The following is a 144179-nucleotide window of genomic DNA, read 5'->3' on the forward strand; positions in this document are numbered from 1 at the left end:
GAAACGATTCCTGTGAAACCATTTTATTAGCTCCGTCAACTTCAGATTGGTTTAAAACCAATACCAGAGGTCAGTTACAGCAACGCGACTTCACGTTTTGCATCTTCACCCGGAATAAACCGTGAGGTCCCCTGCGCGGCAGAGTTCAGTTTGTTTTGATGTGGCTTTGTGTAATTGGCGTGTGGACTTCATAAACATAATCCGTTTACCGGAGCTGCTCCTATGTGCAGCCATGCATAGCTAATCCTTCAATGGCTCGCCCAATCCTCCATGAAGGAAGGAAGCACTCGGATGTTCCCTTCAGTGTTTCCATCCCAGATGCAGTAGGATTAGGGTCTGTGATCCTCGGAGGAGGCAAAGATACGTAAGAGAAGAAATATGATAGAATTCTGCCCGAGGTGCTGGACTCCACCAAATAAAAGAGATATGTTTGTGCGCATCCAATCAAAACTGAAGAGTGGGAACAGTAATGTGTTGCCATTTGAAAGTTTCAGCAAACTGAGAAATTTAATATTTGAAAAATACACCAACTCCTCTATTTACGTCGGTAGCATATTAAATTGAACAGGTTTATGAAATTATTCTATCGTTTATGAATTAAGAAAAGGTAAAGGGCTCCCCTGTGCTTAGCACCACGCCATGAAGGCGTATAGGGGGTGTGGGGGTAACGCCCCAAACTTTCTTGATCCGGTCGTGAGTGGGGGTGATGTGATCAGCATCACGCCCCTGACCGCCTTTACCCCACAGGGTTTATGAATTATCTAAACTATATTTTAAAACTTTAAAAGAAAACCTTCTCAACAGTTTCTTTGTGCAAAACTTTCCACTCTATGGTACAAGACACTTTCTGAACACAAAAAATCGTTAGACAGGTGAATCTGTTTCTTTTCCTCCTTGATACGTAGTTCCACATTAGCTTAACATTTGAACATAAAAAGTTAAATTAAGTTGGTTAATCACCGAATTACATCTTAAACACCAGTGAGAAGTCATCAACTCCTTGGGAATTACAAGTTAGCATTTATTACCCTGGAAGAGATTAGTAATTTCAGAAGTAATTATTTATTTTTCAAATAGTTTTAAATAACAACACTCAAACACACACGCATTACATTGTGCCGTAAAGGGATAGTTATTGTGGAGGTGTTGCTGAACCATACTAGTGCGTTATAGTAATATTAGTAAGAATAAGAAGCACACATTATATGTATGTTTTCTAGGAAAAACATGCAAAGTTAATCAGAACAACTGAAAAGTACTGCAGTACGTATTATTTATATACATACATATGTATATACATAGCTATATATCCTCACTTATTGTTAAAACGTTTGAAATTCACTGGTGGTCGTTGCAAATTAAAAGTTAGTATGTAAACATAAAATATAAAAACAAATGGCTACAATATTGCCAACATTTAATACATAGAATTGTTTCCTGGACCACTCTCCAAGAAACACACGTGTATATTCTTTTCTGCTGGTTACCAAGTCGAGTTCACACGCGGTTTCTTCCACCAGGCTCGAGTTACAAGGTTCGAACTAAGTCCATCCTTAGACAAATTCAGTATTTTAGTTTGTTTGAGTTTGAGCTTTCGTTTTTAGTCATTTTATGCACAGATAGGCTAATCGAGACTGAACTTACAGTTTAATGTGCAACTAAACCATTATGGGTCTCAACGGGGTATCTAAGCCGTGGCCCATTCATCACAAGGCGACGACGTTACCGAGGAGGAGAAATTCAGTACACCTAGTGAATTGGTTCGGTTTTTAGATTTAAAATATCACATAACCTGTAAACCGCGGGCCTCTCCAGATAGTTTGTAACGCCCAAAGCTCCATTCCCGATTAACAAAATTGCACAGTGAGACTGGTTTTATTATTTTTTTCAAGTATACTCAACAGTAACTGAAATGAATTTGTTATTAGAAGGTCTAAAACTTTTATAGACTAAAAGTCAATGGAATGTAGAAATAAAAAAAATGGATTTATGACTTAAAATGTTCATAAATATGAGCAAGATATATTTATTTACTTATTACGTCTTGTTTATAATGGCCAATTCTGATACATAACCATGTTTTCATCGAAATTTTAGCCTATGAAAATTAAAACATAACATTTAAGTCACATACATAGGGGAATAAATGTCTGACCTATGCTCACGGACATGCAAAAAACACACATACGCGTACACACACAAAGGGTAACATATTCATGACAGTAGTTAGGAATTGAAAATATTAGGATGAATTAAGGGATTTCAGTGTTTTTCTGCACTTGACTCTATTAAATTTGTCACTAACATTTAAGGTGCTATTTATTTGTGCCCAATGGAAAATGTTTTAATTCTGTCTTAAAGACATATGCTTAAGGCGAGTTCCGGATTTCGAGGGGCAGTGAGGTCCAAAGACGAGAAGTGGAAACGGTGAAAGATTTTAATAAAAATTTGAGTTATGAAGGGGGATGAGTAGTTGAGTCTCTCACGGGATCTGGTGTAAAGATGAACTATTTAAGCTAGAATAAAAAGTAAAATAGGAAGAAATAAAACGTACCAATTTGAAAGCATTTTACTTATCTTTGTTAAATATCAATATCATATACTAGGATATGAAAGTAACAGCATTTCCCTTACCCGACAACCACTATCCATTCCCTCCTACCATTCTCAGCTTCCAGGTGTCAAAACCGAGAATGCATACTTCTAATAAATCCAGCAAATTGATTGAAAATACGATACGATCAACTTCTAAAAATAGGTGATTGTGTACAGAATGTTCTTCATGTCCTGAACACGAAGAAATTGTCAAATATGCACATATATTCACTAACGAAGCACCAAGTTATCAGCAGTTTTTCGCAACTTGAATTTCTATATATTGTATTTCAGGAACATATAACACACAAGACAAAAGAAAAAGAATAAAAAATGGAATCATTGAATAATTAACGGTGGTCATTGTATTCCGAACACCTAAAAATGGTTTAATGTTTTAGAATAGGGCCCTACTATTGTCTATGATCAGGTAAATATATAAATGTCGACCTTTTACATACTCAAAAAAGCATGTAAACACATGGGAGATACGTGTAGTTGTACACTAAAGTTTGACACGTGGAGTTGTATTCTCTACGTTTAGTTGTAATCAAAAAGCCGTGGCAATTCGGATCAAAAGCAGATGCATCCAAACCGCTACGCTTTGCAAATAAGAGGTATTTCACCGTAGACATTTTTCCCAGCCGCAAGAGGGGAAGCACAGTCTATTAGCACTGAATTTAATTACACGTGCGCCTAAGGACAAATGCCTCGTGAATGTAGGACGTCGGGATGTTGCAGGTGAAAGTTTTCCACATAACAATATGAACGGGGCCGCAAAAATAAACAAGGCTGAAAGAGCCAGATGTCACAATTCCCAAATGCTTACTAAGCGTTTTACTAAAGCTTATGTGACATTGCAAAGGATCCGTGAGGTTCGTTGCGTAATGTTATGCACGATATCCATGACGAAGTATAGAACATCTGGACTGCTGCATTTTTCGTTACTGTTCTTGTAAGAAGATAAATAAAACTGGACAGACCAAATTAATTATATGCGTCCGGACGTTAATTCTCTAAATTCGTAACAAACAATTATAAAATGATAAAAGCTTTAACAGGACATTCAGAAAAACAACACTCTGTTCCGGGAATCTCTGCAGGAAGCGAAAGAAAATAAGTTTTCATGTGGGAATATATATAAAAAAAATGTCTTTCACAATACTATGTAATAAGTTTATAGTAGGTTAAAGCATGTAAGTAAACACAACCGTGCATTTTTTAATTCTTCTTCTTTTTCATCCCCTTCAGGTTTCTACATCCACTTCCTGTACAGTGTCTCTCAAAAGTTTTAGGACAAGACATTTTAAACTAGGCAACCCAATTTACACAAGGCGTTGGTGGGTTGCGTGTAGAGTTAGGCTCGATTCCAGGATTGCCATATGCACAATAGATATTTGTGAAATACGCGAAAGAAATTAAAAGAAGTATTTTTGTATAAAATTATAAAATATATCAATATTATATCGCAAATGACGAATTTCTTTCTAAAAGAAAGAAACTAGGTTTTCTTGTATTTCATCGCTGATGATCCTAAGGAATGGATAAGAGGTTAGAGAAAATTAAAGGCGACAAAGGAGAGGAGAAAGAGAAAGCGAGAGGAGAAGAGGAAAGGTAGAGGAGAGAAGAAAGAGAAAGCGAAAGGAGAATAGGAAAAGTAGAGGAGAGAAGAAAGAGAGGATAGACGAGGAGATGAGAAGTAATGAGAAGAAAGGAAAAATCGAAAATGCATCAAAGAAGGGAAGAGGAAACCGAGAGGAGAGGAAATGAGAGGAGGAGACGAGAAGAGGGGAGTGGAGAGTAGAGTAAAAGAGAGTAAAAGGGAATGACAAGAAGAGGAGAAGAGTGCAGTGGAGTCGGAAATCTAAGAAAGGAAAGGAGATAAGAGGAGTGGAAAAGAGCGGGATGGAGACATGATGCGAAAAAAATAGAGAAGGTGATATGAGATAAAAGCAGAGGAGAAGGAGGGGAGAGAGGAATAAGAAGGAGAAGAGAAAATAGAAGAAAATGGAAACGAGAGGAGAGAAGAGGTACTTGGAGAAAATATCGTCTCGGCGTCAAGAATTGATGCAATGATCAAATTATCTACATGAAACAAAACACTCAATAACGCTTTGAAACATATTGGAGAATGTATTAGATCGGTGCCATATGCATTTTGGCTGAGTTCAGAGCAAGATGAAATCTTTCACGTAAGATCATTAATTTTTACCTGCGATTATACCACTAAAAACATGAATGTAATTTTAACATTTATAAGAATTACCCAATTTTTCTCGACTTCTCGGTTCGTTGAAATGAAGATGTAATTTAATATTTCCCTTCCCCCCATCGTTAATTCTAAACGGTATCATTCCGTTTCACACAGCGTGAACACAATGGGATGTGTCTAAAACTTACGAAAATTTTCTGCTACCGGAGGGGTTTGAACCTACAACCATCAGATTGACAATCCTTAACGGTAACCATTACCCTACAAGCTGTCGCTCCTGAAAGCGGATAGAAGGAGCTGACCAACGTGAAATGTAGATGCAACTCTCCTCCTACATGTAATGTGCAAAGAATACTTGTTTGTAACAAAGAGAACGAAGGTAGAACGAATCGGCGAAAACATTTAACGGAGAATTGCACATGTTGAAAACTTTTCATTCGATATTTGGGAAGGTATCCTTGCATTGATCTCGAGTGGGAAAAGGGGTACAATTAGTATATCCTGAATTGCCACAAATTTTATATTTGTCAATGTCTTTAAACGAGTATAGAATTATCGTTAGAGTATCATAATTCATGATCTTATACATGAAAATATCCCTTTGAACGTGTGTCAATTCATTTATTTGTTTTTTTTATATATGTTCATTCCAGATGCAGAACAATGTAGCCACTTTACACTGCTATTACAAATAATGTTACCATGCTCTTGTTTAATAGAAGGGGAAATGTGTTTTGTAGTATGGAGGATCGAACCTAGGACCGCAATCAATGCTTTCAAGAACTCTAACCAATACACTACGCCCTTCGTTTCCCTTGGGGCAGCAATTCTTAATCATTCTTTCGTCTCAATATTGTAAACGTTATAACAGAAATATAAAAGGTTTGATTCACGGTATCAGCACACGAATCATTACATTTGTTAATATTTTTTTCCGCTGGTTTTGGTCCACTGCTTTCTTCCTTTCGATGAACGGTGCCAGATGTCTTTCCTTATTCATTGAGACACACAACTCACTCGATACGGCGAACCTAGGGCACCGAAGACGAAGTCTGCGTGAACCCTTAATATCTTAATCGTCATTATTGTTGACATTTCCGGTATGTGCCAACAGAAGATGTTGTCTGAGAGCAAATATATTTTAGGGGGATCTACCGTGACTAGAAGGGAAAAAATTAAGACCCCTTTCGTTCGAAATTTTATCCTTTGTTCATATCACTATACCCTAATAAACAACCTCTATTTCATAAAACAGCCACAATTACAGGTTTTGTAGTTGTGTGCTTGTGCGTATGTGTGTCTGTGTTTCTGTATATACGCGTACACACACACACACACACACTTTCTCTCTTTTCTTACTTTGCCTTTAATTTTGCGCCATCATTATCAATTTACCGAGTACATTACGGTGTTGCGATAACGTAAATGCTCCCTTTAAGGACGAAGCGTGAAGATGGTGTCCATCTCAGGGATGTAATCTTCAAACACTGAACACAGTGCAAAACTCCCGTTCTTTGGCAGTGTTTTCCATATATTTGGTAATAAATGTTGCTTCCTACATACATGCTCCACATATGCATTTGAAATGTGTCCCATCAATATGGCCCACCCTATATATATATATATATATATATATATATATATATATATATATATATATATAGTGTATGTGTGTGTGTGTGTTCGTGTGCAGCGAGAGAGGGAGGGAGATACAGCGAACAGGTGTGTCTCTGCGTTTTCGAATATTGCTTCCCATTTCTTCCACTTCTAATCACGACGATGAGGATGAGTGATGATTAATTAAAATTGATGAAGTGACACACTCACAAGGAACATCAATGCCATGATGACACTCGAAGCAGAAAACGTGCTTACAAAGAACAAATTAATCGTAAGAGTAGTTACAGATTTGCATGAAAAGCTTACATACAAGAATAAGTACAGGTTTAGAAAAGAAAAGTTGCACACAAAATAACCACAGGTTTGTAAAGGAAATGTTTCACACAAGAATTACTACAGGTTTGCAAAGTAAAATTTACGTACGAAAATAATTACAGGTTTCGAAAGGAAAAGTTACGTACACCAAAAGTATAAATTTGCAAAAGAAAAGCAAGTTTTCAGACAGTAAAAGCAAACATGCTAAACAGGTGAAAACATTTAAATTTACGTTATGCTGAATAAAGAAGGAAAGGAAGCTAAATAATAGTTCACGAGAAATGGACCTCTCTCTCTCTCTTTGCGACATCTTTTCTACACCACCAGTTCTTATCGTTTTGATATTAAGATTTCTGATTCTCAGTCAAAATTGCTCTTAATTACAAAAAACAATTTAGTTAGTGTATTCTATCCCGGGAATCCCTTGAGCAAGGTCGCGCATTCGTCTCTCCTCCTCCACGCAAGCCCATTCCCTTTCACGCATGCATTGTTCGACCCCTCCGGAGTCACTACTTGCGCAGAGACTTGTTTCCTTTCGTTCGCTCCAAAGATTCTCTGGACAGAATATAGGAGTCGAAAACATCATGAGAATTCCTAACCAAACATTCAGCGTTAACGACATTGCTACGAGTACATGGATGAAGCAAAATGGACATTCATAACACAGGTATTTAGAAAAGAAAGTTCTTGAACAATAATCATATTTAGGATCAAATATGTCCAATTTGTTTCAATCTTAAATAATTTATTTCATAACGTATTAAATTTGCATATTGATATATGAGTAACTAATTAAAACCCATTTAATCTTTGAGAATCGTAATGATTGATTAAGTTGGAGTCCACTTTATGCACAGTAAGGAAAATCGTGATTGGACATACACTTTAATGTAGGATCCGAACCACTATGTGCCTCTACCGGGTATCGAACCCAAGACACCTTGATTGCAAAGCGACGACGCTATCACTGCGCCATCGTCGAGGTGAGAATCGTAATGAGTACATAAAAAAAAAACAACATGAATTCTTCTTTTTTTACTGTCTCCAGATTCCCTCTCTCGACACATTAGACAGTAGCGTTTGATATTCCACAGCGTTTAACGCCCTTGTTTGCATTCCACTAGTTAAAGAAAAAAAATAATGTCTGAATCATCTCTCTCACATGTTATGAACCCTCACTGACATAAGCTACTGTACAACATAAAAGTAAATACTATAATATTATATTTCATTAAACCTCCCCAACGTAATTAGAATAAGTACAACCAATTAGGACGATAATTACAAGTATGTGCGTTTGAGTCTTCTTTTAAGTCCACTTTATGCATCAATAGGCTAAACGCAATTGGACCAAATTTAAAGTGAAACATATTATCGCTTCCCGGCTTCGATACCCGGTAGAGGGACTTTGCACAGTGGTTCTGATCCCACTTTAAATTGTAGGTCCAGTCCCGATTAGTCTGTCTGTGCTTACAGTTGAAAAATCTACTATAACGCCAAAACTACGGGGGCATTCTTATCCTGGTAAACTACCTCGATCGCTGAGTCTCTCTGACCGTGAAAAATATCACTCGTTAAAAGTGATCTACAGTTATCTCGGAAACTCGGAATATTGAAAATCTGAAGTCCTAGGAAATGCTACTTTTAACGCAACTTGTATTATTTTCATTGGGCCATCTGTTTTTTTATGTGCATCAGATAATTGCAAGTCAACAATACATGCATTTTACACGATGCGCTTTTTTTTGAAACCATTCCAGCCATAAATGCGAAACTTACCGAGTTGAAAAAGTATGATTTTTCTCTGAACATCTCTGTTTCTCTCTTTTGATCAATAATCGAAATCAGTAATGCATACTTCGTTTATATTTGTAAAAACCTACCAACGATGGAAATAATATTTGCTTGGCAGAAACGTCTACAAGGGTCGTTCAATGTTCACCGAGACATTTGTGAATAAGAAAGTGGTAAAAGGGGCGATAACGATAAAACTGCCCGAGGATGAACCTTCATCCTTGGTGAGTATTGCCCGTTCGCCCCGATGAAGTGGGCGCATGCGCAGTAACTTTAGCAAACATGGTGGCAAATAATGTGTGTGTAGCTGTACACCAGCGTTGTATGATCAAATTCCATGGAGAACCTGAAGCCACTTGAAATTATGAGAAGATTTCTTGCACAGTATGGAGAACAAACGATGTCACAGGCAAGAGTGTACGAATGATTTCAACAGTTTGGCGAAGAACACTTCTTGCTGACGAATGAACCTTTGACAAGCTAATTGACGCGACTGGGCCGTTGGTGTCACAAAAAAGGAGCACACTTCGACAAGTTACACGAAAAATTAACGTAATGGAATGGAGTTTCTAACTCATGAATGCAGACAGTACGACTATTTTTTTTTTTTGCCATAGGCGTTGATAATGTTTGCTCTTGGATTTACGCGCATATTTTGTCATACTTCTCGGCATGGTTATACAAGATGATTCTTTGTTATAAATTTTAGCACATTTCAAGAATGAACAACAAAAGAATAAAGTAAAATACTCGCATTTATTTATTTGTCTTCTAAGACAATAACAGTTTTATTTACAACATATGCAACATCCCACCGCATTAAATAACTTCAACAGTTGCTCTATGTGTAGCGTAATACGTCCACTCCCGGTCGCCGAAATGACGTATCTTTCATACCCCGGCACGGGGCCAGACGTCATTATGGGTACAGGAAACCGGTCCTGACTTTTATTTACGGTCCAGGTTTTTTAGTTCGGTACTGAGACGGTCGTTTATTGTTGTACTAATGCGAGGCAGGGATAAATACTTTGAAATGTTACACTTTTTGGTTTACCTTAGATTTGTAGACTCGAACAATAAAAACACACTAATAACATTATACCAGATACCTGAAAAACATCAAATGATAACACTGACGAACGGTAAAAATATAAATATATTGTATCAACAAAAAAAAATATTGGAATCAACAAACGGTTTACATCGCCTCACTCGCTCTCTCTCTCTCATTCTCACTTCTGAGGTATTCCACATGGGAATATACATACAATATCATGGATCTAATGAACATACCATTTCCTTTTTGTTTGAACCTTTACGTGAATTTAGGTCATTAGTCTGCCCGCTCCTGTGCTCTTTTAAATCAAATATGCTCCAGCCCTCGGAAAGCAGTTATCTCAAACAATTTGGTCAGCGTAGTTAAACCTTTCGTTCGAATGAACGTACGCATCAAGTCGTAAGCACGACATTTACCAAGTTTCTGGGACGGGGGTAATGCACACAAGCCTCCCTCGTCCATTGAGAACAATTACAGCATTACATAGTGATGCGAAACTTAATCGGCTCCAGCTGCCGGAATACACAAATCAATCGTCGGCGCGAGAAAAAAATACAACAAAAAACACTATGCAAAAAAAGTATACTACACTCGCACGACCTTGCAATATAAAATACGCTTTCAACAAATTAAAATGCTAATCAGTCAACCTTTGACAAGCTAATTGACGCGACTGGGCCGTTGGTTTCACGAAAAAGGAGTACACTTTGAGAAGTTACACGAAAAATTAACGTAATGGAATGGAGTTTCTAACTCTGAATGCAGACAATCAAATTATTACATATGAACATGAAACGACCTTTTATATAACATTACTCAAAAATATCAGGCACGGAAGTTAGGTTCGAGCTTCCTGAGTCACTTTTGCGAATCAGTGAGACTTCGGCATTTACAGTACGGCGTTGATACAAACAATACATGCTTACATGGACATAGACCATCTGAAGAATACTCTATCGGACTCTGCTACATCGTGTGATCGTTCATCTTTCCTGGATGCGGGAATTTGCACAAGGTTCCTTTGCGGCGAAAATGTTCTTCGAGGTCGAACGCGGCGAAGGATGCTTGCGACGATATTGGTCACTTTCACTTACATAGAACGTCGCGTGTCTCTCTTCTTACAAGCGTCGGCTGTACGTTCTCACTCGTCGGTCCGGAATCTATGTTGTGTGCGGTCATCAATCAAACGTCGTCCTGGAATCATCTCTCTCCCTCTCTCATTGGGCTTCTGTCGGGCGTTGATCTGGAATCATCCTTCTCTCTCACTCTCTCTCTCTCTCTCTCTCTCTCTCTCTCTCTGGTAACGGGCTTCTGCTGGACGTCGAACTGGTACCGTCCTCCTGGGCGTTTGGCAATGGTTGGCTTCGCGGCGCTGCGCGTCGGTGGTGTCGGCATTGGTGTCCGCTTTGGCGTCGGCTGGCTACACCGGATGGTGGTGGTGAATCATTGGAGGCGTCGGGGAAGGCGACAGCCTCCCTTCTCTATCTTTTTAGCCGGCCATCTTTAAGGTAGTCCACGCTTGGTAAAAAACAAACCACCGCGAAATGCTTCAAAGAATAAAACACACACTGGTAAACTCACTATCGGTAACTCGCTCACGGTATACAAGAAAAACAAAGTCCACGAAGACAAAACAGTAGTCACGCGAGAGTGTAGCGTGCTCTCTCTACAAAATCTGGATAAAACTGTGTGGTGAACTCGAAGTGCAGCAGATTTATATCAGATTCAAAATTGTCCGTTGAAAAGACGTTACAGTGGCTTTACTTGGGTTTCCGAAGAGATGGAAATGACCTCGGTCCATTGTCTCGAAATGCGGTCACAAGGCGTGTCCTCGGTTCTTGCTAGCTTGGGCTCCAGCTGATTATCCTGGTCATCCGTGAAAAGTAATTAGTTTTGCCCTCCCGCGGCGAATCCTCCGTTGGTCCTGACCAAAATAAGCCCATCCTTTCTCCCTGACGACCCGCTTTGGTGCAAATATGCCATGTACTTTGCCGTATTGACAGTTCGGCTGTCACTCAGAAAAACCCGTCTCCCAACTCCCGATGTCTGGCTCGGATACCAATTTTACCACACAATAAACCAAACCTCACACTTTACATTTAAACATAATATGAATCAATAGACAAAAATGAATAATATCGAACGGTGTTTTTTCACATGTTACTGGATACCGTGACAGTAGCACGTAAAATATATCTCTATGTGTTATGAACCATTTGGGCAGGTATTCTTCTAACTTCACTGACTCGTTTTTTTGATTCATCATTACGTTTAATACATCCACAATGTAACTAACTTTCGTTGTGTACAAAATGCCTTTGACAAAGACCCAAAGAAAGATATCCAGAGATGTTATATCACAGATTTGGTTTCATGAAACAAAAGAACGCACATAGCTTTCTCTTGTCTGAGGTTCCGTACCTTGCCACCATGGCGCCACCATGGCGCCACCGGTCGATTTAGATACAAACTCTTAGTCGTGTGCAACTAATGAAAGATGGAGTCCAATAGTGTGACGTTACAGCAGACGACGCGCTGGGACTGAATCTAAACAAATAAACACGTGCTTTTCATCCTATCCAATTCAATGCTATTTCACTTCGGAATGGGTACCTTTAATTATTGTGACAGCAGTTACGAAACATAATTGTGATGTGCATCGTACATCAATGTAAAGATGAGATTTCGGAGAATACGTCTATACGTATATAACATATATAGATTACAGATGATAATGTAAAGATTAAATGGAGTAGGAAATCTAGTAAAGATTAGTAATGCTCCAAAAGAAATCTCAGGCAATGGGTGCCGTCGGTTCAATAGCCTGAACCTGCTGGTTTCCGCTGGTTTCCCATCATCCATAGCGGCAGCGTGGCCGACTTGAGATCGGGTAAACTTCGGATCGGCTTCTGCTGTGCTCAGAACTGGAATGTTATGAAAATGCATGATTTTCTTACTCTGGTTATTCTTTACCTTATCCTCTGTAAGGTATGTGTGATATATAGTCGTATTCTCCGAAATCTCATCTTTACATTGATATAACACCATTAAGCCTTGTTTCCATTATACGAAAAACTCAATATGCTGACAAGGGAAACCCACCTGCTATATTGTTCCAGAACTACTTTCTAATAGTCTGGAGGGAAGTATTTTTGTGTATATATATCGTCCTGTTATGTACCTTGTTACATTTTTACTTGGTACAGAGTCTGAAGAAGACCTTGCTAGAAGGATAAAACGTTACGTTTAGTTTATGTTTTATAATAAAATAAATGTCTGCCTTGGTCAGCATATTGAGTTTTTACATTGATGTACGATACGTATTCATAATTTTGTTTCATAACTGCTGTCCCAATAATTAAAGCTACCCCTTCCGAAGGAAAATAGTATTGGATTGGATAGGAAGAAAACACGTTTTCTCGTTGTGTAGACTCTGTTTCATCTCGTCGTCTGCTTGTGACGTCACCACTAATGGATTCTATTGTATCGCTTGCGTATTGCTCTTTAATGCATTGTTATAGTCGCCGCATAAAGCTGGGAGCTTACCCAGCCTCAAATCAATGGACTGGGTGATAAGGGCGGCCGGAGCGTGGAGCTGATCACATCACATCCAAACATGGCCGAAATCGAGAATGTGTAGGACCCTACCTCCACACCCTCTGAATGTGCCTTCATAACATGGTGCTATATGGGGGGGGGGCAACTTTACATTTTAAAGAAGAAAATAAAGTGCTCGCCTGTGCACCATGTCATGAAAGCGTGTAGGGGGTGTGGAGTTAAGGCTACACACTTACAAGATCACGGCCGAAAGTGGGGGTTATGTGATCAGCGCCACGACCCTAGCCGTCTTTACCCCCCAGAGTTTCCTGCAGATAAATACTTTATAGACGCTGGGTGGACGCCGGAGCCGCTTGAACAGATGGAAAAAATTCAGATTCTCCCCCACCGGGGATCGAACCCGGGTCTCTCACATGATAGTCAGACGCCATAAATGCGTTCCATAACTTATAACGACTCTGTATATACATTTATAAAAGGATATTGCCACGAATGAAAATCTCATAATTGTACTTTCCATCTATGTAATTAGTACCGTGGTACTCACCTGTGCCCTCATCACTCGTATAGTCATTGAAGTCATCGTGACATTGTTAAGTGTTGAAACTCATCACCGCCCTTTGGTATTTACAAGATGTCTGCGCACGTCAACCGCATCCGAAGTCAACGATCTGTCCGCGACCCAGAAAGTATTTGCCAAGGCTGAGAGAATTCCCTTCCGATCTAGGGCAGCAGCTCTCCAATGCGGAGGCCAAGAACGTGACGGAAACTTGGCAACACTGGATGAGCATGTCCGGAGGGAAGGCCGGATCCTGGACCCCCTCCACTTTCTCTTCGTCACAATACAAGGGAGCAAGAGGGGAGGGGAAAATCAAAGATGCTGGCTGGATTGTTAGAACTGCAGAGGCTCGCTGTAGTTGATGGACAGACTGGACGCACGTGTTTTAATATGCCAATCTATATTCCTTTTCCGGAATGTCTGGAGGAGGGACGCGCAGAGGCGAAAGCTTGTGGGCGGGGCCAGACTATGCGGCGCTCGAATGCAGAATTCCCACAGAACTACTGGACTGCGAATGAACAGTCGAGTCCCCCCTCCCGCGCGACCCTTCCCCTCCGCGCGCTCATTGGACGAGGCACACACCGCAACGTGCGCGCAGGACGCGTTCGCGTTCTCTTACTCCAGACATTCCGGAAATTCCGCAGTGTCGCCTCGGCCTGTTGTTCGCGGATGCGCAGTGAATATTTTTCTTTAGACAGAAGAGGCCCGTGTCGTTTCTCACACTCTTCGGTGTAAAATTCTCGTCTCGTTTTTGCCTGAAAACTGCGTTTTCCCCTTCCATGCACTCACTTCTCTTCTCAACCGTTAATTGGTCGAGCACCCTAGATTCATACTTGCACAGACACCTGTTTCCGTTCCCTTGCTCCAGAGATTACCGGGAAAGAGTGTAGTGTGGTTAGAACTAAGTTCTCAAACAACGTGTAGTGTAGGGTTTGTGAAACAGGATTCGGCGACATCTGCATTTATACAGGATGGTCCATAGGTCAGTTAGCATTAGCAGTTATTCACCTCTTCATTGAATAGCACAGTAGCCACTTGACTGGATCAGTAAATTATTTGAGGTTAAGTTCTTAGTGAGCGGCAACCTACTTAAGTATGCTAAATGTAGTGGCGAATACAATCTAGTGTCGTGATTTAATTGATTGATTGCTTTAGAGTATGTCGACTTTATGCATCGAAAGACTAATCGAGACTGGACCTATGGGATCCGCAACTATGTATCTCCACCGCGAATCGAACCCGGGACCCCTTCATTACAAGGCGACGACACTACTACTGCTCCATCGGGGAGGCCCATGAGATTTATGTTTTTGTAAGTTGCATTTGCGGCCCTAATGGCTAATAGCGATGATGCGGAAGCTTCTTGGTATGATGAAATTGATGAGTGGTCACGTAACGATTCGAACCCGGGACTCCTGGCATCGTATCCCTCTGTGCTAACCATTCTGTCACTGTAGTCGGCGCGAAGTCCAAAGAAAAAAGGGTTCTGACTTGTTTTTCGGTGGAGTGGGGATCACTAACACAGCTGGGCCATTCCATGTCAAATCAACCAATGAAAAACTATTTTTGAATCTTTAGGATTCATATATTTTTAAATATTGTTTTTCTTTATTCACCTTACCTATCAAGAGGAAAAGAAACTGCCAAATTTCAGATTTTTTGGGCTCATAGTTTTTTAGCTCATTGACTTTCAGAAAAGCAAAATTCTAAAATTCGACATCATTTTGAATTCATTAAACAGCTATAGGTCAAAAATTATTTAACCTGCAGAGCTCAAATTGGTGTAATTCTCATCTGTTTATAATAAGCATTCATTTGAAATGCTACATGATTTTGGTATTTGAATTTTGTAATTTTTCAAAACTTCGAAATTTTTTGTACTCGTACTACCACTGTACCAAATTTTATCAATTTTTGAGATGTCAATGATCAGCCCATTGGTTGATTTGACATGGAATGAGCCAGCAACAAGATTGCCTATGTTTTGCACCTTAGCCAAAGAGCCCCGATATGACGGTATGTAGCAAATCAATTTCGATCTAGGCATTTTTTTTAAAGTACATTGTAAGTTACTACAGCCTCAAACAAGACAGGACTCCTCAACACTAAACCTAGTTCTCCTCTCGATTATTAAATACATGAACACCCTTCCCCCTCTGTTCTCCCTATTCTTTATTCTCAATCGTATTTTCTCCCTATTTTAAATTCTTTATTCATTTCCCCTGAAATTATCTTGTAAAATATTTGATAATTTGTACATGTTAACTTCCAATATGAAGGAAATTGTATTACATAACGGTACTCTGTAATTGAAGACTAAAATTGGTAAACGCTGTAAGTGCCACAATAATTCAAACACTGTTTTCCACGTTAAAGTGTGAAATGTGCCATGCTTTATAATGTGGTAAACGTGAAATGTGGCTGGTAGCCCTCTAAGTAGTTCAAAGGGCGTGTAAAGAGGTCACTAGTGTGCACGTTCTTACGGGCTGATGTGCGGAACGATGCGATTTACCAACACTTTCGTTTTTGGCACTTACATCGTTTGCCACTTTTAGTCGTCAATTCTTGTTATTGTTGTTGCGATTAGTGATCATTAAAATATCGATCAATATTAGCACCAGACCCATCTTATATTACTATTTAAGTAATGCAATGAATATATGATTTTCAATTAGTTAACTATAGCATTACATTTCTTATTAAAAACAGTAAAAGTAAAGCTTACATTATGATAATTATTGTATACAGAAAAACAGTGTGTTTCAAAAGTCCCGCAGGATTCTAAGAAGCTTAAACTTTAAAGTAATATGTGTATTACAACGAAATATTGTCTTTTTACACAGAAGAAAATTTCTGCCCACACTGCTGAGTGACGTGTGTGCAAGTGATCGATCACGTGATTCCAAGATGGCTTCGATGCAGGAAAGAACTCAAGTGCGTGTTATGGCTTGCCAAGTTACAATCTTGTGATTTGGAGCGGAGAAGGTTCAAAACAACGCCTAGAAAAACGCCTCCAGCGGAGACAGGTGCCCAGAAATGGTACGAAGAGTTTAAGGCTACGAGAAGCGTAGCAGAGTTGCTACGTAGTGGGATGCAAAGAAGGAGTTACGATGTGGTGGATGCAGTTCAGGAGATCGTGCAACGGAGTCCAATGAAATCTCTTAAACGAAGATCCTTGGAACTGAGAGTGGCGAGGTCTACTTTACACAGTATCTTACGCAAGAAAGTGAAAGCCAGTCCCTACAAGTTGAGATTTGTGCACGATCTGAAAAGAGGGAAATGTGGCATGAGGAAGGCATTTTCTGAATTAATGTTAACCCGATTAAACGGTGATGTTGGTGATGACATACAGTCTCTTATTCTTTTCTCTGATGAGGTCACGTTCCATGTTTCGGGAAAAGCGAATAAGACACAATTGCCGAATTTGGTAGGTTTAGAATCCACATACGTTCGAGACACACAAGCGGGATAGCCCCAAGGTCAATGTTTGGTGCGCAGTTTCCACGGACCATGTTCTTCGAGGAGAACACGGTGAACGGCGACTGCTACCTGAACATATTACAGACATACATTCCTTGTTCCGGAACTTCAGAGGTTAGGCATTATCAATGAGGTCAACTTCCAACAAAATGGTGCCCCCTCCCCTCCTCCTCCCCTCCTCCTCCCCTCCCCAAACACACGTTGTCCTGGAAGTTTGAGAGTTTCTTGATGGGCTGCAAGGTCACCAGACCTTTTCCTTGCGATTACTGGCTGTAGGGACATGTCAAGACCCTGGTTGTATGAAAAGAAACAGACAGATCAAGGTAAGTGATGTGATTCACAACATTCCGGACGAGCACCATCAGAACGCAATTCTCGGATTCAAATGAAGATTGCAAGAGTGTTTGGACGTGAATGGTGCCCAGCTGGTGATGAACCAAACCATTTTATAGTTTTCTCTGTGTAACAAACAATATTTCGTTGCAATAAACCTATTACTTTAATAGTTATAGATTTTTAGAATCCTGCAGGACTTTTAAAATCACTGTATAATCATTTTTGGTATTTATCATAGCATTGCAATGGAGACAATAATGACCCATTTTCTCGAAAATAAATTGGTATACGTACAATCTGTGATTACGATATGTTAACACATCATTATTGGTGCGTAACGTATGGTGAAAAAAACATTGCACTCAAAAAGAAAATTCTGTGGTCAAGGGCAAAAACACACAGATGTTTTTCGTGTGCTGCTTTTTATACAAGGGTGGTATCTGAACATCAATGAACAAACACATTCACACCGAGTCTGCTGGTCTTGCGACAAGTTTGGGGCACTTTCTGCATAGATGGAGCAAATGTTGATGTATCAACATCGCGCAAGCATCTGCGGATCCGTTGGATGAGGGTTGCAACGGTCCATGGTTGATATTTATTGGCATACACCATCCGCTTTAAATTTGCCCAGAAATCTTCAATGGGCCGCAGTTGGGGAACATTAGGGGATTATGTTCTTTGGATATGTAAGGGATACCTAAGTGCTCCATGGCCGCAAGACTTTGTGCAGGGTAACGGCAGCTGGCTAAATCTGGACAGAAAACAACATTGTCCCCACGATGGTATTCATTGATAAACTGCTTCACTTTAGGCAAACAGAACTTTACATACCGGTCGGCGTTGAGTGCTAGGCCAACCTTGAAAAACTGAGGTTTCGACAGTCCTTTCTCACTCATGGCAAGCCAGAGCAAAACCTTCTGTGGGATTTTGGTTTTGGCAGCAAAACGCACTGGATCGGGCACAGCAGCAGTTCCAGGATCATAGTGACACAATATTATAAACCGTACGACAGGAAAATCCTACACGTTGAAAATGTTTCACAAGCTCGGACTTTCGAATATCACGATTCTCTGTCCAATAATACACGATCATTTTCCGACGGTTATCTTCTTTCAGCTCCATACTGACTTGTTTTTACACCAACCTTCTCTTGCTCTTCACACTACATAACTGGTAGACGTACGATCCTACACAGCTCAAATGGTGTGCCAGTGTTCAGTATTGCAAGTTCCGCAGGGTTGCAAACTTTGTGCAAATTTTTTTCACCATACGTTATTGCAGTCACGTGCTAGAGTAACTTGGTTACAAATTTATTCTCTGATTTTATTCTTTTCGCTTCCAACTTGCAGCTTGAAGACACCCAAATGTGAACCTCCCTTCCACGCAGTACACCCTGGACTGCATTTTGCAGACTAGCGAGGCTCTGGCGACTGTACTCACGGGCAGTATAATTCTCTGTGAAGCTTGTGTTCTGTCGTCCATATGAGTTTGTGGTTGTCGCTCCTTCCACGTCACCTCATCATCATTCATCCCCAACCTCTCGATTAGTGGAAGAAAAGCGACACTAAATGTTCTAAATCAATCAATTATTTATATTTTGTTTCTGTCAATAACTTTTCCCCCATTTTACAGCAATTAAAAGAAGAATGGAAAACTCTTTACTCTCTCTCTCTCTCTCTCTCTCTCTCTCTCTCTCTCTCTCTCTCTCTATCTATCTCTCTGTTTTTATCAAACTTACCGCCTTGTAGATTTTCTGCACGCCTTAGTAGAAACTGTAGCAACAATAATGCATAAAAGCATTGTCAATATTAAGAATCATCCTTTCATTGTTGCGTAGTATGTAGTAAAAATACTTTCTGAACTACACTTAAAAAGCATTTTCTATCTATACCGTCGTGTCAAAAGGTGGTACAAAATCTATTTTCATTTAATTTTATTGTACACATTTAAGGCTGCTATGTGCAGTGCACAAGGCCGTACCTAAGGAAGGGGCTAATGGGGCTGCAACCATCAAATACATGAACGAAAACTAGAGAGAGAAAACATGAGAACAATTTGGGTGCATACGTAACCTTGGAAACCATCAAGTTCAGTAATATTTCTTCAAGAAGAAATATTTGGTAGGGGAGAGCGGGGTCAATTGTAACATTTTTGACAAATGGTGTTTTCTCTCAAACTATCGACATTTGGAGCTTGAAAATTAGCATGCAAATACTTCAAAATGTTATTATTGTTATTATGCAATTAGGATACAACTAACTTTAATATGCTAAACATTATTAATATTTTAAATACGCGTTACAATTGATCCTTTCTCGAGGGCAAATGTAACACACTACAGGGGCAAATAACGTGTGAAGTGTGGCTAAAGTTTACAGAAATACAAAATATTTTTGTCACTAACTAATCACGTTTTTACGAACATGCGTCTCTCATGAGAATTAATTCCTGCTTGCATTTCCCATGGCGCAGTGGTAGCTTCGTCGCATTGTAATCAAAGGTCCCGGATTCGATACCCGGTGGAGGTTCATTGTGGTTCGCATCCCACTTTAAACTCTAGGTCCAGTCGCGATCAACCTTACTGTGCATAAAAAAAACACCAACTCAATGAATTAATCCCTCCAACCTCTTTGTTTTTCAATAGTGCTGTTAAAGTGTCCCGGGTTCGATACCCGATGGAGGCATATAGTGGTTCTGATCCCACTTTAAAAAAACTGTAGGTCCAGTCCGGATTAGCCTTACTGTGCATAAAGTGGACTTAAAACATCAAATCAATCAATTAATCAATCTTAGGGGCTGTTGTTATCTCCGTTTCATCGATTTTGTATATGTCTTGAGGTTCGAAATATGTTGCTCTAAAACCTTTGATAAATTTTCAAAAACTGATCAACATTGTCCTTATAAAAATTTTACAGCACGCGTAAGGGATGTTGACTATGGAGTGCTTATTGTAAACTGGGATTCCTCTTTATAAGTGCGGTAAACCAGTCTGCAACAGCCATTTGACTGTCTTTCCAGGACTCAGGAAATTTATAGTCATTTGGTTTTGCTCTTTTGCACGTTGGTAAGCTGTCCGACTAATTTTGGAGTTAGCCCATAAAATATATTTCGACATGGCTTTATATACTCAGTTAACTGGGTCTTCACGTATGTAGGGAGCACCTTATTGTACAGTAAAACCTCGTTAATACGGACCACGATAAGCCGGACTTCGCTTAATAGGGACAGGCAAAAGGCCGAAAAAAAGAGCAAAATGCAAGGGTTTAAATGTGCCTAGAAGTCAACAATAGAACTTCCCAAAGAAAAGGCAGTCAACCACTGATGAAATTCTGTTTCCCGCAGACTTTGTACTGTACTGTATTGTATTTAGGCCTATGCCCTTTAAATACACCATAACAAACGTGCTTTGTTGCACGGAATTTTAATGCACTTTCTACTGTTCTTTTAGGTTATTTCAGTTAATCCGGACTTTCGTTAAACATGTCAACTGATCCCCCCATTCGTCCGGATTAACGAGGTTTTACTGTATTATGACCTATTTTGTGAAGAACCTCGTTCGATTGTTCTTTTTCTGTGTCTCACCATTCTGAAACAGAAATACGTTTGTACAATGTCTCATATTACAAAACAAGCTAATATTTTGAATAGGAAATACACAACGGGGCATTTCTAACAGTGTTACAACAAACGACGGCGCCAGGATGGCCTAGGAGTGATAGACATCAAACATGCATGCAAGGGCGTCCGTATGATGTTTCTCTGCTAGGCGGGGGGAGGGTACAGAGTAAGATTTCATATCTTTATGAAAAAAATGAGTTTTTGTTGGTGCCAAGTTCAGGCTTGAGCCCACTATTTAAATAGAAACTGGATTCACGTTGCACGCTTTCCATAAACATCTAAAAAATATATTAAACAGTCCTATGTCTTTTTGTACTTTTTCACGTTGCACAGATGTCAGTGTTCAATTTGTATGCGTTGGGTAAAAGAAAATAGCCATGAAACTTGAAGCTCTACTATTTGTAAATAAGACAAAAAATACAAAATACAAAAAATACGAAATCTTGTAGTCAGTTTCTTGTAGTTATCATACTGCTTTCCTTACATGATAGAAGTGTGCATAAATAGCAACGACAAACACAACCATCTCCATACAACTTGCATTAAATAATTTCCAGTGTTCAACCCGGTGATATACAGAAATCAACTAAACTTTTGTTGCAGTGCGATTTTGAGAATAGAGGAAGGAAAAGTAGGTGAAAAATAAAACCTTTTTTTATCAACAATGCTAAAAAAACATGAAACAACTCACACTGATCTGTAGGCAATTATCGAAAACGCCAACGGAAGAAACAAAAGTTCAAACAATTCTTAACAACAATGGTGATGAAAGAATGACATCAGCCGCTTGTATTTGTATAGATCGTAGCCACTACAGGAAAGTAAATGTGATTTCTCCTCCAGGACTAGTGGATTGCCTGTTATGTACAAATATAGAGATATCACATTAATACCTAACATTCTACGCTCGAATAGCATAACTACAGCGCCTTGAATAACGTAGTGTGGAAAACGACCCAAGAAACTGGTTCCCCAGACGGATGAGAAACATAGATGGCAGTGCGATCAATGTCGGTGCTAATTTTCTTACGAAAGTAATGCCGCTTTGTTAGTTTTTGGAATATATTATGTAGATTTGTTTGTCTTGAAAGGCGGTACGTGAATTGATGAAAACAGTTATATTTGTGGAGTAATTTGCAGTCACGAAATGACATTAATTTGGAAAGAAAAGTAAAATAAAATTAATAAATAAATAGCATGCGTAACACAAGAAGAAACATCGCAATGTGATTCCGGACGTCAGGTGTTGGATTGTGTACTAGAGTTTTATTTTTCTGTTATTAGAATATAAATAGTATCCTGAGAGATATTTCATACCGAGGCGACAAACCACAATTGTCGCTTGGAAGAGAGCAGTCCGTAATCAATGCAGCCTTTCGAACCGTAGGGACACAAGCTCTGACTGCACAGTTTCCTCAAGGAGATTTTACACCAAAGCAACACGCGACAAACGATACGAGGATTTCACACCAAAGCGACACGGGTCCTTCGGTCCAAGGCAACTTTCACACCGAAGCGATACATGTTGCTTGGAAACGAGCCAATCAAGAGCAACATTTCACATCGTAGCGGCATGACGGGAAGCACAGGCCAGCGTTCGGTTGGTGAAATCCTCAAGCGATAAGTGTCGCGTGCCCCTTGTCGCTTTGGTGCACAATCTCCCTAAAGCAAGACACTCATTGCATCGCGCATTCGCGAACAACAAACCACGGCAACATGTTGTAAGCTATTGACGAAATGGACCAGTTTGAGCGACACACAAGCGACAAAGCGACACGTGTGACTTATCGTGTCGCGTAGATCTGTTGTTGTAATGTGTGGTTTTTCGTGTCGCCTATCTGTTGTTCGCACAATTAGCAGCGAACGCTTTCCAATAGACTGGAGGCACCATGTCGCTTGTCACTTAGTTGGGAACTCCCCCTGTATCGCGTCGCTTCGGTCTGAGCACCCTTCCTTTAAGGAGTTTTCCGACCGAAGAAACAAGTAGCATGCGAATACGTCATATGAACGTGTCGTTTGCTGTTTGGACCCTCATGTGCAAGAATGCTATTTTACAGTCTGGAAGTGTGTGTCACTAGTGTGACAATGTGAACATCCCGTGTCGCTTGTCCCATTGGTTTGAAAGTTTCCTTACACTCATGTTGATGGCACTAAGAACGTTTTGTGGGGTTCCCCTTGTCGTTTCATGGAATCATCATTATCATCATCGCCGCGATTAGTTTAAAGCGGAAGAAAAGAGACAGTAAATATCCAAAATACAAATGCTTCAGTGTGTATATCTTTAAAAGAAATGATGATGGTGATGATGATAATAATAATGAACCTAATTCATACACAAAAATTTAGTTGCCAAGAGCATTCCACGCGTATTTTTTCTCCCTTATTATTAACGAAAAGTATGACGATTACAGGACGTGGTCGACTGTCTAGAATGTTCGTTAATATCTTCCCGACCACTGTACCAAATATCATAGCAATTATCACATTCATAGAAATGCTTCATGTAAAAGAATCAGACGTTGCAGCGAAAACTCCATTTACTTCCATTATAAGCAGACGAATACCAAGCACCGGGTTCAACACCAGCGCCTCTAGCGGATAATTTTCGAGTGGAACCAGCCAGAGCGCCCAGAACTGTGGAGTTTTCCACACTGCGTTATTCCAGGCGCTGTAGCATAACGTAATATAACACTTCATTAGGTTAAAAATTAGTTTCGGACAGTGGGTGTGGAAGAAAATTAAGGGGTGAGGAAGCACCCCTTTGCACCCCCTGGCGGCGCTCCTGGTTACAACTGCCCCAAATAAAAGTGTTACGTTTGCCCCAAATTAACACCGTATTGTTTGCTGGCTTCGAGCTACTAACCACGACACCATAACTTTATCATAACAAATACAGTAAAACCTCGTTAATCCGAATCCCGATAAACCGGACTTCGCTTAATCCGGACCGGCAATGGGAAAAAAAGCAGAATGAAAGGTTTTATATGTGGCTAGAAGTCAAGAAGAGAACTTCCCAAAGGAAAGGCAGTCAACCACTGATGAAATTCTGTACTGTATAATGTACTTAGGCCTATGCCCTTTAAATACACCATAACAAACGTGTTTTGTTCTTCAGATTATTTCAGTTAACCCGGACTTTCGTTAAACCGGTCAACTTAACCCCCATTGGTCCGGATTATCGAGGTTTTACTGAACATCAAATATTGTGAATTGCAGTGACATATAAAAACTTAAATCAGACGATATCGAGAAACCACTATAAAAAAAATAAAGAAGTGCTTTAGGTTTTTTACTGACATGTTGAAATTTTGAAAAAAATCCCAGAAGTATCCGCAATAATCACAGCGTAGGTAACAACTTTACATGAATCACTCACAACTGACTTCTCCTTTCCGCAGTTAGAGTAGTTTACGAAAATGCCTCACGAGGACAGCACAACAGCGAGTGTTGCATTTGCCCCGTGTTACAGATACAATTGACCCCTCTCTCCCCTTCCCATTCATTCCAGTTACACATTCTTGTGAAAATCGATTTTCTTATTCACCAACATCAGCACACCTGAATTGTGTGTACTCTAGATCCTGTAAGTCGCCAGAAATTTTTGTAATGTATTGGTTGAGAGTATGACGGTCCTGTGAATCCGCACAATATAATTGTATGTTTATTAAAATTATTAATTTCATATTATACAAGTCACTTTCAAATAACAGTTAAAAATGTATAATAGCTACTTTGTAGAGAGAGATTATTTTCGTAACATCTTTGTCTGTTATGCATTTGAAGCTTCGGAACGAGTCACAACTCTAGAAGTAGCCAATTAACCAAACGAGCCACTGACGTCATCTCAAACCAGAACCTATCGCTAAGCGCCTTGTTCAAGTTCTACACGCCCACTAGGCTCGCTAGACAGACTCGCGCAGTCCGCCAGAAAAACATTCCGAATGTAATTCGACTCTACTACGTCAATTATGCTTTATGTTATTTATTGCGCTATACGCTGTATAAATTAGGTATTTTTTTGAATTCTAACGTTGCTATAGCAACGAGAATCAATAGTCACTATGTAGCAATAGATGTAATCGAATTGAAAATTGATAATAGTGAACAGCATATTGCTCAGTTATATCACTAATATATAGACCCATAGAAGTTGTATTTTCACCTTAGCGTTATATTTCGAAATATTTGTGAACGAAATGGAATCCTGCAAATGATTGACTAGTGAACGTCACAGCATAATTGCTGGTCCAGTATTGTGGAAAGTTATCAGCACGACCTTGAGTGATGTGTTTTGTGTTTAATGTGTCCTGTGTGTCTAGTTCTTCTACGTTGTTGACTAACGTCAGATAATATTTTGCATTTGTAACTTTGTTTTACTTATGTTCATAAGCACATGAATGATATGTAAATGAAAACTCCTCCTCAGTGTTTTGTTGTTTTCATTTTCCCGAAGGAGTGGAATGTTGTGACGGACCAGTGAATACGCACAATATAATTATATGTTTATTGAAATTATTAATTTCATATTATACAAGTCACTTTCAAATAACCGTTACAAAAATGTATAATAACTACTTTGTACAACGTCAATTATGCTTTATGTTATTTATTGCGCTATATGCTGTATGAATTAGGTAATTTGTGGAATTTTAACTTTGCTATAGTAATGAGAATCAATAGTCATTATGTAGCAATAGATGTAATCGAATTGAAAATTGATAATAGTGAACTGCATATTGTTCAGTTATTTCACTAATATATAGACCCATAGAAGTTGTATCTTCACCTTCGAGTTATAATTCGAAATAATTGTGAACGAAATGATGTAATCGTGCAAATGATTGACTAGTGAACGTCACAAGAGTTAGCCCATTGATGAAACTTCAAAAGTTAAAATAATAATAATAATAATAATAATAATAATAATATTATCGTGGTTATGATTATTATTATACATTACAAACTATCAAAAACTAATCAAAATAAACATTTTTTATTCAAAAATTGTTTTTATAATTAATAATAATAATATTTATTTATTTATTTATTGAGAAAATTTCAGATACAGCACAGGTGGCTATTTTACATTGAAATTGTCAACAATGAGAAAGCAATAATTATAATAAGCATAAAAAATAAATAAGAAATAATTAAGAGTAACAAAACAACATAAGTGAATAGCAAAAATGAACAAAAAAATAAGTAAGAGATGGCACTATGTGATATTAATTACAAGTATTTCTTCTGATAGAAGACCGAAAGGCAAACTCGGAGGAAAATATATCAATACTTGAGGGGAGATCATTGTATTGTGCTGCAAGTCTATAAAAGAGAGATCTTTTTTGAATTTCTAGTCTAGGGTTTTTTGTATAAAATAACCTTGTATTGCGAGTTGTGCGCATAGGTACTCTAAAGTGGAATTCCTCAACGAGTGTGTTGCAGCGGATTTTGGCATTCACAATTTTGTATAAGTAACTGAAATCATTCTGCAAACGTCGCTGATAAGCAGTTTGTAAGTTTAGAAAAGACAAGAGATGCGGAGATGAAAAATTGCGTAATGAAGGAACCCTGTGACGGACTATAGCTAGGAAGAAGTGAAAGACTGAATCGATTCTGGAGAGGTGAGTGGGACATGCCATGGACCAGACGGGAGAGCAGTATTCTATTATTGGGGAGATGAATGATTTGAAGTACAAGGTGAGGGCTGAGATGTCACTAATTTCAGTGAAATGGTAGAGTAAACCTAAGAGACGCATGGCCTTTATTGTGGTGCATAAAATATGTTCCTCAAATGTGAGCTTTTGGTCGAAAACAATGCCTAGGTCATTGTGAGAAGATACTGCTTTGATGTTATTGCCAGAGATGGAGTAAGATGACTTTAACAGATTCTTCTTGAGAGAGATAGTGAGAGTAGTACACTTGTCAGGATGTAATGTAAGGTCCCATGTCAGGCACCAGGAAGTAAATGTTGCTATGTCATTCTGAAGAAGATGAGTATCGTCGGAAGTGGAGATTTCCCTGAAAATTTAGAGTCATCTGCGAAAAGAAGGTAATTGCTAGAGGGAGCTGTGAGATGGTCGGCAAGGTCATCGACGAATAATATGAATAAGAGAGGTCCTAGAACACTACCCTGTGGAACTCCAGAGAGGACAAGAAGAAAGTTAGAACGTTGTTGGCGATCGCTAAGGTAATCTGTGAGAAGGGTGAGAAATTTGCCATGAATGTTGAATCTATTGCATAATTTGTGAATCAGAAGACGATGACTAACAGTATCAAAGGCTTTGGCCAGATCAAAGTATATTACATCTAATTGTGAATTATTTGAAATGCATTTCATAGCATGTGAGAGTAAAACAGACAGGTTTGTAAGACAGGAGCTACCAGGAAGAAAACCATGTTGCTTAGAGCTTAAGTACGGAGAAACCAATTTGTACAGTCTGTCTTTGATTACTTTTTCACAGATGATGGACAGAGGAGAGAGTAAGGAGATTGGTCTGTAAGATGAAACAAAATTCTTGTTACCACTTCACTTACATCTATTCAAGAGAATGGAAAGTGGATAGCACAGGGATTGCACAGTTTTCCTGAGGAACATGGTGTTGATATCGTCCGGTCCTAGGGCACGGTGAACTGAAAGAGACGACAATAGATCCTTCACCTCATCGGGTGTAGTGACAAGCGTTGTTAGAGAGGAGGAACAGACTGGTCTTATGTTTGGCAACGCTGCAAGGAAAGACGGGGGGCAGAAGTTACCATGAAAATAAGCGTTGAAGAGTTCTGCCCTTCGGTCGCCTATCGCACTTTCACTATCATGTGTAATTTCAGCTGGAATCCTACTGTTATTTTTCCTTGAGTTTATTAGCTTAAAATAGTTTTTTTGGGTTTTCCGGGATTGTTGCAGTGATATTGTCTATATGTTTCTTATATTTTTTCGAAGGAGATACTTTGAGTGTCGTCGCAGAGCAGCAAAGGTATTGTGCATGTGTTCACTCGGGAAGCCCTTCCAAAGTTGCCATGCTCGTGTCTTGTTGGCCAGTACATCCCGCACTTCGGAGTCGAACCAACACGGAAATCTATGAGAAGATATTTTCCCTGTAGGCACGTGGTCCGTCACTGCTGCTTGAATGACACCTGTAAATAGGTCAGCTGCCTCGTCGATGGTCCCGTCTTCCAAGAAGCCCCAGGGGAAGGAGTCGAGGGAAAGACTTATCTCCTCCCACAGCGCTCGGTTCCACAGGTAGCGTTTGTTCTGGATGGAGGGGCGATGAACTCTTCTAAGGGGTGGGGGGGATGAGAATAGAAACATTCAAACTGTCGTGGTCGGAGGTCAGGAGGTTCTTACGTGGCGTGATACTAATATCGTTTAGGGTGGACAGAACATAATCCAGGTTGCTGTCCTTCCTGGTGTTGAACAAAGTATGTTGTTTCAAGTTTAAACCACAGATGAAAGCTTCAATAAACCATGCGTCGTTCGTACACTTTGCTGTTCTATTAAACAGGGTCTTGCCAGTCAATTGAGAGGTTGAAGTCGACGAAAGCGCAACATCTCCCAGGGTAACTACCGCAAGTAAATAATCTCGGCATTCTTCGAGGAGGAACAAAGGACTGTTTTTATGTGGCCTATAGTAAGAGTCAAGGATAAGCTTCTTGGCACCGGTCACTGAAACTTCCACCCACAGTAGTTCACAGTTCCGTTTTAAGTCGTGGCGTACTTTGCTTGGCCATTTTAAGTTAACACAGATCATAACGCCACCACCACGAGTCGCACGATCGTTCCGATATATGGTGAAATGGCTTGCGAATGGCATCTCACTGTCACAAACGTTTTTTTGTCAACCACGTTTCAGTAAAAATTAGGCAGTTGGGAAGACTTTTCTACTCAGATATCTTATGACCATAGTCATAAATTGAGTTAATTGTGTCATTAACATAGGTATAATATTAAAGGTAAAGAAATATCGCAAAAGACGTGTTTAAAGAATCTTAAAAAAATTGTCAATAGATGGCTCCGATGTCTTTTTTGTTCAATTTTGGGAACATTCTCGTTTTATATCAATAATTAAGTATTTGGGCCATTCTTTATAATGATTTTTATCCCATGTAAACTTGGTACCTTCGTCGAGTCAAGCGATTTGTAACTTTAGGCAGAACCTGGCCACACTGGAACATTGGCTGTTGAAAAAGACATTTAAAGTGTGACGTCATTGCACGTTGGTTGGGATTTATGTAAGTAATTTTATAAATTCGATGTACATAATACGATTAATGTGTTTTATGGTGAAATCATGTTTTGTTGTGTGCTCTCTTCTAAGTTTTGTAGTTAAAAGTGCACGAGGAATTTGTATAAGGAATTTCGAATTACGAAAAGTGCGTGAAAGAGGGGGATATTCAGGGAACGGAATAGCCAGACCATGGATTGATATAGTTTTGAACTCTGTAAATGGTATCTATATTCCTTGGTAAATTGTGTTGTTTTAACCGTAATTATATCAGTGAGGAACTGTTCACTGTGATAATCTGAAATCGGAACGCATGGAAAGGAAGTTGCTGTAAGGTCAGTCGTCTTTCTTTTTGCTAAGGTAGGCTTGTTATAGTATTCTTAAACATACAAGGTTGATAAACAACTTGCAGGATTTCGTAGGATAGGATTTACGTGCACGAACTTTTATGCGCGTGGGATCAATGTCAGTATATATGCACGAAAGTTGGAGCTTCTTGTAATTTATTATTATTTGTTTACTAACGTCATGTACATTCGCGTACTGATATAGATCTGGATAAGAGTGTTCACGTCCAGTACTTTGTGGAACGCATATTTGAGAACTTGATATTGCATTCGTTAAATGTACAATGGTAATCGTGTGCCTAGAATAATAGCACACGAACGAACTAACTTTGATGTAATCGTTTGTTTTCGTGCAAGTCATTGATACTTATATGTGACAAAATCATAAGACATTGTATGATATTAATTTTACAAATGCATTTCCTTCACTTGTAACTGCGACTTGATATTTCAACTTGCCGGACAATATTTATTCACGTAAACAGTGCCAATGTTGTAGTACACTGTTCTACGTCGTTCTATCATCTCAATTACTATAATGCAACAAAGTACCAAATGATAAATAATATTATTGTAGAAGTTAATGCTTTTGGTTACAATGATATTTTAACGCAAGGCCAGTGAAATAACGTAGGAAGACATTATTGTGAATGGACGAGTCCATTTCATGTTATTTGGTTTGTAATCTCATGCCCCAACGAAAGTTATGTACAATTTATGTACAAGCTCAGTACAATTGCTTTTTTAAAAAATCAATTTTCCTTTATAACATATGTTCTTCGTAAATGCAAGATGGTTGAAAATAAGCATGTAGATGCATTTTCAGATCTGATGTAACATTTCACTTTGTACTAATGCATCATTTTCCTTTCAGCTGGGGAGGTTCTCGTCGAGCTTGCGGGGCATTTGAATTCGTTGTATAATTAGGAGGGTTGTCTGAAATTTAACCATGGCTGTTCCTTCTTAACATCTTGGGTTGAAGTATTTTTTTTTTGGTTGATATTCATTTTTTTATTTGACGCTTGTATGGAATGTGTTCGCAAGGGCAATCACAATGTTGCGTTGCCGTGCGCTACCTGACGGGTGTGTCCAAAGTAATTCTTGTGATTCGGACGTAGTGTGTGGGGACACATAGAGGTGGGGAAGCCTCGTTAGCCTAGTCTCGTCATAATCTAGCCAAACACTTTTCATATATTTTTTTTATATTCCATAAGTTTGTGTACTAAAATTACTAGTTACTCAATTTTGTTATATAATTGTACACATCTCATGGAAGAAAAAGCTTTAAAAATTCCTAAACTTTGTTGTTTAACCTTTCATATAATTCGTTATTTGGAATTGTTATTATTGTGGAACCATTTATTCTTTAGTAGAATATGAAAATATTACTAGATTCCTTTATTTTACACTGAAGTTTTTATCTATCGCAGTTTTCACTTTGTTCATTCTGTTCAGATACAAGCTAATTGGGTCTTATTTCTGCTATTACCAATTAAGAAACAAGCTTTCTTTATGTTCATGACTTGAAATGAAGAATGCCAATTTTCAGGGGGACAGTCGACGAACCGGTTAGACTCCCCCTCCCAACATTCATGATCTAGAAGCGTGAATTTAGTCGCCTGGAACAGTTTGTAAGAAGCAAATAATATATAATAATTATAAATATGCAAAGCATGAATTAATTTATTTTACAAACTTGTTGCTAGATAACATATTGAAGATGGATCTATTGACAAATATTGATAAACAAAGCATAGATTTAAGCACTGTACTAAATTAAACTTTTTGCTTTTGGAGAATGCACACTCAGTGGTGTGTTTGTGATTTCATTTCGGGAGGTAGGTTTTTTTTGTGGGGAGGGGGGTATGACAATTTGTAATGTTACCGGCCAGTTATTGCCTGGCGGTTCTAATAGTAATAGCAAATTGGTTCTAAACTAGGACCTTACATTTTATGATGACATTTACACGTAATTTTGAAACAGTAGAATATTTACATTCTAGGAAAACCTAAACTCATACACAAAAACAGGTATCGAACTAGTAATACCGAAAATATGACCAAATTTCTATTGTGAACCTCCCTACAAGTCTTTGGTGAACTTGAATACATGGCAAATATCAGAACTACACCATGAAAACTTTAATGGAAAACAGTCTGCTGTTGGCTCGGTTAATTGTTCCGTTTCAAAATGGTTTTATTCTTTTTTCAATTCACAATGCTACATACTCTTCAACGAGGAAATGTATCACAACTGGACCATTAATGGACACAAATGTTAATAAATGGTAGACTATATGGTTTCAATTCCATTTCCATTGATGGAGATGAAAACAGCCCTGGCAGGGATAAAAATAATTGTCTTTTGCAGGGGATAAAAATTCTTTGTGAGGGGGAAATGCAGGTCCCCCCCCCCCCAGCCCGTTAATTCGCACACTGGATCTTGCTACATTATGTCGTTCTTCAGAAGTCCGGACCGACATTTTGTTCTCTAAGTTCATGATATCAGCGGACCATTCTCCATGGCCTTCACCTGCAGGCTTCTTAAACTTTGGCATCGTCCCCTGAGATAAAATCATGTTACTATTAGGCCCATACCGCTCGATTCAGTATGGGCTATACCGCCAGATCGAGATCGTTAAGGAAAAAAGTGGCTCCTAGCAAAACGAATAAACTGTACTGTTTACACGTAGGGCTTGTTCTAGACATAGCAGACAGTAATAATAGTATAGTATATTGTATTACTATCTTACCAATTTTAACACAGAAAGTCTTAAACGTTAGTCGACACAGCACGCCGAGAACCACAACAAAAATTAAATGAAATAGGATCCTAACAAACTGCACTGACAACAAACAGCCTACTCCTTGCACATGGCGGACAGACACTGGCGTCACGCAAGCAGTACTGTACTGTACTGTACGGTGCGGCTACCTTACGCACCGGTGAAATAGGAAAAGCCGAAGCGTGCATCAGCGGTGCAACAGCGCGTCCACCGGTGGATTCTGGAAAGCGCGGAAAGCTTTACCTTTGCCGCCACTTTCCAACATGACGGATTTTCCCCAAACATTTGGAAGGTTGATTTTTAATATATTATTCACTATATAACATTCCGCACAATCTGGTGCAAAAAAAAAAAAGCTTTGCAATTATTACCGTTGACGCTATTTCTCAATATGGCGGACTTTCCCCAAACATTTGGAAGTCGGATTTTTAATATCTTATTCACTATACCATTCGGCAAATTCTGGCACAAAAAAATAAATATTTATGTTGCAATTATTTCTGTAAGGCCATTTTTCCCGTTTCATTACCTTTGACGCCATTTTCCGATATGGCCGATTTTCCCCAAACATTTGGAGTGCGTGTGTGGAGTTGATAGATGAGGGTTCACACCTATCTTGCAAAGTACCTGACTTTCCAGGTATTCTACATAACCGTGTAATGATTTAACATGCTAAAAAATAAGAGTTACACTTCAACTTTGTAAGTTAATCAAATGAATCACGTTTGTTGAACATTGTTGAAAATAAATGAAATAACCTTTTTATAAACAATATTACTCAAAAAGGAAGATTGTTGGGAAGATAAAACGAAAGGCGTTTCCGGTTACAAATTCTGCGAAGATAAAATCACTTAATTCCCCTGACATTTCCAGGTTTTGAAAGCCTTTATTTAAAAAGAATCATTTGTTTCCAATGACCTCAGTCCTAGCCCTGTTTTCCTTACTCCTCCAGCTATCCAGGACTTTGGAGTCATGCAAACCCTGTAAATAAATTATCTGAAGGCAACGGCTAAGTGACTTGACCCTCGCAGTGTGCCTGCTGGCATAATATTGTTTCTATGGTGTATTTTTACTTTTAGAATCTTATTCGACAGTAAAAATAAATGGCAGTGGCAACCAAGAAGCTATTAAATGAGGACAGGTGTGGGATAGAAAATGTTATTTTCAACGGCTCGTAGGATCGAATTTTTTGGCCTTGATTTCCTCTGCACACTGTGAAAGTTGTCTGTTGTACGGTCACACCACTGTGTATTTAATGTTCAAGACAATTACAAGTACAAAAGAATAAAAGTTGCAGTAAAACAAATTCCGATTGACAGAATTTCGTAAATAATAATGTACTAAATGTCTTGAATGCTTTGGATAAATAACAATATATGTTTAAAGTACTTCAGGCAATTTTGTGCCCCAAAAATATAGCAACGATTCTGCTGTGAAGTGGTTTTCCTATTTACGTAATATTAATTAACCCTAAGCCATTGAGTGGCAGAATGAACATCAGTTGCAGAAAACCCCTGATGTTGGAGAAAGAAAACAAAGGTTTTTTTATCCTTCTGCTCAGTGGTGGCGAAAAGGGATCACAGACCTTGCGGTGCGGGTGGAGAGCTTACTGTCCCTTATATGGTTGGTTTTGTATTGCAGTCATTGGGGAACCTTTCTTCCATAATGTAAAGAGTATAGAAAATTCCCCCCTATTCTAATTATGTGAAACATTAGTAACACTGTAATAGATGAAACCATTCAACAATCAAGTGATTCCTATTTGTCGAATGTCAAACAACTGTTTTTGACTCATAAAATGGTCAGACAATTTTAATAATGTACACAGTATTCTACAGAAAGTCCTACATAACCAGTAAAATGTCTGTAGTATCTTTCTTCCCTTATAACAAGTTGTCTCCGAGCCGAGACGTATCCTGATTAAATCGAAACGTCTGATAGCCTTGCATCAATGGTTATAGAACTAAAATAGCCCAATATTGCAGACTGCAGACTTCTAGAACCTGCCTCTCTCCAGAAACAACCTATTAATTTGGGCAAGGACAAAATCTAAATTCATGCAAAATTTGAAAGACAGTCAACGTAATTTTTTTCAGATTTTGTACGTTCAAATTAAATTTTTTCATGGCTCGATGGTGGGAACATGGCCCCCTGCCCCCCACCTCCTTGGGTACAGGCCTGGTTGCAATTATTTCCGGGTTAGGCCATTTTTTCTCGTTAGTTTCCTCTACTATTATACGGCCTTCTGATAAAATGTTTAACTATTTCAAACTTGGCCACCTAGGTTGTCATGACTTTCAAGTATACGTATTACCAGGTTAGTGTGTTCGCTGTTCAAAGTATTCACCGTTTTAGAAAATGGTGATTCGTGGCGCAATTTTAGAAATTCAGGAATGCCAAGGCTTTTCAAAATCACCAGACACATAAAACGAAATATATCAGTTTACACTCTGTAACATGCTGTATGTAATGTACCCCTTGATTTGACTTCTAGGTAGGGTGTACGCCACATAGTACACCCGATTGTTAACCTCACTTCCACGTAGTACACCCTGGACTGCATTTTGCACACTAACGAGGCTCTGGCGTCTGGGCCTTCGGCCAGTATAATCCCAGGCGCGTATCCTGATAATGTTCGCATGAGCACGTGAACACTCATGTATATGTCTTAAATTACGTACGTACATATTAAATACACACACACACATATATTTATTCGAAAAATATCTTTGGTTGATGTACGAGTATATACACACAATTTACTCTGACAAGACTTCTTTCACGTCTGATAACATTTCTAGATAGTTGGTAACAATGACTCCTACGGTGTTCCACGGAGAGCGTTGAACACAATTGCTGTGCGTGTTGCATAGAACTGGCAGCTAAGGTGTTGTTGGCCACTATACCCGAAGATGTTCACTTTGCTGTGCGAACACTGATGCAAGCGGCAATACTTCTTACATTCGGCACCAGAGTGTAACTATACAAGGCATGTCTAGGGGTTCTCGAAAATGTCTGTGCAAAATAGTTGTAAACTTTAACGAGAATTCGCCAAACCTGGCCGATTTCAAGCAAATGAAAGCGCATACGTAACGTGTGTTCTTGAGATACTTATTCGGGCAAATCAGCAAGTAGTCTTGTTCGCGATAGATGCATTTACAAATATGCATATAAATATATGATCTAAAAGATAAGTTAATCTTTTATCATGGGCCAGTACTTGTGATTGATCAATTCACCTGAATGCATGCATGGGCAAAGGACACATCCTGGGAGTTTGTTACCATTTGCACATATATTATGGACTCGAATCCAAAAGACTGCCTCCGGAACGATTCGTTTCGTGCAATGTATGAGAGCAAGGATTGTAGCCATGTTAATGACGACAATGAATAGGTGTTTAGGTAAACCGGGGTATTAAGGACCGCGGGGCATTAAGGACCGTGTGCTAGAATTTCATAAAAAACGAAAAGAAATGCGAAGCGGCAGGTACACCAGCTGTGTGTACGGTCTGTGATACTCTTTTGTTTGTGTAAATAGTAATCTGCAAACAAATGCGTCTAAGCTGCGTAGTTAAGACCGGGAAACGGAACCAGCCAAAAGGCAGACGCGCGAAAACGCCATAAAGAACTGCTGAGCGGCTGTATGAAGTTAAAAGCGCATCCTGGGGCGACTAATGCACTAGCAGCTGCAGAAGAATCACAATTAGAGCAATGCTTCATTCTATTTCCTCAGTGGGGTTTTGGAATGAACACACAAGACTTGTGTGACGTAGTTCAAGATTATTGTGTTTCAAAATAGAAGAACGTACCATTCAAAAGCGGACCGGTCCTTGATACCGCATTGGCTGGTCCTTATTACCCAGCAAAGGGGCAACCTACCTTTCAATTCATTGTTGTTTTTGGCTTTGCATTATATTCCTACTCGTTTGTGTTCTCATTAATGTAAACTAGAGAATATACATTCCAGAATGCATACTGTTTGTGTTTTCTAGAACACCTCCTGATAAATTTCTTCAATGAAATAACAATTTGGTGGTCGTAATACCCCGATTTAATACCTTGGGGCGCCACGAAATGTTCCAATATTTCCAATGAGTGATTAGTCAATAATATGAATGTTTCAAATATGTGCTTCTTTAGTACTGAATTTGAAATATGTGTTTATTTTTTTACTAAAAGCAAGCAACCTTACAAGTAACAGAGCGTTGCATGTGTTACATAGGCCTACATTCTGACTTGGGCGCCGCGGAAAAATCTTGAAACACCAAGGGCGCCGTGAAGCGAAGAAGTTTGGGAACCCCTTCTTTAAATGGTCAAAAATCAATCTCTCTGAACCATGGCAAATTATGCTAGGAGGAAGAATACGAAATATGAGGGAAGAAAGAATATAAGCAATGTCACATTGGCTGGTACTTCAATCATAAGCATCGCAACAGAGATATTGTGGGCGGGGGGAATATTGTATAATTCTCAAATATCTTACATACACACTTTTTCTGGACTCTTGGGAGGACGCGTCCCGCTAGCGATGCACGTGCTTTCAATGCTGAATGAATGTAGTTGGTTAACACATGGTTCGTGTATCAAAATGTAGATTGCGATGCATGGTAGTATTGAGTTGTACATACCTGAGCTATACTAATTAGTTTGGACTAACCATTACTAATTATAAATAACGTAATTAAAAGGGTGTTAATTGTATTAAAAAATCTTATATTACCTCAAATATAGCGTGATTTTGGGGGAAAGTTGTTGAAAATATGTTGAATTGTAATTCTCACTTTTCCATTGAAGATGAAGTTAGAAGGGAGAGAAGTAAATTCAGTACAAAAACATTATTGTGAACACTCGTATGTGAACCCACGCGACGTCATTGTATAATCCTCGACGGGGTGTGTGTCTGTTGTCATGTGTTTTCTCCTTATGTGTGTATACGGCCTCAGCTTTTATTTATTTATATATCGGCTTTGGTACATGGCGAAGTTAAGGCTTTAATTAATGCCTTTCCTTACACGTAACCATTTGCTTACATCTGTTATCAAATATAGTATAAAAGAAAAAAGGACTACAATAACAAATAACTTATTTGTTTAACCCAAGTAATAATATTCTAGACCCTCGACGTTACAGTTATGTTATATTAGTTATATTTTATTTATGGTAAGCGACTGGACCCTTACGTGGTGGGTTCAAAATAGCTTAAGGACGGAAGCACCCAAAATATCATATTCAATAAATAAATCAACTTTTAGGTATTTTTCAGACAACGGCTCTAGGTTATAGCCTGTGGATTGTTGAGCGTTTATGGCTGCCCCTTCATCAATTTCATTACATCATTTCCCACCCTAATTGTAGCAGTTAACCTAAATTGGCAGCGAATGGATGTCAAATAGAAAAAGAATACATGATTCTGCTTCAATATCTTGAATTCAGCGACTAGGCGGAGTTCCGTCAGCCCACATAAGTGGGCTAATTGGGGCTAACGTTATTCATGGTTTCATCTGTTACGAAAATCATAGTGGCCATTCTTCTTAGGAAACAGGTGATCCCAACATCTTATCTATGTTACGTGCCAGGAGAGGTCAGTGCGTATAAACTTCACTGAAGTTAAAAATAGATGGCAGCACTAGGATAGAAAGTTAAAATTATTGTTTCTGCTTATATAATTGTTAATAGAAACATAAAATACAACGTATAAGATAGTTAACAACTATTGCTAACGTAAAAAGAAAAGAATGGACAGAATAATAATTATATAGGTGGATGTAACTACTTCAATTTAAGTTCTCATGCATGAATATTTATGAAATTGTAAGAAGTTGAGAGACCGATACAATTTTGTGTTTCCTAACTCATATTCGTGTACCTCGAGAAATTTTTCATATACAAAGAAGGATGCTATAAATATATATGTATGTGTAACAAAATAATATAATATAAACATATATTGTAAAGGAAGTTACAATCATATAATCATCATATATGTCATCTCCATTAGAAGATACTTGCTGTTCTGATTCACAATTATAAGGAAGAACCCATAACCCTCGAGATATAGCTGTGGCATAAAGGACTTCAACCGCTAATGGGAGGTAGCATAAATTAAGTGGCGCTCACATCGTGGGGCATAAACTAACGTTACATCCAAAATAAATGGAACTGTGTTTATGTACATTTCATCTGATTCTTGTTATTTAGCGTCGCTTTTCTGATACTTTTGGCTAATCGCGACAATGGGAATGAGTTATGATAAGATGAAATTGATGAAGGGGCACTCACAAAGAACGCCCATGCCCATGCCCGGGACCACTGGCATCGATAGCTCATGTTGATTTTAGAGTGTAACTTTAATGAAAGAATAATTTATTGATTTGCTTTATTTTTACTTCGTTTTTTGTGCCACTCTTGGCTAATTTGCGAAGATGGGGATGAGTGATGATAAAATTGATGAACGCACACACTCATAAACATCCATGCCGGGATTCGAAGCCGGGACCCCTGGCGTCGTATCGCGATGTTCTAACCACTCCGCCACGGGGGCAGGCATGCAAGGAATAAATAAAATACACTATTATGGATGGGAGCAAATTTATGATATAAAACGTATTCTTTAGAATAAAGAAGTTATCATTTGTATATCTTATAATATTAATTATATTTATATTAATGGATGATCCTGTGTTCATAGTAATGAACAAATTATAATGCTTTTAATTAATAATTAATTAATATTTAACATTCAAAAGACCTATCTACATACGAGGGTCATGGTGAAAGTAATGAGCAACAATTTTTCATGACCCAAGTTTCATTTTATTAAAGATAATCGTGCTACATCATAATCTACAGACTTTTCTTTACATTTCAACAAAGGCGCATTTCCATGCACGCATTGTCCCCACCTTTCTGGAAGCTTAAAATACCCTTGCGGTAGAACTCCGTTCCAGCTACTTGCAGACACTGCCACACTGCGTTCTGTACGTCCTCAATCATTTGGTAGCGTTGACCGTGTAACTGTTCCTTTACAAAACAGAATAGATGATAGTCGGAGAGCGCACTGTCGGGACTCTAGGGAGGGTGAGGCAGAAGTTCCCGCCCCCATTTTCCAAATTTCCTCCCTGGTGAACTGAGCAGAGTGTGGACATTCATTGTCGTGTAGAACGATGATTATCTTTCCTGGATGTTTATCCCGCAATGCATGAAAGAGCTTCTGTAGTATTTGGATATAACGGCGAGTATTTATAGTTATCCACGTTCAAGAAATTCAACCAGAATGCACCCGTGTGCTTTCTATTGTTGAATTTCATGAAGGCAGTTCGTAGGTGACTGCTCCGAGGCTGATCTCTGAAGCTCGTGTTTCCTTCTTTAAAGTTATTTTCCATCTTCTTACACTAGTAGCACCCAAGCATACATCTGTATACGCACGCTGAAGGCTATTCTGAATTTCAGCAGCAGGAATTCTCTCTTTAACAAGGAATTCAATCTCAGCACGTTGTCGCTACGAAACATCACTGTCAGCCATTTTTAAACAACTGACTGCCCCTTTGTGAACAAAGCTAATGACGTCCCAGTGTCTCGACGCGTTCAGTAAACTTTATATTTTGCGATCATTTACTTTGCGTGTATTGATAGATTCTGATTTTTTTTTTAAATTATTGCCATTACTCTCAGTATGTACCTCGTAGGTAATGTAAAATCTCTAGAAGGATACTTTATATTTTCCTAATTTTAATACAACCGACAACCACTTGCAATTATATCCGTGACAAAACTTGAAGATATTACACCAATTACGTACTTGTCTTATCTACAACTTCAATAGAAGTCCACTTTTGGCTTTCTGTAAAAAATCTTCATTGATTGATTTGGTTTATTTTACTTCGCCTTTTGTGCAACTCTTGACTAATTTGAGAAGATGGGGATAAGTGATGATATGATGAAATTGATGTATGGACACCCACAAATATCCATGCTCAGGCCGGGATTTGCACCCGGTACCCCTGGCGTCGTTGCGCGATGTGGTTACCACGCCGCCACGGGGGCCACCGTATAAATTCTTGAAAAAGTTTTTTTGTCTGACCACCATCATTTCCTTTTGCATGTTCAAGTGCCAAAGAAGAAAATCTGCCTTTCCCCTTGATTGACCCTACACATGTTTTGATACGTCTTATTGCAGACACTGTACAATGTTCAGCATTTTGTACAGGTTAGTGAATATTGTCTTTCGTAAGTCCTTACTCTCTGTCCAATGAAAATGTGCGCCAACCGAGGGTTCGATTTGTGATTTTATCAGAGGGGTTTACTATCTCAATGTTCAAGAAAGACCGGAGTTTTGTCATAGTGTACGAACCATTATTCATAGCGAGTTCCGGCAGGTGGCATCCTCTAGCGGCAACCTTCAGAAACGCACTGTCCCTTGCCGCATCACGCTACACTCACCACTAGCTCGGTTAGAGCCACCGAAGTAAGCACGTCGCGTTCGCTTCACAGCAGTGAAGATGAAGGAACGGGCGGAGCAGCGTGTTTCTGGGGGAAATTTGCTTTAAACTGGGGAAATATTAACGTGAAACTTGGCAAATGCTTGAGCAAGCGGACTGTATGAGCCGATTGCAATTTCATGAGTGGTTTCGGCGTTTCGAAGACGGCAGGACATCGACGTCGTTGTACTGCCGGAGAGGTTGCTGAGGAAGTCGACATCAGGATCGGGTCATGTCAGACAATTTTTGAGATCTGCTGTGTGCAGAAAAAGGCCTAGCTGTGGAAAAACAAGAGTTGGATGTTGTTCAATGACAACGCTCCAAGTCACACATCACTGATTTTCTTCCACTTTTTGACTGGTCATGTGATAACCGTCGTGCCCTGCCCACCTTACTCTCCAGACTTGGCCCTGCGAACGTTTATCTGTTTCCCTAGATAAAAAGGCAACTTAAAAGCACGTCATTTTGCAAGTGTAGACAAAATTCAGCAGAACGCGACAACACAGATCGAAGATACCCCCAAAAATGCGTTCCAGGAGAGGCGTCCGAACTGTGGCAGAAACGATGGGAACACTGTCTATATTGCACGCATGGTTGAGTACTTTGAAGGGCACAATCAGTGGCGCAATCACAGAGGGTGCAGGAGGGCCATTTCCCCCAAACCTTCGATGGAAAACAATTCTAGGTGGAGAGGAAACGTTGACGGCCAAGGGTACCTGTAGGTGGGCACATATAAGCAGTTGCGTGTTCGATTTCAGATATTATGCAAATAAGAATACATTTCGTAAAATTTTCCTGCTTTTGCCACTCCTCGTCAAGTTCAGAGCCATAGCTAGGGGACGGCGGGAGTCAGCCACAGATGCCGAGCGATCTAAATTTAAAATGTTGTAAGACAGAGAATGCTATTGCGCCCCGTGAAATCATTTGCGCCCTACTAAATCAATATTGTTTATAGTTGCAAAAATTGGATCTTACAATTTTCTTCCTCGCTTTGCTCGCGTTGTGATTGTTTTCTGTAATGTACTACTTAATTAATATGTGTTGTATATATGTATTGAATAGACTTTGAATACGTACACAATTTGTGTTAGCATGTTGCATATGTATTTTCTTATTTTAAGTTGCTCCGTGTTGCATATCTGTAAAACATATCTTATAGATGAAAGTTATACATCTTCTATGTACAAAAAGAATTACCTTCGGAACGCATTTATCATTCATTTACTGCCATTCAAAAATACAGTTGGTGTACTTGTTTTCCATTATTAGCTAATATGAAATTGAACGTTTTGAAAAAAATATATCAAATCGTTTGTTCCAAAGAAATGCTTTAGCACCGCCTTCTACCCCTTTTTGCTTAATTCATGGGGATGATAACGTGTTTGATACTACTACACCCCCCCCAGACAAACATTCGTGGTTGCGCCTCTGGGGACAACCATGTGTAATGTTGTAATTGCGGTAATAAAGTGTGTTCTGCAAAAGTCCGCTCTTTTTCTTTTTGAACAGCCCACGTATTATTTATTAATTGGTGTCCATTAATGTAAACCTTGCATGCAGATATTATTATTTACCTTGCACGCTTACAACGTTATTGCTTTATTAAGTGTATCCAATGGAACAGAAATAAACAACATCCCAAATTTCGTTTCTTCAGATTGTATTCCAGTACTGCCTATTGACAAATCAGAAACAAAATTGGAATGAACAGGAGCATATCAGTTTTGCCAACATTTATTGAGCAACATTATATCTAAGAAAAACTGACTAACGAGAGATGTGTATTTTGCACGTGAACTTTAACTTTATAGAGAACTAAAGAAAATATAAAAGTATTGCCCAATAAATAATATCTGCAAAAATCAATTATGTTAAATAATCACAAAACATATCGTTACATCAACAACATGCAGTGTTGGTTTACATACTAAGTAAGTGAGAAATGAGTATTGCTGGTTGGAATGTCATTCGTAACCAGAGAGTGAGGACTGTGGCGGTCTCCCATACAAATCGCTCTCTGGACCTACCTTCTGCTCACTTCTACATCAAGAGATACTTATGAACTTCTCTCCTTAAGTGTTACTGTCACACCACAAGAATAATACACAATATTGTTAATTCTAAAATGTAAAGTTTCGTGACGAATTTTATATTTTATTTTGAGCAGATTCTCTTTCCTTAATTATTTTGTGCAAAGGTCGTATGCGTTTGGTGGGGGGGATAATGTCGGGTTATGTGGGGGGTCTTAGTCGCCCTAGCCCACAGCTAACTCCGCCCATGCTTCCAACAAACGCGATATAACTGAAGTTAAACTTCAAAGTGCTAAAAACGTAAGGACTGAAAAATAAAAGGTTACATCAAAAGAGAGGTCTGTGCATACCAGCATACCGGCATTAATTTATTTCCAATTCTGCCTCAGGTTTCGAGTATTTTAATACTCTAATGTTTTACGTTATCTCTTTCTTTATATCTTACATTTTTTTTTCGTAGTCTTTTGTGTACTAATCTACATGGGATGTTATTACCCATGTTCACTGTACTGTACTAACGTAATGAATATAATATAATCGTCGGTATTTTTTGGACGATTCCCCTAGGAATCAAATAGATAAAAGTGGGTATATAACTCCCTGGAATATACTCACTGATTCATTGATTTGGTTTACTATTTCTCGTTTTTTTGTCACTTTTGGTTAATCGCTAAGATTTGATTTGATGTTAAAATTTTGGGTGCGTCAGCACTAAGGCTATTTCGCAGCCGTCACACTATACGGTGTCCAGCCCCTTACCATAACTAAAATACCATAACTGTAATGTCGTGTTGTAACTATAGTCTTAAAATTTTCTGACCGTTTAAAAGCTGAGACTGCAAAGAGGCACTCAGCACATATAGAGACAAAACACAGGACAACATACTGAATTATATTGGACATAGTGCCAGTCGCCAGGGCCTCGTTCGTCTGCAAAATTCAGTCTAGTGTGTACTGCGTGGAAGTAAGGTTGACTTTTGGTCGCCTTATCAGAAGTTCGCACCTTACACACATAATCGCTAAGATACACATATGGATATATATATATATATATATATATATATATATATATATATATATATATATATATATATATATATATAGCTATGTGTGTGTGTGTGTGTGTGTGTAACAGGAAATACAAGTGTCAAAGCGTTTGCTGTTATTTACTTTCTTCAGTGTTTATATGCGCGCGTGTTTGTCCAGTAACACCAGATTCACTTCTTTAACTCATATGTACGTGCAGTATCCCGACACCACGGAACTAGGGGAAACAATCTTGAAGTCAGAAGGAAACTAATGTTTAGTTAGTGTTTGGAACATTAAATACAAGTTATTAACCGAAAGAGAATATTGCATGATAGCAAACTAAAATTTAATAACAAATCCTTTAACCTTTAAATATTTAGATGGTTCTTTATTTTCTCTGCAGTGATGGATAAATTACTCCGTGCATTGTATTATGCACAAATATTTCAGTACGAAACATATATTATATACTTGTCATAGTTAAAGCAATGAAGTGCTGTTAATAGGATACCAGTGCTTGAAATTAGCAGTTGCAAGTCGCAAAATGTGACTAGAAGTTTTGGTTTTGTTCTTATATAAAATGTTTAAGTCGCCACTTTTGGTAAATAAACTTAGATTGGTGACGAACAGAGTGTCTTTTGTTTGTTTTCCCCACAGGCATAACCAGAGGCTCGTTCTTCTTTTTATGTTTCGAAATTGGTAAGTTTTGAGTTTGATTTTGAGTTTTGAGTCCACTTTTATGCACAGATAGGCTAATCGGTACTGAACCTACAGTTTAAAGTGGGATCCAAAGCACTGTGTGAATCCACCAGTCGAAATTGGTGATATTGAGAAGTATGGTACGAGATATGTAAAATAGCTTATGTATGTAACTTCCAAAAAGAGTAATATTTGTTGGAAATTCCCCCTCTCGTTCAGTTAATTTTTATACAATGGCATTAAGTAGCGATTAAAATATTATATGTTTTACTAATGTTCATTTTTCCTTTTGGACATGGCATGTCCATCTCATATGAACATCAAATGGGACATTTGAGACAACGTTTGTATAAAATAGTGTTTTTCAAACTACAATACGTTTGAAATAAATTGCGAATCCTATTAATTTAATTGTTGTAGTATTTTAACCCCTACCAAATTTTAAAGGAATGTTCATGTCTTTCACACATTAATTTTTTTTTTTTAATTGAGGTACAATTGAGGCGTTGCGGATACGAAGGGCGAACTCAACAAACGTACATTGTGAGGGAAAGAGGGAAATGCGTTTCAAATTGTCAGGCACAGTGCGAACTCCACAAAAACTTGGTAACAGTAGATCGGAATGCTTCATGCGTTATTTTCAAAGTGTTTGTTTGTGGAGTTCGCACTGTGCTTGACAACTTGAAACGGATTTCCCTCACAATGCACGTTTGTTGAGTTCACCCTTCGTATCCGCAACGCCTCAATTGGGCGACTAAGTTTAGTGAATTAGGAGCCAAAATGGCGCCGAATTGCCAAAGTCCAGTTTCGAACATTGTAGAAGGTCTCGGCCATCCAGCACTATAAACATAGCATTTTTTCTTAAATGTTTTCATTGGTGGCGCAAATGAATCGAAGTTGTAATAAAAGAGAATCTGTTCTGACACTGCGTTTCACTTTTGTACAAATTACATGTGTGTGGCGAATGTTGTTCGCTCATGGTTTGCAAAGTGTCCCACAAGCGCCCTCTACTCCATCAATTAATCATTTATCATCAATCATTATGGTGATTAATCCAGGCCGTATGAAATCAGCATAAGGTAACTGAAATTGATTTTATGCATATTTAAACAACCGCACAAACAGAGAGTTATATATATATATATATATATATATATATATATATATATATATATATATATATATATATACACATATATACATACATACATACATACACACACACACATAACACAAACACATAGTACATACACATGTATGTGCGTGTGAGAGTGTTAGAGAGAAATCATGTTTATTTTCTCACCATTGACTATTTTTCAATTTTTTGTGACTTTTAACTATTTAAATCAACTAACAAAGATATTCCTAAATTTCAGAGTCTTATTTCTGTTAGTATTGTAATACTGTAATTTATTTCAAAGTAGTTATATTGATACACGCTTCCAGTTTTTATATTAACACATGCATAGCAATCTTCGAATTCGCCTAATAAAGTTAGGACGCTCGTCTTCTTGAGGTTGTTGGTCATCTCGAAGAAGTTCTCTATCCTTGAAAGTTCCTTCATTTGAAAAAGTTCCTGCGTATTGGCTAGATTTTCGTTTCTTTCGACCGTCTTTAATCTTCATGTCTTGTTTCCTGAAAAAGGATTCTCTCTTCACTATGCAAGTCTTTCCTCTCTTCCGATCGTCTGTGTTTAACCGTCCGTGCTGCCTGTCCTGTGATCCTGTTTTAATTTTGAAACAGGTTTCTTCCATCTGAGCGTCTTCTTTTCGTAATTCCTGATACAAATTCGATGTTTCATCCTTCTTCTGCTGCTTCTGATTCGAAGATATTGGCTTCACCTTTGAACGTTCTCGAGGCTCATTTTTCTGTTTAGATATCAACAGTTTATCGCATCTGATGTCGTTTTGCCTTGTTATTAACTTATAATTAACTTCTGTCTTCACTGTTTTCAGGTCCTTTTCTTTCTTCCGGCCGTCTCTATTATCTTTTCCGTGCTGCCTGTCCTGTGATCCTGTTTTAACTTTAAAACAGGTTTCTTCCATCTGAGCGTCTTCTTTTCGTAATTCCTGATACAAATCCGATGTTTCATCCTTCTTCTGCTGCTTCTGATTCGAAGATATTGGCTTCACCTTTGAACGTTCTCGAGGCTCATTTTTCTGTTTAGATATCAACAGTTTATCGCACCTGATGATGATTTGCTTCCATACTAACTTATAATTCGCTTCTGTCTCCGCAAGAAGTATATCAACTGTTCGACATAGAATTTCCTTTTCTTTTACTTTGTCAGACACAGACTTCTTGAATTTCGACACCACGTTCTTCATAACGTTGCGGTACTGATCTCGCACGTCAAACATTATTCGGAGGGTATCACCGGAAAAAGTGTGTGGGGCTTCCTCAAAGTTCTTGACGGTGTCCTCCAAACTTCTAATGGTCTCCATGGTCCAGGCGTAGAAATCGCAAAGATCATCTTCCGAAATATGTTCAGCCTGTTCTGCCTTGTCTCGCTTTTCTCCTTCCGGGCTGTATTGGTTAAGATGCCGAAAGCCACTGCGTACTTCTACAAAGCTTCGCGCACGATCAGAAATATTTCTCTGGTGTTCTGCTCTAGAGAAATTCCACTGAAGCCCTTTGTCGTCTGGAAGATCTAGCCACCTCACATCATAAGTGCTTTGTTCGATTCTTACTCCAGTCATTTGATACTGACTTTCGAGTCTCTTTTCAAAAGTTTTCACCGTGTCTTTAATGGAGTCAGATTCCTGGATCAGTTGCGAAGCCATTTGTCTTAACTTAATCATTCTCAGATCGTCACTCCTATGTAAAGTGCGCAACTTCTGCACCACATCAAATCCTATTTCCTCCGTACACGGCTCCTCCTTCATTCTTAGAAAGTGAATATGCATATCATGATATTCCATGAAAAATTTCTCTCGTTTTGTATAGTCCGTTTGGGTACACTGGTCCATATACTTTGAAATGGGTATATCTTCTTCCCTTCTATACATTGCTTTTTTTTCTTTCGTCATTGCATCGCATACTTCTGTATGTTCTTGTCTATCGTCTGCCTGACTTTTGTTCTCGGATTCTCTATCAAGATGTTTTAGCAAGAAATATTCCACCATTTCAAAGTCATTGTTGTCACTGCTTGCCCTCCATTCTATGTGATTGACACTCAACTCACTTTGATGTCGTCTGAAGGCGAACTTACAAGAACAAAAATATTGTCCAATGAAATCTGTGATTCTGCTAAACAACGACACTCTTACATTCTGTGTTAAGTCGCTGAGGTTTCCTGTTGAAACGTTTAAGTTCAGTTCCTGCGGATGTTTGCAGAACTTCGTTTCGTCATCTTTCTGCGAATGTTTGTAGATCTTCGTTTCGTCATCTTTCTGCGAATGTTTGCAGAACTTCGTTCCGTCATCTTTCTCCCAATGCGAATGAACTATGTCCTTTGGAGCTGGCTGTCTAGCAAGAAAATGAAGAATACTTGCGGTTCTTCCATACTGCACTCTATTTACACTTTGCATACTAAGACCTTGCTCGGAACACTCGGAATAGACCATAAACAGCATCCCAACATATCTTAATTCATATATATCGCATTCTACGATGATCTCTTTAATACACCAATGTCTCAACATGTATAAACTCAAACTGTGAAATGCGTGATCCAATCCCGCAAGACTTAGACGTTCCTTCACTACTTCGTGTCCTCCAAATGGTTTCTGTCTAACTACTGGCTGCTTATTGACATCAAAAATTTTCATCTGTTGGTTTAAATCGCAAACTGAAATTTGTAGAAGTCTGTCGCACACTTCTTGCTCTGTGCAAATAGTAAGTTCGTGGCTTTCCGTGATAAATGCACCACCATGGGACAAGTAGTACTCTGCTGCTATATTGAAAATATCCAAATAAGGAGTACCGTACAACTGAAGGCTGTAGGACCGTTCGAAGAGAGCAATGAATATGATCCTCAGCTCATTTATCTCAAGAAATATCATCCTGCGCACTGCTCTTGGTACGATGGATCGATTTGATGTTATCATCGCTTCCTGCATGACAGGGCTTTGCAGTCGTCTTCTGACCATAGCGTGCAGGAGACATAAGGTCTGTCTGGCTTCTGTCACCTGTCGCTGCATGATATTTTCGTATTATTCCACTAGGAAAATTGAGAGAACTTTAAATCAGACGTTACTTGATCACAATCCAAAGCTTTCTGCGCTTTCCCGCAACGATTCAACAATGGGAACCTTGACGCATTGTTAGTATAAATGCCTGATGCATCCCAAGAATGCTAATAATATAATAAGTGTCGATTAAGTATGGTCCTCTTCTTCGTCTTGTCATGATGTAGATGCTTTCGTGTCTTCATTTCGATTCGACCCTTTGGTCATCTCATTCCTACCCTTTTGTTTTGTAATTAAATTAAACATACTGTTACGTCATGCATAACTTATATATACAGATCTCTTCCCTTTGGTGGGTCTGAATGAAGCCTCAAAACATGATTCAATGTACATAAAGAAAGTTAAAGATACAATAAAATCAGTGTGCGAAAGACATTGAGTAACGTTGTCATTAGAAAACTTGAAATGATTCTAAAATCGATTGCCATTTCAACATACATGAGAAATGTTTTCATTATTTTGTTACGAGGTTCAACTTAGGCTTACCAACAAACGTGCTCTAATTCCATGATTCTTAATGCAACGTAATTATAAGCTTCTTTCTAGTGAATAAATTTCTTGTTACTTAATCGGGATTAAAGAATGACGTTGCTTTCTCTTCACCATAGAATACAATAAATAGCATTCTGTGCCGATGTATTGTTCGATACTAGATTTCTGTACCACTGGCTCTCATTGATCGACAATCTGACTTAAAATGCGTTATTTGGAACCTTTCCTACGTCAGAATTCTTGAACGTTAACCTTCACTACAAGGAGAAAACCGACTTTTCCTCTGATGCCACTTCTTTCAAACCGCAGTTAACGAACTTTTTCATTGAATACGTTTCAAACAGTCCGATGCATAAGGATTACCTAGCAAATTGTCCATCACCATGTTTATTCTTTTTATTTCACCCAGCGAGAGCTTCAAGAATTGAAAGAAAACGCCAAACTATGCGTAAAGATTCAAACTTTAAAACCAGTTAGAATGCAAGGGGAAAATTAATGAAGTTAGTCGTGGATAATTTGCCGAGCAACACTTGTCACATATTCAAGATATTGTGATTGAGTAGATATTTTATTATTCCTTTTCCACACTTTTCTAATGAATATTATGTCACCGTGTGAATTTTCGTTGTCATTTGGTATCTCTAAACTCGAAATTGACGATCAAATTATTTTGTCACGTCTAGATTTTTAAAAATGTTGTCCGCACAATCGTTCGGGTAAAATTTATTTACTACCATAATATTTTATATACTTTTTACTTATCAGATGAAAAGTCTGGAATTGTTATTTTAAAAGACACAGCATTTACTACTTCATAAAATAGTTATTAATTCTAAATACATACACGTGTGTGGTTTGAGTGAGAGAGTGTCTGCGTGAAAGCGCCAGCGTCCGTGTGAAATATTTACATGATGATTTGATGATTTGTGTATATATGAATTTGTTGACGTTATTTAGTGACTTTGTTTTCATATCTGTATACCAGGTATATTCTGGGCAGGACGACCCGGGACCACAGAAATGTATTGAGGACATCAAAACAGACAACTTCTCTCAGTAACATTCTTTTCTTTTGGTGCGTCATTTCGGTGCTACAGCCGTTCAAAAAAGTCAGGTTTGCCGCCTGCATGCTCGCAAGTCAACATCGCATCGGCGACGTCATTGTTTTGCGGTGAAACAGTGCACGGCAATGTAAGGAACACATTTTTTGTGAAAAACGAGAAAACAAAACTACCAAGCACATGATAGCGAGGAAAGCGTCATGTAGACCAACGGGAAGTGAACCAACGATACGAAAGACGGTAGTAAATCAAGGTATTGAAAAAGGGAGTGGTAAAATCGAATTTTGTTTCTTTGCCTAAATGTCAAATTATTAGCAAATCTCGTTGCAAGGTTGAAAGTCAGGGTAGCGAGAGCATTTTCTTGCCTGTCGTCTACTCTTCGATGACTTGAACTATTCAGCTAATGAAGGTTTTCTTCTAAGCTTTCTACTTTCTACTTTTCTAGTGATAAACATTTTCTGTTTGCAGTTGTAGGAGCGTAAAAATATAATATATTTGGCTGAAGATGTATTTTAACGCCGTAAGGAAAACTTTTGTGAATTTTCGGTCATTCTTAATGTATCATCCTTACTGCGCCCCAGAAACTCGTGCGTCCCACAGCACTGGTGGTTTTATTTACGCCACTGATCTTTCTCAAATTCATTAGTCGCGACACATTTGCATTCACATGACATTGAGGTGTATATTTTTAAATGACCTGTACCGGTACGCAATGCAGATCCACACGAACTAACTTCACATTTTGTTCTGATGCATTTTCCCTGTCAAAACTGTTATTATATTTAAGTCTCTACAACGAATTGTTATTATTTTTTATGTCTACTTTTTGCACATAGAAGCTAATCGGGGTTGGGATCCGAGCCACTGTGCAATGTGCCTCCACCAGGTTTCGAACGAGAGAGCTCTTCATTACAAGGTCATGTCTCAACAATGATAGCTCCCTTTCATGTTCAGAGAGACTCAATTGTAGAAAGTCATTGTTGAAAAACTCCATCTATGTTAACGCTGTATGACAAGCCGCTATCGCTTAAAAGCAACAACATTATTGTTTGCCATGAGCTCCAAGGTGGAATATTAATAGAAATAACGATGATATATTTTCTTTGAAATCTTGTCCGTACACATGATCCATAAAATGCACATGGACTTCAATTTGTATAGAGAATAAATCGCACCCTGCGTCTACTTCATGTTGTACACTGCCTGCATCAAAACATAATTTGAACTTCTTGACTTAAGTGAGACTGTCACATTAGAAGAAAGTTTCGTGATAAATTTTCTAATTTTTTTTAGTTTCTCTTTCCTTAATTATTTGGTGCATATGCTGCATGCATCTGGGGGGTATAGCCCTCCTAGCCCCTACATAACTACGCCTGTGATTCGGCGTGAGCTTGATATTCCTTTTTTTTCGTTCATTCTTCCATTTCATCAGATCTTCAGGAATTAAGAAACCGTGAAATCGCCTGAAGCATCTATCGTACACTAGATGGCCACACTTGAGAAAATTTTAATAATGGATTATGTATGTAATCCAGTCGCAGTAAATATAAATTAGAGATTTAGAATAAAAGAAGAACCTTAAAAATATATTAGCTTCAGCAACTCTGAAGGCTACATTCGCATATTGGTTTCACAGAACAGGTGGTAAATGTGTAAGATTTCAGAACTGAAAATGTATTCATTTTGAAGAGAAATGCATGGCGGCTTAAATCGTGAACAGTTTCATACCTCCTTGCGTTGGTATCATATAATATGTCTGTAGTCATACGTTTATATTTGAAGGAGAGAACAAAACCTAAAATGTAATTTACACAAATATGTTCACTGTAGTAACATATCAATGTGCATAAACTGCCAAAGTATATCGACAAATGCATAAAATGTAATCATATCGACCGCTTTTTCGTTTGATTCACTAAACAACAATCCTTTCTAAAAAAAAAAAACAATATACATGTTTATACTCTTTCCCGGGAGACTCTGGAGCAAGCGAAAGAAAACAAGTCCTCTGCACAAGTAGGATTCCAGAGGGCTCGACCAATGAACCCGTGAGAGGATAAGCGAGTGCGAGGGGAAAACGCGGCTGCAGCTGCCAGCCGTTTGCTGCAAATCGAGCTGTTTTTCTACGCCCACTCCCCTTCTCAACCGTTACGCACGGCCTTGCCCCACAGATTCCCGAGACAGGGTCTGTCAATTGATATCAAAAGTACCACAACCATGATTTAGCGCATTGCGAGTTATTTGTGCAGGACGTTAAAGCATAACCCCTTACTTCATTAACGCCATGTGCCTGGGCTTTCCCCAGTATTAATTACTTACCGGAGAATGACTTGTTCTGCAGATGATGTAAATTCAATGCACGATATAAAATGCCTACATACAGAAACTGGACTGAATAAGCCAGCCAGCGAAGATCAAGATTTCTCAAAGTACACGTTTCTCTCCAGAAAAGAAAATATTCATTAATTGATTGATTTAGTTTTTTTTACTTTGATTTTCTGCCACTTCTGGCTAATCGCGAAGATGTAGATGGATGATGATATGATAAAATTGATGAAGGGACACTCACAATGAACACCCGGTCAAGTCTTGGATTCGAACACTGGATCTCTCGCGTCGTAGTGCTGTGTGCTATTCACTCTGTCACGGTTGGCGTCTCCAGAGAAAGAAACAACACTTTTTGCATGGGAGGAAGATAAGAAAAAGCAATTTTCCAGGGAGAATAAAGCTTTACTTTGAATTATTAGAAAAGGAAGTAAGATTTAATTTACTTTCCACGTAAAAGAGTAGATGCGTGAAACTAAATTTGAACCACTTATTTTTCGGGGGAAAGCGGGCAAGTACCCCTTGCCCCCCGCCGGATACTCTACTGAACTAAAGTATCCTAGTATTTTCCCTGTAGAATCTGGTTATACAAGAACTGGTAGAAAAGTAGGCACTCGAGGGTCCTTTACGCTCATATCACACTGCTACAACATTCAGGGTACGCCATGATGTTCTTGTGCTGCCTAAGAAATGATTCCACGTAACAAATGATCATATTTGATTTCGGAAGATATAAATTATGGTAAATGATTACGTTAATATTTCATGAAATCCCCGCCCCCTTGATTCGGCTGAATTTGATTTTATGTTGGTGTTATTAGATTTGGATGTTTCATAACCACTAACTGGCAAGGCTTGTTTTCGTATTTGAAAAACGAAATGATTATGTGTCAGTCCGTAATTTATTTTCTTTTGTCGTCCCGATAATATATATTACAATACATATTACAGAGACATAAGCAGGTAAAAAAAGAACATTAGTTCAATAGTGTGTAACATATTACATTACAATTTACTCCTATAGTACGTAACACTTTAAACTGTAAGGCCAGTCTCGATTAATCTACCTGTGCATAAAGTGGATTTACAACAAGAATTCAATCATTCATTCAGTCATGAACGAACAATCACGAACACTTGTGCACAGGTCGCGACACTAGCCCCACAAAAGAGAACACTGGCTTTGAGTTCAGACGCCAGAGCATCGTTAGTCTGCAAAACGCCGTCCAGGGTATAGTTGGGCCTTCCAACAAGTTCACGACTTACACCCCTAGGAGAACAACAAATTTATTTTCCACATTACTTATATCCTGTAAAAGTAGTTCAGTAAGCATTCAGATGGAACAATTGTATCGGTTTTTACACCTACCGCATCGGCAAACAATGCCATATTGTTGTAGTTTCAAGGGCTGGATATAACCCATTGTCTGCGTCTTTATTGTACCAAGTCGAAAGGAATCGTAATCGTTATTGAATTGAATTGGATTGTTGTTTTAAGTCCACTTTATGCACAGAAAGGCTAATCGGGACTGGACCTACAGTTTAAAGTGGGATCCGAACCACTATGTGCCTCCACCGAGTATCGAACCCAGGACCCCTTGATTACAAGGCGAGGACGCTACCACTGCGCCATCGGGGAGGCCCAAAAATCGTAATCGTAAAGACCACGGCTAAGCACTCAGAGGACCGTGAAGCTCAGTAATGACATCTGGCGGGAGCTTCGGTAGTTTATTACTTATGACGTCATGAGGCCACGATATGAAAACATTCACCTTTTCCCACTTACAGCACTCAGGACCTTCCTCTTTATCTGATCCTCAATTCTAATTTTCGGTTCACAAACTGAAATTGTATCCTTGCTAAATTCGAAACTTAATATATATATATATATTATCGACAACACGGGAAAAATAATTACAGCTTATTTTTTCTTCATATCATTTTCCTGTCCCAATTATCCTAAAGTGGCAGAAAGGGGTGGGAAACAAACAGAAATATACATGACTCTGCGCTAATATTTTGAATTCGGCGTGGGCAAGATATTCCTTTGTGTTCATTCCAGGATCAATCATCTAGGGGTGCGGAATTAAATTTGAATGGTGCGATGTTAAAAATAAGGTAGGTGAGCCAGCGGTTCTTACTGTACGAAAATCATACGAGTATTAGTATTAGTATTTAACACAGGTAACAAATGTAGGGTGACCAGACATACCCTTGTTAAGAGTATTATAGCTACTCTTTTAGAGGTTCATATACTCTATAATCTTTTCAATTAGCAAGAATAACCAAATATACTATTTTCCTTGCTATTTATTTTCATTGATTATTTTACGCATAAATATGCGTTAAGATCCTCAGAACGGAAAACGCATTGCAAGTGGTTGCAACGCCGCACCCTGTGTTGAGACCTCTCTCGCCCAGCAGACGAGAATCAAAGCAGTTGCTCTGTGTAATCTGTGCGTAAGACGCCCGGTGGGAGAAAATCTAGAAGATCTGGCATCGTTGCTCTCTGCCCCAACCTCTCCCCTCCGTTGCAAGAATGGCATCGACATCAAAAATCAGCTTTTCGACAAAGCGAGCCGGAATGTTAAATTTTATTTAGTCTAGTGTTTAGGAATCAGTTTGAAAGTGGCTGTTGTGAAGTAGTGACATTCAAGTCTGTGTCTGTTACTAGTGGCTCTTGTTTGTGTGTCCTAACTTTATTTATGGTGCACCTAATAAGATGACAATGTCGCGAGGAAAGTGTCAATATAACCAGGCCTTTGCAGACACGTATCCCTGTATTAAAAAATCGCGAAATAATGACATTTACAAAGCATTCTGCTCAGTGTGTCAAAAAGAATTCTCCATAGAAAAACAAAGGTAAATATGATATTGAATAACATATAAAATCGAAGTCACACACAGACTGTTCATCGGTTTCTGAGACATGCAAGTTGGATAGTTTCTTCACAAAAAAGGAATCTTCAGAAGAACTAGATGGATTCCAACTTGTATGGTTGTACCACAATGTAAAACATAACCATTCCTTCAGAAGTATGCATTGAAAGGTGCCGTGCCGTGATCACTATCTCTCCCTTCAGTTTTTCTTTCCTCCAAATCCAAGGGAAGTCCTTTCAGGGCTGCCAATATTCCTATCAGCACATATCAATAGGTGAATGACTATGAAGAGCGACGCATAGCGTTACGCAAAATTGGGAAGGAAAACATAACAACTGATGAGGGAAAACGCTCAAAATCAAAATAAAACAAATACCATCCTTTTGAACTCATCATTGCTTAGCTGCATGGCTGGGGAGAGACCTGCGCTCGATCGTCAGCTCTAAACTTCGAAGGAGACGAAGAAAGTGAGCGGAAACATCCATCGCGACACTTTAGGCTGCTCTCATACTGAACTAGGCTTCGTGGCGGTTCCTCTCTCGAACCTTTAGGCCACCCTCTGTCGTCAGTGTCCTCGAGCATAAATCGCCTTCGAAAAACTATACAATCGCAGCTATTACATTGAAAAAATCACGAAGACAAAGCGTCCATCCTCAGCCTTACCTTCCTATTTCCTTCAATCACTTTTCAATATCCTATGTCATCTGTTTCTTCACCTCGGCTAAAACTCAGTGGGCTAATGGGATACTCTGACCCCTCTCAGGTACGGGTATAGTAGTAGAAATACGTGGGATATGAAGCTTCGACTGTTATGTACTAAATAATTTGACAGTCTATGGAAAAGGGAGATTTTATAAATGAATAACATCTGTGTCCGAAGAAAGGTCTGCGTCTTCAGTGGGCTTCTTTATGGGCAATTATTTTCCTGAAGATGGTTTATTTTCAAGATACTTTTATAAATTTATATCTTAGTTACAGATCTCCATAAATAAAGGACAGAACAGATTTCCTTCTTATAATTAAATCTACACGACTTTTGCAGTTTATTTACATAATATGGATCAAGCTGTCATATCAGTCATATAAAGACGACCAGGCGCTTGCTTTGAACTTTATGAACGCTCCTTGACATAATGAAGCATGACTTTGACGTGACTGGCGAAGGTTTTAACTATTGACTCCGATCTTAATATAAATTGGACATTATGGTCTGGCTTCAAGATAAATGCAGAAATACAAACGGCTATAATTCGTAAAATATTAGAGACATCGACTTGATATCGGGTATGGCAACATGTTAGCATGTTCACAGGGCGAAACCTAACCATGCCAGATATCAATAATGAATAACCTGATCAGTAAATAATAATCATGGAGACGAAATAATCTGAACTTATTCTTCCGTATGATGGCATGTTAGCATGCCCACAGGGCGAACCTACTCATACGGCAGAATAACATTAAGTCCTGTTGCTTTATGCAAAAATTGAAAATATATTACGTATATGTTTCGAAGAAATCAAACTGAATTATCACAAAGTTGTGAGCAATCGTAAATTAACTTATTCTCACGCATGGTGACATGTTAGCATGTCCACAGGGCGAACCTACCCATGCGTCAGAATAACAGTAAGTTCTGAGTCGAAATTTAACATTATTTTGCTAAGATTTTATTTACAATTTCAGAAAACTTCAAAATAAAGTTGAAATGAACTTATTCTTTCGTATGGTGACATGTTAGCATCTCCATACGACAGAATAACTATGTCTCTAAGCTAATTTGGGAACGAAGACTGAGTTCTTGAATCCTGCCATAAAGGGAGCTGAGTATTTAAGATGTTAATCCATCGGAGTCGGTGATGAAAATGCCCCGGAATTAGATTCCGAAGCTGTATTTATATCCTCGCATGTAAAGCAGAGTGCCTCCCGTGACACAAAAGATAAACATAGCTACAGCTGTGATATGCAGAACTAATTTGTGTATAATGGCAATATTCTAAAGATTAAACAGTATGTTCCATAAGGTTCATTTTTCTATGTCTAAAACAACAGTAATGATCCTTAAAGTTTCTATAACATTCTCTACTATAAAGTTGTCACATTCTTAAAAACTTCTTCCCAATGTCCATAAGGCTTATATTACTAATAACTCCAACTGAAATTTAGGTCTTATGGCTTTCATAATAGTTTGATTCTAAAACTGAGAACACATATTTTTGACTAATTGTCAACAATGAAAGATTTTGCTTTCAAGAAGCTTGCAAATAATAAATTCTAAACTTCTCGAATGACAGAATTAGGTAATTAGTTCAACTATTAAATATCTTATCTTTCATAACGTTTTCATAGTGAATATAAAAAGTAAAATAATTAAGAATAATATTAAATATGACCGAATCTTTGATATGGTTCGGGAGCATCGTATCAGGATTGTACTAGTAAATTGTTAAAATCAACAGCAAATAAAAAAAATTGCATTGCCCGCACTAAAACCCAAGCTTTAATAACAAATGTGGTGGGGGAATGGTCAGAAAATATTTTAAATAATGGTTTAAAAAAATCACCCTTCGTTGTCATTTCTTGTGATGCTTCTAATAGAAAAGCGACCAAACTTCTCCCTGTGTTAGTGCGGTACTGTGAAGTTGACACTGGTATTAATATTAAAACATGCCTTTTGAAAATCCATAGCTTACCCGATGAAACTTCTGAAACTGTGTCAAGTGTATTGATGGATACAGTAAGTCAATATGGTTTGGAAAATAAGGTTCTTGGATTTGTAGCTGATAATGCACCATTAAATTTTGGTTGCATAAAAAGGACAACATCAGGAAATAAAAATGTGCACAGAGAGTTGGAGTGCAGATTAGAAGAAAATATTTTGCCTATTGGGTGTGTGTCTCATATTATACATAATGCAATTTCTGTACCTTGTGCGAAAATAATGTACCCATAGATGTTGAGAAATTTGGCTTTCAAAATATACAATCATTTTAGTATTTTTACTGCGAGAACAGAAAATTTGAAAAGTTTCTGTGAATTTATTGGGTGTCAATATGAGGGTCTTTTATACCACTCAAAGACAAGATTCCTCTCTTTACTTCCTTGTGTAGAAAAGATTATACGTCAGTATCAAGCGATAAAGGCCTATTTCTTGAGTGAGGAAAATGCCCCAATTGCTATAGTCAATATTTTTCAAGATGATACAAGTGAACTGTGGCTATATTTCTTGCATGCACAGCTACTCCTGTTTAATGATACTATTTTAAAAATTGAAAGGGGTGATATAACAGCAATTGAAGTTTCTGTTCAATATTTCCAACTCCTACAGAAATACAGGGACAGAATAGAACAGAACTTTTTCCCATTCTCAGCAAGAAGTTTACTTATTAAATTTGTAAAAGAAGGGAGTATGAAGGAGGAATATGCATACTCTGTTTCAAATAGGTTTTAGTGTGAAGTTGTAAAATACTTATAAACATTGTCACTTCGTTTTTTTGAAGATGTCAACAAACTGAGGTATTTACTCCTTGACTCAAGAATTTCCTATGAACAATTTCAAGAGTCATTTTCATATTTCCATCAACAAGCAAAACATATTTCAAATTCATTGTAATTTAATGATAATGATATTTTTGACACTTACTGCGCAATTTCAAAAGCCGTTGAAAAACATCTTGAAGATGGGTGGGGAAAGAAATGAAACAGTGATGGGTAAGTGGAGGTCAGTGTACAAAGATTTAGTACAGGCTGGGTCAAATTTAAAAGTGATTGTGGCTCTTATAGAATGCTTGTTTACTCTGCCTGGTACAAATGTTGATTGTGAAAGACTCTTCAGTGTTATTAAAACTTATTGGCGAGAGGAAAAAAGTACACTCCTATTGTCAACACTCGAACAAGTAATGAAAGTGAAATTCAATGTGGACATGACCTGTGAAGAGTTTGGACTGGCAATAAAGGACGATTTATACATACTCAAGAAAGCAAAATCATCCCAGAAGTATGAATGATGGTGCCAATTGGTGAGTAAGTATTTGTAATTAGCTAATTACATTAGACCCATAAGTAATTTGAATCTGTAGAGTGTAGGCCTATTTTATAGGGGCTATAATAGAAGAAATAACAAATAGCCACCCTTATTTTCGTTTTCTTTTTATGTTTTATGCATGCGCACCTTCAACCTATAGACTATACTCTTTTTGGTCAACAAATATCTGGTCACCCTAACAAATGGCACTACATTAATATACCCAGTCCCCTCTCTCGTGCACCATGCAGAAAACGAACTATCTCGGGGGTGCTTTTTCTTTTTCCAGTCAACTTGTGAATGTGGGTTCATTTCTTGATCTCTGATTGGCTGTTGGAAAGTTACGGTGCTCTGATTGTGAGAATATATTTTTTTTATCTGTAGGTTAGGTCAGGTTAGTTAAGGTTAGATTAGATTAGAAAGCAGCAATTTTGCGCTGAAAATAGGAAATAAGATATTCTCACAATCAGACCACCGAAACTTTCCAACAGCCAATCAGAGAGCAAGAAATGTACCCGCATTCACAAGTTGACTGGGGAAAAAAATCGCATCCCGGGCTGCCAGCAGCCATTTGATTTAAGTTATTGTGGCCCCATGGCGTCGTAGGGACAGACCAGTCCTACACAAAGGTCGGCTATTCGTTGTTACTATATACAATGCATGTCAACAATCAAAAGTTTGACACCAACAGTTTTCTCTTAATAAGATGTAGAAGCGTGAATAAACGTGAATAAATATGTTTTCTTGAGCACAAGCATTATTTTCTAAGCCAAGTATAAGCCGTGGTGGGCCACCTTGGGAACAGATGTAACGGTTCGTAATACTTTTTTTTTTAAAAAAAAGTTACAATCAATGTTATAAAATATCCATTTGATACACGTTGTTAATTAGTTATAGAAGTTATACCTTTTAATTTCCGAAATTTATTATTATCTCTTATTAGATATTTGTAAATTTCTCTAGAAGCTTACCTAGGACCATCTTTGGCTCACCTACTTTAATACAAAATAAGACATGCATGTGTGCTTTAGCCACTACATCAAATACCAATGAACTATCAGAAGGGTTCTATAAAAATATGCCAGTAAAACTGAAAGTTACTATCAGGGCCGTACCCTGGATTTTTAGGGAGGGGTCAGATCTAAAAATATGTGTATATCCAACCAATATTACAGTATATAGTGTAAAGAGATTACAAAATCCTTGTAATGTTTTTATTGTTTTAGACTACAATTAATTCTTGCATTCTAAAATGTCATATTTATATTGTCTTGAATTCGTATTTTTCATTATTTTTGTATATGTTGCTAAGGCGGCTACCCAGGATGTTTTAAAAGAGGAAGGACAATTTTCCTTATCTAGGTAGACGAGTTTGAGTTTTTGTATTAGGTACACTTAGGGTAATCACGACTGGACATACAGTTTGAAGTGGGATCAGAACCACGATATGCCCCCACCTGGTCTTGGTAGACAAGGCTTAGCATTGTGCTGGGGTAAAAGTGGAAAAATGTGGGGGGCAACTTTCCCCCTGTCCCCTAACCGCCGCCACTCCTGGTAGCCATGCATCAATGGTTATAAAACTAAAAAGTACCAAATATTGAAGTTCAGGAGCATATCTCTCTGCACAACAAACGTTTTCATTTATGCAAGGGCAATACTGTTTTTGTTTTACAAATTTGTTATTTTCGTAGCTTTTTATATGTTCATATTAAAATATTTCATGGTTCGGGGAGGTGGCCCCCATGGTCCCTCCAGTGTGTACGGGCCTGGTTACTAGTAACGTGTTTTCATTTTTCTTGCTTTCACTTCCACAACAAGATGTACAGTGAAGTAAATGTGGCTTCCCCTTTCAAGTTAGTATTACTGGATTCCTATATACGAATATACAATAATATTTATCCTTCTTCAGTACCTAACATTCAGAATGGCCATATGCTTTTCACAAGTCACAGTTTAAAATAACACTGTAAAAGTTATAAATATTATCAGTTTAATTAACAAAACACGCCTTGTTAAGCTTTCTGGTAACTGGACGAAAATAAAGTAAAATTTAATAAATTTGGTAATTTAGAAGAAATTATTTGGCAACCATAAGCAAATGTGCACAATAATTAAATAGCATTTAGTACTGGTGTTTTAACAGTGACAGCGATTGGGTTCCAAAACGGGGGTCAAGGTGACAATACTGGGGGGGAGGGCAAAGGCAGTATATTTCAATTTGTAGATAAGGTTTAGCATAGTGCGGGAGAAAAAGTTGCGAAAAGTTTTGCGATGGCATCTGCCCCCCCTTCCTCATTCGCCACCACTGGGTGTTTATTATCGCCTGCTTAAACAAATGTTTGGTTGCCATAAATTATATTTTGTGGTTATTCCAAACTTAAAATTAAGAGTTGGCGGGCAAGCACCCCTTCACACCTCACTGGCGTCGTCCGTGGCAACTGTTTCTTCCATTTCATCGGATTTTCAGAAATTGACAAACCCGAAGCGTTGAACGCTAGATGGCAGCACCTGAAAAATTTGCAAGAGACATTACGTATTTAAGATCAGTCCCAGTATGTAGTGAATTGAAAGTTTAGAAAAAAAGAATTTTCGGTAACAGTTTCATAGATCGGAGACACATTAAAATCGGATATTTTGGGTTTCGCATGGTTCATACTTACCAATTGTGTATTGCGGAACATAGTTCAAGATGCCATTATGCTTTTTACACGAAAATAAAAGCAATTTTTCACATTCTGAGTGCTTTTTTTTTTATTCCTTTCTTCGCTTCCGTAACACATTATGGCTGGCACATCTTGACTCACTTTGTGGGTATGCAGTGTTTCAACCTTCTTCACCGAAAAATACCTACGGTTGTGTTCGTCACCGGTGGAAATTATACATTTAACATGGGTAGCTGACGGATAGCCCCACGAACCATACACGGATAGCCCCGCGAACCATTATGCACAGTAACTGACCGATAGCCGCACAAAACATTCACGGATAGCCCCACGAACCATTTCCGATAAGGTTAGGTTAGGTTTGGTTATGTTAGGCAAGCATAGTAAAGAAAAATGGGGGTTGAAACACTGACAGGGGCTTACGTCATCAAACGTTCGCAGCATCCGGTTGTCGTCGGGCAAGCAAATGAAAGCAATGGCATTTGTGCGTCGGTGAGATATTTCTCTTCAAAAATACATGATTTTCCGGTGAAATATATTCACGATGAAAGAAAATACCTCGACGAACGTTGTAAACCTTGGAAAAACTCATTTCCGTAAGTAGTTTCTTGCGTAAAATTGAAGAAATGTGTCTCCTATGTATGAAACTGTTACCGAATTTTCAAAGCGATAAGGCTCATGAACTCTGAAGGTTATATTAGTATATCTGTTTCACAGAGTAGGTGGTAAATGAGTAAGATTTCGGAACTGGAAAAACATTCATTTCGAAAAAAGACAAAGCATGGCGACGTTAAAGGGGACAGCTTCGTAATCTCTGGTGTCTCAGGTGGAAGAAACTGTCTTCAGAACCCATAATGTGTAATAATGTGTAATTCATTATATGTTCATTGTATTGTGCATAAACTGCCAATGAAATATTTTTCGCGTATCAAAAAAAATAGAGAAATCCGTTTTACAATGCGTTCGGTTTGCTCTGAGCCGAGAAAGCACATGACTGCATACAGCACGGCATGGCGCGGATACCGTAATTTTCGACCCGTGAAGTCCTGCTTATTTTTACTCACAAATCTTTACCATGCAGACAATTATATTTACTATATTGCATAACTAGTTCTAACCTGTTTGCGTGTTTCTGAGTGTTTAATAAGATTGTGAGACCATTGACAAATGCCAGCCGAAATGTTGGTCAGAAGAAAGAATTTTAATGTGTGAGGAACCCATCATGCAGAAGCACAACAACAGGGGGGAAGGGGAACATTGCCCTCCATACTTCGACGGATATCAATTCTAAGGGGAAAGCGAGGAGCAAACATTGACGGTCAACGGCACCTGCATGGGAGCACAGAGGGGCAATCTCCCCCCCCCTTTCATTTCCAATTTAAAAATAAATTTCGTATAATGTTCTTGTTTGCTAAGGTCGCAATGCTTGCTTTTCTTAGTCTTATCAAGTTCAGAACTGTAGCAAGGGGCGCTGGGTGTCAATGCTGGACGCCGAACGATCTAAATAAAGCAAGTTGTAAAGGAGAGAATACCATGGCGCTTCGTCAAATTATTTTTACCCTATTAATTCAATATTGTTTCAAGTTTAAAAAAATTGGATCTAAATATGTTCTTCCTCGTTTCGCTCGAAATTTATAGTTGCTTCCTGTAATGGATTGTAAATTATCAGAGGGTTTTGTCCTAAATGCACGGACAATTGGTTGCGGAGAAAGATCCGTACACATTTGAGGAACAATTTGCATATTTTTGTTCTTGGTTTATTATGAGGAGGATGAATTGATTATGTAATGCAACTTTGATTACTTTTTCTTATATTTTGGGTTTGTCATCACTAAAGGCTCTTTTGCACCCGTCAAACTATGCGGGGTTAGCCTCTTATCATAATAAAAATAAAAGCGTGTCTGTAAACTAAAATTTCCTTACCTCGGGTAAAAGCTGAAGCTGCATAGGGACACCCAGCACATACAAGGACAAAAAAGAGGACAATACGGAATTATACTGGCCATAGGTCCAGTCGCCAGAGCCTTGTTAGTCTGCAGAATGCAGTCCATTGTGTACTACGTGGAAGTGACGTTGGCAATTGGGTGTATGTACTACGTGGAAGGTCACCACTCACCCCACTTTGAATACGTAAACAATTTAGTGTTAGCATGTTGCATATGTATTTTCTTATTTTAAGTCGCTCCATGTTGCATATGTGTAAAACATATTCTGTACATGAATGATGAAAGTTATACATGTTATATGTAAGAAAATAAATATATTCGTAATGCATTTGTCATGCATTTTCTGGCATTCAAAAATACAGTTTGTGTGCTTCTTTTCCATTATTAGCTAATGTCAAATTTAGCGTGTTGATAAAACATTTGTTCCAATACAAATGCTTTAGCACCGACTTCTACCTCCTGTTTTCGTGATTTACGAGGGTAATAACGTCATTGATACTACTACTACTACTACTACTACTACTACTACTACTACTACTACTACTACTACCAGCTGGCTCCTTTTGGGGGAGTGTTTAGCCCATCGCGCTACGAGACCAGGGGTCCCGGGTTCAAATCCTGGCCTGGGCATGGATATTTGTGAGTGTCCATTCATCAATTTCATCATATCATCAGTCCTCCCCATCTTCGCAAATTAGCCGAAAGTGGCACAAAAAGCGAAGTAAAATAAAGCAAATCAAATGAAAAAATAAAACTATCACCACCACCACAATGACGATAATAATAATAATAATTATTATTATTATTATTGTTATTGGTATGTTTGTCCTCGTACTTCCCCACAGACAAAAATTCGTCATTGCGCCTCTGTCATCACGTTTGTGGGAAATTTTCACAGAAATTCCCTGGCGTTGCAGCTATAGGTAGAGAAACATTTAGGCAACTTTCTCTGAGATTAAGAGAAATAGTTAGGCAACTTCCTCTGAGATTAAGAGAAGCCGAACTTACAAGAATTACGGCAGAGGAACTTTTGCGTGTCAATCAAAATGTCATCAAAAGATGCCGGGAATGTGTGAATGCAGTTGGCCATCACTTTGAACAACTCTTACAACAACTCGCTATGCAATTTTTTAAAAAAATTCTGCATGCTAAAGACATGTGCGTCAAATATGTATGACGTCACGGGTCGAAAATGACTGCATGCCGCGCCGTCTGTAGTCACGTGCTATCTCGGCCCAGAGCCAAAACGACTGTATTTAAAATTTGGAAGATTTCAGCCTTTCCATGCATCGGATATCTGCTTGGTATATTTCAAGAAGTCGCATGACTTAGAGTAAGGTGGGGCAAGACTGCGCAGTTTGAGTTCATAATTTTATATTCAAGCTATGAAACTACAGGCACACATGAAAAATGCAATACACATTGCACTATCCTTTGCTGACTCACAGTAAATTTCCGAAAGCTGAATGAACAATATTTCTGCATGAAACAATTACAAAACCGTGACCATGCAAATGCGCAGTCTTACCCGCACCGCGGGGTAAGACTGCGATCAAGTTGGGGTAAGAATGCGCACTTTCTACACAGAGTCACATTTGTATAAAAAGAAACACAAATCACCTAAAAAAGTTCTTCTATCATATGGGATACATTTCTCGTGGCATTCTCACAGTAGGCACAGTGAATCCCGTCCTTCACTTGGGTTAGGAATCGCTAACACAAATCACAAACAAAGGTTCCTGTTTCATACGAGGTGCAATTTTCATGCCACCACTCGTCACATGTGGAACACTGGATCCAATCCTCTACTGGAGGATCGCTGCACTTCTCATTACAACCTGGGCAATTGTACTCTTTCTTCTGGCGTTTTATGCTTGCTACATTGCTTCAACAACGATGTTCCGTTTCTGTTTCCCCTGAACTTTCTTCTTACTCTTCTCAGCCAAGGAGGCTTCCAAGTTGACTTTGAATGGAGATCCAGTTAACACCTGAGACTGCCTTCCCTTTCGTCGGCGGTGCTGAATATGCTCTACACGTGGAAGTGGTGATATCTGGTTAACGGTAATGTGCCCGTATGATCCAGTATTGTTAACCCCACTTGTTGAAGGCTGCTCAAATGGAGTTGGAGCTGATACATTTGTCACAGTAGATGGAAGAAACTCGTCCTCAGTGAAGATGTCTTGATTGAATGGGCATAATTCAGTCACTTTAAAGCCCTTCATGGCATTCCCAACTGTAGCTGCCTTCCCATATTCCTTTGTAAAAATGGATGCCACTTGGAAAACTGTGATTGGGCGACCCGGATGGTTACTCATCCACTTATCACACTCAGATGAATGAAACGACTTCAGTGGACCAAAAAATGATCTAATGCCTTGGTCTTGCAAGCCACACACTTGTGGGGTAAAATTGTGCACGTGCGCAGTCTTGCCCCGTGCTGCTTTCCTGAACAAATCACGTGATGCTGCCCAGCCATTGCACAAAGCAATGGAAACTAATACACAGGTGGGCTCGGCATTAACACAGCTTCTTCTATCCATGAAAATCGTAATATTGTATACATTCACAGTGACGTAGTACTCAAAACACGAAGTACCAAAATAAATAGCAAACACCCTCAAAATCTTTTCACTTACCTCTCTCAGCACAACGAATTTCAAACGTATCTTCACCACTGTCCACAGCTAGCTACCATCTTGGACGAAGTAACGGTGGCGCAGTGGTGCCAACTGTGTGTGATTTTCACCTCGAAAAACCGGTGCGCAGTCTTACCCGCCGCGCAGTCTTACCCCACCTTACTCTATGTATTTTTTGCAAATATCATACAAGGGCCTAGAACGTGACTAAGGGTCTCGTATGGAAAGACTCGGTCTTGTTTCAGTTTTAGAGAGGCGTGTCCCGTTCTCGTTCTTCGGTCTACACGTCTCGATTTGCTCCCGAGAAAGTCTGCAATCCGTCATGTCATCAGAGATTGTTCCAGACGCCACAATACATGCGAGGGCCCAGGCAACATGGTTGTCAATCAAAACAGTCATTGCAATGCAAAATATCCACGGACTAACTCGGCATGTTATTATGCTAATCATAATCAAAGTGATCGGGTAGCAAACTGTCATTACGCTCTGTTCTAGTCTTACAGGTTTTTAGCAAAGGAGAGGTGGATACGTTCATTGTTGAATGTCTTCATATTCCTTCGCACCGCAGACCTGTTCGTTTTGCAACTTTACGCCTCACTGATTCGAAATATCGCTTACCTAACCGCCTGCCACAACTTATGCAGAAACAATAAGTGATATTACACTTTGGAATGTCTGGACATGAATCAAGTCAGTTTTCACGTGTGTAAGCAAATCGAGCACTACACTATCGTTCCTGATAGGCAAGCGAGTGCAGTGTTGAATCCAACCACTGTCCTTCGGTGTGGGGGAAAGGATGTCATAAGCAGGGTTGTTCAATTACGCGTAAAAGAAAGGTTTTCTACATGACACTAGTTGTTGGAGTTACCTACGCGTCTGAAATATACCTTGTACAGTCATGTAAAATATAGTTCCCCATAAGACTACTGGTACGTACTAAGGTCCTATGGGGGAAGTATTTTTTCTCCAGACAGTACACCGTGTGAGAATTCGGCCCCCCTATCCCTGGTTTCTTTCCGGCCCTCTGAATTTCTTCCTACTTTAATCCCTCAATCTCTCCTTTCACCTCACCCTGGGTGCCAAGCGAGCAGATTATATTTGCGCCGGAATACGAAAGGGGGGGTTTCACATAACATTTATATTTTTATGTCCCTGATTCGTTTACACATGTACAGAAAGTGAATATACAACTTGTTAAATGGACAGTACCGTAGTTCTTGAAATCATAACATTCTCGTGGGATATATTGGTTTATTATACGTAGTTATATATATACATATTTTACATATCGTTTCCATGTGTGTCTTGCATAGACCAAATTAACAAATCTCTAATAATATATATGCACACCTATGGCATAACCATCGGCACTTCTTTTACCACAGAGTTAGCATAACTATCTTCGTGGGCCTATCCTCAGCTTAAATGATATTCCGTTACAAATGCGTTTCCTTACACCTTCACTCCTTCCTTTGGGCATCAATTATTCAATACGGAAATATCCACATAATCAAAACTTTTTCTAAAAGGGGACTTGGGACAGCAACAGGGGCTGGCATAACCAGATGCTACAGTATTATATCCAGTTTAGCCACCATAAGTGGACTAAACTTGAGGAGACGTTCCTCTTTCGTCGAACTATGCATCTCAATACTGTTCGAAATGTTATAAAGGAATGGAAAACGGTTGTGCTGGGTATTTTTTCATGTAGTGTAGTGGGTCGAGTAGCAAAGTCTCCCTATTAATATAATAATAATAGTGTTATTATTTATAATAATAAATTTGGAATAAAATGGGTTCTCCTTATTCCCTTATAATAGTTATTGTTGTAAAGTTACAATTATAACCGTGGTAATATTAATTATTGTTGTTATTATTTATGCTAATCAAGTTTTATCAATGACCTGACCAACCCTACAAAAATTTCTGGCGGCGGAAATGACTGTGGTCAATGTATACTTGCAAATGAGAAGACACCCTGATCTTCCTTCACTTTCCTCATACTTCCAGAACACGGCACCCGGATTTTGTCACTAGCCTCATCGGCTTCCTATTATGCGAGACGCTTGCAGCAATCGATACCGGCTTCCTCAATGGTCAATTTACTAGCTCGTAGACAGTATCATTGTTTGAGCAGAGAGGTAATCTGCATTGGGGTGTGTGTCATATGGTTGAGAAGAAAGAGAAGCGAGAAACTTTACGAAATATGATTGATTGGTTTTCTTTATTCTACTTCGCATTTCGTGCCACTTTTGGCTAATTTACAAAAATGGTGATCAGTGCTGACATGATGAAATTGATGAATGGATACTCACAAGCATCCATTCCCAAGCCGGGATTCGAACCCTGGACCCCTGGCGTCGTGGCGCGATGTGGTAACCACTCCGCCACAGGGAAAACAGGAGATTGTTTTTTTTTGTGGGAAGTATATATTTAGAACAATGATCGTCCCCATTGCCCCTCCTGAGTTATATATTCCATAGACGTGAGCACGGGGTGTGTCAGGGGTCCTATAATGAGTACGCTATTAGATGGAACATGAGTTCAGAGGTGCAACAACGATTTTTTGTCTAGGGGGTAGGGCAAGTACAAGGAGGATAAACGTGCCATTAATAATAATAATCATAATCGTATTATTATTATTATTATTATTATTGGATTGTTCTGGTATTTTTTCACCACGTTCAATTTCACATTAGCTAATAATGGAAAACACGCACACAAACTGTATTTAAAAGACAAAAATGACGAATATAATTATTTTTCTGTATGACATGTGTAACTTTCATGTACAGCATATAACATGGAGTGACGTAAAATAAGAAAATATATATGTAACATGTTAACAATAAGTTGCGCACGTATTCAATGTGTTTATATGTATATATATATATATATTATTTAAATACATTACATGATCAATTCATCGACCTCATAACAAACCAGCAGCAAAAATAATGTAAATTGTATCTCACATGTGTGTGCTTTTTTCCTTCAAAACAATATTCATGTATTTAAAACAGAACTGTTTAGCAGCAACAGTCTAAGGTACATATTTGGTCTTACTTCTCAGTCTCTAGTAATTTACAATCTATTACAGAAAATAACCAAATTGTGAGCAAACAGAGCAAGAAAATTTGTAGATCCAATTTTTGCAATCTGAAAACAATATTGATTTAATAGGGCGTAAATAATTTAATTTCAGGGAGCGCCATGGCATTCTCTCTTTTACATTGTTTTTTTTTTTTAATTTACATTGTTCGGTGCTCAGGTCCGACTCCTACCGCCTTTAGCTGTGGCTCTGAATTTCATGAGACTGTAAGAGCGAAGGGAGAATGAAAATTTTACGAAACATATTTTTGTTTGCATAAAATTTGAAATAGAGTAGGAGGGCACTTTGCTCTTCTGTGCCCCCCTCCCCTCTGCAGGTGCTCTTGAGCTTCTAGAATAAAAATTCAAGACATATATGAAAATTAATTTCATTTTGAGTATTATTTTGTCATGCTACTCTTAAATTCTGCTAGCCTTGGTCTACTTCAATGTTTGTCCCCCGTAGTTTCCATCCCAGGTTGCCCCGCCTCCCTTGTTGTGCCACTTCATGGGTTCAGCCAATACGCAGCCAGTGCTATTGCGCTGTTGCCAAACTAACTGCTAGCAGAAGGAAAAGAAGGAATTTGCTATGTGTTATATACACAATAGCGGCTTCTGCCTATTCGCACAATTGCACGTGCACATCCAAATATATCTGTAATGCAAAACATTATTATTATACTTATATATTGAATTATATTTCTTTCGAAACATCAAGTGTTCCCACGCCGCTTCACCAAGAAATATGGTGGAGAAGCGTGAGATCAGTGATATCAACTCGCGTCGACCGAGCCGCGCTTGGGTTTGAACACAATGTTAGTTTCGCTCCCTATGACGCTGTTGAAGCAGTCGCGTAGAGGACTCTGATTGGGTCTTTTGGTTTGAGCGCCGTGTGTTGGGAGGTTGCATCATTTACGAAAGCTGTGAACGCAGCGATCGGTGTGCGAGCAAATGTAGTGTTGTAAACGAATTCCATTAGAGATCGTGGGACAGAGTCGAGCTAACACATACATCATTGCAAATGGAGGGATTTTTTTTTTAGAAAGGAAATTTCGATGGTACATTGTCCCTCCGATTGTGTCCCGTTCATGATAGGGGAAGGTGAGGAGGGCAACTGAAAGCGAGACGGGGGGTTTTAAACATGCCTGATATTGCCTTTGCTTAGTGAATTTTGGCCAAAATAAACTGTCTCTGTGGCGCAGTAGCCGAATTCTCAACCCATGCGGAGGGAGCGTACATCAATCAGCCAGCTGTTTTGCATTGTGTGTGGCTGTTACTGAGTTGCAAAATTGTTTAGCGCTGTCAAAAGCTCGTACCTGTTTCAGTGCAAACTTTTTGATTTCATGATGAATAGGGAAACTGTACATAGCGAAAGCAGAGACTTAATATTTAAAGTTGTTGAATTTTTGGAGGGGAGTTAGCTACAAAGCCTGTAGCAACTGCGGCGGAAGGGAAGGAAAAATTCTGAAGTACGAAGCAAGGCGGTGTGAACTGAGTGAGTACTGTGATTTTCTTCAATATTTATTATTCTCTTGATTTCGCTTGATTTGCTAGGTTGGATCAATCTGTCATTAGAAATTAACAACATAAAGATAGATTTCAATTGATTTCCTCCATGTGGTAGTTGGATCGGATTCTTTGGTGTACGCCAATATTATTATTCTCCTTGTTCATTAATATCAGCGGAGCGGAGGAAGAAGCTTCTATGAAATATTTTGCAAATCGACAATAGTATTCATATTGTAGATCGGTATTTATATGTATTGAGTTATTTTGTCAGATTATCGAATGTTGAATTACATATTGCACAATAACATCGCTCTTCTCGTGATTGGCTGGATAATTTCCGAAATATTTGAAATTTGTAAAAAATCCGTTTTAAAAAAAATGAAATAAAACTCTATCATAGCCTCATTTTCAGTGAAAGTTGATCAAAACTTTGGTTAATATATATTAAGCATCAATATGTGCTCAAAAACGGTGCTAATTTTTGACTGGGGTGTTATAACACTTCTGGACGCGAGACTAAAGTGCACACCCATAGAGCCAGACCACGAGCTGCCACTGTATACAGTACAGTGAAATAATATGGTGAATATTGACAGGATTTAATATCATCACTGCTGCAGCATATGAGGGAAGCTCATACCTGAAGTTTGAAGGTATTTATTTTAGATGATCTGCAAGATCATCATCATCAACAATGAAGGATCATTGTGTATATTGAGACGAATTTAACACCCATTTATTTTCCTTAGACACAAAAACTCTGCTGTGTCAACACGTTGGCAACGTAAAAAACAGACAAAAGGAAAATGAAAGGGTCTTTGTGTGCGTGTTGAGACGTGTTGTTTCCCGAGTTTCTTCAAGAAGCGATAACTCCGGCTGTAAGCGACGGAATTTTATGGGACTTGGACAGTCAGGTTCACGATGTGTTTCCCCATTTCATAACGAACGTTAAAGTGGCGAGTTTTATGAAAACTTCTTGCGCGCAAGAAAAATACAGAAATCGTTGGAAAGGGTATGAATCAAGGATTCCAGAAATGTAGGATTTGAGAGGAGGAAACAATTGCAAGTGGAAAAAAGTAGTATTGCAATTGAAGAACCTCCATTATAAATGAAACATAATGAGCCTAATTTACGTGAAGATGTAAGGCTATATGCCTGATTTGTTATTTTAGGCTTGTTGGGTTTAGTTATCTTCGCATAAATAATACATTTATAGTGTATGTATGCTAAGAGAACCAAACCTAACAGACCTAACCTAACAATGTAGGCATTCCTTGAGTGACGTCACAATTCAAGGATGTCCTTACTTTGTGCGATGAGGGAGAGAAGTGAAGTCAGGGTCTCCCTTATTGCACAACGCCAGAACAACTTTGAACAATAAAATCACTAAACCATTTATTTCCCAAAACAAATTGAAGTAAAACAATTTAAAATGACGAAATTAATTTACAGCTACTAAAAAATAGAAAATTCAATATCCAAAAATAAAATGAAAATCATAAATACGGATGAAGAAACGAAGTAAAGTTGCATCTTAGTGGAAATTCGCAAACAATCCAGGTTAAAAACCAAAGTTCGACCTGGCAATTCTGTGTGTTTAGATCATGAATTTCGATTAAGGAAAGCTCCTATGGTAAGTAATGTAAGAAAGTTTATATTTATTCTAATTGAAAAATGCACAGTGCCAAAAAGATGCACAAATTAAGGGGGTTCTAAAGCCATGTTAAAGCATAGGCCCAAATTTCAATGGATAAGCGTAGAACTAATATAGATTCGGTAAGGAAGAAATTTTCCGATATAGAAAATTGTTTTATTCACTAGAACTTGTGAGCCTTATAATGTTGTTACGATTAAAGATATTTAAGTAAATAACAGAAAATAAAAGGTCTCCGTCATGTTCAAACTTCTCCGTACAGATGGCGCTGATGGTAGTTTTTGTCAATACCGGTGCGTGTTTTTTTCTTTTATGACTAGTATGGAAGATTTCTTGGTGAAACAAAGATCACATGCTCTTCCCGCAAGCATCTGAAATACTATGTGAAGATTTGATTTTTGATTTTTTGATTTGATTTTGATTTTAAAATTTTGGGTGCGTCAGCACTAAGGCTATTTTGCACCCGTCACACTATACGGGGTCCAGCCCCTTACCGTTACACGTAACAACTCTAACGTTGCTTCATTAAAATCATAAAATATTAAAATGTTCTGACTTTCGTTAAAAGCCGAGGCTGCAAAGAACACTCAGCACAAATAAGGACAAAACACAGGACAACACAAACAAAATTATACTGGACATGGGGCCAGTCGCCAGAGCCTCGTTAGTCCTCAGTCCAGGGTGCACTAACGTGGAAGTGAGGTTGACATTTGGGTGTACTACGTGGAAGGTCACCCCTTACACCCCTACTATGTGAAGAAATGAAAACATTTCGTACCTTCAGAGAGTAGTGGTTATCATTAAAATTTTTGAAGTTGCGTTTCGTCGCAATATACTCCGTGGTGCAGATTTTAGCCAACACTGTTGCCGTGATTTCACTCCGTGTTTTCTAAAGATATGATCAATGCGATTGCGTCGAAATCGTGAGTTACCAGAGAATAACGAATCCAGTACATGTTGGAAGAAGGAAACATCGGACAGAACTGAAAGGTAAATCTTATATTTATATGTTTGTAGCTTAATTCATCAAAAGCAAAACGTTTGCAAAATGCAAGAGTGATGCAGAATGGATGATTTATTTAGTATATGTTGAGGAAATACCTTCCGATATAATTTCTGTGAGAATATCGCTTCAACGTGTCTACCTTTTCAACGCAGCACGCATTTTCCCTTACAAACGAAGTTGATAATTCTTTGAAATTGTAAAATCAGAAGAGAATGTTATTTTAAGTTAGGCATAATGCAGATATTACAGTTTTGTGATTATTACTAGAGCATGAAATACCTTGATATAGATTATATTCTGGCATTAAATCGATATTGCACAAAATGCTCTACTATCGTTCCTTTGAGATTATTTCCGTACTTCACTGGTGCTATTCAAATGTACGTACATCGGAATTTGTCTTACAAATCAGTCGTTCATTATAGTTTAACATTTCCCTTGTACATGGTTGGAACGAGTCGTTTCTCACCTGTTTTGAACAAGATTTTTCTCCTTTTTGTTATTGAAACTTGAACACGGTTCATAAAGCTCGCAAATGTTAAATGCATTAAGTATGTTAAGCTAATTTAGGTTGGATTGGAATAGATTTAATGTGAGATACCCGAATTTTGTGCAAGTTGTGAACAACTTGTGTGTTATCTTCTTTCACAGAATCAGGTCAGAAAACCGGTTTTGTAAGCTGTATAGAACTCTTCGGTTTTCTCGTTTTTTCATAATTTTGAATGCCTTGTAATGGTAGTGCAGCATTTCAATAAGTTCACGCTTTATGTATTTAAAGTGTAAAAGCACCCCCTAACAGCTAAAAGGGTAAAGTCGTAACCGTCTACCAAACAATAGTTTGCGTATTTACTGAGAATTTACAAATTAGTATAGATTAGAAAAGATTACAAATTCACATATTTTACAAGTGCAAGGCCAATCATTTATTTGTGGATAATATTGATTGATTTTCAGATAAATCATAATTTGTCCTGATTATGTTCCGAATATTTTATTCAATAACCTACCCGAAGTCCAAGTCATATTTCACATGCACTGTAAAGATAGATCTGAGTCAGTGAAGTGAGCTGATACCGTGAATCAAACCTTTAATAATTCTGTTAGCTATAACAGGACCACTTCGTTAATCATTATGCAACAGTTTAGATCAATTATATTCACATCCAATTACACAATATCTTTAAGATGTTTTTATTTTATTACTAACTCAACTTGTCTGAGGTAAGAATATAATGTAAACTATTTTTTTCATCTTTGTTCAGTTCATAGTGTCATACCCCATATTAACAAAATTTTTATTTGTTCCTTTTGCAGATGAACATTTGAGAATCTATTTAACGTGTCTTCTAAGAATACCTTGAAATTTGTAAAAAGGACAACATAATTGACTAAAAATGGCAACTCAATAGCGTGGAAGTTTGTGGACATGCTTCTATGGAATCAAAATCGTCTGTGTGGATTGTTTGAACTGTACACAATTTGCAGATACATGGTTGAATGATGATGGTTTATAAGAAATCAAGAGTCCAAAATATACTCAAGAAATGATGTTGCAAGACTTCTTAATATCTGGGTGCAAGTAGTCAGAAATTTTTGCCCAATATCTTAGGATATTCATTGCTTTCTGAATGGGTGAATAGTTTCTTTTATGTTATTTTACTTATGTAGTGTCTTATAATCTTCATGTATAATAATGTATCTAGGTACTTTGCTACATTTTTCTTTGTCGGGTTAGGTGGTAGATCAGTATTTGCTGAACCTCGCCCAAGAATAAAGACCATTGAATTGAGAACGACGGTCAAAAGAGATAAATTATATAATATATTAGTAGAGTTTGGAATACCTAAGAAGCTTGTTAGTATGATAAAAATATGCACCAGTGAAACAGAAAGTAAAATTCGTGTGGGTAATAATATGTCTGACAAATTTATAATTCATGATGGGTTAAAACAAGGAGATGCATTATCTCCATTGCTCTTTAATTTTGCCTTAGAATATGCTGTTCGGAAGGTAAAAGAAACTAAAGAAGGACTAAAATTAAATGGTGTGACTCAGTTGTTAGCATATGCAGATGATGTAGACTTACTGGGGGATGATGTGAATACAATTAAGAATAATGCTAAAATATTTTTTAAAACTGCTAAAGAGATAGGTTTGGAAGTTAACAAAGAGAAAACTAAATATATGCTTACAGGCCGAAACCAAGTGTTAGGTAATAATCAAAATCTAATTATTGATAACAACTCGTTTGAACCAGTTTCCAAATTCAAATACTTAGGAGTAATATTAACAAATGAAAATTATATTAAAGAGGAAATAAAAAGTAGGCTTAATTCAGGAAATGCATGTTACTTCTCTCTTCATAAACTTTTGTCTTCTCGTTTAATATCTAAGAAACTAAAAGTTAAAATATACAAAACAGTAATTTTGCCTGTAGTATTATACGGGTGTGAAACTTGGTCCCTTACATTAAAAGAGGAACATAAATTGAGAGTATTTGAAAATAAGATTCTTAGGAAAATATTTGGACCTAAAAGGGATGAGGAGACAGGTGAGTGGAGAAGGTTACATAATTTAGAACTACATAATTTGTATTCATGTCCAGATATTATTAGAATAATTAAATCAAGAAGACTTAGGTGGGCAGGCCATGTGGCACGAATGGGAGAGGAAAGAGGAGTTTACAGGATTCTTGTTGGGAAACCAGATGGTAAGAGACCTGTAGGAAGGCCAAGACGAAGATGGAAGGACAACGTTGAGATGGACCTAAAGGAAATCGGTAGGGATGGAAAAGAGTATATAGATCTTGCTCAAGATAGGGACAGATGGAAGGCCTGTGTTGCTGCAGCCATGAACCTTCGGGTTTAAGAAGGCTAGAGAGTTAGTTAGTTAGTTAGTTAGAATTGAGAACGACATAATGTTTTGCAGGATGAGAAAGAAGGAGAATGAAGTTACATTGAAACATAAATGTTAATTTGAATTTATTCGTATATCCGGAATATATAGTTTTAGTAGTCCCTTCATGCAATGATTTTTGAATGATTTGAATTTCATCCTGATGGTGATTATTACCATATTGTATCTTATAAAACTTCTCTCACAATTCTTATCTGAGTAATGCTGAACTCTAAGATATCAACAGTGTTTGGAAAGTTACTTTTCAAAAGTAATTCAAAGCTAATCACTTGAGAAATTAATTCGATTATAATTACTGTTGCTTTAAAACGTATCTAATTTAGTTACTATTACTTTATTCTAGATTAGTTATATCTCGTAAGACGTGGTTCGAAACATGAAATGCAAGCGCGCTATTACACTGCTCTCCATAAATTAAGCAACAAATGGTGATCATCCAATAGAATCAAACACAAGGCCGGAGGGTGTACATATTTTATTTGTAACGAAAGAAACGAGTGTCCCACGCCTTACAGAACAGAAGAAACACAAAACAAGGTACACTCGTGGGCAAAAGAAATGAAATGTACGCATGGAGCATCACAGGTGGTAAACGTTGGAGACGGAAAGTGACCGTTGTCTGACACTAATAAGGGATATGATCACCGCGCGCAGCAATGCACGCCTCACAACGCCGCCGCATGCTGCCAATAAGGTTGTCCACCAACTCATTGGGTATGAGGGTCCATTGTTGGGAGAGAGACAGTTGAAGGTCTTTTAGTGTTTGTGGAGGGCGCACAAGGCTAGCGAGACGTCTCCCCAGAGCATCCCACATGTGTTCAATGGGGTTAAGGTCCGGGGAACGGGATGGCCACACCATGCGTTGAATATGGTGTTCGTCCAAGAACCGATCGACTAGTCCTGCCCTATGTGGACGGGCATTATCGTCCTGCAGAATGAAGCCCGGACCTCGTTCTCGTGCGAAGGGTTCCACATAACGTGCAAGGACCTCATCCCTATAGCGCTGACCTGTCATGGTGCCACGTGGGAGGATATAGAGGTCAGTACGTCCACCAATAGAAATGCCACCCCATACAAGCACACCTCCACCACCATATCTGTCCCTTTCAAAAATATTGGAGGGATGGTAACGAGTTCCTGCCTCTCTCCAGACCAATCGGCGTCGCGAATCACTGTTCAGTGAGAACCTGGACTCATCAGTGAAGAGAACGGACCGCCATTGGTCCAGTGTCCAGTTCACATGTTCTCGTGCCCAACGTAAGCGGGCTGTCTTCTGACGCTGGGTGAGTGGTATACACAACACTGGTCTCCTGGCATACAACCCACCCTCGTGTAGCCGTCTGCGTACTGTACTCGTTGACATAGGCCGTCCTGTGGCAGCAATAGCCGCTGCATGCACTTGGATAGCTGTTGCGGACCTGTTACGCCGACTTGTCAAACGGATATATCGGTCATCCCTGAACGATGTCACAAGCGGTCGACCTCCACTGAAACTCCGCGATGCATTTTGCGTTCTCTGGAACTTGTTCCATAACCTGCTGACAACTGCAAGATCGACATTGAGTCACCTGGCCACTTCGACCTGACGCTGCCCTGCTTCTACCGATGGCACGCCACCGTAATTCATCAGCCAAATGATGCCTGGTTGCCATATTCGACCCTTTCCGCGCACTTGACTCACCTCTGCACTCTCCAGATAGAGACACACACCTCTTCCGTGCACGCGCGTCTTCGACTCCAATACCTGGTACGCCAGAAATCCGTGCGAGGGCACGATGATCGCACTTTATGACTCACCTGTTTTCCCTAACGCATTCGTTGCTTTCTTTCAGCGTGCCCACCACTCTTCTTCTCTTTTCTCCAACTGTTTTCTCTTTTACCGCACATTTTCTTGTTGTTGCTTAATTTCTGGAGGGCAGTGTAATTTCATCACAGACGACTACCAACAACTTACCATTAGTTTCATATATAATTATAACGGCTGGTCTCCGTGTTGGAGTGGTCAGAACAGCGCGTTACGAGGCTAGGAGTCTCTGGTTCGAATGGGCATTCTTTGTATATCATCCTTCATACGTTTCATCATATTATCACTGATTCTCATCTTTGCGAGTAGACAAAAATGGCAGAAAAGCGTAGGAATAAACTAAATCAATAAACCATATAATTATAACCAAATTAATATATTTTATATGTAAATACAGAGGCAACAAAATCCACATACTTAAAGATGAGAAAATAGTGTTTTAATGTATTTTTGTTGCGCAAACAATATATTATTCACTGTTGAACTGTGGTATACCAATGAGGATTGTTGTAGATTATATAGCCTTATGTCGAAATTAATCTAATTAAAATACGCTTGGAATAGATACATAAATAAGATTGTTCTCGTGGTCTCACGATTTCAATAATCACTAATTCATCAAGCGAGCATATGATTCAACAAATTTTAAAAATTGAACAGAAGAAAATTCCTTTCTATGCGAAAAAATAGTAATTGTACACTTCTGTTCAGATCAAGGGGAATATACTTAAACTGTTCGACCCTATAAAGAGTGACACTTTATGTGAACAGGAGTGTACAACTAAATTTCAATTTAGTTACTAGTTAGTTGGAGAAATAACTGAATTTCAGGTACTAATTTCATAACGTAAGTAGTTTACAGTTACTGTTACTAGAAAATGTTACTGTTACTTCTAAAGACAGCTGCAGAACAAACCAGTATAATTTGTAAAGAACTGTGAAACAGGACTTTGGGCATTGTGCGGAGGCAACGTGTGTAAAATTGTACTTAAGTAATATGAAATGAACAAACAATCATTGTGCTGCTCGTTTACCTCTATTCTCGGTTTTCAAGAAAATACCTCCCCGATGGCGTAGTGGTAACGTTGTCGCCTTGTACTCAAGAGGTTCGATGGTGGAGGCAGAGGGGGACCCACGATTTTTTGTCTGGTGGGCGGCAATTACCAGGAGGATAAACGTGCCAATAATGATAATAGGAATATTAATGATAATGACATTATTATTATTATTGGCATTTTTGTCTGGTATTTTTTCAACACGTTCAATTTAACATTAGCTAATAACGGAAAACAAGCTCACAAACTGTATTTTTGACACAAAATGACGAATATAATTCCTTTTTTACATATGATATGTGTAACTTTCATGTAGAACATATGTTTTACACATATGCATCATGGAGTGACGTAAAATAAGAAAATACATATGCAACATCTTAACACAAAATTGTGCACGTATTCAATGTTTCTTTAATACATATAAAAATATTATTTAACTATATTACATAGTCAATTCATCATAACAAACCAACAGCGAAAATTATGTAAATTGTCTCTCACATTCATGTGCTCCTTTTCCTCAAAACGATTTTCATACATTTAAAACAAAACTGTTTAGCAACAACAGTCTGAAGTACACATTGTGTCTTACTTCTCTCTCTCTAGTAATTTACAATACATTATAGAAAATAATTAAATTGTGAGCGAAGCTAGCAAGAAAATTTTCAGATACAATTTTTGCAAACTTAAAAACTATATTTATTTAATGGGGAGCAAATAATTTCACGGGGCGCCATTGCATGCTCTCTCTTACCCCTTTTTTCATTTAGATCGTTCGGTGCCCAGGTCAGACTCTTGCCGCAAGAAAATTTTACGAAACTCATTTTTATTTGCATAAAATTTGAAATGAGAGAAGCAATTGTCCCTCTGTGCCCCCCTCCCCATCAGGTGCTCTTGGCCGTCTGGAAGAAAAATGCAAGAAACGTATGAAAACTAATTCAATCTTGAGTATCATTTTGTCCTGCTGCTCTTAGATTCTGCTGGCCTTGCTTTTCTTCATTTCAATGTTTGCCCCCTTGAATTGGCTTCAGTCCAAGGTTGTGGGGGGGGTTTCAATGCCTGTGGCCACTGGCCACAAATAATTTCACGGGACTCCTTGGCATTCTCTCTTTTACATTTTTTTTTCATTTACATCGTTCGGTGCCCCCTAATTACGGCTCGGAACTTGATTGGGTGGAGACGAATTGCAAAGTGGTTTGGATCCCACTTTAAACTGTAGGTCCAGTCCTGATAAGCTTATCTGTGCATAAAAAAATTACATTAAGAAACTGAAATTTACGGCCTTTTGGAAAAATTAACATTACTAATTTTAAGCATTTTTCAACAATGTTTATAATTGAAAAAATTGAAAATCTGTTTTATCTTTGACTTCACTTTACTAATACAGTGTGGGGAAAATAATATCTTGTAAATGGCTTTTCAACAATGAATGCACGGTGCGTTGTGTTCCACCCAAGAATATTTTGAATGGTCACTCCATACACAAGAAAACAAATTCCCTGGAGCAAGCGAACGGAAACGTTTCTGCTCAAGTAGTGACGCGAGACGGCTCTACGAGTACCAATGAACACGTGAGAGTGAACGGAGGATAGCGGTTGAAGTTACCAGCTTTCCCAGCATCATGTACTGCTTCGCTCTTCCCACTCGATCCCTTCCCCTTTACCACCTTCTCTGCCGCTATGTGCAGCCTTGTTACAGCAGAGATAATCGGGACATAATCAGGGACGTCGTTAGTGGGGGGGGGGGGCGCAGGGCACTGGCCCCCGCAAACGTCCACGTGCCCCCGGCAAATATTTATGTATTTTACTGGAAATTTTAATTTGATGGCAAATATTGCAAAATTGTTCTTCAGTAAATGTTGCTTACAGTTTGAAACACTGCTCCCAAATTTCCCGCGCCATGAACGCCAAAGCAAGACTTGTACTCTTTTTTCTACTGCTTGCCGTTGCATGTCGAAACAGATGCTCCTAATGATTTTATAGCCCGTCCCGTTAAGGGAATTTGGATATCTTTTGAAAATGTACTTTTCCTCCCTACCAGTACAAAATTCGGGCCGATTGACTGATAAGCGGTAACAGATGTTCGGTCGGGATCGATGTTGCTTATTCCGGAGCTTTTTGGAAACAATTTCCATTCCTCTCTCACATTATGGAGACAGTCATAGCGAGTCGTAGCATAGAATACTATTCTATGGTCATAGTGTGGTGCGTGTGATAGAAGTTGCAAGATAAAACTTCAGGGGGGGATTGCCGCTAACACATGGCTGTTATGAATAATAAGCCACCCCTCATTTATGGAAGATAACGAGGTATGTACTAAATTATTAACAATGATCTACACGCTTTAGATACATTATCTTTTCAAATTCTAAAGAGCTTTCTGTTATCATATGTATAATTACTCAAGGAAGATGGCGGAGTGGTTAGCACATCGCGCTACGACGCCAGGGGTCCTGCGTTCGAATCCTGGCCTGAGCATGGATGTTTGTGAGTGTCCATTCATCAATTTCATCACATCATCACTCATCCTCATCTTCGCAAATTATTCAAAAGTGGCAAAAAAAGCGAGTCAATCAATCATTACTCATAGAAGCGGAAATCTTCTTCCCATGGGGTAGTGTACTCAACTTGTGCAATTTCGAGAGAACGTTTTCTAATACCATTTCTAGGTTGGTTATTCTTCGTTGCTTTTCGTTAATCGCGGCGGTGAGGATGAATGATGAACTGAAGAAATGGTGATGGGACAAGCATAGTACACCCATGCCTGACCAGAGTTAGAGCCTGGGGCGTCTGATTTCATAGCGCAGTAGGCTTGCACGTCGGAAGTGGAATTTTGTAAAAAACTGTAAAAGTGGGCTGAAGGAAAGTAACATCGCTGGGTGCATAAAAAGCCACGTTCGACTCACGCATAAAAATGAAATTAGCCAATAACTGTGTGAAATCTGTTATATCCAGTGCCATCAAATATTTAGTTCTGCACTCACAAACAAGATTATTTTTTCAGAAATTATACCATAAACGTATGTAAAATTTGTTATCCAGCGTCATCATTCTTGAAGCTCACAACCAGTTGGAAAACAGACAGGGACCTCCCCGAAGGGTAGTGGGTGTGTTACCTCGAAATAAAAGGTGCTAGGCTCGATTCTGGTATAAACTATATTGGAGTTAACTTCCCATATTACAGATCCATCAAAGCATTTGAAACCCTATCATGGAAGTGCCAGGGTGAAAGAAAGAGGAAGGGAAGTCTGTAGTTCCGATGTTTCAGTTATCTTGGCGCAAGTACACACCGCTCAAGGCTTATTTCGGCGTCTATGTTACATTATGAAGACTGAAATAACAAACATCCATTTCTAGTAAAATTCTACTCTCAAAACCAACATGGTTATTTATATACAGGGTGATTTCGAACTCCCATTACAAACTTAGGGGGGTGAATCTAGAAGGAAAAACAAGCCGAAAGTGCCATGTGGCAAAATTACGAAAACGGCACCGTGTGGCTGCCAGAGCCGTGAGAAAATCGGTTCACACCTCTTTCAGAGAGCAATAACGTCTGAACCACGAAAGATACGAAGATCGGCTCTGGCGGAAGTGGAGGAAGTAGTATCCAAACAATATCAGGGCGTTGAAATTGCGGCGCTTTTCGTAATGCGCAAGGGGAATCCCCAAAGGAAATGGGGAATCCCCACTGCATGTGAGCGGAAACTCGCGCAAAATGGAGAAAGACGACGAGGGAACATGCTTGGACAGTGACTGTCGCGCATCCCAGATGGTACGCAAAACGGAGTGATGGATGTACACGTGCATGCTACGTGGAACGCAACGTGCAATTACAATTGCGATATGAACCACTACGTGCCCCCTCCCACCGGGAATTCGTTGAACCCGGGACCTCGGGAGTACAAGGTCAGCCGGAAGTCGGCTCTCTGAGGAGCAGCACCAAATACGTATCCACGTGCCCCACGAATGCTGGGACACGTTCGTATTGTTCTGTACTACATTACTGCAGAGCGTGTAGAGGTATCCCATGCGAGTCCGACGTTAGTCATTAACGTTCTCACGTGAAGGACATGGAACGGGAGCGACCAACCCGTACTTACTGACGTTCCTTCCCGTTCGTAGCCTCTGTGATGCATGAAGGTGTGCGCTGACGTCATACTAGGAGTCACTCGCTATCCCTGGTCGAAGTTGACCCTTGCGCCCTCTGGGTATTGCAAGACTGTATGGAGAGAGCGCTGGACGTGACACATTGGTTGAGTACGTACACACGACGTATCTTCTGGGAACATTACGACGTTGTGGGTGTGTGTGGACGTGAAAACTCCCACGATGGTGCAATACAGTTTCGAGGAGTATGCAGACATGATGCTCATTTACGGGGAAGCGAGATGTAATGGAAGGGCTGCCCGTGCGATGTACCAAGAACGTTTCCCGGAACGTGTGACGCCATCACACACCATATTCGAAAAAGTGAACCGTCGTCTTCGTGAATCTGGAACATTTGTTGTGAGTAGAGTGGACACAGGTGCCCAAAGGACGAGGCGCACGCCTGCGGTGGAGGAGGCAATTCTTCATGCTGTGCACGAAGACCCTGGTACGAGTACCCGAATCGTAGCGCGGGATGTTGGTGTATCTCAGTCTGTAGTGTGGAATGTCCTTCATGATCAACAACTGCACCCAAATCACCCCCAGAAGGTGCACGCCATGGGTCCCACAGATTTTGAACCACGTGTTCGCTTCTGCACATGGTTTGTGCGTCGTTGCGTGAATACGCCTCAGTTTCCACAGTTGGTGCTCTTCACGGATGAGGCGAAATTCACCAGAGTGGGTGTTTTTAATTCCCGCAACAGCCATGTGTGGGATGAAGAGAACCCATTCGCAACGAAAGCTCGTGGGTTCCAGCAGCGAATGGGCATCAACGTCTGGGCAGGAATACTGGCCGGTCGTTTAATTGGCCCATACGTACTTCCCACCAATCTCACAGGTCGTACTTATCTGATTTTTCTCCAAGAGACATTGCCCGAGATGTTGGAAAATGTGCCATTGGCCATTAGGCAAAACATGTGGTTCCAGCATGATGGGGCGCCACCCCACTTTGCACGGGACGTACGGGACCATCTGACCCACATATATGACAGGCAATGGATAGGGCGTGCCGTGGCTTCCACGATCTCCCGACTTAACGCCCCTGGACTTTTTTCTATGGTGGCGCATGAAGAGTCTCATTTATTAAACCCCCATCGAGTCTGAGCATGACCTGGTTGCTAGGATTGTGGCAGCAGCGGACTTCATTCGAGAGAATCCACTGGTCTTCAATCGTCTGTATGAGAACATTCTTCGAAGGTACAATGTGTGCATCGATGTTGGTGGTCGTCATATTGAGCCCCTGTTGTGAGTTTCCGTTCTGCACACGCCAAAGGATGTTTTCATACTGTCCTTCGCAGTGCTTACGTGCTGCATTCCGAGTTCATCGTCGTTCCTTCATACCATCAGTAATGAACAGAAACATCAAGCAGCAATGATTCAAGATTTAGCACAAGTTGCCTATTTTTCAGGACAAAGGGTCAATATCTGTGTTACTGATTTTTATCTGTTTGTGCTACTCTCTGTTTTCCTTCCGCCAAAGTGATACTGTACATTCCAATGTGAAACCCTTCATACGTACGTGCCAATTTCTTTCCTTTTTTTTTTTTTTTTTTTTTTTTTTTTGTGGCTGTGCCTTTTAGGGAGGTGTCCCAGCATTCGTGGGGCACGTGGATACGTATTTGGTGCTGCTCCTCAGAGAGCCGACTTCCGGCTGACCTTGTACTCCCGAGGTCCCGGGTTCAACGAATTCCCGGTGGGAGGGGGCACGTAGTGGTTCATATCGCAATTGTAATTGCACGTTGCGTTCCACGTAGCATGCACGTGTACATCCATCACTCCGTTTTGCGTACCATCTGGGATGCGCGACAGTCACTGTCCAAGCATGTTCAATTTGTCGCTCTTCATGCGCTCCTCTGGGGACTCCCTCCATGTGTCACTTTTCGACCGTCCTGTGACAACATGTTCCCTCGTCGTCTTTCTCCATTTTGCGCGAGTTTCCTCTCACATGCAGTGGGGATTCCCCATTTCCTTTGGAGATTCCCCTTGCGCATTACGAAAAGCGCCGCAATTTCAACGCCCTGATATTGTTTGGATACTACTTCCTCCACTTCCGCCAGAGCCGATCTTCGTATCTTTCGTGGTTCAGACGTTATTGCTCTTTGAAAGAGGTGTGAACCGATTTTCTCACGGCTCTGGCAGCCACACGGTGCCGTTTTCGTAATTTTGCCACATGGCACTTTCGGCTTGTTTTTCCTTCTAGATTCACCCCCCTAAGTTTGTAATGGGAGTTCGAAATCACCCTGTATATGGGTGTGGGGGTGTGTGTATTCAAGACAGGAGACAACATATACATTTTCGCTTTAAAAATATTGCTTTATTGTTCATTATTGTAATTGATTTTCCGAATTCTTCATTTACATTACAGTTTAATGATTGCAACCAATGTGATATGCAATGAGATTTACGTATAATAATAGGAGAGCAGTATGTTCTACTTGCACTAAAATAAGGAACTACGCAGAACGGAATTTACCACTCAAGAGATTTTGTTCTGTGAAGTTAACAACAATGAAAATTCATCGTAGACAAATGTAGAAAAACAGAGCCACATAATGTCAAACTGAACGAATTTGTAACGTTGACCATACACGCTGTTTTTCATTTCATTCGCCATAAGTTTACCTGCACATCGTCTTCTACTTATCTGATATGAAAAATCATTCACTATTCCAACATATTGTAAATATGTCTAATAATAATAGTAGGGCGTGAAATCATTAATATGGTCTAACATATAGCTTACCATCTTGTGAAAAATTGTTATTATTTTGAAGTCTAAAATAAAGAAAGCATTAAAGTAATTTGAGGCTTACGCAAAATGATCAACGTCGTACAACCAACAAATTGTGATTATAACACCACGAATTTGAAGTAATATACATATCGTAATAGTCTACTTTGTAATAAATATTAATATCAGCACATTTGTTTGCTCATTATTGTTTAAAGAAGAAATAATCATAAAGTTGTACTACTTTAATTTCCAAGATATGCGTAAATCCACTTTCAATTACGAATTAAAATTTAACTCAACTGCTGACTTCCAAGTTCCAAGGTTTTTCTTAGGGAACGAAAAATACCCACAATAATACGGACATACAAACCACAATCAACATTTCTTCGTGTTAAATGAAAGAATATTAGTAGTTATAAGTTGGGTCTTCATGTAACAAACATGACCAATCAGCTAGTTCACAAATTCTTGAATGTCGATTTTCGAACTAGTTGAACACGAACTTTCTTTTGCACTGACATGTAGCTAATTGAGTTTTGTATCACATACAAACGCATACATTTACGTGTAATTGGTCAGGATAAAATCATGTTTAATTTGCAACTATAGTAATTATTATTCTTACTCTAAAATACTTAAATTTACGGAAACTGTACTATCTCATTCAAATTTATGTATTTCGAAGAATCTTATCATTGCGTATAATAGCTTTTGCAGCAGAGATCCTGCTATCATGTTTGGGAGTAGGGATTCACTTCATGACGTAGCTTTCGTGGCCAGTCTTATTCGTTGGCTACGAAGGTTTACGAACTGACGAAATCCTTCATGGATTCACCTGTATATATGTATCTTGCTCAGAAACAACAGCTTGATTGAAGGTTATTAGAGGGTCATTCCACGTCAAATCATCCAGGCCATGTCACCCACCATCTCCGATTTTGATGAAATTCGGTATACTTATAGAACTTTTCATGCTGATTACAAAAATGACAATTTTTTTGAGATTGGTCAAGGGGTTCAGAAATTACGCGATTTTAAAAATCTCCCTGTATGCCACATGCGGCTCCACTTTGAATGACATGCATTAGGTTATAAATTATAGTATCTTCTCTCAGGTTTGCCGTAGAAACTTCAAGTTTGATTTATTTTGCTCAGGATAGTGTAAGCTTTCATTTAAATAAGGTTTCTGATCAGTGTATCAATAATCATGTATTTTATGTATAGTTTCATGTATTTTTTTAGAAAAATAAATTACTAACTTCAAGAGCGAATTTCGTGCAATGCCCCCCCTTCAATTTCACCCAAATTTTATATGCAGGTAGCTGAGAGTGGGTACTAATGCTTGATGGAAAAATTGGGATGGGCGGTTCAGAGACAGGGTGATAAAAAAATCATTTGCATTAAAAGTTAATCTTATCAAAAATACTTATGTATTTAGCACAAAGTCTGAAGTACAATATGTTCTGAGGTATAATATTCAAAATTTCTGTTCACTATGTGTGAAGGTAAGCATAGGCGTAACCTAGTGGGGGCAAAGGGAATCATTTTCCCTATCCAAAATTTATAGATTAATTAAAGCTATGCTTTGTTACTTGCTAACTTCATCCACGCTTTACTTCAATTCATATCTACTTGTATGTGAAAACTTCAGTGTTTTAGGTGGACTGTCGAGCTAGGAAAAAGTCATCGTTGAAGGAGTGGATCTTTGGATTTTGTTGAACTTGGAATGGAGGAGAAAGAAATAGGTGCAAGTGGAATCAATGACACCATATTCAAAATACTGTGGTCAGCATTCAAATGATTTCTTAAATAATATCATTGAAGCAAAGTTGATTCTGTGTTTCATCATTTATTTGCAGTAGTAATGTAGGTATATGAAGACATACGGATTATGTACTAGAAACACAATTTGTAATTTTTACACGAATCAATGATCATTAACTGTAAGTTTCTTTCACAGTAACTGTAAAGTAACTGTTACTTTAAAAGTACCAGTAACTGTAACAGAGTTACATTTTAAATGAGTAACTGAAACTCTGTTACTTGTAAAAAGTAACTTACCGAACACTGTAAATAACCTGTAGCCTAAGTTCAAAACAGTGCATACTTAATCTTCCTGGTGCTGTTGTATAGTACTTTGCAATCGCTGACACATTGTACTGCAGGTTGTTATAATTTCACCTTACGTGATTAACAAAGAAATTTATGCCTCTAATACTATTTCTATGGAATTGGTACTTCATTGCTGAACTTGTTACTTGATACTGTTGATGTCTATACAAGTCTTCTAAGTGTTCCAACCACCCCATCACAAGTAGATTTTCTCTGGTATGTGGCAAGAAAAGCTCCATTTGGAAAAACTTCAATCAGCACAAATGTGTATTATTAATTCTTACTTCATATTACATATCTCCGGGAAGAGTATAAAAAAAATTCCATATTGAGATAAAATGCACAAAAAGAAGAATGTTCTCGAAGAAAATTTGCTAAGCTTGGGAATGCTAATGACTATGATTATAATTTTTTTAAAGAAAATTGAAGACAGTTGAAACTAACTTAGATAGAGTGGAACTTCGATTTTACTTTGTTCAGGGGACCAAGCTGAAAAAATGTAGAATGCGAGAAAATGTAAAACCGAGGAAAATTTGCTATGTTGGGACCACCAATATTGAATGTAAAATGCAGGGAATTGTAAAATCGAGGAACTTGAAATCGGGGTTCCACTGCAATTATTATTTGTAGGTTTTAATTAATCTATAAATTTTGGATAGGGAAAATGATTCCCTTTGCCCCCACTAGGTTACGCCTATGCTTACCTTCACACATAGTGAACAGAAATTTTGAATATTACACCTCAGAACATATTGTACTTCAGACTTTGTGCTAAATACATAAGTATTTTTGATAAGATTAACTTTTAATGCAAATGATTTTTTTATCACCCTGTCTCTGAACCGCCCATCCCAATTTTTCCATCAAGCATTAGTACCCACTCTCAGCTACCTGCATATAAAATTTGGGTGAAATTGAAGGGGGGGCATTGCACGAAATTCGCTCTTGAAGTTAGTAATTTATTTTTCTAAAAAAATACATGAAACTATACATAAAATACATGATTATTGATACACTGATCAGAAACCTTATTTAAATGAAAGCTTACACTATCCTGAGCAAAATAAAGCAAACTTGAAGTTTCTACGGCAGACCTGAGAGAAGATACTATAATTTATAACCTAATGCATGTCATTCAAAGTGGAGCCGCATGTGGCGTACAGGGAGATTTTTAAAATCGCGTAATTTCTGAACCCCTTGACCAATCTAAAAAAAATTGTCATTTTTGTAATCAGCATGAAAAGTTCTATAAGTATACCGAATTTCATCGAAATCGGAGATGGTGGGTGACATTTTCACAAAATTCTGGATGATTTGACATGGAATGACCCTAGAATTATTGTTGATTACAGGATTACCTTGGATTATAGGTAAAAGAGAATATGATTCAATGAAACTGTGCTATTAAGAATTCAATAATATCTTGATAAAATCTTGACTTTGCATTCAAATGTAAACCTATTTGAGTTCGTCTTTTAAGGTAACGATACTTGCAATTGTAGTACCATGTATCTGTATTATTCTCCAGAAACATAAGTAAATCAATTTATATCTATATTTAAATTAGTACATCCTAAAAGTACATAAATTGTGAGTGAGGTAACATGTTGGTAGCGTGAACAGCATTTAAATAGATAAATAGTAAACATTCATCTTTCAATAAATCGTGAAGTATCTCAAAGTATTTCGCCTATTTTACGTATTAACCCCAAAATATGCGTTTACACAAAGAATTCGGAAACTTTATCTTGTCTGGAATGTCAAAAATATGTAAATCATATGTTCTTTCTCTCTAAATATGTGTTTTATTTGCTAAAGAAAACATGCATTTTTGTGGGAAACAAGACTTTGCAGATTACATTGTAACGATGTGTTCGGCATTCATACCGAGTATGGTTGACATCTGAAACAAGCAAGAGAAATGTTTTATATAAAAATCCTCTTTATACTTATCTCTGGCTTGTTTATGTTAGATTAGGTAGGATTGAGCTAAGTTCTATTACGTTGTATTAGACTAGGTTAATAGTTAATGTAGAGTTAATGTGAAGTTATGCTGGCATTTAAGGCAATTATAAGTCATCGTACGTATCGTGATAGACAAAAACAATCGGTTTATCCTGAGCCAGGATATTAACTGAAATTTGTATTAAATAAGGCTCAGTAACACCTACATCCATTACGTCAGTAAACTGTCTTTCATGATCACAGGTAGGGAGGCTTCTTATGCAGACGAACTACCTTCTTAGACTTATAGCTCTGGCTGTGGCTGTAAATTGGAGTGGGAAATTAGTTACAGATACGTATGATATTCTTTTCTTCAATATCGTATCGAAGATTTAGCTTACGCATTTGAACATTGAACTTACACACGACTATCAATACTACCAAGGTTAGCATCAAAAAAATAATTACAATATGAAAAATTTTGAACTTCGTGAACATGGCTATTATTAAAGGTAAAATGGAAAGCGGAAATTCTTTAATGTATCGAAGTAGGGCGTAGCGTTATTGAGGGATTGCAGTGAACTACTGTTCTGCAAAGGAAAGTAGTTGTAGTTGTAATAGCTACTTTGTCTAGCGTTGTCAACACAAGCAGGAGCAAATGCTACTAAATAGGCAGCAATTGATGAGCAGATTAACACAAATCGTATTACTTACAACTTTCCTGCGCAACTTGACTGGAGTATAGAACAGTCGTGGCTTTTGAGCGAATACGATCGAGCTGTATTCATATTTATGAATCGTCGTGGACATGTTATCAAAACATCGAATTGCTTGATTGGTTTCGTTTATTTTACTTAGCTTTTCTGCCAGTTATGGCTAATCGCGAAGATGAGGATGAGAGATGATATGATGAAATTGATGAAGGGACAATTACAAAAAAACGTTCATGTCCAGGACGGGATTCGAACTCGGAACCCATGACGTCGCAGCGTGTTGTGCCTACCACTCCGCCATCTAGGTCGACTTGAAAATATTGATAACAGTTTGTGTTTCTTGTTTTAGAAATGGCGAGAAAGGATTACAAGTCAGCGAGGAAGGCTGCTGTCACAGTCGAGGAAGAAAATCGACTGGTGAAAGCTATAAGATCTGGCAAAATTAATCTAGTGGAGAGTATCGTCAATGTGCAAGATGACTTGGTAGAAAAGCGATTTGGAAAATATGACATCTTGCCTATCCAAGTAGCTGCTCACCTGGGAAACTCGGGAATTCTGCAGATATTGTTACAGCATGGGGCCAGAGTCAACGCCAAAGATAGACTAAACAGGACCGCCTTTTTCCAGGCAGCCTCAGCTGGTCGTGTCAGATGTGCAGAGGTTCTTCTGAATTCAGATGCTAGAGTTAATGACATGTGTGGAAGTCCTGACGTACCATATTCCTCACCAAATCAGAGGAGGCTTGATTTTCTCCGTGGCCCCACCTTTGATTCCGTAAGTATAAGTCCACAATCCAAGGATATTTTTCTATTTTCCCCGACAGGTGGCGCGAGCTGCTTCACAATAAGCTAAAATGTAGACATGGGGCTCTTTTAGATCTTTTGTTCACCATGTTCCAGATAGTGTGTGATTGGAAGGAGGAAATAGGGTGTTTCACCTCCTTGTCTTAAATAACCCCACCCCCTGGTTATAAATTACACGTCCCAAACTAGAAAAATTATTTCCCACCCACTATATTATTAAATATTTCATATTTATAGAGTTCCAATTCAGTTCAGTTAATTTTGAAGACTCAACATTATATACAAAATAAACATTAAGCAATTTATGCTAGATGTGTATCATATCCAATCTCTTTTAAATACCATTCGTCATCATTACCATGTTATTTTCATAAATTTATTGCGAATACCAACGAGATAGAAGAAGGAGTAGAGTAATCTGAGCCACAGACTTTAAATGCAACTGCCGATATTTTAGGTCCCAATTCTGTGCTGAGCATAGGTGTTTCTTTTTGAGTGCCACAATTAACCTACAGAGGGTGAATCAAAGCAAACTAAGAAAACATCAAATATACACAGATGAGTTCTTCTTATTTTGAGAAGGCAAATATTAATCCACATATTGGTTAATAGCAGCTAGGTTGTGAAGTAATGATGAAATGGGAGTAATGTTTAAATCAGCAAGATACGAGTATTTATCTAAGTCCTACATTTTTATTTACTAAAAGGAAAGCACAAAATAAAATTGTCCCTTGAGCATTTCATGAAATCAGTAAATCGAAGAAAACTATTACTTTTGCCGTCTAAATCTAAAACTTATTTTATTTGCAGTTAATCAGGGCCCCAGAATGCGGACAGCGGACCCCCCTTCACGAGGCTGCGAGGGGTCTGCACGTTGAATGCGTCGAGCTGCTTGTGGCCCACGGCGCCCAGTACGATGCGAGAGATGTTGATGGCGTCACTCCTCTGTCGTTGGCTGGGGTTGGCGTTCACGCTGGAGAGAAGGACAGGGTAAGGAGGTAAGTAAAATCATGCTTTTGTTTCCTGCAGCAAGCCTTATAAATCCATGTGATACGTAGAAACAAAGGCGTGTTTCAGATTCCTTGACCTTTCTGTGAATCTTGAGCTTTATCCTTGCTTTTTGATCGTCTATCCTCATAGGTAGTCTTGCTCCATGACTATTCAGCTATGTCATACGCAATATCACCAATCAAGGGAAACGGCTTGTTGAACACTTCAGCATGAAGTTGTCTCTTTTTTAGATACACTGTTTTGTCACGGAAGAGACGAACTATACTTGATGGTGGAATGTTCAAGTATAGTTTTGTTTTTCACTTTCACTGTTAGCATGTATGTGGTATGGAGACATGTACAGCAATTGCGTCAGAAAACAAAATGTGTGTTGAACAGGAGGGGAATCGAAATATTTTTTTTTCGAGGAAGTCACGTTTAATATACTACTAAATACGTACAAGAAGTGTTTATTCATGTCCAGCGTTCTCTTCACTTTCTTACTTGTTTGCTAGGGGAGGTAGTGTAAGGATTGCTGACCTGTATATCAAAGGGTTGTCCGTGACCCTTTTGGTATTGTCATTAATTCTTGCTACGATCATGCTGCACTTCGAAAACCCATCAGAACATCTCAGCGTATACCATGGAACTCTCATGAAAAAGATTGACAGCTGTTTTCCCATTTAATATGGGACATATTTTAATTCAAGAACCTATAGATATGCTTGTTTTGTCCTCTTAAGAAATCATTTTGCAATCTACTGTAATACAATTAGAATTAGGGAAATCAAGAACACATAAATCGGCACTGCACAAAAACAGCTAATAACTAATAGGCCAGTCAACAAGGGATGATTTGGGGGTCCAATAAGGAAAAAAAATAGGGAAAGCTGGAACAAATTTTATTATCTTCATAAAAGGGTTCAACAACATACTAATTATGCACCCCTCTACCACCCCGGATTTGGCCGCCATCTTGGAAAAATGGCGCCCAAAATCGGTTTTTTTGCAAATATCTCGCTTGGAAAGCATTTTACGCAACAGAAACTATGACAAGAATTAATCTACATAAAATTCTCTACAAAAAATGTTCTGTGCATTTTTCTTCTAGGAAGCACTATTATGGATGGTGGTAGAGAATCGAGTATTTTCACCTTTTTTCCCGCTCCATTGTGAAAGAGCGAAACTCAAGAAAACGCTTTTGCATGGCAGCTTGAAGCCTTATTTCTTATTAAAATGCCTATTATAAATGTTCTAAGGACTCTTCTTGAAAATATATTCTCAAGTGGTAATATATGTACAGGGTTATTCAAAATGATGGATACACTTTGATTTATGTATATTTCCTTGAATATACATTGAATATGAATAATATACATACAAGAGAGAGGGGAAGGTCTAAAGTTTTGAATACTACCGCTAGAGCGCAGTTGCGTAACCAACCACTCGAGTGCGCATGCTCATGCCACGAAGAACCCTTCAGTTCAGTTCCGAGTAACATGGCCACCGTGCAGCGTAAGGATTTCTGCGTTTTTGAATTCGGCAAAACTGAATCGGCAACTGCAGTGCAGCGAGCATTCAGTCTTCGATTCGGCATAGAACCACCAATTATGAGGAGCATATACCGAGGGTTTAACCAATGTCAGCAAAGAAAAAAGCACGGGCCGACCGCGTGTGTCAGAAGAGGATTTGAGACTAATTGAAGGCAGTTTTGTGCGCAGTCCTAGAAAGTCAACTAATGCAACTAGCAGAGAACTTGCAATACCTCAAGCAACTGTATGGCGAGTTTTGAGACGCCGTTTAATGTACAAACCATACCGCTTACAACTTGTACAGGCGCTTCTCGAGAGTGACAAACAAAAGCGTATTGAATTTTTTGAGAACATGCTAGACAAAATGGAGGATCACACATTTCTCCCACGCGTAGTGTTCAGTGACGAAGAGACGTTTCACCTTAGCGGAATAGTGAACAGGCACAATATTCGTATATGGGGTCTGGAAAATCCCCGTGCCACACTTCCACATGAGGGAGACTCATGAAAGGTAAATGTGTTTTGTGCCTTATCGCACAGAAAGATTTACGGACTATTTTCTTGCGGAAAGCACTGTAAGTGGGATTTTGTATCTCGACATGTTGGAACACTGGCTTGGTCTTCAACTGAATGAAGATTCCCAAAACTTCATTTTTCAACGTGCTGTTCCGAGGATTTCTGAACGAAGCCCTTCCTCGCCGATGGATAGGTCGCATAGGAAATGAAGACCTGGCTCTTCTGTCGTGACCCCCCGAGATCTCCTGATCTCATACCATGTGACTTTTTCCTGTGGGGATATGTCAACCTCTATTGTAAGTTTGTAAACTTTAGACCTTCCTCTCTCTCTTGTATGTATATTATTAATATGTAATGTATATTGAAGGAAATATACATGAATGAAAGTGTATCCATCATTTTGAATAACCCTGTATATTAATTAAAACATAATTTTGTAATATTTAACGTAAAACATATGAACATAATGTCTGTATTTCTGCTACTGTTAGAAAGCAAAACATCGCTTGTCTTCTACCAGCAAAAATTCTTGTAAGTGAACGTAGAATAGATCATCAGAATTGACGTGAGCTTGCAGATCGAAGCAAAAGCGACAGGCCATAATCTACAAAGGGATTTCAAAGTTAAGTGATGACACGGCCCCCTTTAGTCTAAAACATTCACCGTGTATGATCACACAACTGACGAGGTGCTACAAAGCACGGTATCAAGAACAAGGCAGGCCCAGTTGGAGTGACACGTGGAGCTTGTCGTATCGCGTCAGTTCGAAAAGTTGCATTTATGTCTTAAGAGTGGTTTCCAAGAGACATGTGCTGCTTCCATCTGAAAGCTCCGTTCGTCTTCTATACTCTGTCTCGGGTATCTCTGGAGCGAGCAAACGAAGACAAGGGTCTGCACAAGTAGTAACTCCAGAAGACAGTAACTCGACCAATGAATACGTGAGAGCGAATATATTTGCACGGTGGAGGGAAAACGACTGCAGCTACTAACCGCTTACAGGAGCGTGTACTGCTTCGGCCGCTCACAAGTTTTCTCCCCTTCTCTAATGTAACACGCGGCCTTGTTCCAGAGATTCCCGGGACAGACTATAGTAGAGGAAGGGAGCTTTCAGACGGAAGCGGCACGTGTCTCTTCGAAACCAATCTTAAGAAGTCCAATCTTAAGAAGTAAATGCAACAGCGTCAATTTTTTAACACGTTATTGAACACTTTAGCCCAAGGTTTCTACAGCTACAAGACCCCTTGCGCAATCTTTAAGGCGTTTACAGGGTATACTGCGAAGAATCTGGCGGTGCAGCATCTTTGTCTCTCAGCGAGTGGTACAAACATAATCATTAAGAGAAGTCTTCTTGGTTGTCCACAACCCTACCTCATCGGCTATAACTGGTACGGGGAAAGTTTGTACGTAAAGTTTTCTCTGAATTGGTCTTGTCATTCTTTAGTAATAATAATTTATTAAATAATAACTCTGGATCAACTGGATACAACACATCTGATTTTCACTTCAGAAGTGACCGCTCCAGTGATTAACTCTCTTCTTTTGTTCAAACTTCACATTTGCCAAGTTTTTACCAAGGATGCTCAACATTGAAGACATTCCAACATCATAAGCATTAGAAGGATTGGTTTTCTTATCCCCTGTTACTTCCGTAATCATTGACTTTATGTCATCAAAATCAGGGAATAGTGGGTGAGATGAGAATAACTGACAAAAGATTGATGAGTTTGAGTTTTAAGTCCACTTTACGCACAGTAAGGCTAATCTGGACTGGACCTACAGTTGAAAGTGGGATGGGAACCACTTGTGCCTCCACCGGATATCGAACCTGCGACCCCTTGATTACAAGGAGACGACGTTATCACTGCGCCATCGGGGAGGCCTCACTGACTAGAGAACAAAGTCTTGCTTATCCCTTGATATACGAGACTTTCGTGCATCCACATGCTGCTTATCTATTTTATCTGGAAACTAATGAGCATGCCAAAAAATCCACTTAGCATTGTCTCTGGTCACTCCTTTGCCATCCCCACAACTCTTAATGGAGCGCCGGGTTCGATACCCGGTGGAGGCACATAGTGGTTCGGATCCCACTTTAAATTGTACATCCAGTCCCGATTACCTTACTGTGCATAAAGTGGACTCAAAACACCAACTCAACAACAACAACAACAACAACTCTTAATGGAGCGCATCACGGCTGTTGTTATATCTGACCAGAACTTTTCTAATCATTTTATTATGGTTTGAATTGTTGTTTTAAGTTCACTTTACGCACAGTAAGGTTAATCGGGACTGGTCCTACAGTTTAAAGTGGGATCCGAACCACTGTGCAATGTGTCTCCAACAGGTATCGAACCCGGGACCCGTTGATTAAAATAACATTTTATTGTAAAACAACCTTTTTGGGCCAAGTCACCATGCTCCATTGGAGTTATCTTCTCTTTCGGACCAAACATATTATCTCCTACACACACTTGACATAAATAACTGCATTCAATGATAAAAGCAATTGATCTCATAATTGACATTCTGTAAGAGAGAATAAATGTAATAAGTACAGTTTTATAGAAGATAAATACTACAAAACATCATGAAAATACGTTTTCGGGAGTTCCGCACTTGCTAAATTGAGCGGGGAAAAAAACATAAAATTTGCCGCTGAGCTAGCACCCAAACGGCACATCCTAGACGAACAATGCGCAGAACATTTTTTGTAGAGCATTTTATGTAAATTATATTTTGTCATAACCTCTTCTGCTATAAAATACTTTCCAAGCGAGATATTTGCAAAAAACTGATTTTGGGCGCCATTCTTCCAAGATGGCGGCCAAATCCTGGCTGGTAGAGGGGTGCAAAATTAGAATGTTGTTGTTAAGATCCCTTTTTTGAAGATAATAAAATATGTTCCAGCTTTTCCTAATGTTTTTCCTTATTGGACCCCCTTATTGAATGTCCTATAATTTATAATAAATAATAACAGCTGATAGATATTACTTGACAATAATTTGTACACAAGTTGAATATCAGAATTGTTTCTCCTTTCAGTAAGCTATTCTATTTTTGCATTACTCATTATATATTTATATTCATATTACATAAGGTGCGGGGTGGCCAAGGGTAATGCAGTTTTAACCTCGTGTTTAATAAGCATAACACTTCTGTCAGTCGGGTCTCTCCCATGGCGTAGTGGTTGCGTCGTCGCCTTGTAATTAAGGGGTCCCGGGTTCGATACCCGGTGGAGGCATAAGTGGTTCTGATCCCACTTTAAACTGTAGGTCCAGTCCCGATTAGCCTTACTGTGCATAAAGTGGACTTAAAACACCAACTCAACTCAACATTCTTACGTATCAACATCAATTCTTTGATCGGCTGTAGTAAATAAATTTACTCCCCTGAAATAGATATTCCAAAAACAATTTCTAAGTTTAAGATTTACTTGATACGACATAAACACGAGGAATGATATTTCACAGTGTATCGACTAGAAGAGTTCTTGGAAGTTTTTCGAGTTTGTTACAACAAATACCAGTGTTCGGAAAGTTACTTTTAAAAAGGTAACTAGTTACAGTTAGAGTTAAAGAAGTAACAGTTACAGTTACTCGTTTTAAAAAGTAACTGAGTTACAGTTACATGTACTTAAAAAATAACTGTAACTTACTTTTACAGTTACTTTCTGCTGAAAATTTTCTTCCAACGAAATTACGCAAATCGATCATTAATTGTAATAATTTTTTTTTGTAAGACTAACATGTCTCTTACTTATGTTACTGGTACATAATAAAGGTCTTCGTATATTTATATTTATTACAAAATAAAGTGCTCTCCTGTGCTTTAGAGGGGGGTGTGGAGTTAGAGCCCTACACTTATTTGATCATGGCTGAAGGTGGGGGTGATGTGATCAGTACCACGTCCCTGGCATCCTTTAACCCCCCCTCCAGATACCCACTTTATACGACGCTGGGTGGGCTCCGTTAATTTGTAACCCCATATTTTTGTACCATCAAAGCCTCATTTGCCAAATTTTGTACTATTTTTGTACCACTCAATTTAAAGTCGAAAAACAAAAATCAATTTTGGGGTTACAGAGTAACGTCTTAACCTCATCACCGGATTCGGATAAGTTATCCAAATCAAAATATTGTGCTATTTATGTACCATTTTGTACCACTATTTAAAAATTTTGTAAATCTTAAACAGGTTTAATAGAAAGTAGTTGTATAGGTGATTTCATATAAAGATTTCTTAGATACAAACCTCACAGACTTGATAATATTTGGTCCATTGTTTTTGTGAATTTCGTGTTTCAGCGAAGAAGTAAGAACTTAAAAAATGTTTTCCCGTTTTTTCGTGACGGTACAAAAATAAAAAACGGGCATAGTAGAAAGTAATCACATAGAAGATTTTGTTTAAAGATTACTTAGACACTAACCTCACACACTCGAAAATATTTGGTCCATTGTTTTTGTGAATTTCGTGTCTCAACGAAGAAATAAGAATTAAAAAATCTTCTCTGGGTTTTTCCTGACGGTACAAAAATATAAAACGAGCTTAATAGAAAGTAATTATAAAGAAACTTGATATAAAATTTACTTACATATAAATCTCACACATTCAATAATATTTCGTTTATAGTTGCTGGTGAACTTCGTGTCTCAGCGAAGAAGTTAGAATTCAAAAATTATTCCCGAGTTTTCTGTTATGGTTCAAAAATCAAAAAGAAGCTTAATAGAAAGTAATGACATAGAAGAATTTATTTCGAGATTATTAGATACAAACCTCACACACTCGATAATATGTGGTCAATAGTTTCTTGTGCATTTCATGTCTCAGCGAAGAAGAAAGTATTAAAAAAATTCTCAGATTTTTCGTGACGGTACAAAAGAAACGGACTTAATTGAGAGTAATTGTATAGATGACTTTATATAAAGATTACTTAGATAAAAACCTCAGACACTCGATAATATTTGGTCTATATTTTATTGCGTATTTCATGTCTTACCGAAGAAAAAAGAATTAAAAAATATTTTCGTGGTTTTCCGTAAGTTTATAAAAATATAAAATAGGCTCAATAGTAAGAAATTATATAGGAGATATAATTTAATAATAACTTAGATACATACCTCACACACTCGACAATATTTGGTAGATAGTTTCATGTGAATCTCGTGTCTCAGCGAAGAAGTAAGAATTTAAAAAATATATTTCCCGGATTTTCCGTGACGTTACAAAATTCAAAAAGGGGATTAATAGAAAGTAATCATACAGATGATTTTACATAAAGATTACTTAGATACAAGCCTCACACACTTGATAATATAAGGTCCATAGATTCTTGTGAATTTCGTGTCTCAACAGAGAAGTAAGAATTTAAAAAAAATATTTCCCGGATTTTTCGTGACGTTTCAAAATTCAAAAATGGGGTTAATAGAAAGTAATCATATAGAAGATTTTACATAAAGAAAACTTAGATACAAACTTCACACACTTCATAGTATTTGGTCCATAGCTTCTTGTGAATTTTATGTCTCAGCTAGGAAGTAAGAATTTAAAATAAATTCAAGGATTTTTCGTGACGGTACAAAATTCAAAAAGGGGCTTGATAGAAAGTAATAGTACAGAAGATTTTAAATAAAGATTACTTAGATACAAGCCTCACACATTAGATAATATTTGGCCCACAGTTTCTTGTGAAATTCGTGTCTCAGTGAGGAAGTAAGATTTAAAAAAAATATTTGCCTGGTTTTCCGTGGCGGTAAAAAATCAAAAAAATTGGTTAATAGATAGTAAACATATAGGAGACATAATTTTAAAAAATTGATTCAAACTTCACACATTTGATAATTTTCGGTCTATAATTTCTTGTGAACTTCGTGTCTGAGCGAAGAAGTAAGAATTCAAAAATAATTTTGGGTTTTCCGTAGCTGTACAAAAATATGAAACGATCATATAAAGTAATCATATTTAAGTTTTTATTTAGAGGTTACCTAGATACAAACCTCACACACTCGACAATATTTGGTCCATAGGTTCTTGTGAATTTCGTGTCTAAGCGTAGAAGTAAGAATTAGAAAATATTTGCCAGATTTTTCGTGACGGTACAAAAATAAAAAAATCTGCTATATTGCAAGTAGTTATATAGATGACTTTATATAAACATTACTTGAATACAAACCTCACGCACTTGATAATATTTGGTTCATTGTTCCTTGTGAATTTCGTTTCTCAGCGAGGAAGTAAGAATTTTAAAAAAAATTCAAGGATTTTTCGTGACGGTACAAAAATCAAAAACTTGCTTAATGAAAAGTAATCATATAGAAGATTTTACACAAAGTTTATATAGATACAATCTTCACACACTTCATAATATTTGGTCCATTGTTTCTTGTGAATTTCGTGTCTCAGCGAAGAAGTAAGAATTTAAAAAATATTTCCCGGATTTTTCGTGACGGTACAAAAATCAAATAGAAGCATAATAGAAATTAATCATCTAGAAGATTTTAAATAAAGATTACTTAGATACAAACCTTAAATACTCGACAATATTTGGTCCTTAATTCCATAGTTTCTTGTTAATTTAGTTTCTCAGCGAAGAAGTACGAATTTAAAAAATATTTCAAGGATTTTTTGTGACGGTTCCAAAATCAAAAAGGGGCTTTACAGAAAGTATACTTATAGATGATTTTATAAATAGATTACTTAGATACAAACCTCACACATTCGATATTATTTGGTCCAAAGTTTCTTGTGAACTTCGTGTCTCAGCGAACAAGTAAGAATTCAAAAATATTTCCCAAGTTTTCCGTGACAATACAAGAATCGAAAATTTGCTTAACAGATAATACATATATAATTATACAAGATATAATTTAAAAAATACTTTTATACAAAACTCCCACACTTGATAATTTTCGGTATATAATTTCTAGTGAACTTCGTGTTTCAGCGAAGAAGTAAGAATTCAAAAATATTTTCCGGGTTTTCCGTAGCGGTACAAAATAAGAAACGTTTTAACAGAAAGTAATCATACAGAAGATTTTATTTAGAGATTACCTAGTACACACCTCTCACACTCGACAATATTTGGTTCATAGTTTCTTCTGAATATAGTTTCTCAGCGAAGAAGTAAGAATTTAAAAAATGTTTCAAGGTTTTTTCGTGACGGTACAAAAATCGAAAAGTAGCTAAATAGTAAGTAATCATATAGAAGATTTTACGTAAAAATTACTTAGATACAAACCTCACTATTTGGTCCACAGTTTCTTGTGAACTTCGTGTCTCAGCGAGGAAGTAAGATATAAGAAATATTTCCCTGGTTGTCCGTGGCGGTACAAAAATCGAAAATTTGCTTAATAGAAAGTAACCATATAGGAGATATTATTAAAAAAAAATACTTTGACACAAACCTCACACTCTTGGTAATTTTTGGTCTATAGTTTCTTGTGAACTTCATGTCTCAGCGAAGAAGTAAGAATTCGAAAAGTATTTCCCGGATTTTTCGTGGCTGTACAAAAATCAAAAAGGGGCTTAATAGAAAGTAATCATATGAAGGAATTTACATAGATATTATTTAGATACAAACCTCACACACTTGATAATATTTGGTCCATAGTTTCTTGTGAATTTCGTGTCTCAGCGAAGAATTATGAATTTAAAAGATATTTCCCGGATTTTTCGTGACGGTACAAAAATAAAAAAGTTTCTTAATAGAAAGCAATCATATAGAAGATTTTACATAAAGATTATATGGATACAAACCTCACACACATGATAATATTTGGTCCATAGCTTCTTGTGAATTTCGTGTCTCAGCGAAGAAGTAAATATTTAATAAATATTTCCCGGATTTTTCGTGAGGGTACAAAAATCGAAAAGTGGCTTAATATAAAGTAATCATATAAAAGATTTTATATAAAAATTACTTAGATACAAACCTCACATATTCGATAATATTTGGTCCAAAGTTTCTTGTGAACTTCGTGTCTCAGCGAGGAAGTAAGATTTAAAAAAATATTTTCCTGTTTTTTTCCGTAGCGGTACAAAAATAAGAAACTGTCTTAATGGAAAGTAATCATACAGAAGATTCTATTTAGAGATTACCTAGATAGAAAACTTCACACACTCGACAATATTTGGTCCACTGTTTCTTGAGAACTTCGTGTCTCAGCAAGGAAGTAAGATTAAAAAATATTTTGCTGGTTTTTCCGTGGCGGTACAAATTCGAAAATTTGCTTAATAGAAACTAACCATATAAGAGATATAATTTAAAAAGTACTTTGATACAAACCTCACACACGTGATAATTTTCGGTCTGTTGTTTCTTGTGAACTTCGTGTCTCAGGGAAGAAGTAAGATTTCAAAAATAATTCCCTTGTTTCCGTAGCGTTACAAAAATAAAAGCGGTCTTAATAGAAAGTAATCATATAGAAGATTATTTTAGAAATTACTTAGATACACACCTCACACACTCGATAATATTTGGTCCAAAATTTTTTGTGATTTTCGGGTCTAAGCGAATAGGTAAGAATTAAAAAATATTTCCCAAATTTTTCGTGACTGTACAAAAATTAAAAACGGGCTTTATTGAAATTAATTATATAGATGATTTTATATAAAGATTACTTAGATACAAAGGTAACATATTCTATAATATTTGTTCTATATATTTTTGTGAATTTCTTGTCTCATCGAAGAAGTAAGAAATCAAAAATATCTCCTGGATTTTCCGTGACGGTACAAAAATCAAAAAGGAACTTGATAGAAAGTACGAGTCCATATCGTTATTTTGAATGATTAAAGATCTCTAAACCTCATTAATATAATAACATTTTGTCCATAGGTTCGAAGGAATTTGTACATCGAAGTGAAAAAATCAAAATTTGAGAATTATTTTGGGTTTTTCCGTGACGGTACAAAGATTAAATAGGGATCTAATAGAAAGTACTCATTTAGAACATTTGATTAAACGTTAAACAGATATAAATCTCACACATTCGTTAATATTTGGTCCATATTTTCTTGTGAAGTGCCTGTCTTTCGAGGTAGGTGAAATTTATAAAATATTTCCCTGGTTTTTCGTGACTTTACGAAAACTGAAAAAGGACTTGATACAAAGTACATGTCTATAATGTACTGCGGAGCTCCGAACCTCACCAACATAATAATATTTTGCCCATGTATTCATATGAATTAGTACATTGATGTGAAAAATCCAAAATTTGAAAGTTATTTTCGGGTTTTCCGTGACGTTACAAAAATAATAGAGGGGGTTATTGGAATGAACTCATACTAGATATTTTATTTAAACGTTAAGCAGACAAAAAGCTCACACATTAGATAACAATTTGTCCAATTTCCGTGAATTGCTGCCTCTAAGAAATAAATAAAAATTTCAAAAAAAATTTTGAGGTATTTTTAAGACCGGTATAAAAATCTGATATCCACTTATTTAAAAGTAGTGTGTATAATGTTTAATTTTAAAAATTTGTACAAAATAGCATAGTATTCTTCGAAGCAACTCGAGGCGGTACAAAAATATATTTTTGCAAGTTAAAAAAAAATCCCGCCCTTTTTTGTGACTGTTTCTGACGGGTACAAAATTTTTAAATAGTGGTACAAAATGTTACATAAATAGTACAATATTTTGATTTGGATAACTTAGCCGAATCCGGTGATGAGATTGAGACGTTACACTGTAACCCCAAAATTGATTTTTGTTTTTCGACGTTAAATTGAGTGGTACAAAAATTATTTTTAGTATTTTTGAGTAGTACAAAAATAGTACAAAATTTGGCAAATGAGGTTTTGATGGTACAAAAATATGGGGTTACAAAGTAACGGAGCCCGCTGGGTGGGCGCTGGAGCCGCTTTAACAAGTAGAAAAAATCTCGGTTCTCCTCCACCGAGGATCGAACCCGGGGTCTCTCGCATGGTACTCAGGCAACCTAACGACTTTTTTAAAAAAAGGAATACCCCTATGTCGCAGTATCCCCGTTATTCACACCTTCTCAATTTTCACGTATGCCAATTTTCTGTTTTCTGTATTTTAATTGGAACAAACACAAACATCCATGTCTGAAGCGAACTAGAATCCGGGATGTTGTGTTAACCACTCGGCCACGGAGGTTGACCTGAGCTACTGCGACTTAAACATTTGTATTTATTTTCATTGTTGTTCTTAATGAATGTCCATTGGAGTGGGGGGATTCTAGACACTTGGTTTGAGTTGCTGTTTCAAGTCCACTTTATGCACAGTAAGGTTAACCGGGACTGGAACTATTGTTGAAAGTTGGATCCGAACCACTTGTGCCTCCCCCGGGTATCGAACCCGGGACCACTTGATTACAATGCAATGACGCTACCATATCGTGGCCCCAGGATTCTAGAAACTGTATAGAAAGAGAGAGAGAGAGAGAGAGAGAGAGAGAGAGAGAGAGAGAGAGAGAGAGAGAGAGATATCACTCACGTAGAATATATTCTAAGAAGGGAGGTCTGTTTCGCATACAGGGCGTGTCAGAGAGAAATAAATTTTGTTGTATAATTTCAAGTGTTTATGAACCAGAAAATGATAAAAGTTATAATGTAGTAGCCTATAATTGTGCGTTATCAATGAAGGTGAAAATGGCATTTCAAACTTACCCCTTCAGTTCTCTCTGAGAGGATTACATAACGAAGCAAGAATGATTGCTAGGGTTTTCCTAATTCGTTAGTTTGCCACTTGAGTGTTGTAATTCACTCTTGTATCAATAATAATGGTGAGATCTGTTATTTCAAGAAAATGGGTTCTCATTTATATCTTAAACGAATAGCACTTACCAAAATATATAACTTTTTTCAAAATATCCAGAAATGCTGAATAATCGTAAATAAGCGAATTCTAACTGGAAATAGTTTTACTTTCATTTTTAAATTATCAGGAACTGAAATAAACGAAATCTCGTGGAAACAATTGGGTTGTTTTCCATTCATATGCGCAATTGCTATCTCTCGTCTTCTGCAGTTTCGTTCATACTACCAGTATCGTTGAATTATTTCGTAAAAACACTGAAATATTGCAGTACGTCCCTTTTCAGCAAAATCCGATATTATAGCAAAGAAAAAACTATCGGATGCTGCTTACAGAAGGGGGGAGTTATTCACTGAGGAACATCACAGAGGAACAAACTACAGAAACAAGAGACACTTCACAGCACACAACTGACAATGGCAAACTGTCAGCAATAGGAAGGAATTCTCCTCCTAGAAGCTTATCTTCCCGCTTCTGGAAAATCCACCCCTCTTCCGAGGTGCGTAGATATCAGGTCTACCAAATGAGAGATGAAACATAGGATAAACCTTGAAATTCCTGGCACCTGGCTGGAGCCTACCGACTGACCACCGCCAGGAGACAAATTTACTACAACTACATTATCTTTTCCTCTTCATCTATTGTTTGCAAAGAATTAATGTATCAAAGATGGGCTTTTATATCAGAGCAGAAACTAAATTCCAGCTCACCTTGTATCCTAAATCGCCAATAATTTATGGCATAGCAATTTAAGTGTTGCAAAGTAACTGTTAAAACGTTACTTCTACAGTAAAAAATAACTCAGTTACAGTTACTCACTTTTAAAAGTTACTAGTTGCAGTTACATTTTCTCAAAAAATGTAACTGTTACTTGTAACTAGTTACTTCCGAACACTGACAAATACCTGCATGGAATATTAATATAAATGTTCCTTGTAGATATTTGGAGAGAATTGTTTAATCGTTTGTCTCCAAGTAACGTTGCAATTGTACTTTATGGGGGAAAATACAAATATATGTTTAACAGGGATTTCGGTACATTGTCGTTTCAGGTACGAAGAGATCGTGTGCGTGCTGTTAGGCAAAGGAGCGAACCCAAACTGTTTCGACGCAAGATCAGAGGTGTACCCGCTGCACACGGCGGTCAGCCTGCTGTCGGAGAAGGTTGTGCGGAAGCTGATCGAGAGGGGAGCTAAGGTGAACGTCCGGGGGCACGGGTTGAAGACGCCGATGCATCTGGCCGCTGCCTTGGGTGTGGATGACCTGGTCCACGCCTTGATGACGTCGCCTGACATCGTGGCGGTGATCAACCAGCGCGACGCAGACGGAGACACTCCCGTGAAAGTTGCAGCCGTCAACGGACGCTATAAGATCCTGCAGCAGCTGATCCCCAAGGGCGCCGATCTATCCATGAAGGATTCCAGCGGCATGACCTTGGCCGACGTCATATTCAACTACGTCCCTAGACCCGTGAAGCTGTTCGACCACGTCTTCAACGGCTGCCTCAACTGCAACGACCTTCCGATTCGCCACAAGGCGTTCTGCGTAACCTTGGACTTCAGCGTTCTGGTGCCCGATCCGCATAAGGCCAATCAGATGACGGTGATTCAAGCGATCATCAGCTCCAACTGCAAGGAAGATGCGAGCACCGTCATGAAGCATCATCTCGTGATGTCGTTCCTGTACTTGAAATGGAGGAAACTGAAGTATTGCTTCTTCACGTTCTTCAGCCTCTACTTGCTGTACGTCCTCGCGTACTCCAGCTACGTCTTCCTCCAGTTCTACGATCTCAAGGGCAACAGCACCACCCACGCGCGGCAGCTGTTCATGAACGATCGCACCTTGGAATCTACCGCCATGGCCGCGAGGATCATCACCAACGTCAGCATCTCGTTCATCTTCCTCTACGCCTCCATGCTCCTGGTGTTCTTCCCCGCGTTCTACCTGAAGGAGTTCGAGCCGTGGGTGTTCCTGTGCACGTCCTCGCTCGCGCTCACAACCGTCAACTCCGGTTTCAGGGTCGAGGGAAGGGAGTGGGTCGCTCACACGGCGGCCGTCTCCGTGCTGCTGGCTTGGCTCGAGTTGATGTATCTCCTCGGTCGCTTCCCGAAGCTCGGCTACTACTCCCTGGTGTTCTGCACGGTGGTGAAGAACATGCTGAGGGTTCTGATGACCTTCCTCTGCCTCATCCTCGGCTTCTCCTTCAGCTTCTTCATTCTCTTCGTGGACCAGGAAGACTTCAAGGACCCGTACCGCTCGTTCGTGAAGACAGTCGTGATGACGATGGGCGAGTTCGAGTACACGCACGTCTTCGAGCACCAGGGGACCTACGTGCGCCTCACAAGCAGGATAATCTTCGTGTTGTTCATCCTTCTGGCGTCGATGGTGCTCGTAAACCTCATGGTGGGCATAGCGGTGTGCGACGTGTCCAGGCTCAGAGACGTGGCGCAGGTCCGGATGCTGTCGAAGCAGGCGTACTTCCTCACCCACCTAGAGAAGATGGCGACGCACCCTTGCTTCTCTCGCTTCTTCCCCAAGTGTCTGAGGGAAAGGATCAAGCGTTACTCGACGGTTCCTCTCCAGGTGGCGATGTGGCCGTCCGATGCCAACCGACGCAAGAATTTACCCGAGGATATTGAGAAAAGCATCATGGCTTCCATCCTGAAGATGCGGCTGGAGATCATCACGGGGAAGTCGTCGTCAGATCTCTCGGAAGAGATCTTCCGCTCGGGAGACGAATCGGAACTCTTCTTCGGGAGCGCGAACGTGGACGGTCCCAGCCTGCAGTCGGGTGACCAGCTGGAGGTGATGCTCAAGACGTTGATCGACAACATTCAAGACATCCATACCATAATCGGCGAGTACCTTGTAGTTCCAGAAAACGAGGAGCGAGAGCAGCTCAATGATATCCTGGAAGACATCGACGCCAGGCTGGATAGAAAGCTTGCCACCACCATGAAGGAGCTGAAGAGGACCAAGTTACTAGTCAGTAAGATGGGACTCGGCCGCATGGAGCTACTTGACTAATATCACAAATAATGCAATTAAGAAATGTTTTGCTTCCAGAGTATTAAGTACCTGTAATTTTCTTATAAATTTTCGCACAGCGCAAAACAATCAATCCAGCAGAGTGAAAGATGCAAATCACGGTGACAATGAAGCAGATTGCAAATTCCACTGGAATTCTAAAACATTTAGTTTTCATACGTAGAAAATGACTAAAACAAATAAAAAGTTGCAGGTTTATTGAGTTTAAGAGTAATATGAGCTCTGTTTCAAGGTATTGAACTGTATTATTCATTTTCATGTGGCAGTAGTAGTTCGAACTCTGTAATATAAATAAATTTATTGTAAAACTTGCACATGCATTTGTGAACTAATGTTATGTGATAAGTCTGTGTTGTATACATGTAGGCAAAGTAGAGACGATTTTCATCTCCAAGACAGTGATTACTGAATTTATTTCACCTGTTGTAACGTGATGTCTTAATCCTTACTACTATCGCTTACTTGATCATACTAGTGGCTATCTCATTGTGTCAAAATGATTACTGTAACGGTGGAATAGGGTAGAAAAGTTTTGAGAATACTGTACGTGGGCATACTGTGATATGTCAGCAGACAATAAAGAAATGACTTCCTGTGAAAGAATAACAATTGTCGAAATTTTGAAAACAATTATGAGATGTTTTCAAACGAATAAATGATTCTGGAAGCATTTTGATTGCTGACCACTGAAATGACACCCACGTTTGTCCATCACGTCAGGATTTTTCACAATTTCACAATCAAATTTGTCTTATTCGCCAATACATTTGTTACAGAGCGCAAACAAAGACATTTCGGTTGTTTCCAAACCAATAGGCCACTCTGGAAGTTTTTCGAATGCTGATCACGCAAGTCAATGTGTGCACGAACACATGAGAGTCGCTGCTTCCGATGGCTTGCTCTGGTCGGTGTTCTGCTGCCATGTTCCATAAACGCCAAATTTTGCTGAACTGACCTTACTCACACGTCTCTCGCACGGCCCTCAACGACTGTTGATGTGATTTCACGCAGTGTCGCTTGTCAATAAGCGGACATGGTCGGCCACTGCGCTGTACATGGTGGGAGGTAATGCCTGCAACGAGGTACTCTCGCAACACTCTTGACACTGTGGATAGAGGAACGTGGAACACCTTCGGAACAACTTCACAACTGTCCCATGCGCCTAGCTCCAACTACACTGGGAAACAAAACTTTTGTTGAATTGATAACATCACTTATTCTAACCTGATTTGAGTGTTTTGATTTCAAATCTGAAGTTAGTTTTTCTCTGTAAGCTCGGTTTTTTTTTTGTTTTGGCAATTCAATATTTTAATTTTTAACATTGATATAATATTTTCAATATGCAATTCATCATTTTAAAGTTGGATTTCATCTTAAATACCATCATGGCGAAGATTCTCTTCATCTATTTACAAAAACATGTAGGTGGACCACAATACACATTACAGTTTGAAAATACGGTAAAATAAAAGCACATGTTAGGAGTATTAAACATATATTTGATTGAGTATAAATTTAGGTGCTTTTTTTCTTGAAAGTAACATGTACATGTGTCATTTTTGATCATTTTTCATATTTCAGTCATGTCAAATCTCATTCAAGAAAAAATGTCTCAGAATATTATGCATATATTTTTGTTGTAAACTGACACAACAATACGAAACATTCCTGATAGACCTATTCATTATTTTCGATTATAACGTAAGGTTAATGACAAGTCCGCCAGCAAAACTTTAAACCTTTCCTTGTCCAGTAAGAAATCAACACTCGATTCTTTGAAGTAGTAAACTTCAATATTACGAACATGTGTGAAGACGTATATGCAAATTTAACCTCCCCGATGGTTTAGTGGTAACGTCGTCGAATTGTCATCAAGGAGTTCAAGTTTTGATACCCGGTGGAGGCGCATAGTAGTTAAAATGGAAAAACAGGAAGAATTTTGAGAGACATCCTGCATCCCAACTTCTTGTAATTTTAAATATGGTTTCATACTAGTTCTGCACTGCTCTCTTCTTTCTGTTACCAAGGAATCATTTCATAGCACTTTCAAATGATTCCCATGCTGCAAGTTCGTTTGGAGTTAATGTTTCTGAAAAACACCGGGCATTCATCACTTTTCTAATCTGAGTCTTCTTTTAGTATAGCATCACTCAAACCAGAGAAAATTGTTCGTAGATATTTGGAATCCTCACCTGATTTGTCCATACCTTTCACAAAGTTCTTCACGAGTCCCATTTGAATGTGCAAAGGAGAATGAAATACATTTTCAGGATCAACTAAATGCTTAAATTTTACATTATATGACCCTGGAGTGAATTATTTTCTCCCCTACCATTCAATCACTTTGTAGTGTTGTTGGGTATCATGGCTGTCCCATATGCACAGAAAACAAATATGTTTAGTGACTCCACTCTGCATGCCAAGTAGAAGACGAATTGCTTTAAAGTCTCTTGAAATATACTTACTATACTTACTATAGTTTTCCTATTTAATGGTTTCCAGAATATAGCCAATATTTTCATAAGTTTCCTTCATTGCTACAGAATGTGCTACAGATGCAGAGAAAAATTTATTGCCATTGTGTAGCAAAACAGCCTTTAAACTCATTTTGGAATCATCAATAAAAAAGCGCCACTCTTCTGTATTGTGTGTGATACCTAATTTTGGAATCAACCTATTTACATCACTGCATGCAGAAACACCAGAATATGTAACTGTAAAATATGGCAACAAATGATTATATCTGTTTCTGAACACTGATATCTTTGTAGCTTTATTCAACAACTTCCAATAATAAACAAATTAGTTAATGCAAGTGAGGAGGCAATGGGTATAATGTATGGAATCCTGAGAAGCGGTGACTAGTCAATCTATATGAATAGCTTAATAAAATATAAGAACGTTAAAGTACTCAGAAGCCAAACGTCATGGACAAAATCTGATTACATATTCATAAACAGTGTAACAATCTTGGTAACAATCATCATCCCGGTTGTCTGTACAATAACCTGTATTGACATGTGAATTATCAATTTAAGAAAAATATTTAATTGTTCTTTGTTAATATGTCACGACTTAAGTAAATGATATGACGTTACTTCAGAGAAATCTCTCCTTTAACCTTTAACAAACATGGAATCGGAAGTGGGGCTCTTGAAGAAAAAGGAATTTCTTATAAAAATTGTACTTTTACATGTAAACTCACAACGTTGTCCACAGCTTGTAGTGTTATTGAATTGTAAATCAGTGACCTCAATTAGGAGGGTGTTGGGGAGGGCATATGCACTCCCCACCCTTTGCCACTTTTGACCTTGCAGTATGGCTTCACTGAACAAAGAGAGAGTTAACTATCCCCCCCCCCCCCGTGTTTGTAGTTTTTGCATCATTATTACAATAAGTTTTAAAATATCAGTATATTTTAAAAGTGACTTAATTATACCGTAACACAATACCAAGATCAATTCTATAATGTTTCAAAGGGAATTGTACAGTCTCGAAGTTATTCTCATGTTTTGTAAACGAGTTCACTTTTGTTCCATCGAAACCTTAGAAATATAGTGAGTAATTCATTCTACTAATGAAGAAGATCAAGTTATCATTCATCTACTGCCATTCTGTATTACAAGAGCTGTATAAACATTAATTGCAACACTGCTGTCACGTGTGAGTCGTGAGTGTGAGCCACGCGGTTGCCGCAGCTGATAACGGAGTTAGACGAGCAAGTGAGAAAGGCTCTATGTTATTTTGTCAAACACTGCAGTGCCGTGAAGTAAATGAGGAGAGTGCAAGCGCCCTAACAACATGTTCACGGAACTGGAACAATGCGCGTGGATCAAAATTAATGTGGCACGTGGTCGGAGTGCGCAAGATGTGTAGAGGATAGCGTGTGGCATGTGGTGATGCAGCGTTTCCTTACCGTACAGTGGCAATGGTTGAATGTGTTACGTGAAGGCACGGACGTCGTTCAGGCTCGCCCCCGTTGACGACGACCCAAAGAGACAAAAACACAATCCAGCCCTTGGCTTAACTGCTGAAGGTGGATCGCCGATTTGGAATTCTCAATTTTCGTCAACAAAGTTGGCGCTACATCCGAATTTGACGTTGATATAGCATTTTCTGTACTATCTTTTTAGGATGTACGCCTAGAAGTTTAGCTTCTACTAGTATATCCAGGGTGCGAAATCCTGGGGAGACAGGGGGATTTCCCCACACCAACAATCTTGGCCTCAAAAATCCCCCGAAAAAAATTTCCAGGGGGGGAGTTTTTGTTATAACAAACAAAAGATAAGCAATTACTTTTAATTTGAAATATACTTTACTAAGGATAATATCGAAAACACGCACAAATTAGTGTAGTTGTGAGTAATGAATGCATTCTCTCTCAAGAGATCATTAACAAATCTACATCAATACGCACAATAAAAGTAAAGCAAGAATGCAAAAGAATAATAACTATGAAATCTAATTGATTTGTATTAACATAAAGCAACTAAACAAAAACTTACATACAATAAAACCCTTTCAAGTATTTCATAATTTATTAACACATTTAACCAGTTACTGAGGGAATTAGTTACCTGCTTGCTTTGCAATATCTGTTACGTATAAAAGTAACAAATTAATTTAGTTTATGTAATTAATAATAATAGTAATAATAATAATAATAATTTTTAATTGAGTAATTTATTTTTACTTTTAATAATACACATGTTGGGGAGGGGGGTTTGTAGATTAAGAACTTTCTCCCCCCCACCAGTTTTCAATGATTTTGCACCGAGTATATCCCAGTCATAACTATTTTACAGGAATGAGCACTGCAGATTCTAACATCATTCACATTACTAACGTGTCCTTAAACACGAATTCAAAGGTAGATAACGGAAGATTCCTTAGAAGAAACATCTTGGTACTATGATAATTGTATTAAGGCAATAGGTCCGAAATATTGTCTCCATAAAAGTCACAAATCAACAACAGTTCTTAGATGTTACCGGATTGACGAAACAATATCAACACCGCTGCAATTCGTACCAGGTTTGATTGACACAGGATGCATCAGTTCCATTGCTTCAATGTAATTCCTCCCCCCCCCCCATGTCGACCACCTTCTGCCACATTTGTGTGGAAGGCGTTGTACGCAGTCAGCGCGTCCATCTCTGTTGATATCTCGCAGCGACGACCACCTTTAGGTACGGATGATGGCTGCCCGTGTGCTCTAATGCTTCGCTGGAGTGGCTCATTTACTATTTCTATTTTATTTAGGTACCTAAAATAGGCTCTAAGAATTTTAAAATCTTTTCGAATAATCCTAAAATAGGTTCAAAAATCCTAAAATAGGTCCTAAAATCTTAAGTTAGGCTAAAAAAATCCTGAAGTAGGTTAAAAAACTAAAATAGTTCAAAATCCCTGAAAAATACTGATTAGTTATAGTCACTGGCAATGAAAATGGGACACTTATATCCTGAAATACGCACTATCTTGCATAACGCTATGTGTGTTGCCTAACCCTACAGCGATGGCAGAACTTGCCATTGGAAATTTGCTATTAAAATCCACTCTTCGCCGTATATTTAGGCAACAATCTTTTATCATGTTATCCACAGTCAATCTCCGCAATTTTGTCTGTGAGGATCATCTTATGTGCTGAGAATAATCTTTCAACAAAAACATAGTCAGTGGTGCAAACTTCAATGTTGAAATGTTAGTTTGCAAGGCTTGAATGCCACAATGCACCGAAGTGACGTGAAAATAAGCGGGACCACACATACCAGAAGTTTGCACTTTGCACTGTACAGGTAAGAGTGGCACCAGACATTTTGCTTTGTTTAGAGCTTTGAAAAATCACCATGCACTTGGAGGAAGGGAGATTGACAAAGAGTACGTTTGAAACACGTTCGTCATTGAATTTTTTCGTGACTATACAAATCAAATGCCTCTGTGTGACATAAAAATCCTGTAAAACCTTTAAAAATATATAAAAACCTTAAAAAAGTCTTGATTTAGGCTCATAAACCTAAAATAGGTTCAAACAAGCAAAATAGTTTTTTTAGGCCCTATAAAACTTCATCAGTCGTCGCGTTTTTTAACGAAACGCTGACATAACTTATTATTTTTTACATACCGTATCAATCCCTAAGATTATATGTTTATTTTATTAAGTCTCTCTGAACGCTTCATGTTGACCAGGGCATTCACTTGTTTTTCTCAGTTGTCTCAAGCCTCTTAGGCATGTTTACAATGCATTGTGTTGTGCCATGCAAACCTCCTGAGCATTCAGGAAACAGGTAATACTTCTGGTTATAGAGTCAGCGGTTTGCATTGTGGCAATCAATAACACGATTCGGCATGGAGGAAGAGCTCGATGGCCTAGTAATATAGAAGTGAGAAGCTGAGAGGGGACTGACTTTTGGGATTGGGTTGAGAGAGAAGAGGTGGTCAGGAAGGCAGTAGGTCAGAAGTGGAACGACGCTTTGGTCGACGAATTGGAGAAGCTTACAGAGGACTTCGCTTATTCTATTCAGCTAAAGACTTAAGATAGACAGGTAATTATCCTAGCACCCAGCCATGGTTCAGGTTCAACGGTTCACAAAGCCCAACGAGTGACCATTGTCTTTTCTGTAGTCTAGTTCCTTAGTGTGATTTTGTACCTTTCGCATTCAAGCGATAACTCGTCATGCCAATGACGAGTGGTCTCATCAGAGGATGAATGATGAGTAATTTACATCACCCATTGATTAATTGGTTAACAGTTTAGGTATTCATAAGATCCCACGAACTTTAAGGTTCGTTACGATACCTTTAAAGTAAAATATAGGTTAAAAACCTAAGATCCGAGGTCTGGTTATGAGTTGGGCCCGGGACTTTATGATTTAACATATTTTTTATTTGGCATCGGATCGAATACTGGGGTGAGATCTTTACATATCTGATGAAAATCAGTCGAAATAGACGAACTTGATGAGACATGTTTTAACATATTTTACCAATTTTGCATTCTTACAACATATTTCTTCAATTTTCTCGTAATAAGACATAATTCTATACAATTTGTAACGCCCGCCATGTCAGGCTGATTTCAGTTGTATATTGGCATTAATCTTATTCGCATACTTTCAAATTAAGAACTTGGATTAAATTATTTATACTTAATTGTTTTTATAATTCATGTATATATTTACGTTTTTTTTTTATGTTATAATATTATTCGCGTATTTTTGCAACATTTATTCAGCATTTATAGGCTAATAATTATCCCAAATAATATACGCAACGTTTTCATTGTTTTTTAAGCACAAGTTGAATACATCTCTTCTTAATATCGATTTTTGTTCAACAATGTACAAGATTGAAGTAATTATGTCTTCGTTATAAACTAAATCTTTATTTAATCATTTTTTTATGTACAAGGGCATATATGATTTATTTGATAAAATCAGTTTAGTTATTTCTATATAGTTTAACATTGTAATATTATAGCAAAGTATTTCTCCCTCGTTTAAAATAAAATATCGTTTTCCTATTGGCTGTTTATGTTAGGAGTGGGGGAACCACGCTTCGTGTTCTTAGCGATGTAAAATCTTCCACGTTGGCATTTTTAATTTTTGCCAACCTGAACTTTAGCTTACTATCGCTAATTAACATTGATGTGTTATATAAATTGTCATTTTTTCTTGTGTTATTTTGTGTTACGAGTTTGTATTGTAAGTTAGAACAATCTGTTATGCTGCGCCTAGCGCTTGAGGTAGCAGTTGAGGTCTTGCTATTAACTGTGAAGGCGGTGCGCGGACTCTCGTGTTAAATAAAATGTTTATCACTGCCAACGAGCATGCATGACCCAACAAATTATAACTTTTAACTTGTGCGGATCAGTATGTACAGTCACGGACACTTCTGGGTTGTAAAGACCCTATTGAAGAAGCACTGAAGCAAGCCATCCATGCGCCTTGTGACTAGACAACCCAACCAGCATTGCAATTGTGCGGCTTGTATACCAGTCACGGGTATACATCTCTGTAAATTGAGTAGTGATGCCAAAGAGAAATACGAGATGAAGATTGTCGTTCGTAATGTATCTTGTTCTCGACATGGAATAATACTCGGTCCACGTTACGTTCCATTATTTAATGTTGTTTGGGAACGAACCTGACGGACTGGGTTTATATTTTCACTCCTTTCATTACAGTAAATTCCATATTTTACAATTATATTAATGCTATGACCGAAAATAATACCCAGAAAAATATCGAACACACGTGAACACCACTCTTCTCACACACATGCACGTGAAAACAAACACACAAAGCTAAGTTTTAACTTCCAAGTGAATGTGCAAATAACAGTAAATAGAGAAGCACGATGTGCGAAACATGGGATGTTTCACAGAAAGGATGCGTCTATTTTTGACATACGTGGTTTCGAAACAATTATGAGAGAAATTAAGATGCATTTTCGTCTTCAGGTGCTGAGGAAGGAAACAGACTGACTGAAAAAAAGAAAACATGGTGTTATTGATAGTGTGTTGGTTAGCGTACAGAGCTTTTACCACTGAGATCTAGGTTCGATCCCCACCAAGAACAATTTTTTTATTCTTTTCTATTAGTGAAGAAGTATGTAATATTGTTTTCTAGGCATTTTGACGAAACGATACACATCAAATTTGTTCGTTTAATCTGTATTTTCATTCTTCTAATAAATTCTCTATCACAAGGGGATATAGAGATTCTCCATCTAGGCAGATGGATATCTTTTCAATGGTTCCGTAGCTACGATTCTCAACTCCCTTCCACATACTTGTCTTATTTATTTACTTTATTCATATCAACTCACGAAATACCATGAATCTAACGAAAACACACAGATATAGTTAGAACAAGAAAGGTTCCAGACTCGAGTTCTGGCTTTTTTGCGAGGGTGATTATTCCTGTGTGTCTTTTTATCATCTTTGTCTAAAACATATTCCTCATTATTGCCGTGATTAACCTAGGGAGAGACCAAAGCGACTGAAATAAGAAAAGTGCAGAAAATACAAGACACATCTGCCTAGGCATGTTATACCTTGGGAATTAGCAATCTGAAAATTAACTTGCGTTTCAGTCGACTACTTGCAAAAGAGTTTCGTGTTGTCTCGTTTGGAGTGTTGGTTATCGTGTCGGACTAGCATGCGCGCAACCCGAGTTCGAGCCCAGCGGAAGGGAAGTAGTTCTTCTTTTTTTGTCTAATTTCATCCAATCTTATTTATAAAACTGAGGTTTCTGCAAAACCTTTTGAATTACATGCCACTTCGTATGTTGGTAATCTGAAAGCAGCAAAGCTGAAAATTTGATGTTCCGAAGCGACGATATATTTGTGTATGTGTTGAACAAACGCAGTTATTTATTAGCGAAAAGCATGCAGCCACGTGATCATTGAGAACGCTTCCTAGTTGTCAGTGTTAATATGGCGGTAGCTACAGTCTGTCAACACACACCAACTTTCACGTTCACCGTAAAATGATTACCTTTCCACGTTTAAAAATCATGAGTTCTGTCTAAAGCAATACTTTGATACTTGCGTTTGCATGTTCGAATCTAAAGTAATAAGAACATTTTTTACCCAGCAAATGACATTGAAGCCATTAATAACTGTTTGCAATGTGATATTGATATCATGTATGGAAAGAATAAAAATGGAGAATTTCGCTTAAAACAACTTATAAATATATTAAATTATGTGGACACCTGATCTGAAACGTACGACGCACGATCAGAGAGCCTGAATGTTGCATTGAAAACCGCAGAGAACAATGATTGACTAATGAACAGTGAAAGGTTTTTCCATGCTCCAATGGGATTTTATTTATAACTATAAATAAACAAGGGAGAAGGACACAGGTAGGTATGATGAACTAAATTGTAAACTAAAAGTTTTAATTGAAGAAACAAAACACGTTCACGGTTAAAATTAGGGCATTCAATTTCAGGCACATTACACTAACTGAAAGACTATTTTCAAAATTAATAACATTTGGATAACTGGCAGATCCAAAGTTGATGTTAACCACGTAATGCACTTGATAATCACAGAAACATATTTTTTTTCTTGAGCATGCCCTTTATTTTGTGTCTTCTTTGTTGAAATAATACGTTGAAACGAACAGTAGTATGTTTTAGAGTGTGTTTAGAATCTCTTGTGTACTGCATGGAGATACTGAAGTCATTTTTAGTTTCCTAATCAAATAACAATTATTCAATGTAATCTTTAAAAAGGAAAGCCTTTGTTTCTTTGCAGCTGTTCATGACAGAAATTCAATTGCAAGACAAGTTACCAAATTAGCAATAGTTCTCTTATATATTTGTGGTATGTGCTCGTCTGCCTTATACCGGATAAGGAAGGAAGCAGATATGAAAGATAGAAAATTACTGTTCTTGGGTAGCTCGTCCTGCTTTTGTCAGAAAACCTGATCAGCATACTGAATCAAGCCATCACACGAGATATTTTTTTAAGGATATTTCGTAGGGGACGAAGTCAAAACTACACAACGCATCCATCTCTCAGCATACTCTGTCAGCCTGTAACTTCTTAATACACAAATAATTATGGAAACTGCCGTCCTGATTGTTGCGCTCCTTAAGTGGTCGGCTTTCGTTCTCTCTAGCAGAGTTCTCAAGTTCGAATGCCGGCCTGGGTGTTCTTCGTGGGCGTCCCTTCATCAGTTTCATCTAATCATTAATCATCCTTATTAGCCAAAATTTTAGCAGAAACACGACACTTAAAAACAAAAATACAACTACAAGTACGTAACCTTAGTATAAATCTCACAAAGAATCTTCAAGCTTTTTTTATCGCCGTCACGTTTAATTCAAGAAGTCCTTCTTTAACTTCCCGCTAGAAAGCCCAAAAATATTTCGAACGGGTCGGTAGACACTCCATGGAAATTTACATCATTCATTTAAAGATACACATAAAGTTTGTTACTCTTATTGTTACTAACTAACTAACTAACTCCCTAGCCTTCTTAAATCCGAAGGTTCATGGCTGCAGCAACACAGGCCTTCCATCTTGCCCTATCTTGAGCAAGATCTATATACTCTTTTCCATCCCTACCGATTTCCCTTAGGTCCATCTCAACGTTGTCCCTCCATCTTCGTCTTGGCCTTCCTACAGGTCTCTTACCATCAGGTTCCCCAACAAGAATCCTGTAAACTCCTCTTTCCTCTCCCATTCGTGCCACATGGCCGGCCCACCTAAGTCTTCTTGATTTAATTATTCTAATAATATCTGGACATGAATACAAATTATGTAGTTCTAAATTATGTAACCTTCTCCACTCAACTGTCTCCTCATCCCTTTTAGGTCCAAAGATTTTCCTAAGGATCTTATTTTCAAATACTCTCAATTTATGTTCCTCTTTCAATGTAAGGACCAAGTTTTACATCCATATAATATTACAGGCAAAATTACGGTTTTGTATATTTTAACTTTTAGTTTCTTAGATATTAAACGAGAAGACAAAAGTTTATGAAGAGAGAAGTAGCATGCATTTCCTGAATTAAGCCTACTTTTTTTCCTCTTTAATATAATTTTCATTTGTTAATATTACTCCTAAGTATTTGAATTTGGAAACTAGTTCAAACGAGTTGTTATCAATAATTAGATTTTGATTATTACCTAACACTTGGTTTCGGCCTGTAAGCATATATTTAGTTTTCTCTTTGTTAACTTCCAAACCTATCTCTTTAGCAGTTTTGAAAAATATTATCTTATTGTTAAAAACGGAAATAAAAATAATTTAGTTGTTATTTGAACAGATTAATGAAAGTAAAAATGCATTGGATCGAGAGCATTGAGTGAAAAATACAGGAACAAGGTTATATTCTACCATGTCATCCAAAGAACGAATGTTTCCACAGTTTTCAAAATTCTAATATTTACAGTTCTAGGTGAGAGTTCACACAACAAACTTTATGAAAAAAAAACTACCATCTAAAGCCTTTTCTTGAACGAGCTGTGCAAAATATCAAAATTCATTTCAGATACTAACTGCATAAAATGCAAAAGATATAATGGAAAATAGTTGTGCTGGTATTCACTCGTTTTATGGATCGAGTCTCCGCATTTATACGAGGGGGTGCTTGTAATTTCTTAGCCTTTGCAAGAAACAAATGAGACAGAGATGGGAATCATTTTTTTTTATTCAACATAATCCCCTCTGAGGTGAACACACTTCCTAAGTCTTTTCTCCAGTTTTTGTAACCCCCCCCCCAAAAAAAATCTTTTGGTTGGTCCGCAAACCACGTACGTACAGCATCCTGTGCCTCAGAAAGTGACCCAAATCTGACCCCCTTCAGAAATGTCTTGAGATTTGGAAATAGGAAGTAGTCAGAGGGGGCCAGATCTGGTGAATAAGCAGGTTGTTCCAAAACTGTGAACTTCATATCCTTTAATTTTTGCTGGGTAATGCCTGCAGTGAGTGGAGAGGCATTGTCGTGCAAATACAGAATTCCATTTGTCAATTTTCCGCGTCGTTTGGACTTAATTGCCTGCTTCAAATTATCAAGAAGTGATGAATAATATGCCCCTGTAATAGTTGCACCTTTTTCCAAAAAGTCAATTAGCAGTACACCGTCTTTGTCCCAAAAAACACTGGCCATCACCTTGGCTGCCGTCTTTTGCACACGGGCCTTCTTTGGGCGTGGTGACTCAGAGTGGGTCCATGTCTTTGACTGTTCTTTTGTTTCAGGATCATAGAGGTAGATCCAGGTCTCATCCTCAGTCACCAATCGAGACAAAAATGTGGACGCATCCTTCTGAAAATAATCAAGAATCACTTTGGATGTCCTCACCCTGTCACGGTGCTGATCAGCGTTCAAAAGTTTCGGGATCCACTTTGCTGAAACCTTACTCATACCTAGATGGTCGTGGATAATAACACCAACTCTTTCACGGGAGATGTTTAGAGACTCAGTAATGATTTTAGTGGAAATTCGCCGATCTTGAAGAATTAGATCATGCACAGCATCGATTACTTCCGGAACAACCACACATGCTGGCCTTCCTGTGTGTGGCTCATCATCTGTGCTGAAATGGCCGGTTTTAAATTTAGCTACCCAGTTCTTAACAGTGGCATATGCAGGGACATGGTCCCCCAAAATTTGTACCAACATGTCATGTATCTCCTTGCCGGACTTTCTCTGCAGGAATAAAAACTTTATCACCACTCTATGGTCTTTCACTGTAAATGTTGCTTCAGGTGCTGCCATCTTTCAGTCACATCTGAAATTAAAAAAAAAAAACATTAGACGTACAAATATAATTTTCTCTACCAACAATATACAGACATTAAGCTGCAATTTAAGACCAAATTCATGAAAATACGACAACATGAAGGGGTTAAAGCTAAGAAATTACCAGCACCCCCTCGTATAATAATAGTTAATTATCAATATTATTATATTTATTTCGAAAATAAAATTGTTTTTATTAGTTTCCGTGGTAATAATACCCTTTCTTTCTGCTATTCAACTTTCATCATTTGCCCGATCCGTCCCTTAAACATTTCTGGCGACGCCCATGTTAGCTGCGGACTCTGGTCTACAAACACAGAAAACGGCGTCAATGGAACCTGATACACTAAGAACGTATCAGAATGTATTTATATGTTTGTCTTTTGACAACATACATCCTCATTATCGTGTTCATTAGGGGGCAAGGAGACCAGGTAGGCCTTCCTGGAAAATGAATGTCTGTCACATATTATCATTTCACACATACAGTTTCATTTAAAAAATGGTAGTTTTCATTAAATACAAGAGATATCAGTACATTTCGTCGCACGGACACGATAACTACAAACTGAAGTAGTGTTTCTTGAAAGGGCAGCACTCTTTTTGGTACAAATGTCTTTCTTGACCCACCAGAATATATCCTGCGGACGTTCTTGGTCGTGATTAATCTACAGAGGTAGAAGTGACTTAAGAATAATAATTTTAAATGTATTTTATGTAGGTGTGTGTGTATATATATATATATATATATATATATATATATATATATATATATATATATATATATATATATATATTTTACAGAAATATATGTAATTGTATTCACTATGTATCCTTTACATGGGCTCTGTAATTAGGTATGTACCTGTTGAGTTCGATAAATAAATAAATAAATAAATAAAATTTAAATGAAATTTTGAATTTTTGGAAGGTACGACTTCATTTTTTTGGACTGTTGTAGCCATCAAATTGCATCTTCAATGATTATTTTAACAATACAAGACCTCATTAATTTTTGTATACGAACAGAAAATATGTAGAAAAGAAGACTGACTTTAATTTATTTCGTATCTGACGTCTCTTTTAGCTGGCTGTGTCTATTGTTTTCCCCCTTTATTTTAAATAAGTATGCATAAACCTTGTTCTACTTATGTCATTTCTTTGTATCCTTTTCCGTCAGACATTGAACAATAAGAACAAGGATGAGAAAAATACACATAATTCTACACCCCTCATAACAGAATATGCCACTTTCAAAATGATAACAAAATATATCCTATACAACAAGAATTTAAAAGTTGACTGAATTATTATTTAAAATAATGTTTTTTAATTCAGCTGATAAAGTTTAGCAAGCCGCTATATTTAAAATCTTTCTTCTCCCACTCTGTTTGCAATTAAAAATTTCCATACAAATAACCTTACGTCAGCTGTTCATGAACACTATATCACATAAAAATAAGCAAAAAGGCATAAAGGCTGTGATTTACCATTATAACTTGATAATCAAGAAATAAATTTTTGAAAAAAATATATGGAGATGTCACGGAGTGTTGTTACTGTATTAACAGTTTCATTTCTGAGGTGTTGTTGCGGTAATGACCGACTTCTGATGCGTTGATACTCTGGCAATTTAAGTTAACTGTTTTACCTTAGGCGTAGTTCTACCAGATGAATAACACGGTACATCGATTTAGATTTTAGAATATTTATAATACTAAATGATACATAATGGTATGTAGAACCGTAATTACAACTGTCTAATACATCGTAGATAGTAGGAGACGCGCGCGTAGTATGTTGCAACGGCCGAGCTCACATGAGCAAGTTAGTCAGTCTATTCGCTGCGCGCGCATGCGCCGCAGACGGCTCGCAGCAGAATGCTTTATTTCCGAACATACTCCCCCCGGTTGAATGAACATAATTCAACTAATCTCCGTCTTTACCTATGGGGAGGAGCACAATTTTACTGACACTTCTCCTAAAAACGCCGTCTTTCGTTTTCACTGTCACTACACGCACTAGTCCATCGTTCCCAGGATGCACCGCTTCCACCTTAGCTAGTTTCCACTGTAGTGGGGGTACGTCGTCCTCCTTCAGCAGTACAACTGTCCCTGGAGATAAGTTCTTCGTGGAGGATGTCCACTTCTGGCGTTGTTGAAGGGAATGTAGGTATTCTTTATTCCACTGCTTCCAAATGGATCTTCTCATCTTCTGTATCAGCTGGTATCTGCTGAGTCTAGGGTCAGGTATGAGGGTGAGGTCAGGTTCTGGGAAGGTTGTTATGGGTCTGCCAATGAGAAAATGCCCTGGAGTAAATATCTGGTAATCTGATTCGTCGGGTAAAATGCAAAGTGGTCTTCAATTTAATATTGCTTCAATCTGGCAAAGTAAAGTACTTAACTCTTTGTAGGTTAGTATGGTGCTTCCCATCACTCTTCGTAGATGATGTTTTAGCGATTTAATCGCCGCTTCCCAGAGTCCACCGAAATTTGGCGCTCTTGGCGGTATGAATTTCCATTCAAAGTGCTCATTTGCAGCGTAGTCTTGAATGACATCTTGAAACTGGGTAGATTCAAACATATTGCGTAGTTCCTGAAGCTCTCTGTATGCACCTCGAAAGGTACTGGCGTTGTCACTGTAAATGGCTGCGCATTTTCCTCTTCGGGATATAAATCTTTTCAATACAGCTAAAAATGCTTCGGTTGTTAAATCGGTAACAATTTCAACGTGTACAGCCTTCGTTGAGAAACACACAAAAAGTGCAATGAAACATTTTCTCGTCGATTTGCTCCTTGGCGCTCCAGTCTTTATCTTTATCGGTCCCGCGTAGTCTACGCCACTGTACATGAATGGATAAGCGGCTCGGATTCTGTGCTCCGGTAGATGTCCCATCAGTTGTTTACTAGCTTCTGATTTAAGTCTATGGCATTTAATACAATAGTGTAGGATGTGCTTAACTATTTGTCTTCCCCGGACGATCCAATATTTTTGTCTGATAGAGGAAAGTAGTAACTGTGTTCCAGCATGAAGTAATCTGCGATGTTCGTATTCAATTAACAGCCGTGTAAGATGGGCCTTAGGAGGCAAGATTATCTGATGTTTAGCCTCAAAAGCGAGATCGCTTTCTTGTAAACGTCCGCCCACGCGAACAATGGAATCGGCGTCGAGAAATGGATACAGATCTTTTATTCCACTGTTCGGAGAAACTTCTCTCTTGTGTGTTAAGTCTTCTATTTCCTTCGCGTAGAATAAGGCTTGCGTTACTTTAATGCACGTATCTGTGGCTCGTTGCAAATCCTTGGCATTCAGTTTCGAAGTACAAACATTTCTCTTCGTGGGCCCCTTGCAATTATCAATGAAAATATGACAAAGTGCAATAACTCTTATCATTCTCAAAAAGTTAGAGAATCTCGTAAGAATTTCATCTGATTTGTGGGTAGTTACCAATGAGGTTATTTTCACCTTCCTTCGTTCTGGTACTTCTATAGGTGCATTCATTCCAAAAGTGCTCTCGTTGATGGCCAACTTCGGATCTTGATCTGATTGGCTTAGAAATGCTGGTCCTTGTAACCAAAGTGAGTTTCCCTTTAGCTTCAGGGGTTCGACTCCTCTCGATAACATATCAGCAGGATTATCCTTTGACCTTACATGCCGCCAATCACACACCTGCGTGTATTCCTGTATTTGAGCCACTCTATTTGCCACAAAGGGTTTCCATGTCTCTGGGTCCTTTGCAATCCATGCCAAAACAATCTGCGAGTCTGTATATAAATATACCTCGTTTATTTGGAGATTCAATAAAGGTGTCACTTTATTAACTAATTTTGCCAATATAAGTGCTGCGCACAGCTCAAGGCGAGGTAAAGTTATTTTCTTAATCGGTGCAACTTTCCTCTTGCTGCACAATAACCGTGAATTAACTTCTCTTCCTGCAGTTACAGTTCTGACGTAAATGCACGCGCCGTACATTCTCTCAGACGCGTCAGAAAACCCGTGAATTTGAATGTTTATAATCTTCCCTTTAGGTAAAATACATCGTGGAACCTTAATGTCTGAAATGTGGCATATTTGTGCTTGTAAAGTCTTCCATTCGTTTAATACATCTGAAGGTAACTCGTCGTCCCAGGATACATTTAATTTCCATAGTTTCTGTAGAAATTGTTTAAACAGTGCAATTACAGGCCCAATAATTCCGAGCGGATCGAAGAGTTGCGCGATTTGACTGGCAACCCTGCGCTTGCTTAATGTTTCTTGAACGTTCAAATCGTAGCAGGCCAAATTGTTTTCTTTCTTTGCACGTATCGTCGAAAAGCTTTGTTTATCGTAAAGAGGTTTGCTGCAACCAGCAGCCGTACTGTTTCTTTGATTGTTGATAGCTGGGTGATTGTTTACACAACAAGCGTTGTTGTCTGCTTTCTCTGCTTGATCCCACGTAGGGGAAATTTTAATGCATTTCTTCCTCCCGTCGACTGGATTGCTGCGTGGATGGTAGGTTGTAAGATGATGTTTCTTCGCCGGTGCGAGTGTAGCCAACTCAGCATTGTGTTCTGGCGCTAGCGCTGAATCTCCGGCCGTTAATATGCAAAGAGTGTCGGCGGTAGTATTCCAATTGACACCTAGAGTTTTTGTACTGCCGTCGTTAAACAGAATCGTGTCTTTAACTTCAGTAGACACAATAAGAGAGTTCTAAATAATCTTTTGAGGCTCGAATCATCATTTGAGGCTCGTCGTAGCCTTTTATGATGTATATTTTGAGGGCATAGAGTTGGCAACACTGTGGGCTCTTACTGTAGCTTTTTATGAGGGGGGCCCATTGCCCCCTGTTTACATCTGGCAACACTGCCGTAGATCCTTTGACAGTGTTGTTAACCTACTGGGTTTTTCACTGTAAACTTTCATCAAAGGGCCTGAGGGGTCTATGTACTCTTTATGTCTGGCAACACTGTTGGGGGCCTAGTGTTGGCGACCTGTGGGCTTTTTATGAGGGGGACCTATTGTCCTCTTTTTATATTTGGCAACTCTATTGGATGTTCCTTCTTTGAGGCTTGGGTTTTGCCAACCCATCCGAAGAAAATTCCACTATATGATTTTTCACTGGCTAAGCTAACCTACAAATAGGAATTGGCAACACTGACGAGGCTCGAATTATCATTTGAGGCTCGAATCATCATTTGAGGCTCGAATCATCATTTGAGGCTCGAAATCATCATTTGATGCTCGTCGGTGTTGCCAACCCACTCTACAAAAATTCCACTATATGATATTTTGAAGCCTTTCACGGTGTATGTTAACCTCACAAGCAGTGTTGCCAACTCGGGGCGAGGCGTAGCCTTTTATGGTGTATGTTAACCCCACCAGCAGTGTTTCCAACTCGTCGTAGCCTTTCACGGTGTATAATTTTTAGCTTTTTTTTTTGTGTGTGTATGTGTGTGTGTGTGTGTGTGTGTGTGTGTGTGTGTGTGTGTGTGTGTGTGTACATGTGCCCGGGCGAGGCGTAGCCTTTCACGGTGTATGTTAACCTCACTAGCAGTGTTTCCTACTAGCAGTGTTTCCAACTCGTCGTAGCTTTTCACGGTGTATAATTTTTTTAGCTTTTTGTGTGTGTGTGAGTGTACGTGTGCCCGAACAAAACGTAGCTTTTCACGATGTGCCTTTGATAATGTATGTTAACCTCACTGGCAGTGTTGCCAACTCGCTCTACAAAACACTAAACTCGCTGAAATGGCGCTCGCTGAAATGGCGCTCGCTGAAAATGGGCGCTCGGGGTCAGTTCTCGGAGAGAGGTTAATTTAACCTAATTTTTTTTTTGTACGAAGCAAACATATCCCACTCCCTTCTTCCCCGGCATGCTTTATGTTTGCGTAGGGGGTAAAGAAAAAGGGCTTTGCTTTACCAACGCTGAAATTGGCTTGCTCGAAACGAATCGCTAAATATAAAATAAAATAACAATGCCTATGAACCTGTTTGGCTTCAGGAAGCAGGCTATGGAGGCATCCGCCCAAAGCGCACCGTCGCCACCTGCAAGCTGGGACCTGTTACACTCCCTATTATCTAAACTCAACGGTTTGTTGATTATACACTTGAATAGCATCCTGACCCAGTACGACGAGGATGTGGGCAAGACTTTCTACATATTCAACAACAACTTGAATTATTACCAATTCCCCATCTCCGGCAAACTGCAGTTTGACATGAATCCCGAGAATAAAGGAGAGGCCAAAATTTCCTCCGGCAAGAACATCTATCGCATCAAACACGATAGGATGAACAGTACCACCACGTACGATGTATCTGCTGGCGATCGCCTGTACATAGAGCTCTTGGACGACTACGACAAACTCATCCCTCTTTTCATAGAAATGAAAATTAGCTATCCTATAATAAATAACAATAATGCCTAACGATATTTTTGGCCATACGAAACGCGACGACCATGGCGACGAGCTTCTCATGCTCGACGTCAGGGTCAAGAAGCTGCGAAGCGATCTGCAGGCCCTCCAGTCCACGCTCAACTCCAGCCTCCAGCCCGAGATAGCCAGCTTGCAGTCTCAGTGCTTGGACCCTGTACTCAAGATTGATGCAGAGCTAAAATCGCTGCTGCAAAAATACACCGACCTCGCGTCGATAGACAATCTCGACAAGCTGGCACTGAGTGTGGGCAATCTGCAGAACGAACTTCTGAAGCTGCAACAAACGCAAACCTCAGACGTTGAACAGCTGAAACAACGCTTGCAGGATCAAACAAGCAACATCCAGACCGAACTGCAAACTATCATCCAAAGCATTAAAACACAAGGCGACTACGATCGCGTGAACGCTAGTATTGCTAAATTGCGCGAACAGTTTCAATCTTTCGAAATCCCTACGTTGGAAAGCATCAAGGCTGAGCTTCAAACGGATGCTTTGCATGCGGCCATCAACGAAGTAAAAACTAAACTCCAAACGCTGGAGGATTTTATCAACAATCTACCGTCGTCCAGCGAACTGAACGCCATTGCCCGTAGCGTGGCCAACATCAAACTCCAACTTGAGACCTACGAGGATTTCGGGAAGCTGCAAGGCACCATAACCCATATTGAGGATGCTCTTGCTGCTATTAGAAATGATCTGGCGAACGTTCACGATGAGCTGGAAACCAAACTGCCGGGCATCAGGGATACACTGGCCAACGTCCAACAGCAAATCGCCAAACTGGAAAATCTGAATGCAGAATCCGAGTTGTCTCATTTCCATCACTTGATCGACGACATACAGACTAAGTTGGAAACCCTGCAACAATCTACCCCCACCCAGGATGACATAACGCAACTGCAAGAAGGCATACGTGCTGCTGCCGATGCCTCCGAGTTGGACGCGGTGAAAAAAGCTTTGGAATCGCTCCAAAACACGGTGGCCACCCTGCCTACCTCTCAGGAACTGAAAAGCGTGAAGAGAACTCTCAACCGAATACTCAAATCCGACGACATCAAAAACATCCAATCCGAAATTGAATCGATACGGGGGTCTGTCGCGACTTTACCTACCAACCAGAACATCACCGAGCTGCATGAATTGTTTGCGGAAATTAGAACCCAGGTCCACGACCTTGTAATACAGAGCTCCAAGTTGACGCTTGTAGAAAGCCTGCAGCAGATTATTGCCAGCGTGAAAGAGCAAATTGGGAGTATCGAGGCAAGTCAGGAATCGACTATAGCTAATTTCAGCACCCAACTACATGACTTAAATGAAAAATTCAAGAGCCTTATTGTCGATGTAAAGATCAAACCAAACTACGACACTGTTGTTCATGCTATCGAGGAACACCTGGAATCGGTGAATGGCAGATTGGAGGATGTGGAGACTGAGGTTCGAACCAACGTAAACACTCTAAATGCCAGCATCGACAATCTCAAGTCTACGATTGTCATCGAACTGTACAGCATACCAAACAGAGAGTTCTCCTCCCCTTTCAATCCAGGTTACAAACTCTACATGTTGACTCCTGCAAAAGCCTATCATCAATTTTTCCTCGCTGGCACACTTCAGTTCGTCAAGGTTTCCTGCTGGTCTTTGCCTCACGCAACCCACTACCCAACCATGACCGTGACGAACATTGGCGATGAGCCTAAAATAAGAGGAGTTGAGCTGGTCGATTTCACACACCCCGAAAGTCGCGAGACTGCCTATGCCGAAGATGCCACTCAAATTATCGACATAGAAATAGGTGACAAGCTGTACATAGAAAACCCAGCATTGTCTGCAGCCAGAAATCCCATCCAGGCTATATTCTTATTTTCGCGCCATGTCTAGGCAGGGTATCGTGAACGAGCTTCATAAACCTGCACGACGAAACTACAAACGACTGGCGGTGGTGACCAAAGGCGTGGATGACCTTTGGCAGGCTGACCTTGTGGAAATGAGTAGCGGCAACCTAAAAAATTTACATAAAATCAATAAAGGATACAAGTATCTTCTTACTGTTATAGATACATTTTCAAAATTTGCGTGGGCTTTGCCCCTCAAGGCTAAAACAGGTGTGTGCGTAATGGAAGCATTCAAAACTATTTTCAATGAAAGTGGCAGGCGACCTCGATTTCTTCAAACGGATAACGGAAAAGAATTTTACAACTCGATATTTCAACAGTTTGTTCAGAAGCAAAATATTCAACATTACTCGACTTTCAGTCACATCAAAGCCAGCGTAGTAGAACGTTTTAACCGTACTCTCAAAACACGCATGTGGAAACGATTTACGCTTCAAGGTAACCACAAGTGGGTAGACGTACTTCCGGAACTCGTAAACGACTATAATCACAGTTTGCATAGCACGATACGCATGAAGCCTGCCGATGTCAGCAAGTCTGATGAGGCACGACTGATCTCTACTGTTTATTGCCCCAAGTACCGGCCCACTAACAAAAAACCGAAATTCAAAATTGGAGACCAAGTAAGAATTAGTAAATTTAAGCGCATGTTTGAAAAAGGCTTTACCAAAAACTGGAGTACAGAACTTTTCACCGTTGCTCGATTGTTACATGGTAACCGTCACACGTATATAATAAAAGATAATCGCGACGAAATTTTGAAAGGGCGATTCTACGAGGAGGAACTCTCCAAAACAAAATACCCCAATACGTATCTTATCGAAAAAGTATTACGTAGAAAAGGTGACAAACTGTTGGTGAAATGGTTGGGACTCGAGGAAAAAAGTTGGATCGACGCAAACGAAGTGATTGTGTAACAGGTGCTTGGGATGTGGTGAGACGACTGCCAGATTTTCCCTCGGAGTGTCAGGCTAGGAAAAACGGCGAATTGTTGCCGGACAACATTCGCAGCCTTATTGTCGGACCTTCAGGGTGTGGGAAAACAACTTTACTTATTGATAATTTTCTTCTTGCTCCCGACTGGTTAGATTGGAAGAACAGGCACTTGTATGTTTTTTCCAAAAGTTTGGAGCAAGCAAAATATCAACAGCTGACAAAACTGTACGAAGGGCTGAGCATAGCTACCTTTGCCTCCGAAGTAATGCCACTAGACTGCTGCCATGAAAATTCGGTGGTCGTCTTCGACGATGTGATTTTGGAGAACCAGAACGAGATTCGCATTTTTTTTACTCAGGGGCGGCACAGAGGCATAGACTGCTTCTACCTTGCTCAGACCTTCTCCAAAATTCCCAAGCAGCTTCTCCGAGACAATGCTAATTTTATTTGCTTGTTTCGTCAAGACCACACCAATTTAAAACACGCCTACGATGATTATGTAGGCGGGGACATGAACTTCAATCAGTTTTCTAAATTTTGCTCTTCATGCTGGAACCAAGATGATTTCGGATTTGCCACGATAGACATGACGAGGAAACCTAATGACGGAAAGTACAGAAACAAAATTAACAATTTTCTAAACGTTGCGACGTTACAAGAAACGTCTTGACGTATTATAAATAACAAATGATGAAACGCAAACTCGCAGACGACAACCTGAAGCTGCGCGACTACCTGGCCAAACGCTTCAGGGGTTGGAAATCAGAGAATCGCGGAATTTACGAAGAGAAAAAGCGACAGGACCAACCTATCATCGATGCTATAAGTGGACTAGGTAAAGACATCAAAGATGTTACCGAGCAAAACAAAGATTTAATCAACGAGCTCGTGCCACTTGCTGCTCGAAATTATGCTGTGCCTACACCGATATCCAGTATTCACACTACCCCGTTCGAACTTGGAGCTGCACCTCTGAGACGTCAGGTTCTAGGCAGTACCTCTTCGGACAAGGTAGTTGAATTAGGTCCGTTGGCGAGAGATTACCTGAGCACCGGGAAATTTGAAAAGGACGAGGTGTTTGGATTGTACCCCTCTGTGGAACCTAACGAGGGTGTGGTTTGGAAAATTGGGAAATCGAAAGTCACGTTCGAAGGTGACGACGTGAAAATTAATTTGGGCGAGAAGAACAGCTGGACTAGGTATCCTGGCACTGTGGGCCTGTGGGAACTTATCACCAAAAAGCAACCTAAAGATTATACAGACGAGGATTACCAAAGTTACACAGAAATTTTAATCATGACGGATGCCCTGTACCAAAACAACGATGCAACACAGAATCGCGTAAAATCAAGCAGTGGAGAAAAATACAGGAACCTCATCAAGCCAATATGGAACCAAATTAAAACTGGCAGCGGTGTCAAACTCTACAATACCCTACCTAAAGAGTTTGTTTGGGTAGACGACGTAAGAAAGCTTGTAGATCGATTGCTGGTTATCGCAGGTGAAGAGAATGCAGGTAATCGCAACTTTCACAACGAGAAGGTGGGCATCATGGACATGATTAGCACCAAGCTTAGCAACTTCATTGTCAACGACAACAAAGGTATAGGTTACCTTATCAAAATCATCAACACCCTGCCTCCCAAATTCTGGAATGTGGCCGAGGGTCGAGGTCTCGTAAACGACATCATCAACAAGCTACCCTTCGAGATGCACCTGTCAGGTTACCAGTACTGCGGACCGGGTACCAAACTCGAACGACGACTGGAGAGAGGAGACAAGGGAGTGAACCCATTGGACGCAGCATGCAAGGATCACGACATTGCTTACAATACTCACAGTGATCTCGACGCGCGTCACGATGCAGACAGAATGTTGGAGCATGCCGCGTTCGGGAGACTTGTTAGCAGAGACGCCTCGCTGGGTGAACGGGTTGCAGCATTGGGTACGACTATTGCCATGAACACAAAACGACGGGGAAAGATAATAACCAAGAGAAAGATTCTAGCCAGTTTGATAATTGCAAAATTAAGAATGTTTACCTCAAAAATGGAAGGAATGAAGTTTTTCCACGCGAGAATTATAACTTAAACATTACAAACAACGATTACCTGAAACTTTACGAGGCGTACACAGCTTACAAGAGAGTGACCTCCGGCAATGTGGACGTGTACTACAACCCCAACGAGTTCATAGCTCGCAGACCCATGTTTGTCATCAACACATCTAAAAGAAAACAGGTGGTTGTTAACGATCGTACCAACATCAAGATTGTATGCGAGTTCCACAACGCCTTGCCTGCAGATACTCTGTGCAGTGTCATTCTTATTGCAGAGAAAACATTTGTGTATGACGTCAAGAATGAAAGAGTGACTGAACAGTTTTAAATAAATAAAAAAAAAATAGCACACAATAAGAAATGTGGAATTTTATATATATAAGTACAAATTGCAATTAGCAGTTTCCAGAAGTTTAATTTTGCTGTGCCATGCATGCATGTAATCGAGGAAGTGGAAGTAAATTAAAATTGTTTTTTTTTTTCTTTTCGCATTGCCTATTACTTTTTGTTACACTCTGGGCAGGCCTTACTAGTTTGGAGGCGATAGTGGCCCCACGGAAGTGTATGGACCCCACATTCAAGAATACACCTCTTGTCGTCGTGTGCATCCAGAGCAACTTTCCTGACAATATTAGTTGTAAGCACATGATCGACGCTTTGGATACAATGCTCTTTTTGTAGAATGGGCGATTTTGTTCTGAGGCACTCGAGGTAATCCTCAAACTTGAGGTGCTCCCGAACCACTTGCCTGCTTACACCCTTTGCCTTTTTTGTTACAGAACCCTCAGCCCGGATCGCATAGGCTTTGGCACGAAGTCCAGCAAACTCCACAATCACATCCCCGTCTTTCTCGTCCTTGAGTTTGCCGGGTATTTTTTTGTTCCGGGGCAGAATTCCATACCGGTTTAGCTGGGGATAGCCCGATGTGTCGAAGAGCTTGACAAGAGCTGGAACTTTGGCTATATCACCATACGCATCGGCCGTGCGAACATGGTACACCAAGCTGTCTGTGTCTGTGTAGAGGAGCGAGATATTGTGGTTGTAGTGTGCACGTAGTATGTCGTAATATGTCTCGAACATGCACAACTTGCTCAGATCCAAAACTGCAGCTCCCACATAGATGGGCTTGTTGAGTAGCACCTCGCCCCGGTTCATGTGAATCAGAGACATCTGTTCGTTGTAAATTGTTCGAGACCTGAACAGCGGGCTTGCAACAAGTCGACGACACTGTGTTTTTTTCGTCACCAACCTCACATCAACGCGATTTCGCACATTCTCCATGGTCTTCCCAAATACCGCATTGTTCATTAATTTGAAAAAATCGCGATCAAGTTCCGAAATGGCAGCAGTGCGATGTTTGGTGTTCAGTTCGATGTACGGCTTCAACCATGGAGACTGCCTGAACAAGAGCACGCGGTAAACTGCTTTGACCGAGACCCCTTGCTGCATTAACCACTGGAGGTTCCGGTAGTGTAGCACATAACGCTTTTTGGGCTCCAAGTCCATGACGAGCTTCGGTTGATCCGAGCCAGGTGGACACTTGAATTCCGGAGCAGGCGAAAGGTCACAGAATGTATCCTGCAGCTTCTCGGGGAAGTCAAGGTCCACCTCGGCAAAAAACCCAAACTCGTCGCACTCTTTTTTCGATGTCGTGGTATAAAGGATCAACCCACTCAAACTGTCCTGTTGGGAGTGGCTGCATCATGGAGTGCCCGTAAAGATTATTTACATCAGTGTACATGATGTAGCTTGATGGTTGGGAGGGGTCGTAACCAGTGGCCATGTGGTGATTGTTGGCGTGTGCGAAGCGTTGCGACACTTGGACCATGCCGCCCCGGATAGCTCTCTCGATGAAAAGCATGATATCAATATCGGAGATAAGTGAAAGTTTAATTTTAGTCAGCAGGAGCATGGCCGACCATGCCAGTCCAGGAAGGCTGTAAAAATATACAGGGTCCAGGTTGTAAATGTTTATCGCAGTCGCCCGAAACGCCTGGAACACATCGGCAAGAAGCGTCACATCAAGCTTCAGGTATGCATCGTGGTAATCACCAAAAGTTCGGCAACCCAACTTGACCCACATAGACTGAGCATGCTTGTACTCCTCGTCGGTAATACCTGAACCTCTCAGCTGGCTGTAGAACTTATCCTGGGGAGGCAGCAACTCTTCTTCGAACTTGGAAGGGTCGGTGACGTATTCGTAGGGGTAGACCCCTTTACGTCTGATGAGTGCGACATCTAAGTTCGGGAAACTTGATGTGGTAATGGCTAGTTGGTCGTCTCTGAGCTTCCCAGCAAGAGAGTCGAGGAACCGAAGCTCGATGCTCCTGCTTTTTGAGTCGGGGATCGGCACCCACTTGCTGACGCTAATATAACGCTCCTCGTTTTGTGCCAGGACATTGATTCTTGCATTGTCGTACCCTAGATGTGTGACTAAGTGATGGAAATCATATCCCGAGCCATTGTGAAAAAAGACCGGTATGAAGCGCGGGTCCCTGGCTCTCAAGTTACACCTGTTGCACCACGGGCCAATGTAGCTTCCGGTCCCATAATGGTCATGGTGGTGGACCTTTTTGTTATCGTCAATGAAGACTGAGTTGCAAACAGGACAATTTAGAGCCATTTCGTGCTGATGCTTGTCTTCCGGAGACAGAGGCAGCATGGGCTTGGGGGCCAACAGCACCTTCCCTATCTTGATGCCTTCCTGTTGCATTCTCTTCAGGAAGTGTTTGACCGGGTCGGGACCGCGATACACATAGGGCTCGGAGGCAATATGTTGGTCTCGCCACACCACAACATAGGAGTAACTTGAGGCCTCGTGGATTTGGAAAGGAATAGTAGAGGATGTTTCGGGGTTGGGATGGCAGTTAGACAGAGGTTGAAGAAAGGCCTCGAAGTCTGCTACAATATAGGCAGGATGCTTCACCATAGCACTGTGCATGCGAAAACACTCTACTGCACCAGGTTCGGGCAGGATAGTTCGTGCAGGCTTGTTGGTACCACAGTAGAGCATGTGGCGAGCTAGCTTCTCAGCAGCAATGTTGGGTCCTCGAGAGTGTTTGAATTTATAATGGTTTTGGTTGTCGAAAGTGGACAGGCACCTGCGACACACCACGATGTGACCATTATGTCTATTTTTCTGATTTGAAACAAGTCTGGAAAGAGAGCGAATAAGCGTATAATGGTGGCAGGTGTTATTTTTGATAAGAAGAAGGTCAATTTGCTGTGCACTATCATCATTTACATCACTTACCCGAATAGGGTAGACGATGTTTGCCTCGGTGAGATCGTAAACATTGATGGCTAATTGCAGGCCCAACAAGTCACGAGCACGAACCTCAAACTTGTGAATATGCGAGACTTCTACAGGGTAGGCAATCCCGGCCATTGCATCCTCCAGTTCCGACTCATACTGCTTGTAGTGTGCAACATAGCGTGGACTGTTTTCCCAAGGTATAGGGTGCAATGCTGCCAGCACCGACCAGAGGAAGCATTTGGTGTCTTTGTTCTGAATATTGAGAACAGCTTTCCTTGCTTCAACCTCCTGCCAGTGGCAGGAACTTGTTAAGTGTCAGACAAAGTTCGTGGGGGTCGCCACACAGCGAACCGCCCGAGCCTTCAGCCTGATGCTCCTCGTGCTTTGCCACAAGCTCCTCGACAAACTTGTCGTAGATGCTGTCGAGGTCAGTGACATCTGCCTGATGCAGTGTTTTTGCTTTTGTGGCATGGAAGAATTTATATATTTCATCAGACGGTTTCTTATACTTGCAGCATAGCACAGCATAGAATTTAGTGGAGTGTGTGGCCAATGCATCGTTGAGGATGGATATTATCTTAGCTCGCTCGCTCTCCAGAAAACTACGCACATCGCAGAAGCTGTCTGATGTTATGTCAAAGTCTTCTAATAAATGCTCAAACGCAAACCGGTCTGCTTTCTTCGCCAGCTTGACGCGTTTGGCAGGTGGCGATGCATCGAGGGAGGTTACTTCTATCTTTCGCTTGGAAGGTTGCGGTAGAGATGTTCCAGTGCTCTTGCAAGTAAGCTGGTGTCGCTTGAAGTTGGCAATAGTAATATTTTTTCAACACTTAGAGCACAGTTTGGTCGCACATATTCGCTTTCCCGGCACACAAGTACGACAGTGCCTTTGAAAATTTTTACTTGACACAGCAGTTTGGCACGTAGGGCAATTTTTTACAGAACGCATAATGCAGAGATTTTTTGGGGGTATGTTATTTAATACCCAATGCTGTGCAATGCAAAATATAATTGTTAACTTTTTTTAAAAAAAATCTATTTTTGAAATATTCTCTATGACCTTACTTGGGTTTTTCCGCCAAATTATATGCTTCTAGTCTCCTATACTATGGTGGAGCCCGTTCAGGTTCTATCCCCCGCCATGTGGGTTCCTCTGCCAATCCAGCAAAGGTGAGAAATCAGCGCTGTGCTCCGGCTTATATAGATTTAGACAGCCAATAGAAATCTTGCTTACTTAAACCAATCAGAAAACACCACGTATAAATTATTAGCCAATCAAAATCTCTGTTTTTTACTCGAGACACTAAGCCAATCAGAAAACAACACGACTGATATGACATCATTATATTACGTAATAACTTGTTGCTACACACTACAGCTTACAGGTTGGCAAAATCTGATATGAAAGCAGATAATACGCTTAAGTCTTATTTATATATAATTTTCACGGGCGTACAATATTGTCAACAGTATCATATTTGAGCAGGTCGCTTGTCACCTAAACACTACAGCTTACAGGTTGGCAAAATCTGATATGAAAGCAGATAATACGCTTAAGTCTTATTTATATATAATTTTCACGGGCGTACAATATTGTCAACAGTATCATATTTGAGCAGGTCGCTTGTCACCTAAACACTACAGCTTACAGGTTGGCAAAATCTGATATGAAAGCAGATAATACGCTTAAGTCTTATTTATATATAATTTTCACGGGCGTACAATATTGTCAACAGTATCATATTTGAGCAGGTCGCTTGTCACCTAAACACTACAGCTTACAGGTTGGCAAAATCTGATATGAAAGCAGATAATACGCTTAAGTCTTATTTATATATAATTTTCACGGGCGTACAATATTGTCAACAGTATCATATTTGAGCAGGTCGCTTGTCACCTAAACACTACAGCTTACAGGTTGGCAAAATCTGATATGAGAGCAGATAATACGCTTAAGTCTTATTTATATATATTTTTCACGGGCGTACAATATTGTCAACAGTATCATATTTGAGCAGGTCGCTTGTCACCTAAACACTACAGCTTACAGGTTGGCAAAATCTGATATGAAAGCAGATAATACGCTTAAGTCTTATTTATATATAATTTTCACGGGCGTACAATATTGTTAAGAGCGTCAGTTTTTGTAGAGCTCTCTTTTTCCATCTTCCCTCTATACAGTGAAGCTGTAGAAGACACAATTAGCTAACCTAGCATACAACATACCTTCCTAATTAATATGGATATTGTCACACATTCCTCTTATTTTATACTGTTGTAAATGGAAAGGATTATGTACGGTAAATGTTTTGTACATTATAGGGAAAAAATGCAAAATATCCCCCAATTTTAATTCGATCCACCTCTGAATCAATTTTTTTACATATTCTCACGCCGGCACATATGTTGTTCTATTTTGCTTCTTTTACTTGCCTTGCTTAATTAACTCTCGCTAATTAGCATTTTTTTTGGAAGAAGTCAACTAGAACAACATATGGCGGTATGAGAAATATGCAAATTAAAGAATATTTTAGTAATATAAGGGCCCTAGCAATTAGCTTCGTCGACTAAGAGTACTCTTTTAAACGTCTTCAGCTAGATCGTATTACTAAGCGAAGACATTCAAAATGTTTGGGTGTTGAAAAAGTTTGACCTACTTTTTATTTCTATTGTTTGCTAATAGATGGCGCTGATAGTTTTGGAGAGCAAAACATAAAATTTGCATGCATCTGATGTCGAACTAGGAACTTTATCTTTCGGGGAGTCAACATTATTTTTTTACTCAGTCGTCATATAACATGAACACACGCAAACATTCACATGTGCTTTTATTATTTTGTGTTCGGTAAGTACAAGTATATTCTTACATAAATTATTGTTTAATTTAATAAATTGTAAACTCGGAGCCTTCTATACTAACATTCCTTCTGTGTTTCATTATACTATTGAAAGCGAATGTTGCGTGCATACGGAAATAACACAGAAAAAAAAAGCGGATGGAAGCAATTTAAAATCAGTGGAGCAAGGTTAGTATTACGAGAACGTAAAAACATGTGCTTTCATTCAACTTCGAAAAATAAGAATAAATGTGTGCATACAGAACACATATGCTTTCTTTTCACAGTTGTAAAATCATATAAATTGTACATGAAGTAAGTTGCGGGAAGGCTCTCTCTTTTATGTCTGTGTATATGTATGTTGTACAATTAGGTACAAGTATTGTACAATTAGGTACAAATTGTTGTACAATTATTTCCCCCAGTTGCCCAGTTGGAGTTGGGGGCACAACACTGGTACTATTTGTACCCACAGTGCTTACTCATGTATTTTGTTTAATATTTTATTTCAAATTCACTGTCAGAAACTAGTGTTGCCAGTTCCTGGATGTAGGTTTACCTACTCTGTTGGTTGTCACTGTCAAGCTCCCAGTATTCGTACAGCATAAAAAGCCATAACCCCCCCCTCAAAATATATACATTGTATACGCCAAAATGCCTAATAGCCTAGCAACACATCATGAAAAAACATGCCAAGAGGACCCAGTGGGTTTATAAGTCAGTGCTGCCAACTCCTATTTGTAGGTTAGCTTAGCCTGTGAAAGATCATATAGTGGAATTTTTGTAAAGTGGGTTGGCAACACCGACGAGCATCAAATGATGATTTCGAGCCTCAAATGATGATTCGAGCCTCAAATGATGATTCGAGCCTCAAATGATAATTCGAGCCTCGTCAGTGTTGCCAATTCCTATTTGTAGGTTAGCTTAGCCAGTGAAAAATCATATAGTGGAATTTTCTTCGGATGGGTTGGCAAAACCCAAGCCTCAAAGAAGGAACATCCAATAGAGTTGCCAAATATAAAAAGAGGACAATAGGTCCCCCTCATAAAAAGCCCACAGGTCGCCAACACTAGGCCCCCAACAGTGTTGCCAGACATAAAGAGTACATAGACCCCTCAGGCCCTTTGATGAAAGTTTACAGTGAAAAACCCAGTAGGTTAACAACACTGTCAAAGGATCTACGGCAGTGTTGCCAGATGTAAACAGGGGGCAATGGGCCCCCCTCATAAAAAGCTACAGTAAGAGCCCACAGTGTTGCCAACTCTGTGCCCTCAAAATATACATCATAAAAGGCTACGACGAGCCTCAAATGATGATTCGAGCCTCAAAAGATTATTTAGAACTCTCTTATTGTGTCTACTAACTTCCCGTAGCTCTAAAGGTATAGTTTCCATTACTCTTGCAGAATTGGATGCCCATTTTCGTAGCTTAAATCCTCCTGCCGATAATAATGGTGACAGTTCTTTACGTAGATTAATGGCTTGATTCTCGTCTTCTTGCCCTGACAGCAAGTCATCTATATAAAAGTCTCTCTTCAGTATTTCAGCAGCTTGTGGATAGTTGTGCATTTCGTCTGTCGCTAGTTGCTGTAGGCATTTAGTTGCTAGATATGAGCTAGATGTCAGGCCATAAGTTACAGTGTTCAATTCGTATATCATCAGTGGTTCGTCGTGAGATTTTCTCCACAATATGCACTGTAATTTCCTATCAGAAGGGTGCATATGAATCATCCTATACATCTTCTCAATATCAGATTTCAGAGCGACTATATGAGTCCTAAAGCGAAGCAGTAACCCGAACAGATCCTCTTGTAGAACCGGTCCTGCACTTTGTAGACAATTGAGTGACCAGCCACTGGTCGTTTTTGCTGAACCGTCGAATAGGACTCGTACTTTCGTCGTGGAGCTGGCTATATTCACAACTGGGTGATGGGGGATGAAATATCGGATGTCTTCCGTTGCTGGCGCCTCTCGCACTTCCTGCACTGCTTGCATGTACTCGCTCATAAATTCCACATATTCTTCTTTCAATTCCAGTTCTCTATCTAGTCGGCGTTCTAACTGTAAAAATCTGGAGTGTGCATGTTCCAAAGATTCCCCTAATGCTGATCTATCTTCCGTCAAAGGTAAGCGTACCGTGTAAGTGCCATCTTCATTCCTTTCTGTAGTTTGGCAAAAATGTGCTTCCATTTTCTTTTCTTTAGGCGACATGATTTCTTCCGACAAATCTTCCACCGACCAGAAACGATGTAAGAGCATTTCCAACGGCTCACTCTGTATAAAGAATGATCTGCTTGGATGTGACGTTGTTCCTGGAGTGTTGCCCACTACAATCCAGCCAAACTGTGTGTTTTGTAACGTAGGATAAGGTCCTTGTTTCGACATCTTCTCTGGCAGTAGGATATCGAAAAATATACTTGCAGAAATTAAAATGTCAATCCTTGCAGGAACATTGAAGTTTTCATCCGCCAGGGCAATATCTGTAGGTATCTCCCATGTTGAAATATCCATTTTTTCTGCAGGCAAACGTTCAGTAATATTTTTCAAGGCAGAACACTGTGCCTCTACTGTAAATTAATTGAATCTTGATTTTAATTCCACATTCACAGCATAAGGTGAATTTACAGTGTTGGAACTTATTCCCTGTATCAACGTATTTTGTCTCTGTTTTCGTAACCCAAGACGTTGTACCATATCCATACCAATGAGGTTCACTTGAGACCCCGGGTCCAATAAGATGCGGCAGGGCAAGTATTTTCCATCTTTGTCCTTTGCTAGAACACAGGCAGTAGCCAGCAAAACATTCTGGTTCTTATTCTTTACTGAATACGATGAACTGGTTCACTCTCCGACTTGAGGGTTGGAAACACTGCTTGCTTCGTTCGCAGCTGATCTTCCTGGAAGGAGGGGAGGTACACGGCGCTCGCCACCCCTTTCTTCGTGCAAACTCGTGTGATGACGCAACCTACAGTACCTGCAAGAGCCTGCTTTACAATTTAACACTGAGTGATTAGCAAAACGCAAACAATTCGTGCATATACGGTTCTCATGCAGGAATTTATATTTCTGTTTATTCGTCAATTTCAAAAATGACTGGCATCTGAATAAAGGATGAAAAGGAGAGGCATCTCTGCAATAGATGGAGCTTTTGCTCGACGCAGTAAAATACGTGTTAGATGCTTGTGGCGTTCTTGGCCTAACCTTACTAACAGTTGGTGACCTTGAAAACGACTTCGTTGATGTCGAAGGTTCATTCGCTTCGAATTTCTGTAGATAGTTGCACTTAGCTTCTAAGAATATAAGCAATTCTTCGATGGCACTGAATTCTGTATTGCTTGATTGTTTCTCAAAGTCTCTTCTCGTATATTTATCCAATTTGGCTGAAAGATACTGAACGAGAAAAATATCAATTAAGTCCGCGTCTCCCTGAATGTTTCTTAATGCTTCTATAGAACTTCTAATCGTAGTCGTGAACTTTCTTAATTCTGTTACACTTTCCTTAGTGACTGAAGATACATTCAAAATGTCATTTACGTAAGCAGCGGCTATTAACTTTGGATTATTGTATTTGCGCTGAATCAAATCCCAGGCGACCTTGTAATTAGCACCTGTGAGTTGCAAATTCTCGATCGTTTGTAATGCATCACCCTTTAACGAAAGCCGTAAATACTGCAATCTTTGTATGTCTGACAAGGTTTCATTTTTTCCTATGAGGGCTGCAAAAATATCTTGAAAAGATGAAAATTGAGTGTAGTTTCCGTCAAACGTTGGTAAAGTTACATCTGGGAGCTTGATTGGAGATTTAGTTTCAGGCTTACATGTATTATTCTTTCTCGTCGAGTCTTTGTCTATTATTGAAAGCATTTTAGCTTCTAACGTAAAGTAACTTTGCTCAAGTGACGCTCTCTTCTCGTCGTGAGATTGCTCATCTGATAATTCGGCTATCTTGTCCATTACATCCTCTAGTTTTGACCAAACACTGCCAAGTTGCTTATGCCTGGCTACAATTTCGTTTAAATGACCACTTGCTTCGTCATAATTGGACACGTAGTTCTGAAGCCGAGTTAATTGTCCTTGAATTACACTGCGTTGTCTCACTAGCTTCTCAAGCATTTCACTTTCTTCCGGCATTTTCTCAGGCAAGGTTAGGAATATGAACAAGCAAGCATGGAAAAGGAAAATAAAAGGATTTACTCACGTACATGGAATCTGCA

At 38.9% G+C, this 144179-nt stretch overlaps 2 protein-coding genes across 3 annotated transcripts; one reads left to right on the forward strand and one right to left on the reverse strand.

Moving 5' to 3' along the window:
• The first annotated feature begins 29573 nt into the window (after nt 1-29573).
• On the forward strand, nt 29574-109652 carry LOC146004532 (transient receptor potential cation channel subfamily A member 1-like). 2 transcript variants are annotated; one of them, XM_083143418.1, is made up of 4 exons: nt 29574-29701; nt 91988-92412; nt 93252-93439; nt 107315-109652. In XM_083143418.1, exons 2-4 carry the CDS (start codon nt 91990-91992, stop codon nt 109287-109289), a joined length of 2586 nt encoding a protein of 861 aa, XP_082999544.1. In that variant the 5' UTR covers nt 29574-29701; nt 91988-91989; the 3' UTR covers nt 109290-109652. The 2 variants fall into 2 exon arrangements, with proteins under 2 accessions (XP_082999544.1, XP_082999542.1); XM_083143416.1 differs by lacking the exon at nt 29574-29701 and adding an exon at nt 75711-75844.
• Nucleotides 109653-122555: 12903 nt separating this feature from the next.
• On the reverse strand, nt 122556-142476 carry LOC146004195 (uncharacterized). The gene is made up of 3 exons (XM_083142864.1): nt 141467-142476; nt 124547-124862; nt 122556-122561 (listed from the first exon to the last, which is right to left on the reverse strand). Exons 1-3 carry the CDS (start codon nt 142474-142476, stop codon nt 122556-122558), a joined length of 1332 nt encoding a protein of 443 aa, XP_082998990.1.
• Nucleotides 142477-144179: the final 1703 nt, after the last annotated feature.

The sequence above is a fragment of the Lepisma saccharinum genome, chromosome 21 (assembly GCF_977018435.1).
Source record: "Lepisma saccharinum chromosome 21, izLepSacc3.1, whole genome shotgun sequence".
NCBI classification, from domain to species: domain Eukaryota; kingdom Metazoa; phylum Arthropoda; class Insecta; order Zygentoma; family Lepismatidae; genus Lepisma; species Lepisma saccharinum.

Coding starts and splice junctions, on each gene's coding strand:
- LOC146004532 (XM_083143416.1), top strand. Junction 92,413..93,251: donor GTGGCCCCACCTTTGATTCC/GTAAGTATAAGT, acceptor TTTTATTTGCAG/TTAATCAGGGCCCCAGAATG. Junction 93,440..107,314: donor GAGAAGGACAGGGTAAGGAG/GTAAGTAAAATC, acceptor TTGTCGTTTCAG/GTACGAAGAGATCGTGTGCG.
- LOC146004195 (XM_083142864.1), bottom strand. CDS start 142,476: ATGGATATTTCAACATGGGAGATACCTACAGATATTGCCCTGGCGGAT. Junction 124,863..141,466: donor ATAGATGACTTGCTGTCAGG/GCAAGAAGACGA, acceptor TCTCATTGGCAG/ACCCATAACAACCTTCCCAG.